This window comes from Dasypus novemcinctus, chromosome 23 (genome assembly GCF_030445035.2).
Source record: "Dasypus novemcinctus isolate mDasNov1 chromosome 23, mDasNov1.1.hap2, whole genome shotgun sequence".
Taxonomy (NCBI): Eukaryota; Metazoa; Chordata; class Mammalia; order Cingulata; family Dasypodidae; genus Dasypus; species Dasypus novemcinctus.
The window spans coordinates 50,051,029-50,195,207 of NC_080695.1; the positions used below are offsets into that span (position 1 = coordinate 50,051,029).

The window sequence follows — 144,179 nt, forward strand, 5'->3', positions numbered from 1 at the left end:
GAAGACTGACTCTCTTCTGGACCTGCACATAATAAATCTGTTCCTCCACTTCTCCTGAGTGCTGGATTTGGGTATCTTCTGTGGTTCAGTACTCTTGGCTTTGCTGCAACATTAGCACAGCAACCAAGACTTATTTTAATCCCTATTTTTAATAGGATTGTTAAATCCTATTAAATAAATTGATACCTTCAAAAAATTGACTTAAATTGCAGTTGAACAAGTTTAGATTATAGAGACTTTAAAAAAATATGTTTTAAGACCCTTAATATGGGAATTTTACAAACTGGAATGATTAAACATGGATCTATACTCTGAAGCTAAGCTGATTTGACTGAAATTGTCAGTTTTCCTTAGTTCTATTGAAACAGATCTACTTACTTGACAGACCTAGTATTTTATCAATAATGGAAGCATCAATCATAAGTGTTTACTATTTATGCAGTAAATGTAACAGCAAAACAAACAAAAGGAGTGGCTGAAATTCCCTAGTCTAATTAGAAGAAAATAAAATGCCATGTTTATGTTCATGTTTTTTCATTTATAAAACATATTTGATATTAGAACATTATTATGATTTTGTCTTTCTATTTCTAGCACTCTGTGGTTATATGTACACATCTTTTAAATGAATTGGAATACTTTCACTTGGAAATATTCAAACTAACCTAATTTTATTTTACTTTATTTTTTAGTTTATCTCCCCCACCCCCCCAGTTGTCTACTCCCTGTGTCCACTAGCTGTGTGTGCTTCTGTGACCACTTCTATCCTGATAGTGGCACCGGGAATCTGTGTTTCTTTTTGCTGCGTCGTTTTGTGTCGGCTCTCTGTGTTTGCAGTCCTAATTTGATTTTAAATTGAATCCACAAGTCTGAAATATAACTGAGTTCTTCAATTAGTTGACAATTTCTATTGAGAAGTAAGTCAAAAGCAAAATTAGCCTTCAAAATGTAGTTAAATATGTGCACGTGATCACAGTCTGACTGTGTTGCTGCAGCAGGCTGCCTAGCCACCCTCACCCTTCCCTTTGTCCTTAAGAGAGGAGTCTTACTTTTCTTTGAAAAAGAATATGCCTGGGGTGAAAAAATATATATTTTCCAGCTTTTCTTTAGCAAAGGATCTTTACAAATTGAGTTTTTGCTAACTAAATGCAAGAAAAATTCACCACTTGAAATTCCCAAAAAGGCTCTTCAAAGCTGGTTGACTTTATTTTTTCTCTCCAGCCTTTCTTTGCATGTCTGAATGTGGCTCTGATATCGGAGGTGGAATAGCCATCCTCCCACAAGGATGAAAAGACAAAGCAACTCACAGAACCTTCTCTGATGTATTTCAATCAGTAGATTGGATAGCAGAAGTCCAGTCTACATCTGGACCTTTCATTAGGATACACATTGAGAAGTCTTCAAGCATTTCCATTTTAAAAAGAACTGATATACATATATGTATACAAAATAATTTTATTTGTTTTTAAGTACTGAATTTGGAATAAACACCTTCAGAGAGTTGCTTGTATTCATATACCGTCCTTTGGGAAACAACTCATCTTGTAGAAAGCCAGATACTGGTGTAGGTGTAAGGGTAAGGTCACATTGGGAAAATAGGAATAGAACTACATTGGGAGGTGGGAATTGCAAGTGCCTTCAAATAGGTAAATGACTTAAGACAGTCTGTAAAGAGAGTGCCAATAAATAACTTAGGATGGAATGATAAGGAGAGTGCCAATAAATAAAAGGACGGCCTGTAAGGAGAGTGCCAATAAATAATATGGGACTGCTTACAAGAAAAGCCTTTCAAAAAGAAAAAAAACATAGATACGTTATCTTCAGCTAACCACAGTGTTCCGCTTCTGTGCCTGCTTGCTTGCTCGCTTATTAGTAGACACCCCCCTTCCTAAAAAGCTATAAAACCACCCCTTCCCTGAGACTTGGGGCTGCTGTCTCTCCTCTGCAGAGGAATGAGACAGTCGCTGTGCAGCTAATAAAGCTCTCAATTGGAACTATATTCAAAGTCTGAGTCTAGTCAGTATCGCTGGTCTATAACATAGGAAAGTCTAGGTGATTCTTAATGACACAAAACCTGTAACATCCTCATGTCTCTGGAAATTGGGCCCAAACAATTCTTTCTACTTTAAGTTGTAAATATTCAGGCAATTACTCACTAGGACATGACAGTCTAGTCTAGAGGCAAAGCCAATAATAATAAGTTAAGATAAAACTTCCCATGTGGAGACACTTCAGACTGGATAGCAGAAAACCAGTCCACACCAAATCCTCTTTCTTATGAAGTATTAAACCTGGACACAGGTAGTTTTCCCTTAATTAATCCTGTTCTGCAGGTTTACTGTCTACCAGGCTGAGACAATAATGTCTTCCTGGAAACTAGTACCAGATACACAAAGATGGGATTATAGCAAACATTATGAATGTGATCAACAGCATGGCATTATATATTTAAATGTGGTTAAAAGGGGATATTTTAAGTTGTATATATGTCATAAAAATTTAAAAAGAATCAATAGGACTGTACAACACCAACAGAGTACCATAATTTAAACCATGGACGATAGACAGTAGTAAAATGTGCTTTCTTCAATTGTAACAAATGTACTACATGAATGATAGGTGTTAATAATAGGATGCTATATGGGGACTCTATATGGGTATGATTTTTCTGTTAACCCACAATTTTGCTAATAAAAAATGATTTCATTAAAATGATTTTCTGTAAAAATTAAAATAATGCCTATAGTGCAATATATATTATACATCTTTTTTAGCATGTCAGGATCTTCATTTCAAATGGAAAGTTTTAAAATTAAAAAAAAAATTAGAACAGGCTTTTTTCCAAAAGTAAACTGCTGCCTGAAAGAATAATCATTTAAGTTATTAAATGATTTATTTATTTGCATATCAATACTGCATGGAAGAACTTCAGATATCTGTGTTAAAGATGTTCGAATGTTTGTTATACATGTAATTTTTTTCCCCCCAATTTGCTTAGGTTTTATAGAAAGGGGAATAGCGATCAAAGTTTCAATTGTTTCAGAATCTACAAGGACAAAATCCAGTGACCAGCATCCAATAAGAGCAATGACTCAGGAACACAGGTATCCTGAAAAAGTAAAACATGGATATAAAGGCAGAAAATTAGCATGGATTGAATCACATAGAAATGTGTAAAGTTGCCTAATTATCTACTTATTTATGTCCTCTTTTATTAAGGTGACAGGAGAGTGTGAAGTGAAGAAAGAAGCCAATTCAGGAAGCTGGTAATAAGTCATGAAAGAGCCATATGTCTTGACCCTCCTGTTTCCTATATTGTTTTAATGTGGCTAGAATGTGAACTTGAAGATAAAATTAGGCAAATATAATTGTTAATGCTTGTTGTTTCAGGAAAATGACAGAGATGTTTATATAACTTAATTTTAGAACTTTAGATTTATTTGAACTTTGTTTCTGTTGTGTGTGTGTGTGCCCCCTAATCACTTTAGTGTTGAATCTTTATACTTATAAACTGAATTTTAAATGACCACAGATAATTTTGATGGATGGAAAATAAGGTAAGAGGCAGAAGCCCAAAGAAGAATGCTGCTATCACTCATCATCATAGAGTTTTCTTTTCTACTCAAGAGAAAGATGAGACAATATTTGGTCAAACATTTATAGAAGAGATAAAATATTCAATTCATCATTTGAAGTTTTTCAAATCCTTAATATGCATGACTTTGCACTTTCTCTACTGCTGTACCTCAGAGTCCAATTTTCCTCCTTGTTGCTCACTTCGTGTTTGTTTATTTTTGCACATATCATTATCTACCAATTTTCTTTTGGATTCTAGGAAGAGGACTAAGTGGCGTACATACATACAGTGTTGTTATCAGTACACCTGTGTTAATTGGGAGCTCCAGTGACTCTGTGTTGAGAGTGATGATGGGATCCTGTACTAGTAGGGGCTCAGAGTCTGAGCTCCCAACCCTAAATTCATTCTCTACCCACATTTGGGCATGGTTGTTGCCTTGGCCTCAGGGGAAAAGAGAAGCCATTCTGAACAATAAAGGAGTAACAATATACAGCTGAGAGCATAGTGAGAAGGGCAATCAGGAAGGGACTGAGAAAAGCAGGTTAATAATATACAATGAGAGAAAAGATTTGTGAGAATGCACCCAAGCCTAGGCTTGGAGCATGCAGTGTGGTAGAAGTAGAAGACAAAGCTGGGAAGTTGAGAGGAGGAAGGATGGAATATACTGTAAGCATTAGCATGGAGAAGATCAGGTGACAGGTTTGCAGAATTTGAGGCAGCAGCAACTACTGGTTGAGAGCACAGGCTCTAGCGCCAAAGGTCCTGGACTCAAATCCCCATCATTCTATTGACTAACACTTGGCCAAGATATTTGATGTCAAACTTGACCTCAGTTTCCTCACTACTGGTGATTTGGCCAGCAGAGGCCTGTTGTAAGAATTAAGAAAATGATTCCTTGTAAAGTTCTCAGAAAGTTCTATATAAGTGCTTGATAAATACATCATGGAGTAAGTTTCTGATTTTCAGAGGCCATGAAATTATATGATGCCTACAAAATTGCACCTGGATCTGTAAGAGGAGAGCCACAGCTGACATGTGAATTATGTAGGATACTAAGAAAAAAGCATAGCAAATCTTAAGGCATGTGTTAGAAATATTTATGGAGAACATTTGACTCAGAGATTTCTAGCAAAGCTATTTTAGCAGCCTCAAAACTTGAGTTTAAAGAAGTAAGTCTGTCAGGTGTCATGTCTGCACACCAAAAAAAGTTATTTATGTTTTCCCATAGTCAGTGTTCTTCAGATAAATGGTTCACTGGTTTTGCAAACTCTGAGAGAAAATTGGACTTCTTAATTTTACCCGGTTATGATTTAAACACAATTTTTATATTAATGTGGTGACAAAAGCATTGAACTTAGAATCTAAAGATCTTATCATTTCCCTTTCTTCAATAGAATGACTACTACTTTGGAGTCAAGAAGATTACTATGGGGTTGAATTTCAAATCATAATCTGCACATAGTTATTCATATCTCCACAGTTTGTTCTATCTCCTTGAGTCTCATTTTCCTTATCTATAAAAAGTGCATACTGTTAATTTAGAATTTAAAAGACAAAGCATGGGATATGGCACACAATGAGTGCTCAATAATAGCTACCACTGTCATTATTTTTAATGTACTAAAATATGGACATTTAACTCTTTAAAAACAACTCACACTATTTCAAGATCAAATGAAGAAGTATTATGGGTTGAATTGTGTCCCCCCAAAAGATATGTTGAGGTACTCGCCGTAGTACCTAAGAATGTGATCTTATTTGAAAATAATGTCATTTCAGATGAATTTAATTATGATAAAATGAGATCTAATTGGAGGAGGGTAGATCTTTAAACCAACATGGTGGGTACGCGTATAAGAAGAGAAGAGATGGAGACACACAAGGGAGAAGGGCGTGTGAAGACCAAGGCAGGGGAGTTACAGTGCATGAGCCCACGGAGTGGCAAGGAATGCTGGCCACCTCCAGAAGTTAGGAAGAGGCATGGAAGAATTCTTACCTAGAGCCCTCGGAGAGTGCATGGCCCCCTGAAACTTTGCTGACTTGTAGACTCCAGAACTGTGAGAAATTCATTTCTGTTGTGTTCATGGTAACTTGTTATAACAGCCCTAGAAAGGAATAAAGGAAGCATGTATGAAAGCACTAATAAAATACCCCTTTATTTTACAGATTTAATTAGCATAGAAATATTTAGTTTATGCAGACTTTTGTTCAATATGTAAAAAGAAATTTGTTGTGCATTTATTTTTTTTGGTGTTTCAGAGCCCCTCTTGCTTAAGGAAACTTCTCCTCTCTCTCAAACTATTCCAATTTCAAGAAGTCTGTTAATCACATTTTCTTACCATGTGACCCGAGCTGAACTTATATAGAGTACCAATCTACCTGGTCTCATAGATTGGACTTGGGAGTGGTGTCACATAACTCATGCTGATCTATTAAGAATGTGTTCCAAAAAGCTGCACTAGGGAAGAAGAGTCCTGTTCTTACTGGCTAAGAAAGGCTAGAATGTTGCCATCCTCAGATCTCGAGTCCTAGATTCCAATCCTGCACCAAATGCCCTGGAACACTGAATTACTGCTTAGACTAGCTTGATTTGGGTTCCTGTCAGTTACAGTGGAAATAAAAAGTTTTCTTCCCTTCAATATTAATCATATCTAGCCACTAATTAATGGTACTTATTTATGGACTCTAGGTTAATCCAAGAATTTGATCAAGATTGTGTATCTTCACTCTTTTATTTCCTACCAATGTATAAGCTTATCTATAGAATTCAAAGTGAGCAGGGAATTAATTATGGTCCTTGAGGTTCTTCCCTTTAAGTTTTGGGGTGGGAATGGAAGAAATAGAATGAAAATAAGAAATGCATGGTACTGGTTTTTATTTCAATACTGGTAGCTCTACTCAAGGTACTTCCAAGGCTATTTGCACACATGGATAGAACAACCAGGGCCCGAGGTAGTCACTGATAAGCACTGCAAATCCCACCGTCTTTGCTAAAACAGAAGGTACAATTCAAAAATGAGCCCACTAAAAACCAAACCATTATGATGGTTGGACATGTGATATTTGTGCCAGGATCTGCATTGGATAAGCAAATTGGCTAGCAATATCTGGCATTGAGTAGGGATTAAAAGAGATTCAATTTAATGACACTGTCAGAGCATAGAACTTAACCTAAAGGGCTGTCTAAAATGCATCTGCAGCACAGCATAAAGCCCTTGGCATCTGCAGTAGTAGAGCATCGAGTATGGAGGGCACAATTATACACTGGGGACCTACTGTGAGTCAGGGACTGGGCTTCATGCTGAGCATAGAGCAAGGTAAAAATAGAAATAATTCCTCTCCCCGTGAGGTAAATTCTTTCTGATTAGACATTCTTTAAAATATAAATATACCATTAATTCCTTATCTTAATAAATCCTATGGAATATAAAGGCTAATTAACACCACAGTAGCAAAAATCATTCCAAATTCATTGCCTGTGATGGCAGGAGGACTCTACTTATGGAGTTACTAAGAGACCCAGCCTGACTGAGCAGCCATCATCCTGGTGGCTGCTAAACTCCACTTAAGAAAGGGATGGAAGAGTGAACCAGGTTCTTATGACTCCCATTTTATAGGGCATTCACTTCTAGGTCATCAACCAAAGCAAGCAACACCACCACCAACTCTTAAAAGGGTAAGGCAGTGCATCATGACTCTGTATCCAGAACTCAGAAGGATGGGATCCATTTGGAGAGCAGCACCAATGACTACCACACACAGAGAAGTCCGAGGTGATGTGAAGCTTCACAACAGGAGATTTAGCCTAGTCTGGGTGATCAGAAGATGCCTCTTTTAAGAGGCACAAACTGAGTGTAAAATGATTAACTAAAGGAGAGTGGGGTTAAAGAAGAGAGGACTGCATTTCTAAAAGCCCATCAGTAGAAAGAATCTTAGCCATATATGTTATTGGAAAGTCCATTTGGATGAAGTGCAGTGAGTGAGATTAAGGGTTCAGGAATAAAAAGCTGAGGGATTATGTCTGTTACAGAACTTTTTACTGGGGATTGATCCCAGAACCTTGTACATGCACTGAACAACTGAGCTACATCTACTCCCCAAAGAGAGTTGGTGTTTTTTCATTTGTACATTTGTTTGTTTGTTTATAGGAGGTAACAGGACTTTGCACATAGGAAACAGGTGCTCAATCACTTGAACTACATCCATTCCCCTGTTACAGAAATTTCATTGTAGTATAAGAATATAGGAAAATACAGTGAGGGCTTTAATCAAGAAAAGGACAAATCACATTTTTTTTGGAAAGATGAGAGAAGTAATAAGAAAAAATGTTATAAAACCTTTAAGAGGCAAAGAATTTAGTAGGAAAAGGGTGAGGATGGTTAAGACTATTAGTGGTAATGGAGATAGAGAAAATGAGATGGATTCCAGGAATATATTTGAGGTGGATGAAGGTCTTGGTGATTGGTTTAATAATGGGGTGATGAAGAAACTTGTACCCATGAAAGGCACGAATTTACAACTGGATAAAACATGTACCACTCATTTACTATGGACAACACCAGAGAATGAGCATATTTGCCAAGCAAAATAGTAGAGATCGTTTCAGTCACAGAGTCCAAAGGCATGGGTAATACCTAGTAGACATGTGGCATTGTGAGTTGGAGATCTAGTTCTGGAACACAAAGAAAGACTTGAATCAGGGATGTAAATATAAGAGTTAATTATTATTACTATCATGGTCTTTGAATCCATCAGTGTTTGTGATCCTCAGGGAAAGAATGCAATGGAAAAATATGGAACTCCAACTAATTCCTCTACTAAAATTGTCAGAAGACAAGAAAGCACAGAAAATAAGGGAATAACCAATGTGATAGCAGAAAAAACAAGAAATTATGTTCTCATTGAAAGAAATGGGAAAAGGGTATTAACTCAGAAGAAATGGTTAATGGTACTGAAAACTTCCAAGAAATATGAGAAAAGAAGAATACCAAGTGGATTTATTCATCCAATTGAAAAAAAAAAAATGAAAGAACTTGTCAGTAGAAGAGTGCTAAAGCCAGATCAAAATGATTAAAACAGAAAGTGTGGAAATTGAGTAAACTAATGCAGATAATTCTTCTGAATTTTTTCCTTAGAGCACAGACACTGGAGGAAGATAAGGGGTCAAAGATGCTTTAATATATATGATATATATATATATGCAAATATGCGTGTGAGAGAGAGTGTGTGTATACATGTGTCTGAGAAATTTTTGAGTATATTTTGAACGCTATTGGGAAAGATCTAGTAGAGAACTGACAGTTGAAAATGCATTGGAAGGAAGTTAACCCCCAGCTTAATTTTCCTGAATCAGTAGATAGGAATGGAGTCTAGAGCCTAGAGCACGGAATGGATTAGACTTTGGTAGGGGAAACATGCCCATTTAAATGAGAGAGAAAGACCAGAAAATAGGTGCACATGCAGGAAGATTCATGGATTTGTTGTGGGAAACCACTTCTATGATGCCCTTTATCTGTTTGTGTGTGAGTGTGTCCTTGTATGCCTTTCAAATAAGAAGTGATAGTGTTTGCTGAGAAAGAAGGATTATGCATGTATTTATGCAACAATTTCAGTAACAGTATCTAAGAGCTTAACATAAATTAGTACTCTCTTTCAGTATTAAAATATTAAAGCTCTGTTTCCAAGGTCAGTCTAGAAAATAAAGGAAAGCAAGTGCTTTAACCAAGTTTTAAAAAAAGGTCACTAGATTTGTCATTTTCTACTTCATTTGATTCAATATTCAAGAAAAGGGCAGCTAAATTATTTCATATGAAATGAAATTTTTCAACATTTTCATACATCAAAAATTCTTTGGTAATGTTGATTCAAACTTCCTTAATGATTTCATATTTAGATTGACTGAAAGGGATACAGTTCATTTACCGAGATTTTTTTTCCTCATATAATTTGAACATGACTTTATAGTACTTGTAGCCATTAATTTGAGCTGAGTGACCCTGCCACTGCCAGACCAATTTCACCATGAATTGACCCTTTCTACGGTAGTCAGAAAGCAACAGGAAAAAAGTACAATTGGTTAAGAGGAGACACAGTGGAAACTACTGTCTGAAAGTTTAGTGACAACGACCTTAGGAGAGAGTATAAAAAGGAGGAGTGTGGATGGAGCTGTGAGAATAACTGCAGTCAGCTATGCCTGCAGAGTCTACAGCAACAGCTCCTCTACTGATCAGACAACTTTTTTTCATTAAAAATTATTTCCGTTCTACACTTTATTAACCAATGAGTGACCTGCAATATAAACATCAAAGGCACATTTGCACTTTGGATTCCTTACCTTGATAAGCCACTCTAAAATCTTACTGGCTTGGTGAATGATCACTGTAAAAGTGGAAGAGGGTTTCATGCGTTGTACTCAGCAACACTGAGGGTAGATCTATACCACTGAACTGCCCAGTCATAGAGCTGCAGTGATAAGGGCCATTTTGAATTTCAAGGTTATCATGATTAGCTTCAGTAGAAAAATTGAGAAACTGACCACAGGTATCTATGAAAAAATATGCAAAATTAATGAAAATTAATATTGAAACTTACAAAATAAATGTTAGAAAAAAGAATTCAAATATTAGTTCCCCAAAATAACAGTTCTCGATGAAACAGAAGAGCGTAAGGACTTAGGGCACTTAGTTCGGATTACAACAGATCTTGCTTCAATTTTAACTCTGCCACTAGTGGTTGCATGATCTTTATTACAATTAACATCCAAGTCAGCTTTTTGTGAAATATGAATAATCATAGCACCTGCATCATAAAAATATATGGGTATAATTCTTAGAATAGTGACTGATATATAGGCCAATTATTTTGCTTTATAATTATTATAAACATACACACATGTCTATAATAATTGTATGTCTTTGCATTCATAAGTTAATCAACAGCTTTATCAAGGCAGAAGCTCTTATAGGTCTAAAAACTGTAAGAAACTTTAAGTGGCTTTTAAACCAATTGAATGATCAAAGCATTGTCCAAGAGATTTATTAGTTTAGCAAGTGATTATTTTCAACTGTATTTTATGCAAAAAAATTATTGATGTTTATAAGAAATCCAATCTGAAAAAAAGTACCATAATTCACATGATTCAGTCTAACAGCCTGGCATAATTCACCATACCGAAAGCCAGTCTAAATGACTGGTACCACTGGTATCATATTAATCTATGTAGTAGATATACTGTAGTTGATAATTTAGAAGAAAATTAAAATAAAAATAATTTAGAGTTATTTACTCTGGGATTGTGTCATATTTGAAAATTTATGTGATTACTGTGACTGAAATGTTTGAATACATTTCAATAGTTTGATTTGAAAAGTCATTAGGCTTTACACAAATCCATGCAATCAAGTTGGTTAGGAAACTGTGAACTAAAACTTCCAGAGCTAAAATAATATTCTCCCAACATATGAGAAAGCTCTACTTTGCACTGATCTTCTACTGCTTTTTTCTTTTTCTGTTTCTTTTTTTTTTTTTTTAATGGGTGACAGTGGCTTTATTTTTACTTTTCACCTAATATGTTTGATACTTATTTCCTAGGTTGGGAATGCTATGGATAATACTTATTTTGGTTACCCTACATAAAGGTAAATTCAGAGAAACTTTCAGGGATAAAAATTTACATGGGTATTGAAAGAAAACACAGTTAACAAAAAATAGATTTTGGTGAAAAAGGAAGTTAAAAAAAGCTCAAGTACACAGAAAAAACTAAAATTATTCAATAAAATTTAAAATCATCCAAGAAGAACAATTTCATAATTTATGAAGAAATCTTTGCAAGGACTAATATAGTAAATAACGGCCCTTTCTATTTTTTTAAAAAAATTTTATTGAATCATATCCTTCGTACATGAACATACATAAACAATAAGTGTATTGTAAATGTTGTGAGCTTACAAAACAAACATGCATCTCGTACAGGGCTCCCATACATCACCCCACCTGTAACACCTTGTATTGTTGTAAATCATTTGTTACAAACTATGAAATAGCATCATCAAAATACTACTATTGACTACAGTGTGCTTCTTATATTTGTTGTATTTTTCCCCCAATCCAACTGACTATTAACTCCCTTTATTAGTAGTACACATGTAATGGACTTTTCTAATTGGACATATAGTAAAGCTAAAGTTATGGGTGGAATTGCATCCTCCAAAAATATATGTTGAAGTCCTAATCCCCAGTACCTCAGAATGTGAATTTATTTGGAAAAAAAGGTTGTTACAGATGGAATTAGGCAAGTTAGAATGAGGTCATTCTGGATTATGGTGAACCCTTAATCCAGTATGGCTGTAGGCTTCCTAATAAGAAAGTTGACATAGACTCAGATGCTGCAGGCAGAGGTTGACTTAAACCACAAACCAAGGAATGCCAGAGATTACCTGCCACAAACGGCAGCCAGAAGAGAGGCATGCAACTTATTCTTCTCTACAGACTTCTCTACAGGGAGCATGGACATTCCAACACCTTAATTTAGCCGTTCAGCCTCCAGAACTACAAGACAATGTATCTCTTTTGTTTTCAGCCATCTAATTTGTAGTGCTTTGTTATGTAACCTTGGAAACTTAGGCTGTCAAGTATCATCACTGAGGATAGATTTATTAACTAATTTTTTCCTCACAATTGTCCAGCGAGGCAATCGATATTATTATTAGAATGTAACAGGTAAGTAAGCTGGTGTTCAAAAATATTAGGTATTGTGTCCAAAGCAATACTGGAAGAGAAAGAGTTAGAATTTAAACCCAACTCTGACTTACAAAGCAGTCAGAATTTCTTGTCTAGCATCCAAACATGATAGACAAGAGCTAGGAATCTTAGGATGTTAAAAATATTCTAATCCTCCTCAGATAAAATAAGTTTGTATTAAATTTGTTCAATCTAGTTTGGAGGAGAATAAATAAAAGGAAGTAGAAATGTGGAATGTTTCAAGGAGAGGCAAAAGAAGCAAAAAGCAGAAGAAAGTATTCTTTACCAGATCAATAAAAAATTATTTTAGAATGGGCAATGGGATGCATATCACATTGTCCAGCTCTATTTATTAGTAATACATCATCATCAGATGAGGAATATCCCCGACTATGCGTGTCCTGGTACTCTAATATCATATGCAATACACAATTTTCCTTTTAGTATTGGAATTACTCTAAAATTAATTTTAAAACATTTCTGTAAATATTTGAAAATGTCAATTATTGATATTTGCTTAACAGCCTTCAATGAGCAAATACTTTTTCTGTAAAGATTAGCAAATATATTTGCAAAAAAAGAGAAACACTGGAAGCAGGAAAAAGAAAGAAAAAGTCAAGTGAGTAATAGCAGTGAAATAGCAGCCTCCACACTGCCCTTAGGGGTTGGTGGCCCAGGGTAGCTTACACACCAGTTTCTGACTTATTGCCTCACCCATTGCTCAACACCCATTGCCAAATTAAGAAGAGTTTCCTTTATAGCATGCCCCAGAAATAAGGCAAAAAAGGTTTGACTCTAGTAAAAAGGCTGTACTAGACACTGTTTTTCTTGTGACTACTCTAGGGATGCCGGCCCATGACGTCTAGAGAGTTCCATAAATACCCAGTCTCCTCTATCCCAGTCAGGTGGAGTGTGAAAGCTGACACAAAAATAATCTGAAACAAACTTTTGAAGTACTGGCATTGCTCTGTAGACCCAAAAGTATCAAATAGGATGTAAAACTAGGACAAGACTGGGCCATTTAGAAATATGTTATTCTCCATTTGGGTGGAAAATCAAATAGGAGAGAAATGGCTTGAATAGCCTAATTTTAAAGGTGGATTTGCAGGTTTAAGATGTATTTATCATGAAGGATTTTGGAATTCATGGGTAACATAAAAAAGAAAGAAATGGAAGACAGCAAGCAGATCAAAAGGTAAAAAATATTAAAGATGCCAGTATCTTAGAAGTATAAGAAATAGTGGAAATAGTTATTTACTGATTGAGAATTAACCTTGACGTGGAAATGGAATTACAATTATGACAATTACAGTACTATAAACAGAATTAGCATTTTAAGCAGGGTAAAATATCCATCCATATATCAAACCACCTAATACATATTAGGAAATAGAACAAAGCTCAGCTCTGATCTGCTCTAAGATAGATTTATTCAGCTATTTAATTTTCAGCTATTTTTTTTCGATTTGACAGCATAATGTCAAAATGAAGGGATTAAAATAAGAATAACCTCAGTATTCTTTTATTATCTCACTGAATATTTTTTAATGTTATTCCAGCAGAGAAACCAATCTGAATGCCTGCCTTTGGGTGGAATTTACACGACACATTTTCATCCAATTCTACTTACATATTGAAAATTAAGTGCCCCTAAAGAGTTACCTGTACAAGGGTTTTTTCCATCTGTGCTTGGACCAAAATTGAATAGCTATGTGTCAATGATTCAAAGCTAAACCTTCATAATCATTGATAGAACATATGACTAATAATCGCTCTATTACACATCTTCTTCAGGTAAAAATACAAGCCAGAATATTTAATAGTTACAGAATTCACTGAAAACTGTTTCTACAGAATCTTCTGTAAAAGCCCTGCCTTTCCTGATTGTCAAAAACCATGGTGATTTTGGACAGCATTATATGCAATTCTAGTGCACTGATTATTAAATTATAAATGTAAAGCACAGAATACTTAGCTTTCTATTTATTGTACTCTTTCAAGAAAACAGACAGAAATTCTGAGTTAAATGAGCGCATGCAAAGTAACACAGAACAGCAGCCCCAGTTTGTGTAAAGGAAAGAAAACTATCTCATGTTATCAGAGAATTTGATTTAACTACTAAAAGCAATTAACAATTAAAACTTGCCTATCTTGTGTCAAGCATTTGTATTTACTTAATCCTCCAAAGAGTTCTATGAGATTGATATTTTATTATAGCTATTTATAAGATTAAAATAACAGGGTTTAAAAAATATTTTTGTAATGTGAGTAGCCAATAATTGATAGAGCTAAGATTCTAATCATCTAACACAGAGCCCCAAAACATGAGCGACCATCACATACACTGCCCATGCATCAAATATTTTCTGCCAGAACTGCCTTTCATCATTGCAAGACACAGGCTGCCATTCTTTCACTGACACAGTGTGTAGGATAGTTGTCACTGGAGTGAAGAGAGAAGAGGAAACTGGTTTTCCCTTGATACCAAAGCAACCAATCATTTTTGCCCATTCATATTAAACAACTGGCTGATTCTTAGAAATGGAAAAGAGGTATGATTAATCAAATCTGACTAAACGGATAACTTTTAACTAATGAATTGGATAATCTATTGGACAGTCTGATGTATATCCAGGCAAATGGAAAGATTTGAAGCACTGTGGTATATATGTTATTAGAATAAAAGTTTAAGAACAAAACAAAACAGAACTACACAACACAGAGAAGCATATCATAAATGTTGGACTATAGTTAATAGTACATTTACACAAATGTTCTTTTTTGCTTAAATGAATGGTAGCAAATGTACCGCACTAATGCAAGGTGCTAATAATAGGGTGGTATATGGGAACTCTGTAGGGAATGCATAATTTTTCTGTAAACCCACAACATCTCTAATTGAAAAAAATGCTCTGTTAAAATTCTCTATGAATGAAAGGCTTGAGAATAGGCAATAATGTCTCATATTCTAGATTAATGGCGTTATTCAGAGTAGTTGGAGGAGCAAGAGTCATTCATGCTTACCAATTCAAAAATCATTAATGTGATGGGCAATAAAAAATTAATACTGCCAGTGAAGGAAACAGGGCTGTACATTCAGATACTACAGAAAGTATTTTAAGAAATGAGGTAGCTAATTTTTTTATATAAAACTTATTTTTTTAAATGCTCTATACAAGAAAAATAGGAACATTTTGTTCATTCTCTCTTACTAAATAATATACTAGCTCCACTTACAAGCTGCTAAAATCTTATGATTTTCACATTTCTTTTCACCAAGCCAATTTCTCCACCATACAAAATATTTATGTGTCTCTTATGAAAATCTTTGTGCATTTCTTGTCTTTCTAACATTAAAAGCACACTTCTATAAGTGCACAGAATACTGATTCTAGCCTCCAAAACATCAAAAAGTGTTTGGTGAAAATGCAGAATACTTTATTTCATTCAGTCATAGGAACTGAATCAGAAAATCTAGGGCCCGGCAAGAGGAGTCTACATTTCAACAACTCCACCTCCTCCAAACATTCCTGTACACAGTAGTATTTATCACTGAACTGTTCTATTTCCCTTGTTACAAAATGTGCCAATAAATCTCAATAAATCTAACATTCTCTTTAGATCCTAAGTAAGTAATATTCCCAGAATTTCTGTACTGATATTTATGATGATACTGCAAGGAAACATTTTATTTTTAAATTTTTAAAATTTATTCACTAGAGTAGTTGTGAGCTTACAAAACAGTCATTTATAATATGCAGAAGTCCTGTATGTCACCAACACCTTACATTGCTGTGGAACATTTGTTACAGATTATAAAAGAACATCATTAGACTATTATCACTAACTATGGTCCATAATGGTTAACCACACAAATATAAGAATGTTCTCCTGTGAACTAGAACAAACGTATGTCACTAACACAAGGCAATAAGAATATAGTGATACATGGGAAAACTACAACTAATATAATTAATATAACTTATGGACTATAATTAACAGCAATATTGTACTATTCTTGAATCAATGTGGAAGAAGATACTATATCAAGTATCAAGGGCCAGCAATAGGGGCATGGAACTATTGTTTTGGACTGAGGAAAACATTTAAAGATTTCTTGGGTGGATGACTCTACAACTGTGTGATGACAGTGAGAGTCACTGAGTGCACACTTTGGACCGATTGTATAAGGCATGGGACTATATAACACTGTGAACCACGTACTGGAAGATGGACTGTGGTTAACAGTACAAATCTGAGAGTGTTCTCTTATTAACTATAATAAATGTACAATACTGACACATGTGTTAATAATAGCGGGCATGTGGAAAAATATACCCAGCATTTTACTTTTTAATTATATCCCGAGAGAGAGCAAAGGGAGAGGAGTGGTAGATCACTCTTCCCCTACAATTCCCAAAGCAGGAAATCTAGGGTGGACAAAAGGAGATGAATTGTAGTAAGTGTGCAAGTTTATATACCTGTCAAGAAAAGTTAGTTCACCGTACATTATTAATGTAAACTACTTATTCCATATATGTCTTTTCACAACATTAACAAGAAAATATCTTTTTACTTTTATCTTCCATATGATTGTCAAGATCATCCTGGCAGCAGAAATTTTGCAGGTAGACATTTATTGTGATCTCAGCAGGAATAATTGCCTACCCGCTCTACCCTCCTACTTGTCTCACTATGAAACCAGGGACCTTTTCTCAGCTGTATTTAGAAAAAATCTTTCAGCGCTATCCTCAGGTTGGGGAACTGAAAGGGAGCGATATGGGAGATTAAAGAAGAGGGGCAATAATAATGAAAAGAGACAGTGGACACCTTTGCTATGTTTCCCAGTTGTGTTTTAAAAAGAAGATTTTGGAGCTCTTGATTGAAAACTACAGATCCCTGAACTTCAACTCAAATGTACTTTCTTAAAATTTCTAGGAAAGAGATTTGAGGTTTGTTTATTATTTGGGAGATTCTGGGAAGCACCTCCTACTAAAACCAAGGAAATAAGAGCACCTATGTTAATGGTAGTGTTACGGGTATAATGACATAATGAAATAAGAGAATCTAGTTTGGAATAAGCTGATGAAAGGGGAAGAAGAAAGTGATTGTTTTAATTTTATACCTATTGAATCTGAGGTGACCCAGGTAAAAATATTTCATGTGCACATGAAAACATGATTTGTTTGACAAGACATGGAATGCTATTTTTTTATCTTTCTTTTTAAAGACACATAAATCACACAAAATGTTACAATAAAAAATATAAAAGGTTCCCATATACTCCACTCCCCACTGCATCCCCCACTCCTCCCACATCGACAACCTCTTTCATTAGAGTGGTACGTTCTTTGCTTTTGATGAGTACATTTTGGAGCATTGCTACACAGCATGGAGGGATGCTGTTTTAAGAATCGTATATGAAGAGAATTAAAGCTATGAGGTGATGATGTAGAGTAAAAGAAGACTAGAAATGAATCTGAAACAGAAAGTGTGTTCAATTATAAAAAGTGATGGAGGTTTGAAAACTAAGCAGTAAAATCTTTTCTGCATCTTCAAAATATAAAAAATTTAGTTAAACCCTTATAAAGTCAATCTAATGGGACTAGTGATTTTCCAAATATCCACTCTGTCAAGAGATCAACCACCATTGTACCTTACCCTTCACTAATTTTGTAACTTCATGTTTTGAAGTGTATTTATATATTATCAATTCATAGCAGAGAAATCTAGTCTATTACTTAAATTTTATCTGTAGAAAATTGTTCTAAAGCATAAATTCATCTATTATAAAAAGCTAAGGATGGTAATGCAGTTTTGTATGCATTTAAGTTTATTTTGTCTTTTCTGCTGGATGCTTTTTAAACCACAATACTATGTAATATTGAATATTTTAAGACATTCTGTTTCATGATATTTCATAATTTTTTGGTGCTGTTGTTTTTTGGCCTTACTTCAAATAAATATTTTGCTTAGTTTCAAAGATCTTGATCATGAATTCAGACAATTTGGTTCAAATGATTTTATTTCCCTTAATTATTCTCTTGCATATTAGTTTATGAATGAAGAGAATAAGGATTTATACCAATCAAATCATCGTTCTCAGAAATTTTATGATGGTAAATTTGGGGTGAGAGAAAATAAAGGAAATATTTATACCTTTCAAGAATAAAACATTGCAAATGAGTTTTGAAGGGAAAGTGAGAAATATTTGAAATAATAAAAAAGCTAACATTTTTACTGTTTAACATATGGCAAGCCCTGTGCTTAACTTCTTGCCTGAGTTATTTCAGTCAATCCTCACCAAAATCCTATGACGTTATTTGAGCTCTTTAAAAATCTTGTACTACTTTTCTTTCTTTATTAAATTTTTAATGTTCCCCTTTGCCCTCAGGGCTCCATCATCTGTTTGTTCATTGTCTGCTTATCTCCTTTAGGAGGCACTGGAAATTGAACCCAGTACATGTCATGTGGGACACGGGTGCCCAATTGCTTGAGCCACATGCCCTACAGAAGTTTGAAAGTTGAAGAAATGAAGGATCATAGAGATTCATCCATTTTTGTATGGTCACAGCTCCAAAATGATGGAGCTGCAATTTGCAGTAGATTTTTCATTCTTTGCTATTTTCTACTATGAGAATATGTAAAACAATGTAGAAAGCCTCTGTAGATCTGCTGTTGAAAAGCTCTTGGGTTCCATGTGTCTCTGATACAAACCTTAATACCTGACTCTAAAGAAAAGGACTAACCAAGTCCTTATCTTCAGACCTCAATCCTAAGAAAATTCCACACAGCTTTTGAGAATAACTGAGACAATGTTGGTTTTGTAGATTCAGGGCCCTCTGTTTTATTAAGTTCAGAGAAGAATCATCGTTTCCATGTTTAGAATGTTTATTATTTGAAAAATCAAATGAAACTAAACTAAAAAGCCTGGGAGGAAAAGAGAACTCCTGTAATCTTTTTTGCATGTGAAGAGGGTCTTCTTTCCTTATCGCAATGCCTTCTGGGTGAATCTTCAAGGACTCAATAGACATGAATTCCCACAGCTGTTTACTCCCCCTGAGGATGGTCCTCCATGTTCCTCCTCTCTCTTTGGTGTTGCACAGCATTTCAACATGCGCACACCTTTCCATACCCTCACCAGCAGCTTCATGCCTGATTATTCCTCTTTTTTTAAAAAATTTTTTTAAATTCATTTAAAATATATATATATTATATTTAAAAAATATGAGGTCCCATTCAACCCCACCGCCCCCACCCCCCACTCCCCCCACAGCAACACTCTCTCCCATCATCATGACACATCCTTGCACCTGGTAAGTACATCTCTGGGCATCGCTGCACCCCATAGTCAATGGTCCACATCATAGCACACACTTTCCCACGTTCCATCCAGTGGGCCCTGGGGGGATCTACAATGTCCCGTAGTTGTCCGTGAAGCACCACTCAGGACAACTCCAATTCCCGAAAACGCCTCCACATCTCATCTCTTCCTCCCATTCTCCGCACCCAGCAGCCACCATGGCCACCCTTCCCACACCAATGCCACATTTTCTCTGTGGACATTGGATTGGTTGGGTCAATTGCACATCTATGTCAAGTGGGGGCTTAGATTTCACATGGATACTGGATGCAATCCTCCTGCTTTCAGTTGTAGGCACTCTTGGCTCCATGGTGTGGTGGTTGACCTTCTTCAACTCCATGTTAGCTGAGCGGGGTAAGTCCAATAAATCAGAGTGTAGGAGCTGAAGTCTGTTGAGGCTCAGGGCCTGGCTATCATATTGTCAGTCCAGAGATTCAAATCCCCTAGATATATCTAAAACCCCAGCACCAACTACAATTCCAGTAAAGTAGCATGAAAGGCTTGTGAAAAGAGATCCCATCTGAGTCCAGTTCCATCACGCAGAAACACCAGCTCCAAAGAAGCGCCATCTGACATGGCAGGGAACCCCATCTGCCATGACCATAGAACCCGTGGTTCTCTTTAGCCCTCAAAAGAACCAATACCTGGGGTTGTATCTACTTTATCTGTCTCTTAGACTCTGCTCAGTTGTGCATAAGGGCAATCCTTCTGACAACCTCCAGACTCTTTTTTAGAGACTCGTAGCCATATAAACTCATTTCTCCTTTCCATTTCCCCCTTACATTAGGTCAAACAGCATTTTATAGTCACGTTATTATATGTGGACAGGGATATTCTGCTGATCCACATTGAACCTTTAATTCAAGGTCATTTTCTAGTTGCATCTTCAGCTGGTATTTGGTAGTGATCCCTCGGTGCCAGGGAGGCTCATCCCCGGGTTTCATGTCCCACGCTGGGGGGAATGCACTGCATCTAAATGCTGAGTTTGGCTTTGAGACTGGCCACATTTGAGTAACATGAAGGCTGTCAGGAGGAAACTCCCAGGCACAATGCTGCTCTAGGCCTTGTTCTTATTGCAGGCGTATAGGCTCACAAGCATAGTCATTAGTATCAGGAGCCCACTGTTGCACCCTCATTCCTTCCTGGTTCTTACTGTTGCACCTGGGGGACTGCCGCTGCTCCCCTAGGGACCACGACAGAGCCCCCCCGGCCAGGAACCCAGTACCCCCCTACCTGTTGTTTTTAATTGTTTCCACTACATAGAAAACCCTGAGAGATCTACAACAAAGCTTCTAGAACTCATAAATGAGTTTAGTAAAGTCGCAGGTTATAAGATCGATGCGCAAAAATCAGTAGCATTTCTGTACACCAATAATGAGCAAGATTAGGAGGAAATCAAGAAACAAATACCATTCACAATAGTAAATTAAAAAATCAAATACTTAGGAATAAATTTAACTAAAGAGGTAAAAAACTTATACACCGAGAACTATACAAGACTGTTCAAGGAAATCAAAGAAGACCTAAATAAATGGAAGAATATTCCTTGTTCATGGATAGGAAGACTGAATATCATTAAGATGTCTATCCTACCAAAACTGATCTACACATTCAATGCAATCCCAATAAAAATCAACACAGCCTTCTTTAAGGAACTCGAAAAACTAACTATGAAATTTATTTGGAAAGGAAAGAGGCCCTGAATAGCCAAAGACATATTGAAAAAGAAAAATGAAATTGGAGGACTCACACTACCTGACTTCAAAACATACTACAAAGCTACAGTAGTGAAAACAGCATGGTATTGGCATAAGGAGAGACACACAGACCAATGGAATCAAATTGAAAGTTCTGATATAGAACCTCATATATATAGCCATATAATATTCTATAAAGCCACCAAACCCTCTCAACTGGGAGAGAATGGCCTATTCAACAAATGGTGCCTGGAGAACTGGATAGCCATATGATTATTCCTCTTGACTCCACTCTGCTGAGCAATCTGTCCTGGCAGTCCCATGCAATAGTCATATTACTACTGCCATTCTAGGCAGACATCCTTAAAGCCAAACCTGTGAAATCTTAATAGAAAAATAAAATCATCTTCTGGAGCAGTGATTCAGTCACACTTATATTCAGTCCTCATTCAACTAACATCTATTTAATGCATCGGTTCACTATTACTATACATCAGTATATTTGTGAGCACTCATATTGGTACATCTATTAGAGTGTGTTCTCGTGAGAAAATCTCATGTGGGGAAAACCTTGATTAATAGATTTTATCAGTCATTATAGTGAATTAATGCATTATGATGCAATAGAAACCATTTTCTCATAAGGAAGGGAATGAGAGGGAATCCTAATTTCACAAAGACCATGCATCTCTGAACACTGGTCAAAATGGAGTTTAGTGTGCATGGCAATTAAAAGTATTAACTAAGGTGGATAACCTGAAAGTTCATAAAATATTTCTGAAGGAGTAATGTTTTCAAATTGTGTGTCATATTCAACATAAAATATGTTAGAATTTTAAAAGTCTGAAAAATTTCCAAAAGAAACAATACCCATTATTGAATTCTGGTGATAATTTGAAAAGGAGGTATTATAAATACAGAGATAGATAAATGAATTAGAGAAGTTGCATTTTACACCTCACCTGCCCAGTTTATCATAATTCAGCTCATTTAATTTGCCTTGAAAAGAGCTGCACAGCTAACATGATTTTTCAAATAACTTTTAGTTTTAAAAGTGATTCCCTAGAGCTTCAATTTGTAAGCCACTTTCAATTAAAGGCACAGTTGTGTTAACAGAAGTAGGCATAATTATTATTCAGCTTAATTCTGTTTAAGATAGAAGAAATGAGAAGGTGAACTTTAAGAATGTGAACTGTGTTCACTTACCCTAGCCAATAGGCAGTGAGATCTTCCTAGGGCAGTCTAGGGTGTTGGGGAAGCTGCTGGAAATCCTGGACTCAGGATCACGGCCCCAGCTGGGCAACGTTCCTCCACATGTGGCTGTTAAATGAACAACAGCGTCAGTCCCGCGAGGGCATCCTTGTCTCCCAAAAACATGTAATTCAAATAACTCTACCACGCTAAGTGAAAAGCAAGTCTTCAGAACTGAATTTTGCATCTAATTACAGCATGTAATACAAATATTTTACTTTAGTTGCTTAAGGGACTTTTGCTCCCTCTTAACCATGAATCTGCTTAAGTTTAAAGACAATTTCTCAAAATGTACCTGTTCCTCGTACATGGAGGCTCTCAGTAAAAATTAAATTAATGTTTATATTTTGGTCACATATATTTACTAGAAAGTATTTGTTAATGATATGCTACATAATATGCAGAAATAAATAGATCAATTCTCACAACAGCTCTAAAAGTTGATATTACTATTAATTAATTTTTTTAGTAGCTACCACGATGGAACCTGGGACCTCGTGCATACAAAGCAGGGGCTTAACCACTGAGCCCACTTCATCTTTATAAGGTTTAGACCTTACCACTGCTATCAAAAAGCAATAAAACAGAAAAAAATTTTATGAACCATGGTGTTTTATTTAATAGTATCAACAGATATATTTATTTGATCATTTCAAATATTAAAATTTGGACATTTAAAATATGCTGACATATAATTAGGATTAAGTATAATATCTCACAATAGATGTTTAAAATCCTGGCACTCTAATGTGGAAAAGCAAAGAAAACAAAACAAAGTCATAAAAAGACAAGTTCCCTAATTTGAACAGAAATACAGTTTAATGACTTCACCCACTATGGACCATAAAATGTAAAGGCTATGAAATAGACAAAAATAATAAGCCTCATCATGTCTCTGGAATTTATTGTAGGCATTAATCCAAAACCATTACACAAATTTCAAAATATAGTTTGTTTAAAACTTATAAATGAAAATTACTCTGAAACTTATGATAAACTTGCAATTTTTATCAAATGTTTAGAAAGGAAAAACAGGATTTTGTAGGTAAAATGAGTTGAAGTACATTTAGACAACTTTCTTCTACTTGGCATTGTCTTCATATTGATTGAGATGGTGAATTTTACCATTAGAAACTTTAAAAATATGCTATTCTAACTAAAATCTCCAAGTTGCAATGAATGAAGTAACCAAAGAGAGAGGAAAGCAATCCAAGTGGAGAGATCAACTGAGTTGGACATATAGGTAGATAATCATACACACTATAGAAAATTGGGAAGACTATCCTCTATCTTTATTAAGAAAAAATCTTGCTCACACAGTTTAGTGAAAACAATTAAACAACAAATCTTTTGGAAAAACTCATATTTTGTAAAAATTCATCTTTCTTTATGTGCATTTAAGTATAATACAACCTAAGACAGAATTATTTTCAACTGTCTCTGTAAATCCAGACACAGGTGGAGTAAGAAATCACAGCTTCACTTAGGGAGATCCATGTAAGTTTGATTATACAGAAAATAAATGACAAAATGCCATGGTCTCATAGACATAATATAAATGTGTTACTCTGGATACAGAGTTTTGTACCTCATTGTTTATTCATTGTTTATTTAATGAGTTTATAAACTTTTTCATAACTACAAACGTTATTGATTGAGAAAAGTCCATTAATAAAAATAACATCCAAGAAAATCAAAGCAAACAGTTTTTTTCCCCTCATTTAATACCTAAGAAGTCTAGAGTGTATATGGAGCTAAAAATGTTTTCTTTTATCTATAAACTGTTGAACAGTTTCAGCCCACATAATAAACACTATTATGAATAAATGTTATTTCTATTCCTTAATTTCATTAAAGACTTAGTTTTATTATTTTTATTATTATTATAGATTATTGTTATTACATTGCTTGGGCTCTTGAAATCATAGGAGATTGTGTGTCCAGTGTTAACACAGATGATAAGATAACTTGGGGGGAGTTGAATATTTTATCCCCCTTTTGGTGTTTCATAAAGTATGTTAGTGTACTAAAAACACAGAGAAATCCAGCAGGGATTCACCTTCTTCAACTTTATTTAACTCTGAAATTCAAATATTTAATTGATCACGAGCAAATTCAGTCTTTGTACCACCCATTAGTAATATAGGGAGCTGGTGTTCTACAGAACATTTGAGAAGCACTGATCTTTTCCAATATTCTCATTTATAGATAACAATGTCACGTCTCAGAGAGGTTTAACTAATTTATCCAAGTTCCTATAAGCAGAAAATGACATAATGTGGTTATAAGACCCAGATCTTATAAATGTCAGTTTCTAACTCATCCCACTAGCACACAATATAATCCTCTGTGTCATAGCAAGAGTAAAATTGTCCTGGACCATTAACTTACTTATCTGGCTTGACAGGACTACAAATCCATTGAGACAAAAACTGTTCATCTTTGCTCATTAATACACATCCTGCAGCTAGCTTGCTGTCCAGAAGAAGCCAAGATGTACTTGATTTGTTAATAAAAAATAGATGAAAGGATGACGAACTTTTTTTTTAAATTTTATTTTATTGACTTTGTAATAATATTACATTAAAAATATATATGTGAGGTACCATTCAACCCCACCCCCCCACCCCACCTCTCCCCCCCCCAGCAACACTCCCTCCCATCATCATGACACATCCATTGGATTTGGTAAGTACATCTTTGGGCACCTCTGCACCTCATAGTCAATGGTCCACATCATGGCCATACTCTCCCCCATTCCATCCAGTGGGCCCTGTGAGGATATACAATGTCCGGTGATTGCCTCTGAAGCACCATCCAGGGCAGCTCCATGTCCCAAAGACGCCTCCACCTCTCATCTCTTCCTGCCTTTCCCCATACCCATCAGCCACCATGTCCACTTTTCCCAATCCAATGCCACCTCTTCTATGTGGACATTGGATTGGTTGTGAGGATGACGAACTTTGACAAAAAATGATGTCGGTCATTACTTTAAGGATATTTTGCCTGCTAAATAATGTTTTTTTTTTCATATTTTCCTTTAATAAAGAACTAATGCTATGAAAGGAGTTGCTTTTGATGAAATGTATCTATTTATGAAATAACAATTAACAGGTTAAGAGTGCACAAGACTCGTTATTCAAATTATTCCTCTCTTGCACTGAAAAATGAAACATCTGGCTTTACATAGGGTCCTGAGTTGTGTGTATGGTTGATTTGAATTTTACGATTATTTTTGTGAATGGGAATTATTTTTTTTCTTCATTTTTTTAATGTTACATTCAAAAAATATGAGGTCCCCATATACCCCCCACCGCCCCCACCCCACTCCTCCCCCCATAACAACAACCTCCTCAATCATCATGAGACATTCATTGCATTTGGAGATACATCTCTGAGCACCACTGCACCTCATGGTCAATGGTTCACATTATAGCCCACACTCTCCCACAGTCCTTATTAAGGATACAGTTGTGCCTTTTTTTCCCATGGAGCTATTTATTATCAATGCAAACAACTTTTATGCACATGCAAAGTTATTAGACATACATGTGGCTCAAGAAATTTAGACAATTACATTTACTTAGAATTTAAATATCAAACATTGCAATTGAACTTAGTCTCAATTACACAGAAATGAATTCATTGTATTTTATAGCATTTCTGAGTAAAGACCCATTTTATTTTAAATGAGATAACAATGACAATAATATTTTAAAGGCTTCTTAGGTTGCTTAATTTGTATATCAGCTATATTAAGATGAATAATGACTTTAAATGTAGACATTTAATGTAAGTGAATATTTGTACATATATGATGCATTACAAATAGTTTATATTCACATGGTTTCTGGATTTTTAATTTATACAGCAAGTACCAGATATTCAGATTTAATTAAAATCCTTAAAACCCACAGGCCAAATCAACAGGGAAATGGACTATTTCAAGCAGTTTTATTGAAATATTTAGTAAAAAATAACCATAATTTTCATAAATGTGTCTTGTTTCAAGGTTTTATACTTGGAGTCAACATACTACATACTGTGAGAAAAATCGTTCCATCCCTAACTGTTTACATATAGTTTATAGATGTTACAATACTTATTATCCAGTTCCTTATATAAACATTTCTTGACTTGTTCTATAATGATTTATTTTATGCTCAAGATATAATCCTAAATTTTTAGATATAGCTATTTGATCATTACAATCAGATCTTTTTGATATTTATTGTTCCAGAAATTTGAGGAAACATGCTGAACTAATATATATATTCACAACATTTAAAATATAATGTCAGAAATCTATGCAAAGTAATCATATTCACATTGAAACAAAATGTGAAATAAAGTGACATAGAGGATTTTGATATTACTTAACATTTGCAAGTTATTAACTCTTAACCACATTTCATAACAAAGGTAATATATAATGCAATGATATACAATTATTCTTTGCTAATAAAATTAAGAAATTGATGGTGCAATAATGAAATAAAGGAATATTTTTAAAAATTTCTGTTGCATGAAAAATGTGGATTAATTTACTTAAGTCATTCTATTGCCTGATTCATACTTTGCCCCCACCCCAAGATGGCTGTCATCTGTTTGCTTGCTGTTTTTGCTTGTTGTTATGTGCTGTTATTGTTGCTCATTACTTTAGCTCATCTGCTAATTTTTTTGTTTAACTTTTGTTTTTTTGTGTGTTTTTGCTCATTGTCTGCCTGTGGTCTGTTTGCTTTTTCTTTAGGAGGTACCGGAAACTGAACTCAGGATCTTCATGTGGGAGGTGGGCACTCAACGACTTGAAGCACATCTGCTGCCAGTTCTTTGCTTTTGCTCATTGTCTCCTTGTTGTTTTTGCTCACTGTCTGCTGGTTATCTTTTCTTGTTGCCTTTTCTCATTGCCTGCTCTTGTTTTTGCTCATTGTCTGCTCATGTTTTTGCTAAATGTCTGCACCCCATATGTGCGATTCACGTGAACCTACCAAGATCTCTGTTCTCATGCCCTATGGAATGTCTTAACTTCTGAAATCCCTGGTATCACCCCTCATTTTTCTGTCTCTTTGCGGAGTGCTCTCTTCATTCTCTGAACTGCCATCAGAGATTCTCTCCTGTCCGTAAGTCCCAATGAAGCGTATGCCTGACTAAATGCCAGGTGTGTTCTCGAGTCTAGTGGCTGCACAACTTGTGCCCTTTTGGAGTTGGGTTCTAACAATAGCCTTAGTAAATGCTTTCTTTTTAATGACTACATGCATCATGTGCACCTATAGAAAATACAAGGCAGTTGATAAATACGTAAAATTCAAAAATTATTCACACATTAAAGAGGTTAATTATATATGTGTTTAAAATTCAATGTGAGAAGCAAGATATGACCACAGCTGCATCCCTGATCTCTTTAAGCATTTTCTCCAGATTTCATGTATCAGTTAATAATTAAATATCAAGAAAACAAATGAGCCAACAAAATTTGTTGAATTCAATGAGGAGATTAAAGAAAGAAGAAAGAGGCAAACTTGGGGGATCCTAACATTGCCTATGATCCCAAAGGGCTAACAATTTAATGGGGTTCAAAAGACATAAGGAACAAAAAGTAGAAGAGAAAGAAATGAACATGAATTGATATATTCAGGACTTAGAGAAGGGAACATCTTGAGCAGTTCTAGAAGTATAATAAGGATAATTAGGAAAATACAGGAGGCAAGTAGAATGCGGTAAGCATTTATTTGAAAGTGAAAACTTATAAGGCATTTGAGGGACTACATCAGTTTGAATTAAAAGAAAAGAGACAGAGATATATCTTTTGGGATTATGAAGAGTCCTGAGTACCAAGAAAACGACGTTGCATAATGGCACAGCACTGAAGGATTTTTAAGACGGTTATTAATCACATGATCAAAGTGACATTATGGAACAATGAAGAGTGCGACACTGTGATTTAAAAAAAGGCAGAGACAGAACCGTCAGTTAGAGAGTTATCACTTTAGTTCAAGAGAATGGAAACATTGTGGAGAACAGACTATTTTAAAATGAAAAATAAACAAGTGCCATAAAAAAAAGAAGTGCCATAAAAAGCTTTATTGCAAATTTCACTTACTTTAGGAAGTATTTCAAGATTTCATGATAAACTGTGATGAGTTCTCTAGGAAAGGAAGTTTTGACCTTATTTTCACTTACTGCGCAGAGCATAAAGACCAGGCAACACTGGTGAAGGGACGCTGGGACAATCCAAAAGTATGGGGAGTGGCCCTGTCCTCATGTCCACTTCTAATATCTCTTGACTCTCATAACTATCCCTCCAACCTGCCTCAATTCTATTTATATGACCAACATCCACTCCCCTGTGTCTAGTTCCTTGATCACAAAATCTAATAGGATTCAGTTTATCATAAATAGTTAATTGGTGGTTGGCTAAATCACATATCCATTAGTCATTCTTTATTCCATTTCTAGCATTTTTATTCCCTAATTACTTGCCATCAAAATTTTGCAAGACCTGTGATAGAATAGAGAATTCTTTCAAGTTTTAACATCCAAGAGATGATAGTGTAGCATCACGAAATTTATGGTCTGTCATTTTAAAAAATATCCTAAAACCAAAGAACTGATTTTAAAAATAGAGTAATAATAATGGTCAAGTGACTGCAACTTGTTAGTAAAATAATATATTTCGAATTATGAGCCCCTATTGAATTACGTTCTCTGGAGGACAACCCCTTTCATGATTCAATTATCTGGTCATAGAGTATTTATATGAATACAGAAAGGGTAAAAGCAGAGAATTGAGAATTGAATTTGTCTTAATAATTTAAATAAGTATAGATAATGTAAGTTTACTGTCTATTAAATAATTTCCCTGTAGTTTTCCCAAATGTGGACTCATAAACCCACTGTCTGAACAATTTTAGTTTTCTGCAGAATCAAATATTTATATTACACGTTCAATTATAGACTAGATTCAAGTAAACAATGTAGCACTTAATGAAAGGAAACTAAAAAATATATAGCTTTCAAAATCATAAAGAGAGCTGCATTACAAAAAAAATAAATATCTTGCATTTGCAGAACTATGTAGATTCATATAATAAGCTAGAAACCCCAAATATTTCAGTTTCCTTCACAATTTATGTGCAAACTCATGCTGTAAAGTCAACGGGAAAAGAAGCACGCTGTTACGAGTTGGAAGTTTCAATATTTGCAGCAGACATTCAGAGAAGAAAACTGACAATAAACCCTCCACAGTTGGGAACAAATAAGAAAACAAGGCATTAAAAAGATTTAGCTAAGAGGCATGACATGAAAAGATGGTGGTGAGAGATGTCCCAGGGTTTCCTCCCAAACACAAAATCTTGAAACAACCAGCAAAAACTGACAGAGCCATTTTATTTGAGTTTCCAAAAACAAAGCGCTGCAGTAACTGGGTAAGTTCCAAATCTAGAAAAAGGTGATTTAAAAACTGCAGGAAAACTGTTGCTGGTTCTTTCCTTCCCTGCTTCCAGCACAGTGTGAAGCCAGCCCACAATCTCAGTGTGGGTCTCTGTTCCAGGTCCTGGAAAGAGCCCCTTTCTGTATACTGCAGTCAACCGGAAGGACTGAACCAGGACACTGTCTCAAGCTCACTGTCCCAGAACCTGACCTGTATGCAGGAACAACCCACCAGCAGCTAAATCAGTGTAAGAAACGATCAAATTCTAAAAGTCTGAGACAAAGGATTATCAGCTTTCAGAGATACAGTAAACTGTGTATTCTTTCTGTATTATTTCTGCAATTTTCCTATAAGTTTGAAATTATTTCAAAATAAAACATTTTATGTTAAAAATTAAAGATATTTAGTAGAGTGATCAGGAGTAGGTAAAAAGACTATTTCATAGGGAAAAGAGGGGTCATCAGATCCCTGTAAAGAGGGAAAACACTAAGACCAAGAACAAATGCCCAGGACAAGACATACTTAGAAAAGACCAGACACGGTCCTGTTCAGACTGTTCTTCAGGTTCATTGTGAAAAGGAGTAAGCTCCAAAGGAGCTCAGTACCCAACACAGAGTCAACCTGAAGGAACTGCGAAAAGTATTTTTAGTTTGTATGTTCTTTGTTTTTGTTAGCTCCTGGTACTCAAGGAAACCCCTATCCGGTCATATAACTAGGTGGATAAAAGCTTAAGGATAGACATTTCTAGGGCTACATCACTGATTTAATATATTAAAATGTTAAAAATAATAGACAATAAAAAACATTGGAAGGAGAAAAAAAGAATAGTGGGGATGGAGAGAATAGGAGACAGTAGAGATCCAACCTACTCTTCTTCCATAAAGGTTACATTTTTCAATATGAGAATATATAATAGCATATTTTGAATCAAATTCCACTCTCAGTCTAGTTCTCCAATTTTCATGGCCAGTGGGCTTGAGAGTTCATTTTATACTCACTTAAATAAAATCTTATTTTTATTGTCATACTTTTATGAAAAACATCTTAAAAAATAAAATAAAATGTACATTGTGTAACAAAAGATTAAAAGGCATATGAAGAAACCAGAAATGACGGCCCAACCAAAAGATTAAGGTAAAACAACAAAGCGGCTCAATAAAGACCAGACTTTTTGGCCACACCATTCAAAGACATTAAAGTAAATGGTACAAAATATGCTCAAAGACCTAAAGAGAAACACTGAGAATGAAGTGAATCATATCAGGAAAATGATATATGAACAAAATGAGAATTTTGATAAAGAAAAAGAAATTCTAAAAAAGAGCCAAACAGAAATACTGGACCTGAAAATTACCACAACTGAAATTTTTAAAAATTACCTAGAGGGGATCAACAGAACATTGGAACTGGCAGAAGAGAGAATAAGTAAACTTGAAGATAGGATAAGTGAAAGGATTCAGTCTAAGATTAAGAAGAAAACAGAATAAATAAAAGTGAATAGAGCCTATGGGACTTGTGGGGCACCACAGACCATATCGAAATATGTGTTATTGGAGTCCCAGAGAAAGAAGGATAGAAGGGGACAGAAGGAATATTTGAAGAAATGATGTCAGAAAACTTCCCAAATTTAAGAAAAGACATGAATATAAATATTAGAAAGTTCAGCAAAATCCAAACAGAATAAATGCAGAGAGATCCATAAACAGAAACATAATCAAACTGTCAAAAGCCAAAGACAATGCGAATATCATGAAAGCTGCGAGAGAGAAACAATATGTCAGGTACAAGGGGCCTTCAATAAGATTCAGTGCCAATATCTCATCAGGAACTATAGGGGCAATAAAGCAGGAGGGCAACATAGATAAAGGACTGAAAGAAAAGAATTGACAAGTGTTTTATATGTGGTGAAACGCTCTTTTAAAATGAGGGAGAGATTAAGACAACCCCAGATAAACAAAGCTGAGGGAGTCTGTCACCATTAGATCTCTTCTACAAGCCAATGCTAAGGCAGGTTTTTTAAATGGAAAGACTAGATATTAGATTTTATAAAGAGAAAAAAAAAGATTACTGGTAAAGGCAACTACATGGGTAATTATAATTGCCATTATTCTTGCATTTTTGGTTTATAAGTTACTTTTTACTCCTTACAAGATCTACAATGCAAAAAAATTAAAAAAGCAATGATATATCTGTGGTTTTGAACACACAATGTCTAATGATGTACAAGAAACAACATAAAGGTAGGGGGACAGAGGAGTATAGTAACAGTTTCTGTGTTATTGACATTTGGCATCAAATCAAATGAATATATTATAAATATAGGTTGTTAAATTTAATCCCTATGGTAAACACAAATAAAATGTCTTAAAATACTCACAGAAAAAAATAAGGGAACGGAAGAATTGAGGGACAGAAAAGGAATAAGACTTACGAAAACAGATAGAAAATACAGAAGAAAATCCTTCTTTATCAGTAATTATTTAAAATTAAATGGTTAAACATTCTAGAAAAAAGGCAAACATTGGCAGAATGGACAAAAAACATGACCTAACTATATGCTTTCTGCAAGGGACTCACCTTGAATTCAGAGATACCAGTAGGTTGAAAGTGAAATGATGACAAAAAATATTCCATGCAAATAGTAAGCAAAAAAGAACTGGGATGGCTATGTTAATATTAGATAAAACAGACTGAAAAAAAAAACTGTTGTATTAGACAAAGTAGGATCCTCTATATTGATAAAAGTGTTAATTCATCAGGAAGATGTAACAATGATAAATATATACGCACATATCAGTGGAAACCCAGAATATATGAAGCAAATATAGACAGATTTGAAGGGTTAAATAGATGGTTCTACATTAATACTAGGAGACTTCAACATACCACTTTCAAAAATGGATAGACCATCTAGTCAGAAGATCAATATAGAAATAGAAGACTTGAACAATACTCTAAGCCAACTAGATGTAATTAACTGGCAAAGAAAGAGAGAGGATGCAAAGAAACAAAATCAGAAATGAAAGAGGTACATTGATTCCAACCCCACAAAAAATAAGAAGGATTATAATGTGATATGAACAGTTGTATGCCAACAAATTAGATAACTTAGATGACATGGGAAAATACCTAGAGACACAAAAACTACCTAAACTGACTCAAGAATTGCAGACCTTAACAAATCTGTAACAAGTAAAATAACTGAATCAGTAACAACAACAACAACAACAACAACAACAAAGCCTCCCAAGAAAGAAAAAGGAGGACAGGAAGACTTCACTAATGAAATTTACCATATATTACAAAGATAATTAATACCAATGTGTTCAACTACTTCCAAAACACTGAAGAGGACGGAACACTTTCTAACTCATTCTCTGAGGTAACCATCATCCTACAAACAAACAAAAAAAGATAGAGATATAAGAAAAGAAAATTGCAGACCAACTACCATTATTAATATAGATGCCAAAATTCTAGAAAACAATCAAAAAACAAGAAGTAGCAAACTGAATCCCATGGGATTATACACCTGACTAAGAGGGATTTATCCAAGTAATACAAGTATTGTTCAATATATGAAAATCAATCTATATAATGAGCCACATTAATAGAATGAAAGCCAAAAAAAGAAAAAAGAAAAAGAAAAAGAAAAAAAAACAACACATGGTAATCTCAATTGACACATCAATACCAATTTGCAAAATCCAGTATCCATTCGTTAAGAAAATTGTATTAGTTGACCAAAGGGGTGCTGATGCAACATACAAGAAATATGTTGGCTTTTATGAAGTATATTTATTTGGGGTAGAAACTTACAGCTATCAGGCCATAAAACACAAATTACTTCCTTCACCAAATTCTGTTGCCACCTGTTCGAGCAAGATGGCTGCTGACATCTGCAAGGGTTCAGCCTTCCTCTTCCTCTTTTTTTTTTTTTTTTTTAATTTTTTTATTTTTTATTGACTTTGTAATAATATTACATTAAAAATATATATGTGAGGTCCCATTCAACCCCACCCCCCCACCCCCCCTCTCCCCCCCCCCCCAACAACACTCGTTCCCATCATCATGACACATCCATTGGATTTGGTAAGTACATCTTTGGGCACCTCTGCACCTCATATACATTGGTTCACATCATGGCCCATACTCTCCTCTATTCCATCAAGTAGGCCCTGTGAGGATTTACAATGTCCGGTGATTACCTCTGAAGCACCATCCAGGGCAGCTCCATGTCCCGAAGACGCCTCCACCTCTCATCTCTTCCTGCCTTTCCCCATACCCTTTGTCCATTATGTCCACTTTTCCCAATCCAATGCCACCTCTTCTATGTGGACACTGGATTGGTTGTGTCCATTGCACCTTTATGTCAAGAGGAGGCTCAGATTCCACCTGGATGCTGGATGCAATCCTCCCATTTTCAGTTCTTCCTCTTCCTCTTAAGACTCTGTGTTCCCAGCTTCTTCCAATCTAGCTGTAGGCTGTGATAAGTCTCGTCTCTCTCCCAAGCCCATTGCTCTGTGGGCTCAGGTGCTTTGCTCTAACTACTAGGTCAGCTATATTCTATCAGGCTCTCTCTCTTCCTGGGGCCTCTGCTGTGTCTATGGAGCCATCTCTCTTCCTCTGTGTTCTTCTTCTTTGTGTATTTACTTCCTGGGGCTCCAGCATCAAAACTCCATCTCTCTCTTCTGCCAAGTCATTTTCTAAACCTCCTACTGATGTGGCCCAATCAAAGCCTTAATCATAATTTAATCAACTAAAATGAAACCTCTGAACAAAATACAATCTAATATGCCTAGAGGAAGAGACCAGTTTATAAACATAATCCACTATTTTTGGAAGTCATAAAAAATGGCAAACTGCTACACTCAGAAAACTTGAATAGATGGATCTTCCTCAACATTCCTTAATATGAAAAGGAACATATTTGAAAAACCCACAGATGTCATCATGCTGACTGGTGAATTACCAAAATCTTTCCCCCTAAGATTAGGAACAAAATAAGGATATCCATTTTTATCAGTACTCTTCAGCACTGTTCTGGATTTTCTAGCCAGAGTTAAGTAGGTGAGAGAAAAAAAATACATTTAGTTTTCCAAATTGGAATGAAAGTAAAAAAAACTTTCCCTGTTGGCAGATGACATGATTCTATGTGCAGAAAACCCTGAAAAATCTTCAAGGAAGATACTAAAGATAATAAATTCAGCAATATGTCAAGGCCCAAGACTATCTTAACAAACTCATTTGTGAGTTTACACATCAGCAATGAACAATTCAAAAGGAAATCAAGAAAACAATTCCATTTACAATTCTAGGAATGAAATTAACCAAGGATGTAAAGGACTTGTACACAGAACACTGTGAAACATTGCTTAAAGAAATTAAAAAGAAGAATTTTAAAAGTCCTAAATGAATGGAGAAAGCTTCTGTGTTCATGGAGTGGAAGACTAAATATTGTTAAGATATCAATATTACCCAAAACAATTTACAGATTCAGTGCAGTCCCAATCCAGATTCCTACCTCATTCTTCACAGGAATGGAGAGACCAATTTCCAGATTCCTGTGAAAGGGCAAGGGAGTCAGAATAGAAAAAATTACCTTGAAAAAGAACAACAAAGTTTGAAGACTTACATTTCCTGATTTTAAACACATTAGAAAGCGACAGTTATCAAAATAGTGTAGTACTGGAACAATGACAGACAAATAGAACAAGATCGATTTGAAATGAGAGTTGATCAACAAACCCTACTTCTACGGTTAGTTGACTTTTGACAAGGATGCCAAGTCTGCTCAATGGGGAAAAACTCTCTTCAACAAATGGTGCAGGGATAGTTGTAGATCCATATACAAATGAAGGAAACTAGACCCCTCCCTCATACCAGATGCAATAATTAACTGAAAATAAATCAAAGGCCTAAATATAAAACTACAACTACAAAACTCATAGAAGAAATTATAGAAGAATATATTCCAGACCTTGCGTTCCTCAACTTTACAGCAAAAGCATGAGCAACGAAAGAAAAAGATAAGTTGGACATTATCAAAATTTACAAAAATATTATGCGTCAGAGTCATCATCAAGAAAGTGAAAAGACAACTTATAGAATGGGTGAAATAACGTATTTCATAAGGGTTTAATATTAATACATACAATATGTAAGTTCACCTACAATCCAACAACAAAGACAACTCCATTTAAAAGTGAGCGAAAGACTTGAATATATATTTCTCCTAAGAAGGCACATATGACCAATATGCACATAAAAAGATCCTCAAGATTGCTAGCCCCCATCCCAAGAAAATGCAAATCAAAATCACAATGGGATGTCACTTTACACTATTACAATTAATAGAATCACTATTTTTTTAAAGCAGAAAACAGCAAGTATTGGCAAGAATATGGAGATGCTTTCATTGTTGGTGGGAAGTAAAATGGTACAGCACTGTGGAAAATGGTTTTGAGTTCCTAAGAGAGTTAAATTTTGAATTACCACATGACCTGACAATTTCATTTCGAGATATATACCCACAACAATTGAAAGCAAGGACTACAACAGAAATCTGTAACCAATGTCCATAGCAGGATTATTCACAATAGACAAAAGGTGAAACAACCTAAGCATCCATCAACAGATGTATGGATAAACAAAATGTGGTATACATATAATGGAATATTAATGCACTGTTAAAAAGGAATGAAGTTCTGATACACGTTACATGTGGACAAACCTTAAAGGTATCATCCTGAACGAAATAAGCCAGACATAAAGGGACAAAAACTGTGTGATCCACTTATATGGAATAACCAGAATATGCAGATTCATGGAGACAGAGAGTGGATTACAGGGTGTGCAGAGCAGGGATGAGGGTAGGGAATGCTTCATGGGTACAGAGCTTCTGTTGGGGGTGGTGGAAATTTTTTGGTAATGGATTTGGGTGATGGTAGCACAAACTTTGTGGATGTCATGAAAACCCCTGAACTGTGTATTTTAAACCAGTTAAAATGAGAAATTTTATGCTGTATATAAGTTGCCACAATAAAAATTTTTAAAAGATGTTTATTTCATCAGCAATCTTTATTGACCCCACCACTTTAACGTTTTAATCATAAAATCACATGATTCCTTAAAAATAAAAAAACAAAATATTTTGAATATTTATAAAAATTAAAACTGGAAGAAAATTTTTATCTTTTACACCTTCATAAGAAAATAATTGAATATATATTTTCAGAAATCAGAATGTATTTGATAAGGTGGACTCTTTGGAGAAAGTATTTTTAAGTACCCCTCTTTCCTCCCGTATCTTGGCAGACAGTAATCAAATCAATTTTTCCAATCAAATAAAAATTTCACAGCAAAACTCTCGGGCATTCGTATTTCCCACTTTTCCTTATTCTCTTCGTCTATCATCACTGGCTGTTACTTCTACCCCCCATTTGCATTTCAAATCCATCTATTTTCCCCTGTCTGGTCATAGCTATACAATCTTTGATCTGGACTACTGTTCCGGCTGCCTGACCAAGGTTTTTCTCTTGGCAATCTCCATACTGTTCTCTACTCAGTTGCCCAAGTGATCTGTTTAAAATAGAAACCAGATTATGTCTTACTTCCCTGACTAAAAACCCTTTAAAGCCTTTCACTTGCCCTGAGAATAAAATCCTGACTACAAAGTCCTTCAACATATACTTTTACCTAATTTTCAAGCTCATTTCATGGCTCTTTTCTAACTGCTCATACCACTCCACTTATTCTTGACTTCTGGTTTGTTTCATGATTGTGCCAGGTAGGCTCATTCCCACCCACAGTCTCTAAGCTGGCAGTTTCCTTTGAATAGGATGCTTTCCTCTAGGTCTTTGTGTGGCTCACCAGGGCATATTTTTTTCACCCTTCTTTCAAAGAATACTTCCATTCTAAAGGAGAGTCAGCACAGTTATTCTACATCTCAGAACTGTTAATTTACTGAAAAGTGTTTATCACAATCTGTAACCATCATGGTTACTTAGGTGTTTTCTTGTTTATTTTGCTCCATCACTCAAATGTAAATTGCAACAAATCAGAGACCAGAACTGTTTTATTCTCACTACACTATCTAGAATACTCACTGTCTAGAGGATGGATCATGGCTATATAAGAGGTGTCCAAATAATTGGTGATGAAGCAAGGATACCCAAAATTCATTTTTTTTTTTGATGATGGGTAGGAGAAGATGAAATAAAAAGCACATTGCTGTGAAAGCCACTCCACATGGTAAACAACATACATAAAGTGCTCTCCCATGAGTCACAAGTGCAAACTCAATAAATGACAACTATAAATTTGAAATCAAGTTCATGTGGGAAACTCTCAAAGTAAGAAGCAGCAGAATTTATTTAATGATTGACAATTCTCTCAAGTAATGACAGAGCAGCCAGCTAGTATGTGTAAAGTTTTCGATGCCTTTTAAATAAGTGCGGACAGAGTAGGTGACTGTCCATAAGATTTGACTTTATGATAAGACCATAGTTCTATAAAATCTACCCTTCCCTGCCTTTCTCAGATCTATTAATTATTGAAATTCTAAAGACAATCAGATTTGTTAAGATCAATGGAGAAGCTTTGTGAGAATCGCTTTATTTTAGAAGAAAGTAAAATGAAAAACTATGAAGTAATTTATATAGCACCCTTCACTTAAATTTAAAACCAGTTAAAATGTCCAAATATCCCAGTATGTTACTCTTATATTAAAGTCGACACCACATAAATCTGGATTCTCCTGTCAGAAAATAGTTAACATTGAATGCCTAAAATTATCTTGTAAGAGAAAATTCACATTCCTATAAAGATCTCTTTGGTGTGAGACAGAAGACAGGACTTACAATATTTTACATGTTCCCATTGTCCTTAGTATGTTTCAAACAAGTAGGGAATGAGGGAGACATGAACTGATCGAAGGCAGTTTGAATAGGAAGCAGGAATACATTCTTTGCTCATCAAATCAGAGTTAAAAAAGCACCTTAACAAAATTTTAAAGAAAAACCTCAATCATTGAATAATCAACGTAGAACTATGTATAAAAAGTAGTTTAACATGAGGTGATTAGGAAGATAAGTTAATTATACCATCGAGAGAACACTCATTTAGAGAGTCCATTTTGTGCAACATTCTGAGCTGTCATTTCTGGGTATCACTGAAGGAAATTTTCTGTAAGCATATTCAGAAGTCCATTGAAGCTCAGTCTTGTCCAACCTCTCATTACCTATCAATTTATTCCCACTTATCATTCAAGTTGAGAAATTTCATTAATATTGTTAATGTAATAGTAAAGTGCATTGAAATATATTAATATTCTACATGTATTTATAAGGATTATTGTAATCATAGAAGGCTAACCTAGGTGGTCAATATTCAGTTAAAATAATATACTATTAAGATATTTAGTACTTTTCATTTTAAAACAGTTAAGTCATTTTCCATATATTTAATCCTCCTTTGGATGCTTTCACACGCCTGTTTTGAGACTAGCACACATAGGAAATAGCAAGTAGTCCATTTTAGCTAAGAACTGTGGGCGGCCCGTGTGTTTGGGTCTGTGTGTGTGCTGGTGAGTATGAGCACGGGCAGGCAGCGGCCGCCACTTCATGGAGCTGGTCCACGTTGTCGCAGGGGTGGATCCTGAGCTGCCGAAACCGCTGTCCTGCTCTCTGCGCGGGCTCCTTCAATCCCATTGTTATTTTAGGTCCGCTCGGGTCTAGCCGCACGTGGAGCCCGAAATCCGGGCTGGGCGCTACCGCGGCCTGGGCCGAGCGGCTTCACCGCAGTAACAGCGGCGCCCGCGGCGGCGGCGGCAGCCTCTTCCCGGACAGGAGAGCACAGGCGGCCGAGAGCCCACACGGGCGCTTAGAGAGCACGGCAGACGATACTGATAGTGGAGAATGCTTGAAGCTCCTTACAAGACTTGCCTAACTGTATCTCTCCTCTACTCCCATGAATTCACCTTGATTCCTCTGTGAACTGTCAATCATAAGCATGAGAACAAGTTGGGCAGTGCTAACGGCCTTGAAGAACTTAGCAAAAAAATGCTTTGCATTTAAACTTTAGATCTTCTTACATGGAAGAGGTCAAATCCAGTTAGAGCAAAACACCTTTACAGCAGAGGCCATATAATCAAAAAGTCCAAAGGCCCAGCCCAGGGGACCATTTACTTCAGTGAAGTTCAGTTCAAAATTCCACTGCCAATAAAAACATTGGAAATTCCCCTTTAAGTTGTAACAGGATTTGACTATTAGGGTGGGTTTTGATAAAGCTTCTTAATAAAGTTTAAATTGTTAATCGATTTTTTAAAAAGTGCATTTTAAATCACTGAAAACAAGTATGGAGAAATGGAATTTTAAAAGGACATCTTAAAGTAACTTGATTTTAGTAATTTTCTATTGGCTGATTTAAACATCCCCCTGAAAAAATTAATGTGAAGTATATCATATTCCCAACTTTTTATCAAAACTTGATGAATGATTGTCATGTAAAGATAATTTCTGTATTTTTTAGAAAATCTTTGTTTGAAGACTACCTCCCTCACAAGTGACAAATATCATATATAAAATAGGACAAGTAAAAAGTTTACTTAACTGCTATTTCCTTTTTTAAAAAGATTTTTGGAAAGAAGATTCAAATTTAATGTTTATTAATCTAGGAGGCTAGAAATATTTACATCCTCCTCTTTAGTTTGGTTGTCTTTGTAAAACTTTTATTTCCTTAAAGTAATTGTATTTTTGTACACATAATATTTATTTTAAGTTGCATCAAATACTTTTTGGAAAGCAAACAGGTTATCAAGTTTTTAAAAAGTTTAGGTAATCATTTTCTTTTTTTTTTTTTTTAAAGATTTATTTATTTATTTAATTTCCCCCCCTCCCCTGGTTGTCTGTTCTTGGTGTCTATTTGCTGCGTCTTGTTTCTTTGTCCGCTTCTGTTGTCGTCAGCGACTTTTTTTAAAGATTTATTTATTTATTTAATTTCCCCCCCTCCCCTGGTTGTCTGTTCTTGGTGTCTATTTGCTGCGTCTTGTTTCTTTGTCCGCTTCTGTTGTCGTCAGCGACGCGGGAAGTGTGGGCGGCGCCATTCCTGGGCAGGCTGCACTTTCTTTTCACGCTGGGCAGCTTTCCTCACGGGCGCACTCCTTGCGCGTGGGGCTCCCGCACGCGGGGGACACCCTTGCGTGGCTCGGCACTCCTTGCGCGCATCAGCACTGCGCATGGCCAGCTCCACACGGGTCAAGGAGGCCCGGGGTTTGAACCGCGGACCTCCCATATGGTAGACGGATGCCCTAACCACTGGGCCAAAGTCCGTTTCCCGGTAATCATTTTCTTAATCACTTAACTATATACCTTTGAATAAGATCTTATCTATCTATCTATTCATGATATATAATGTTTGTTTACTACATATCTATCAATTACACAAATGCATATGTGAAAGGCTTAATCAGTTTTAAGGAACTTTTACTTGACATATTAATACTATATTTCAGAATGCTCTGAATAAATTAATATCTGCAAAATTTTTGAATTGTGAATGAAATCAGCAATGATATAGTAAAATATTTCATATGTTTAATAATGGTAAGAGATCATTTTAACTAATTACAGTAATTACAAATTAAAAACATGCTAAAAATGTGGAAAATGTTTTTCATTTAATCCTACCTTGTAAAGGAATATCATTCAATAAAAACAAGTAATATTTACTTTATTTCTTATTTTTTCTCACAACTACAAATCACTGATTCAAATTCCTCCTTTTCTCAGAATAAATATAATGTAAATTTGCTACTGCAATATTTTTTATTTTCTTTACCTTTTCTTCTTTTCCTTTCCTTTCCCTTTTTCCCTCCCTCCCCTCCTTCTATTCCTCCCCTTCCTTCCTTTCCTTCCTTCCTCCAACAATCCTTCCATGTTCCTTCTTCTCCTTCCTCCCTATTTCTGTCTTCTTTTGGATATGAAACTGACATTGCCACAGATTTTATATTTCATGTTCTAATGCATCTGTAGAGTCTTTTATATTTGAGGGCCAAAGCCTAGACATAGGAGCATGGTTTCTACATTGGACTGTGTCTGCCTGCTAGACTGCTTTGTAAGATACCTGGGATTTATACTGTACAGTATAATTTTCTAGTGCATTTGCCAGTAGTAAATGTTAACAGAAAAAGATATTAAAGGGAGTAAATTAAAAATGCTTCCACATTTAGAATTACATTGGTGCCATGTGAATCACTGCCAATCATTGTCACTAAAACAGGTTTGAATAATTGCTGCAAGCTTTCCCTTGAGGTAAAATAAACTGATCAGTTTTATGACATTGATTTTGAATAGATGCCAATAGGTGATGGTATTAGATGGCTCACTGCTATCTCAGAAATTAACTATCTCTAGTGATTTAGCAAAGAGTATAAACTCACAACAATTGTCCAATTTAACAAAGAAGTTCTTAAAAATAAAAATATGATTAGTAACAAGCATTGCTATTCAGAATGAATAGTTTCTATTTCAAGCAAACTCTAAATTGGAAACACATCCAAACTAGGTAAGATTTCCCTGCTAATTAATTTATTTTACTAATCTTCTGGTATTTTTCATAGTTATGATAAAAACTATATCACTACTTTAAAGTTATGTGGGTATAATTAGATAGATAGATTATAATTTCTTTTAACAATGATCGTTCAAGAATAAGTTTCTCCACGGTAATGTTACGGATTGAATCATGTCTCAACAAAGAGATGCTCAAGTCTTAGTCCCTAGTCCTTTGTATGTGATCCTATTTGTAAAGAGGATCTTTGAAGATGTGATTAGTTAAGGTTGGTGCCATATTGAATAAGGGTGGATCTCATCAACGTGACTGCAGTCCTCATAAGCAGAGGAAATTTCAAACTCATTACCAGGAGACATATGGAGAGCAATGACCACGTGACAGAGGCAGATATAGAGTTATGGACTGCCTGCACGACACCACCAGGTTACTACAGACTTCAGAGAAAGCATCTTCTTACTGAAACCTTGATTTTGGACTTCCTGTCTCCAAAATTGTGAGCCAATAAACTAGTGTTGTTTATAAAAAATAGTCTGTGATACTTTGTTACAGCATCCTTGGCAAACTGAGATAGCTAATCTAAAAAACCTTATTATCCATATACCCATTGTTGACCCATACAATTAAAAAATAACTTACGATGGAAAGTGGCTGTGGCTCCTTTGATTGGGCTCCCATCTACCATATGGAAGGCCCTGAATTCACATCCCAGGGCCTCATTGTGAAGGCCAGCTGGACTGTGCCTGTGGAAAGCTGGTAGCCTGTGCCCGCAGGAAGCTGGCCCAGCAAGATGACACAACAAAGAAGACAAGCAGACACAGAAGAATGTGCAGTGAATGGACACAGAGAGCAGTCAGCAAGCAAGCCACAAGGGGGGAAATAAATGAATGAATGAATGAATGAATGAATAGAAAGAAATCTTTTTAAAAAAAAGACCTTATGATGACTTCCACTTCCACTTATGAGGTAAAATCTTCAAAATAAAACAGCAATCCCACTTTAACAAGGAGAAATACTAGAGAATCTATAAAATCATAACTTCTTAATAATGCATCAGGGAGCTGATGCTGCAAGGTAAACATATAATATGAATTCAAAGAAGGACAAGCCTCTTCAAGGAGAGTTGGGACATACAAACTGCTCACTTTTAGCTGAGCACAGGAGGAACAGACACCAGCTTCCATGGAAACAGGTAAAAATAAATCAGTTAACATTTTAGCAAATTGTTAAGGCCAGGTGTAGGTCTCAGATAGCTCAAAGACCCAGACATAAGGGGAGTATGCATTTCCTTTCCACCAGGTGATTGAGAGAAATATTCAGGACACAGCCGGAGCCTAGAGAGAGTCCCTCCTCAGGGTTCTGTGGAGGGAACAGTCATCAAACATATGACCATGCATCTCTCTGAACCCTGTACTCTTGGAAATCAAAAGTCTTAAATTATCAAAAAGCCTGCAGGGAACATGGGTGAAAATGAAAAAAAAACAAATGAGTCAAATAGAAAACAATTGGAAAGATGGTAGTTTTAAATTGAGTTAATATTGATAATTACATTAAATGTAAATAGCTTAATTTCCCTACAAATTTTTGTTGTTTCTATTTCCCTGTGAAGCTAGTGGAAGGGTTCTCTCAGTGAAGAAGGCACTTAACTTTATACTACAAGACTCATAGCATTTTCGTTAAAGATGATGAAAGAATTAATACAAGATGCATAGATATCTTAGTGCCCTTTTAAAAGTTTTGATAAGTAAGACATTTGATACAACATAGCAAAAATATTAAATTACATTATAATTATGCCTTCATGGAAAATAAAATATAATGAGGAAATTAAAAACTAGACAGACATATGTCCATAAGTTGAGTAGCTAGTCACATGAATGATTTTCTTAGAATAAAGGAACTACAGCTTTATTTTAAAATACTTTAATATTAGGGAAATTGGGTTAGTGGAGAAAGTAGAGCACATCAGAATACAAATAAAAAGAAATTCCCTGAAAGGATATCAAACCTTTTTTTAAGTGTTATACTATCACCTCGTATAAATGATAGAGATTCCAATGCCATGGCCCATGTGTTCAGTCTTTTTAAACTTCTTCTCACCAAATTCCATGCTGAAATGAAACTCTTATTTACTTGAGTATGTATATTTAGTTTAGCTGAGAGAGAGTGTGTGTATGTGTGTGTGTATGTGTATGTGTATGTGTATAGTCTCCTTCTCTCTCTAAATATGTACATATTATACTTTATGCATTTTTTTTCCTGGTGAATTTAAGAGTATTTACTGTATTCTAGTTTCCTCCCAGCAAGTTCCATCCCTTCAGGTCAGATTTTGTAATTTCCAGGATACACTAACATCATTATTGTCTACATATATGTATTCTAAATTTTCTGGCTATTTGTTCATTTCTTTTGTTTTGTTTTATTTTGGTAGTTTTACTTCAGAAAAGAGGCCAGGTCAAGAGTGACAATATGTATATTGTATTGCTTGACTCTGGTCAAGTATCAAATCAAACCACTAATAAAAAAGGAGGATAGATGGCAGCAGGAATATAAGCAGCATTTCAAATATCCTGATCTTTCAAGGTTTTACCTAGATTTTTAAAGTTAGCAGAAAATCTACACCATACATATTAAAGTGGATTTCCTTGGAACTGCTTTGTTAATCATTAATATTTTGCATCCTATCACTTTGAATGAAGTTATTGTTTACTGTGTGAGATATTCTTACCAGCTTTCATTTAGAATAAGGGACTATTACATTTAAGAGGACCTAACTGTCCATTTCCAAATGAGAAAAATGATGCTCCCCAGGTGAAAGCAAAGGTGGGAGAGTCATAAAGGCACAGGGTCCTAAAGCCAGACCACCTTGCTTTCCAACACCAGCTCACAAGCACTTTGATGTTCCATTCAATGTTTAATACTAGTGACTCTTAACACCCGCAATTGTAAAACAGGGCAATCTGCGCACTTCCTTTCTAATATGGGAGTTGGGATAGTTATAACAGGATAGTTGGGATACTTACAAAACTTAATTGGTGAAGCGTATTTGTCATAAAGTGTATTTTTGTGCCTCTGTATTCTCTCAGTATTAGCAGTGTGACTGTCACCAGGGCAGGTTAATAACACTTCAGGTTCTCTTCTCTCACTTTTAAATACCCAGGATACTAATGCCTCACTAGCATTGTGTGAGGGGAGAGGAAAAAACAGTTGTAACATGCTACAAGCAAGATGTGGATAAGTGCTTATTGTTGTTTTAATCATTGTTGTAGGATATAAATCTTAGGGAAAATCTCAGTTTGGAAAATTGCAAATTGGAAATACATTGAGGTATATGAAAAAATATTGTAATGAATTTAAAACATTGGCAATCTGTTGGTAACTTATTTCACCAGTCTTTGTACCCTTTGTTGCAGATTTTATTAAGGTTAATTCTACAGATTCCTCATATAATCCATATCTCAAACTCTGAAACAAACCTTTAGAATAGAGAAATGACAGCCTATAAATCCATTGGAAGTAAAGAATGACACGAACCATCAGAATGGTGTGAGCATCAGAAAACAACCATTTAAAAAAGAAATAACACATGAAATGCTCATTTTAAGTTTGTCCAAATAAACATAAATGAATAAAATAATTAAACTAAATCTTAGACTCTTGAACAAGGTTCATTTCAATGATAAATATAGTAGTCTTGTTCTTTTAATGAATTATAATGTTTTATTAATAAATAGGTTGTAGATAATTATATTTTTAGAGCTGAAGCCCATCTGTGTATATAGAAAAGTTTGGAGAAAAATTATTTTATGAGCACCTCTTTGTATAAAAACTGAATGAAATGTCAGAAGCTATTTTAATAAGAATAGAAAAGAGCATTCATCAATTTTAACATTGCTAAAATATTAGTGAATTTATTAAGACTATCATAAATCAATTTTATAATTTACTACCTACAGATGTTCACAAAATGTATTAAAGTAACAGACTTTTCCAAATATATCCTACACAAATAGCTTCCACAGTATCATTTTATACTGTCATTAAAATGATCCTTTTCAAATAAATTGGAAAAAAGTTGCATACAAATTCCTGTAATCAGTAGGGAAAGTTAACTAGAATGTGAAACAGCCCTGTATTTTGAGTCTAGTGGAAATCTGGCCTTTCAAAAACATGCATGCATTTACATCCTTGCAAACTGTTTATCTCAATTCATAAGATCACTTATTAAAGCTTATCCATGTATTTGCTTATTTGCAACTGCTTATTAAAGGAGATGAATATCAACATTAAGCATTTTTAGTGCTCAAAAACATGTTCTAAAATAAACCACACCCTCACTGGAAATTCTTACTTTGCTTTTAGATGCACAATTTAACACCAAAGAAGATTTGTGATTTTTAACTTTGTCATCCCATTTATCAGACTATTAACTCAGTCACACATCTATTTTTAAGAGGTTAGAGTCTCCTTTGCAATGCCTACTTCCAATTAAAAAAAATAATACATGAATGAAAGCACTGAAGATACTGCCCTTTGTTAGTCCTGATTTTAACAGCTTTTGAGACTGGAAATAAAAAGGCATATAATAACCATAATCTACTTGGAAATTATGGTTTTCTATAGTTTTGGACACTTATAAGAATATCTGCTATGACTCAGAGAAAATCTAGTAATCTACAAACTATTTTTTGCACTTTCTCATGCGAACAATCCAAAATTTTAGTAGGTGTTTTATACAAGCACTCCATTCATTGACTTTTCAATTTTCTCATTAGTATTTCTTTTAAAATAAATATGTCATCAAGACAGGTTTTCTAAGATCCAATTACATGCAAATCTTAAACACGGTTTTAGAATAATAGTATTTCCTTGGATAATAAGAACGTCAATTTATTTTTTTTTCCTTTAAGAAAATTCCTCAATATAACAAAGTTGGCAGCAGAAATAGTGGACCTTACTTTTGTATTCCAGGTGAAAACCAGCAGTGGCCACACTAGTATCCCATTGGAAATATAAGTAGAGTCAATTGGAAGTGCTAGGACCATGGTTCCTATAAGAAATAAGGTAGATTTCACTTTAACCAATGCATTCACTCTTTCAAGTATTAAATATGTGAGGCTATTTTTAGGCTTATAAATCGCTGTAGTTTGTCTGATTTAATGTAAGTATTGGCATTTAGCACTATATATTGAGTCTTTCTACTGTTGATGGTACAACAGAAAGTTCGACTTCATCTTCTCTACCCTGCGCAAGCATAAGACGTGACTAGCTTTATATCATGTCAGTGAATATAAAATCTTATTATATTTTAACGGTGCATTTGGTTTTCTACATTGCTCTCTTTTAACATGTAATATTCTGCCTTTTTTGTTTGTTTGTTTTGATTTGACATGTACAAAGAGGGAACAAATTCTCAGCCTAATGGGGCTGAGGGAGCAGTCAGTCTGAGGAGATGTGGATCCAATGGATTATTTTTAAGCTGTTGCTTTTGATTATGTATCTCTTTTCCATTCTTTGTGAGACTCATACTGAATCATGTTCCCCCTGAGATCTGTGAATGAATTCAACAAAGAATGTGTGAAAAGGGAAATATGGGTTTATTTTTATATAATGCTCTTTTTACTTAACATGTCCTAGCCTGTGTCACAGCAACTCAGGAGAATTACTGATCCAAGGAGAAGGGGGAGAAAGCAGCTCTTACACTGGAAGATGCTGAGATAAAGAAAAATGGTCATGAGTCAGTTTAAAATATTTTGGCTCAATGTATTGTCCTGTGGGAAAATGCTATGCAAGTTTTAATCATTTTTTTTCCTGAAGCACATATGCTTGATATTCTAATATATTAAATCTATTCCCTAGGTAAGCACTGTGTACATAGTAGTTGTCAAGGAACTATCCATTCTATAAAACTAACCACAGTATAGGCAAATTATTAGAGGAAGATATGATGAAGATAACTCCAATGTATGAAAAAATAATATTTATGTAGTAGAACAAAGAAATAAGTTGATTATTCAAAACATATAAACATTAATGAAAAGATAAGATACTCTACAATTCTTCATGTCTACTTATGCAATACCGATGTCACAATATCATCCAGTAGTTTTAAATAAAGAGTTCCATGAAAGGACTCCTGCTATCTCTTGATTATCCTAAGGCTTCATAAACTGAAAGTGTCCAAACCTGATCATAACCTGCCTCTGGCTGACCTCCCTTGTTCAATGTCTCAGTCAACAACACTATCAATCTCCACCCACACCCTGGCATTGGAAAGTTCCTTCCTCTCCATCATGCCATACTGCTCTCTAATCAGGCCATCAGGCCCTTAGTAGCCTGCTGCCTAAATCCCTCCCCCTTTCACTCACCCCATCTTTCCATCTTCACAACTATCTGGTTCAAGCCACCAATTCTTTTAACCAGGATAAGGGTTATTTTTTCTAACATGTTTACTAAACCTACATTTGTCCCAATCCAATTAATATGCTGTTAGGCAGTTAGAAAGCTCTTTTATTGGACTTACCCTGGCCAGCTAACAGGGAGGTGAAGAACGTCAACCACTACACCAGGGAGCCAAGAGTGCCTACAACTGCAAACAGGAGAACTGCATCCATCATCCAAGTGGAATCTAAGCATCCTCTTGATACAGAGGTGGAGCAGACATAACCATCCCAAGGTCCACAGAATGGAGGAACAGAGTATGGATTAGAGTGGACTTACTGATACTCTCTTCTGGAACTAATGTGATTAGTAATGGAAGTAAATGTAGCACTGAGATGGAGAAAGTGGCCATGGTAGCTGCTGAGGGTAGGGAGTGGGAAGAAGAGATGTGATGTGGGGGCATTTTCAGGACTTGGAGTTGTCCTGCATGGTACTGCAGGGACAGTCACTGGACATTGTATTTCCTCCCATGGCCCACTGGGTGGACTGGGGGAGAGTGTAAACTATAATGTGGACCATTGACCATGTAGTGCAGCAGTGCTCAAAGATGTTTTCACCAAGTGCAATGAATGTCCCATGATGATGGAGGAGGTTGTTGTTATGGGAGGAGTGGGGTGAGAGGAGTGAGGGGTATATGGGGACCTCATATTTTTTTAATGTAACTTTCAAAATATAATAATAATAAGTAATGGGGAAAAAAAGAAAAATATAGTAATAGTTTTTATTATTTTCCAAGGAACTTGCCTAAGAGCTTCATATACTATATATTTTTTAAAATAAAAAAAATAAAATAAACATAAGATTATGTCATATTAAAATTCTCACAGATTCCCCATCATTGTAAGATGACTTTCAAATTCCTTAAATTGGCCTACTGAGCCTCCTCTCATTCTTTATTTTTCACAATTCATTTCTCCTGTCACATGGCATTCCCTAAATATAGGCCTATGCGACGGTTTGCTCGGTCGGTAGAGGTGGGGTCTGGCTGCGGACGAGGGGTCGGTCCGGCAGCAGACGAGGGGTCAGTCTCACAGGGGTTGCGCGGTTCGGCTGACAGGGTCGCCCGGAGAAGCCGGCGACGAGGGGGTCGCCCGCAGAAGCAGGCAACGAACTGGGGACAAGGGAGGCCAGGCCCTTGTCCGGGGCTCTCAGGACTGGAGGGCGCACGGCAGAAGAACCACCGCGGAGACAAGGTAAACACGCAAGTCCACTTTATTGAGGGAGAGGCAACAGTTTTATAGGGGCTGGGGAAGGCTGATTGTCGAAGCCACGCCCTGTTCTGATTGGTTGCCGGCGAAAGGTCAGTGGGCAGTACTGGATGGGGGAGGGGTGGTGGTTAGGGATTGGCTGTCGCTGTTGCTGGGGGAAGGGGCAGGGTTTAGGGATTGGTGGCTGCTGTTGCTGGGGTGGAGGGCAGACTTGAGTTTCCCGCCCACGCCTGGCTATTGCTGCTGTCGGGGGGAGGGAAAAGGGCAGACTGGATTTTTCTGCCCACGCCTGGCTGTTGCTGGCTGTCGGGGGAGGGGAAAAGGGCAGACTGGATTTTTCCGCCCACGCCTGGCTGTTGCTGCTGTCGGGGGAGGGGAAAAGGGCAGACTGGAATCTTCCGCCCTGCGCCTGCGCAGGGAGAAAGAAGAAGAAGGGTGCCGCCCTACAAGGCATCGTGTGGCGCTATCCGGGAGGAGGGGCGGCCGCGGAAGCATGACTGCCGAGAAGGGGAGACCCAAGGGCACTCTGCGCCCATGCCGACCTTCCTTCAGGGGTGGCGGTGAGTCCGACCAGCCACCCTATTATGGGGGCAGCGGCTTGGCCTGCCGCGGCTGCTCCCCCGCCAGGCCAGCAAACCACACTTCAGCCCGAGGGGTGACCGCAGGCCTAGAATGCTTTTTGACCTCATCCCTAGTCCATTTCCCCTTTCTTATTCCTACTTGTACAAAAGTAACCACTTCTTCCTTAACTAAGCCATTCACTATTAACTACCATGGGTTTACAACCTATGTAGATCTATTAGGCCCCTCTCCAAATACACCAATTACTTTTTGACTCAGGACAAAGCAGAATGCTTCCCAATTAGGACTGAGCTAAAAAAATACCAGCTTCTTTAAATACTTTAGAGAGATGAACAGACCAATCTTGCCACACCGAATATGAGACTGTTAAAGTTTCAGTCATCTAGTCTTTATTTCTACTGCCATCATGCTAGCCTAAGCCACCTTCATATCTTACCAGGACTACTGAAATCGCCATCAATTTAACTTCAAAATCACTATTTGCCATTCTATGTACTCCTCCTCCTGCATGCAAAACACCTTTTGACAAATGCATATTATTTGTTAATTTTGTTCATAAACATGTGATATGGGCTATTTCCTTTAAATATGTGTTTCTTCTCTCTTCATATTTTTTAATATTTATTTTTTTTAATTTTTAAAGCAGTTTCATTGAGATATATTCACATGCCATACGATCTATCAAAAGTGTACAATCAACTGTTTTAGTATAGTCATAATATTGTGCATTCATCACTACAAAGAATTTTATAACAATTTCGTTACTCTATGGACTATTTCTTTTATTTAAACTCTGAAGTAACTTCAATATGCCCTGTGGGCCATTCTATAGAGTTGGGGGGACATTTCATCTCTAGCATTACTGAGGAGTCCTTCTCTGCCCCAGATATTAAATAGTCTCAACATTTGGTCCCCTGCTTTTATTCCCGATATCCTCCTTTTCCAAGCTCATATTATCCCTTGAATTCTAGTGCTTCCAATACTCTCTTGCACATTTTTACAGAATGCGCTTTGCCAGTTAAGGCCCTGACCCTAGAATCTAGCCTAAGTACTTCACGCTGCCATTTTCATTCTGAGGTACTACCACCTCCTTGTGGTGCTGCAAGGATATCGTGATAAATTATGGGCTGATGGCCGGGCCAAGGGAAGGTCACTGACTTCCAATCTTGGCAGTCATTTTAACCTGTTGAACTTCGAGCCTTCATCACCATCCTCTCAGCTTCTTAAACAGTGAGCATAGGCTTTTAAGTGTCCAAAGATGGAAGAGATTTTACCCTAGAAAATGGACACCTGCTGCTTTTAATCCAAGCCAAATGTTAACAACGATCTGGCAGTCTTCCTGGAATGAAGAAGAGAAAAATACCAGTTGAGCGAGATGCAAACACTTTCACAATAGTATAACCTGTCACAAATGCAAATCAGCTTTTTTAAAATTCCATTCTGAAAATACCTTAAGGACTTCTTGTTCAACTAACACAAAAAAATGTTTCATTGGGTTTAAAAGTTTCACCTACATTTTGGACATATAAACTTAACTAGTCATTTTGGCATTTTTGGCCAATCAGTACACTATGAATCTCAAACCATTATCAGCATGTATAGTAGGAACAGAGAAAAGGAGAGAAAAATATGTATCATCCACTCCTACAAGATAATATGTGAGCCTGTGTGGATGACACATGTGCATGGAAAGGGGCATTTGGAAATCGGATTCCTGACTGAGATTTAGGGTTTGTGCCGCAATCCATTTACTCACAGCCAAAGCGGGTTGACTTCCAGGAGTCATTTCATTCCTGCATCGTTAGTGCATAGTTCACCCAAAGGATGCTAAAAAATGTGTTTTGAATGATAGACACTTTGAAATGTCTTCAGGTGTTACCCCTTTGCTTTATGACCCTGGTAAATATATCTTCTAATTGAACAGTTTGGGGGGAGAAGCTGTAAGTTTCTCCCTGCTGGTGAGCAGAAATATACAGAGAGACTACTGCTGAAAGCTACATAGTAACTAACAGAAGCACATGGGGCAATGCAGTAAGTGGGAGAGTCTAGGCCTTTGTTCCCAAGGAAGCAATCTTCCTGAGTCAAACCCTCTCCTCTGCCAGAAGCAAACTGCTGGCTGCCAAGCTGAATAATAGAGCCCACTCTGTGGCCACGAATCCCAAGGACTTAGAGTGAGACTTGCGCAGGCCAGGGAAAGAAGCAAGGACGTGAGGGAGAACTGGACTGTGCCTGTGGATGGACCAGCTCTAAACCATTCCATACCAAGAAAAAAGATATCTACTTAAAACACCTGTTCTTTATCTATTTATGATGTTTGCTGTCCTTTTGTCCTTTCACTAGGTTTTATTTTTATATTTTGGCTGATATTTGTAGAAAATACAAAATTACTATAGATCTAACTAATTTAACCAAGAAAGTTTACATTGTACCATTTATACTACATTTTTCTGGCTTTCCTATGATTTGTGTTAATCTGTGACTTTTCTGACCACATTACTCTAATATTTTAATTAACTGTAAATCCTTGTAAGAAATGTTGTCCTTCCTTGCTTTCCTACTATGGGTGTCCTGTTACGGAGATGAGAATCAGTTCAGTTCTCACCCCCTCATAGAAACCACTCTTGGCCACCCGTGTTTGTAGTGGGATATATTTTCTCTGTATTGAAAGATACAGCTTTCCACTTCTCATACAATGCTTTATACTTGGTTCTTTTTTTTTCAAATATAGCCTTTTTGGGAGATCAGACCCTCACTTATCTTTATTTTTGAAAGCCCACATCCCACAGCTCAGTAATTCACACATGTAGGTATTCAATACACATGCACTGGTTGTTTGACTGTTCTGTTTGTTCATTTTCCTTGGTTGCATTACTGTGAAAGGGTTCTGGATAGGGAATCAGAAAACCTATTTCCAGTCCTGGCACTGATGGGAATTAGCTCTGGCACCTTGACTAAGTCACTAAAAAAAATGGAAATATATTCCTATGTTGATAAAATGATAATAATTCTCTTGTAGGAATTTGTAATAAATGAATTGTGTATATGAAAGTATTGTGTATATTTAAAGTATCATGCTCCCTCTACTGTTATTAATTGCAACAAGAAAACTCATAAGAAGTCCTGTGTGTAATTCTGTTACAACATATAATCATTTGCTACTCTACAAAAATTCTAGGTCTTGATGCTTCAGGCGGTTGTAAAGACATGCAGGTATCCCGGGAGGGCTGAGAGGATTCTGCCTACCTGGGCACCCCAGACCAGAGCTGGAGAGAGGGCATGCCCTGCTCCACCTCCTCAAATTGGATTTTCGCTTTGGGCTCTTAACTGAGTCGACTGTAAGAAAGAGCTTATTTCTGCCGTATGAAATAAAATTGATTTTTTTAAATTGCCAGACGCAGAATCTGTTTATCACGTTGTTTTACTGTGACCTAGAAAGAAAGACAAATAACTAAGAAAATGGAGAAATTTTATTATAAACCCTACAAATTCTACCTTCAGCCCACTAATATTTACTTCCCCTTAACACTGTCAGCTACAAGTTGTCACCAATTTTGCTATATTTTTTGCATTTATAACTTATAACCTATCTACCTCCAAATTTGATTTTAAATGGCTTACAATAAAAGACCAGATACATAGGACTACTCAAATGGAAGTGAAAACTCAAAGCACAGAGCTGATTAAAGGAGTTTGTCAGCAAGTGAATCTTTTGTTCTGAATTCTTTACTTCTGCCACCGACTTACATTTTTTTGTATTTTACTCAACAACTAACTTTTAAAATATGATTAATATATCTTTTATGAATGTTTAACAATTTTGTCAGAACAAAATGTTTAAATATTGATTGCTTAATATTCTGACTGATTTGTCATTTTTTCCATATAGAGTTTTCTTAAAACTCTTTTAAAATTTTCAAATGAATAGTTGCAAGTAGACAACAACTCCCATATATCTACTAGCTATATATTCATCTTGATTCTATCTGTCCATCTATCATATAAAATGATTTTATTCTGAACAATTTGCAAACAAATTGCAGTCATGATAACCCAATATTCCTAAAAATTCCCTTGTATTTCTTAAAGTAGTTCTCTAGAAAAAAAGGGTGACATTGGGATAACACAACCATCTAATCCACAGACCACATTGATTTTTCACCAATCTGCCAACAATGTCTTCAATTCAAAATGATTCAACCTACAAAAAAATCAGTGCATTTAATACCGTGTCTCTTGTTTTCCTCATTCTTTATCTTTCTTCAGTTTGACACTTTTGAAAAATGCAAACTGTTATTTTGTTGTATGTTTTTCAATTTCAGTTTGCCTCACGCTCTTCATGAGTAAATTTAGGAGCTGTACTTTTGGCAAGCTATCACAAATGTGATGCTATATTTTTCCTTTTTTTTTCCTTTGAAGATTTATTTATTTATTTTAACCCTTTGCCCTCCTCCCACCTCGCTGTTTTTGCTGTCTGTGTTGTCTTCTCATTTTCTCTCCTCTAGGATTCACTGGAATTCGACCCTGAGACCTCTGATGGGGAGAGAGGTTCCCTGTCATTTGTGCCACCTCAGTTCCTGGTTTCTGCTGCACTTCACCTTGACCTTCCCCTTGACTCTCTTTTGATGTGTCATCATCTTCCTGCATGATTTACTTGCACGGGGCACTGGCTCACCAGGAGTGCACTCGCACGGGCACTACTTGCCATGTGGGCACACTTTCTCTTCTTTTTCACCAGGAGGCCCTAGGAATTGAACCCAGGTCATCCCATATGGTAGGCGCAAGCTCTTTCACTTGAGCCACATCCACTTCCTGATGTTGTATGTTTCTTAGGACATTGTATCATATGGCACATTGTCAATTGTGTTCGGAAGCTGGCTTGTAAATGCTTGCAGGAGCTAATTCAGCACATTTCCTCCCAACTGTGTATTCACTGATATTATATTGATGTCTTGAAATCTGGCATGGTGGGCATGCTTACACCACAAAAATGACAAATGCTACAAATCTGGATTTCTTTTTTTGAGAACAGGTTTAACAGTGAACCACTGATTATGATGTCCCATTTTTGGTGCTACCAACATAACCTCTTGGCTAAGATATTTTCTGCTAGATTTCTCTATTACGAAGTTACTATTCTCCTCTTCTGTATTACGAAGTTACTATTCTCCTCTTCTGACGATATGGGGTGATATATTGAGATTAGTAAGTGTCCTGTTCCTCATCAAAATTTTACCCACTATTTTTAGCTTCCTTAGCTGCTAAAAGTCTGTGCTGAATCAAATGATGGTGATCTAATTCCATCTTCCTTCTACACTTATTAGGTGGCATTCTATAATAAGGAAAACTTACTCTTCTCCAATTCATTCATTCATTCATTTATTTATATAAGCATGGTTTCATAGATTTCTATTATACAAAATTGTTCATCTTGTATTTTTGTCCTGCCACTGTCTTGGAGTCAGCATTTCTCCAAGGAACACTGTTTGTTTAAGGGAGAATGGTGTTTTCAGTGATATGAAAGAACAAAGACTTGGGTACTTGGTTTGTTCATTGCCACTAGGCTGTTACTCTTTCTATACCTGCTACAAGTCAGAGGTAGGATACATTATATATGTACACACACACAGATACACATACACACATTTTATTTATTTCAATATCTAAAAATATTAAAACCATGAGTTTATGCAAAATTGCCTCTAACTCAAATACAGCGCTAAGAGGTTCATTCTATCCTTCCTCTTTGCCATTTTTCTTTTTTTTTACTTTTTTATTTTTGTTTTTATTTTTATTGAAGTATATCATTCGTACATGAACACACATAAACAATACGTGTATAGTAAGAATTGTGAACTTACAAACTAAACATATATAACATCACACAGGGGTCTCATATTTCACCCCTCCACCAACTCTCTGCATTGCTGTGAAACATTTGTTACAAACTATGCAAGATCCATCATCAAAATATTACTACCAACTATATCCCTAATCTTACACTTGGTGTATTTTCCCCCAAACCATACTATATTTTTAAAATATATTTCTGTTACAGATATTGTGAACTTGCAAAATAATCATTTTTTCTAATGCTCTTCTCAGACAGGTAGAAATCTGGTTCATGTTAACCTCCATATTTTTCTTTTTGTTCACAAAATTCCCAAGCATGTGCTTCACTGGCATTTCCTCAGCCCACAACCCTACTAGCTACCAGCACACTCAACCGCATTCTTGCTCAGCTCCTAACTATGCCAAACACATCCATACATATATGGAAAGAGCACGTCAGCCAATATGAAACTTTAAGATTCATTCTATCCCTCATGAAATTAAGATTATGAAGAAATGTGGCTGAGTTCACAGGGCATTAAAACTCTCATTCTTCACCGCTTCAGGGATCTGACCATAATGAATAAAAAGAAAGTCACTAGCCAGAAGGGAAATGAAATTTCGCATTTTAAATTTGGAAAAATAACTTATAACTCTTGAAACAGGCAGGGCTGTTGGTAATCTGACTTCGGGTAAATTTAGTAAGCCCTGTTTGCCTTGCTTTTTCTCTTATCCTGTTAGAACTTGGGACTTACTTATATGCTGAGGCATGCATGCACCAAGATTCAGAGTGAAATAAACATAAAATAGATTCCAAATTCATTTACCCAGAAAGTGGCAGGGCCAAAGATGGAACTCCCAAGGTACCTGTAAGCAGCCAAAACATTAAGAAAGAAAGAGAGAGGTCTATTCATATGAGAATAATAGACAAAGAGGACTTCAAATAATGGTTTGAATGGCAGGACCACACCACAACGGCTCTGCTTATTATACACCAATGCAATGAATATAAGACTCTCACTAAACAGAAGGGCCATTCCTCTTCCCTTGGGGAGAAGTGAGGAAAAGAAGAGAGTGACCCAAAATTTTCATATAAAACTAAGAAAGGCACAAAAATCCAATTGTCAATGGACCAAGACAGACAACCAATATGAGACAATGAATGCTCTTTTTTCCACTACCATTATAATACATGAAAAATTATATTGTAAAGAGAATATAAATTAAGGGATTTTCAGGATGACTTTTTCTAATTGAAAATGCAAATAGAACCATGACATCCACAATGGCCACAACCATAAACTACCTCAAATTCATCAACATGGCTCTTGCACATAGCTATTTTTTCTCACAGAATACATAAGTGACAAAGCAAAGTAACCGCTAACATGGGCTCACTCACGAGAATATTATTGTCTCAGAGCCCGGAAATGTCCATAATTGGATTTCTTTGTCATAGAAAAATTATATATCACTGCCTATTGAAGATCGCCATGATCTAAGCCTTTGATGTTAAATTAAGAAATGCGTGTACTGTGTTAAAGTTCAAAAAATGTCTTTTTGAAATTAAATGCACATTGTTTAAGGGAATGTGTTTTAAATTTAAAGAAATTCAATTTAAGCGAATGTGAAAGTATATTGCCAGCCTGACTCTTAAGTTTGTTGTTTGATTTTTATAATTTGCTGACTCTTAAGTTGTTAGAAAACTTATTTATATAAAATAATCTTATTTTACACTCTTTCCATTCAACTAAATTATTTTAATTGAATTTCTATCTTCATTTTTTTAACAAACCAATTTTAATGAAACTCTTAAATAGAATAAATCCATTCAAAGTATACACTCAGTGGTATTTGGTGTAATCGCATAGTTGTGAATTCATTACTTCAATCATTTTTAGAGCATTTTCCTTATTACAATAATGATAAAAATTTAAAAAAACAGCCAACCAAAAAAACCTCGTCTCCTCTCCGTCTCTCTGTGCTTCCAATACCATACACAGCTGCTAATCTGTTTCCATCTCTCTAGTTTATTTGAATTTATATTTCACAAAAACAGTATTATTTTGATGCCGGGTCCCACCTGCCTGAGCCCGGGTCCCGGGCCGGTGCCTTCCCCGCCGGGTCCAGCCCAACACCAGCACCCACCACCCGGGCCCACTCTGACCGAGCACCTTGCTCTCCCAGGCGGACACCCGCTGGTCCACTGCCCGCGAGGCCTCTGGCCCGTGCCCCTCTGGCCACAGCAGCAGGCCGGAGCCTCCTTCCCCCGGGGGGGGGAACGGCAGGGCCCGTTGGCCGGGATCTGTGCTCGGTCCACGAGGGCACACGAGGGCTCGGCGAGCAGAGGCGCTGGTCCTGGCAGCCCGGCTCCGCGGCCAGTTGGGCTCGCGGCTGGGAGACCGAGGCCCAGCGGTCCAGGGTGTCACTGGCGGCGGGCAGGTGTGCGGAGGCCGGGTCTCGCTAGCGGGAGACCTGAAGGAAGCCGCATCCCGAGGGAGATACTTGCTAATTAAATCCAACAACACATTAAAAAGAATTATTCATCATGACAAAGTGGACTTTATACAAGGCATCCAAGTTTGGTTCAACACAAGAAACTCAGTGAGCATAATACACTACATTAATAAACCAGAGAAGAGAAATCACGTGATCTTATCAATTGACACAGAAAAGGCATTTGATAAAATGCACCATCTTTTCTTGATAAAAGTACTACAAAAATGGGGATAGAAGGACACTTTCTCAACATGATAAAGGCCATATATTTTCTTCAATGGTGAAAGACTGAAAGCTTTCCTGCAAAGACCAGGAACAGGACAAGGATGCCCACTGTCACCACTCTTATTCAATTTAGTGCTAGAGGTTCTAGCTAGACCAATCAGCCAACAACAAGAAATAAATGGCATCAAGATCTATGTGGAGAAGATATGCTCCTATACCTAGAAAGTCCTGAAAAATCTGTAACAAAGCTGCTAGAACTAATAAACAATTTCAGCAGAGGGGCAGGATGCAAGATAAATATGCAAAAATCCGTAGTGTTTCTATACACTAGTAACGTGCAATCAGAGAAGGAAGTCAGGAAAAAAATTCCATTTACAATAGTGACCAAGGAATCAAATATTTAGGTTAAGTTTTTAACCAAGGATATAAAGCACTTATATCTAGGAGACTACAATGCCTTGGTAAAAACAGACAAATAAACAAAACTTAAAATACTAAATAAATCGAAGAACATTCCATGCTCATGGATTGGAAGAATAAATATTATTAAGATGTCATTTCTACCCAAATTGATAACCAGATCAGTGCAATCCCAAAAAAATTGTTTAAAGAAACAGAAAATACAATTATCAAATTTATTTGGAAGAGTTAGGGGCCCCAGATAACCAGAAACATCTTAAAAATGAAAAGCAAAGTTGGAGGACTCTCACTTCTGAACTATAAATTTATTACATAGCTAAAGTGGTAAAAAAAAAAAATTAGCATGGTACTGGTATAAAGATAGACACATAGACCAATGGAACAGAACTGATAGTTTAGAAACAGACCATCATATCTATGCCAAGTGGTGTTTGAAAGGCTGTCAAACCCACCCAGCCAGGGCAGAACAATTTATTCGATAAATGGTGCTGGGAGAACTGGATATCCATATCCAAAAGTAAAAAAGAGGACCCTTATCTCACACTTTATACAAAAAAATTAACTCAAAAGCTCCTAGAAGTAAATGTAGGGAAACATCTTCAAGAACTGGTGGTAGGTGGTAGATTCTTAAACCTTGCCCCAAAAGCATGAGCAATGAAAGAAAACATGGATAAATGGACCTCCTCAAACAAAAATACTTCTGTGATTCTAAGGACTTCATCAAGAAAGTAAAAAGGAAGCCCATTCAATGGAAGTATTTGGAAACCACATATCTGATAAGGGTTTGATTTCCTTCATATAAAGAGATTATACAACTCAACAATAAAAGAGCAAGCAATCCAATTTTTAAAATGGGCAAAAGACTTAAAAAGCCATTTCTCCAAAGAGAAAATACAAATCGCCAAAAAAGCACATGAAAAAATGTTCAATATCACTAGCTATCAGGGAAACACACATCAAAACAGCAATGAAATAACACCTCACCCTCACAGAATGACCATTATTTAAAAAACAGAAAACAGTAAGTGCTGGAGAGCATGTGGAGAAATAGGAATACTCCTTCACTGTTGGTGGCATTGTAATATGGTGCAGCCTCTGTGGAACACAGTTTACTGGTTCCTCAGGAAGCTAAATATAGAACTGCCGAATGATCTAGCACTTCCTCTACTAGGAATATTTCCAGAAGAACTGAAAACTGTGACATAAACACCGATGTCCATAGCAGCTTTATTCACAGTTGCCCAAAGTGGTAACAACACAAGTGCCCATCAATGAAAGAATGGATAAACAAAAGTTTATTCCTAATTATATACATATGATAGAATACTATGCTGCTATAAGAATAAATGAAATTGGGACAGAAGTGATAACATGGATGTACCCTGAGAACATTATGCTAAGTGAAATAAGCCAGGCACAAAAGGACAAATATTGCATGGTCTCACTAACATGAACTAAATATGAAGAATAATCACACGGAGTTAAAACCTAGAGTGTAGGTTATTAGGAGATAAGAGGAAGGCTGAGAAGGTATACTGATGCTTAATATATGTAGAAGGTTTTGTTTTAATTAACTTGACTGTAAAAGTGTGGAAATGGATGAAGTTGATGGTAACACATTACTGTGAGTAGAACTAATGAAGCTGTTTTTTAAGTGGGAATGTGGCTGGAAAGCATAGTCTAGGGATGTAAATGTCAGTTGAAAGAAACCTAGAGAATAGTCTAGGGACTGAATGACATAGTGAACTCAGAGGTGGATGAGAATTGTGGTTAATAGTCCAAATGCAAGAATGCCCTCCTGTAAACTAGAACAAGTGTACATCACTATTGCAAGGAGGTGAGAATGTGGAGAAGCTTGGGAAAAGTACAATTAGTGTAACCTATGGACTATAATTAACAGCAATACTGTAAAACTCTCGCGTCATGCCAAAGATGTACTGTGTTAATAATAGGAGAGATGGAAAAAGTATGCCAAATGTGTGCTATGGATCATAGTCTTAACAGTCTGATAATATCTCAAAATCTGTAACAAATGTTCCACAACAATGTAGTGTATTGGGGGAGGGGTGTTGTATGGGAATTCCACACATGTGCATGATTGTTTTATAAGTTCAAAACTTCCTTAAAAAAACATATTTTGAAAAAATCAGTTATAGGTATGGTCCATGCTGGAGCAAACTTCCTTTCCTTTTGTGGATAGACCTGTGAAACCTGGAAAACAAGATATTTGCTTCCAACACACAATGATGGGACTAGTCTTAGGACAGATATTTGCATTGCAGAAGGAAGAAATTAGAAGGAAAACAGCAAGTCTGAAACATATCAGGGAAAGCTCCATTAGATCCCAAAGTCTGCGTGTCATCTGTGGGTTGATGCTGTGTCCTCCACGCCTGCTGGAGGCAGCCCGTCATTCCAGGCACTGGGGCAGATCCACACTCTCCGCCCAGTGGAGGCCCCGGCTCTCAGAGCACGGAGGGGGAATGGGATACAATCCTCAATGCTTTTATTTAGAGATTTTGTTACATGTGAAATTTTATTGCATTTCTAGTTTTAGCTTCTTACTAGGAAAAAAACACAACAACACATTTTTAGGACAAGAAGAAGATTAAAGAATCTATAACCTACTTCCTCATTTTTCAGTGAGGATCAATTAGCTCTCCTACACCTAACTGATAGGACTTTCAGAAAGAGGGAACAAAGAGAATGGGTGTTAGGTGATTACAAGAGAAATAATACACTTTCCCAATATGTTTCTGCTCAGATTGCAAAGGTTTACGTAATTTCACACGAAGTATCTGAAACTTATTTATGAAACTTTAGAACAAATGAATGAAAAAACTTGGAAATAGAGAGATAGAAAATAAGTTTACTACAAAATTATGAGAGCAGCCATCCAAGTGGTTGGTACTAAGGCAAAATGCCTTGTCTGCATTATTAACTCTGCATATTTTTCTGGAAACAGAATTTCCAGATCTTTGTTGCCATAGATTTAGAGTTTAAATTGACATTATAAATTTCCATAATCTGGCAAATGATGGCTAAAAAATAAAGATTTTAAATGAATGAAAACCTGGGCATCTTGATGATTCTGATAATATAAGGCAATACCATGATCTTACAAAATTCAACAGACTATTTAAAGAGACACACATTTTAAAAGTAAAATTCAAAATAAAAATAAAAAACACGTCAAGCAAAAAAGTGATTTTTCAAGTGCATTTTAGAAGACACTCATTAACTGCTAATAAATATCATTCACAACAAATTTTAAAGGGCAGAAGTTAAAAAAAAAAGCACAATTAGCCAGATGTGTTTTGAACCTAATGATTTCACTTATAAACCATACAATTAGTATCTGAATATATTAAGTAGGTACATGAATGCTTCATGCTGGTTACTAAATTGCTTTGTTTGTCAAATGGATATATTACTTTACTCAGAAATAAATTTATAAAACTCAAATTAGGAAACCGTGTAAAATATTTTCAAAGACTTATTACTCAGAGTAAAAGTATGAGACTAATTAAAACTAACTCTATTCAAATGCTTTCCAAGACCTAAATGAAAGAAATAATTTCCTTGGAAAATAGAGTTTTAAAAAATTGATTACAGCACAGAGGCAAGAGTTTTAGGAAGAGAGATGAAGAGAGAAACACATAGCCAGATTATCATAGATTAATTCAATACAATTTCCTATTCCTGATAAACACAAATCTCTAAACTGAAAGGGCTTAGTCTAGGCCCAGCACAGTGGACTTCAAAATGTATTAAGTTACAACTACAGGTCATGCCATTTCTATTGAGGAGAAATGTGCCCATATATACACCACATGTATAATATAGATACATATGTCTTTATATGTAATGATGTGTGTATATATGTGTGCATGATATAAATATATATTACATATATACACACACATACGTAATGGTAAGATCATGAGTTGAGTACTGAATTAGAGCGAAGGAATGAATATTTGTCCTGAAAAACAGATCAAGAAAAATGGAGGATCTATAGATTTTTAAGTCACTGAGAACTGTCTTAACGCAGCAGAGTGGGTAGAAGGAGAAAAACCTGTATTCCTCTTGCTAATTCTTAAATTGAGTTAAGGAAGAGTGATAAAGAAGAATACCTGCTGTCATCAGTAAACAGGAGGGCTGCAACTGGTTCACACTAGTTAAGGAGACACAAATTTTAGCACCTCTTCCTAACCTGGCATTCAGGGACATCATAGTGATGCTTGAAATTGACCTTGGAAGGAGTATTTTTCAGATAGAGCTTGGCAGAAACTATAAATGAAGTCTTGATTATTTACTTATTTTTTTTCTACCACGCAGGCATTTAAACATTCATCAGCATACCACTTACTAACAAATTTCCATGGATTCACTAATGAACAAGGATTTCTTCAAGAGCCTCAGTGAAGCGTATTGTGCTATATCAAGGTGGTTTGGCTGGTGTATTTCCTAGACTCCCTGTCCCTGGATGGTTCTAGATTTAAAGTCAGCCCAAAGACGAACCTGCACGCTATCTGGAAGGCCGAAGTGACGCATGCAGACTTCACCCCTAGAAGCCACTGTGCTCAGAGCAGCTGAAGGCCACCCCTGAGGTGCCCATTGGGTCGACTTGTCCTCATCGTCCCCCACTTCACACCTGGCTCCCCTTCTGACGCCCGGGTCAGCTGGCCAGCAGGAGCCTCAGATTCAGGGATGGTAGCGCCATGGAGGTAGGAGCTTCCTGTGGACAAGCTCCCTCTTTGCACTTCCATCTTTGGTACTGGGTGTGTATGGCCCCTCTGATTTTTCTATAAGCTTCCCTGGTCCACCTGTACCATTACTTAGAACTGGCTCATAGCTTTGTCTGATCCTCTCACTCCTCCCTCCAGAAACTTTCTTCTCCACCTCCTCCTTAACATTTGTGTGTGATCTGATTCCTGTAATCAATCTTGGCAACTGCAGAGGTTGTGCTCCCAGACTGAACTCTGACTGATTCAGAAACAGCATCAGGGAACAAAGATGCTCACATCACTTCTAGGTCCTGAAATACACGGGGTAGGAGATTGAGAACAATTTTGTAGCAGTAATTGTTGTAAATAGGCATGCAAAGATGGATGCATTTAATTATGATAGTCACATAAAGTGCAGCATTTCTCTCCAGGGATGTGGTTCCCGGCACTTTCCTCAGCAATTGCAGAACTTCCCAGCGCACCCAGGCTCTGATGGTAAAAACACAAACACGTGGTAGCCTCAGTGAATCAGATTGCGTATTAGGTTAGTTAGACTCACATGCCACTGGTGTGCAACGAAGGAGTAGCCGCGTGTGTTATGCTTCACCTGTCCCTGGCGGAGGCTGCGGTAGTGCTCAAACCTTTCTAAGGACAGGAATCACCTGGACACTCACTGAACCATCCAGGAGCCTTCTCTAAGCCTGTCCAATCAGAACCTCCAGGGAAGGAGCCCAGACATCTGTGCTACAGGTTCATTTTGACAATAGGAAGTCTTCAGAAATTTGAGTATAGATGGTTAAGTCACAAGGTTACGCGATTTTGTAAAATTTACAAAAGGAAGCTATTTTATCCACTACCAGTAAGACGCCTGCCTCTTCCCCACGTTCATCTCAGCACGCGTGGTCCTGCCCTTCTAGCTAGGTGACCTGGAGGGCCGCAGGCACTTTTACCATTGAGCTGAGGGCAGGTTCACTTGCTGAATTATTTCATTTGACTTTGTAGAATATCTTCCCTTACTTCGGAGTCACTTTCCTGTACAGTTGAGTCATTCCCAGTCCTCTTGTCATTAGAAGAGCTTTTAGGAACACAAGCGCATGGCTCGTGGCTTGCCGGGCCGCAGGACAAAGGCCGCCCGCTGGCTGCACAATGGGGCTGAAGGTTCCAGGTCACTGAGGCTGGAAGTCCAAGGCCAGGGGCTGGCCAGGCCATGCCCTGCCCAGGCGGTGCCCTCCCTGCAGTGCCAGGCCCGCGCCCTCCCCAGGCTTTTGCCCACTTCTCCTGCGTCTGCTCTGCCTGTGCTCGCTGACTTCTCGCTCCTCCCTGGAGCTTCTCTGTATCTGAATTTATCCCGCCCCTAAAACTCTCCAGGGATCTGGAGTAAGGGGTCCCATATTCCGTCGGGCAACCCCTTAACTAAAGGTAGCGCCTTCAGGAGGTCCTCCATGCACCTGGGTCCTGCCTGGCACGTGGATTGAGGCTGAGGACAAGTGCCCTGGGGGCTTCCTGACTCAGCCTCCTGCACCTGCCACCGGCGGATTCACGCGGGAGCGGAGGAGCCGCTGCTCAGATGCCCAGGACGCGGGCAGGTCAGTCAAGCACGGGAGAAAGGGCCGACGCCTGCGTGGACACAGGAAGAAAACGTTTATGTTCTTTCATTTACCAGCCAAACCCTAAGTAGTACATGTGTATCCAACAATTAACTAAACAGAAAATTCAGATAAAAGGAGCACTATGGAAAAAGTATAAAGATGAGTTTAAAAAAAAACAATGGAAACATGGCAATATTTTGGTATAAATTTTAACCAAAATAACAGATCATACGAGTTCAGTAACACATTAAGAGAAAGAGATGAGCTTTGCCTGGTCAATAAACTCTTGATGTTTGATAAGCCAATAAATTAACAGGATTAGAGCATACGAACCCACTGGAAATATTTTCAGTCTCCTGATCATATGAAACAAAACACTGACATTGAGCAAGATAACCTAAAACTAAAATAGGCCAGTGCAGTGAGGACACTGACAACAAACTAGGTATTGAATATCTCTTAAAAAATACTTCAGATAGCAAGCACACAAGATAATTGAAGTATTCTAAAATCTTACAGCTTATATTCAAAGCACACTTTAGAGCATCCCCCCAGTTTTACAATCCAGTAAATGTAATTCATATTCCCAATAAGTTATGAAGAACAAAAAACAGTGCTAAGCATTTATTGATAAAAAACACATTTCAGACAACAATGTTGGAGGCAAGAATTATCTTTTATTTTTTCTACAAAAGATATCATAATAGTTTTGGTAAAGAGCACGCAGATGAAAATCCAGGCAAATATATATGTTAGAGATGTTGTCAGGCAACTAATAAATTTTTCCCCAGATTTGTGATGTTTTTTAATATTGCTAAATTCTGTAATTTATTATAATCTCCCCTCATAAATAAGTATAGACTTAAATACTGTAAATAATTGTGCATTCATAAATATATTCATTTTATTTTAAATAGTCATCTGTATTTCTACTAACTATAAGTCCCTAAATTTGGATTTACCTTTGCTTATAGTAGATAGTCAATGAATATTTGAAAATATACCTAATTTCCTACAAGGGATATTTTCCTTCTTAGATACGAATGAACTGCTTTCAGTTTGTGCCTGAGGCTTGGGGTGAAAGAATGGGAGAGAAATTGATGGGCATAATTTCCTTCACTATGCCTTACTGGTGGGAGCAACCTTGGGTATCTTTTTATTTTTGAGATTTTAATACATTAACAACTAGCTCTTTCTATGTTGACTTTATAAAATGAGCTTTTTTTTTTAACAATAATTTCTCATTAAAAGAAGAGGACAAGGAGTGGATGTGGCTCAAGTGGTTGAGCTCCTATTCCTCACATGGGAGGTCCTAGGTGCAGTTCCTGATGCCTCCTAGAAACAAACAACAGCAACAACAACAAAACAACAAGCAAACAAATGGGAAGACCAGCTCAGGGGAGCCGATGTGGCTCAGTGGTTGAGTGCTGTCTTCCCACTTATGAGGTCCCAGGTTCAATCCTTGGCCCTGGTACCTCAAAAAAAACAAAAACAAAAACAAAAAAAAACACAACTGCCAAGGTCGGGAGACCCAGCCTCCACAAGGCCGTCCCTGGCTTCCCAGTCCGTTTTCACAGGAATTGCTCACCACCAGAGGTAGTTGCTCTTCTAACTTCTATCAGAAATGAGTTTTGAGTGTGACCCCAAATTAGCCCTTTGCTGCATTTTCTTTACCGCCGGCAGGTCTACACGTTCTCTGAGGGACATATTTGCACAACTGTTTCACTAGTTTTCCAGAACCCCAAAACTAATACTTGAGTTAAATTATTAATGACATATTTTCCATTCATATCAGTTAATTAATAGTTGGTTAAAAACACCAAAAAGTAATAATAAAAAACCCAACTTGTATAATTAAACAGGATGCTTCTCTCTGGCTCATGTCTGTGTGTGACTGGCTTATGTGTGTGTAGTGTGCCTGAATGCAAGTACTGCTACACAGATATTCTAATTTTCTCTATTTCAGAGGCCTACTGAAAGGAGAAAGAAGAAATATATTTATTGGCCTGATTTATTTCTTCTCTACAACCCTCTACTAGAATAGTTGTAACAGATTCCTTTAGATTGGTCCAGGAAGACTTTCTTGAAATGGTAAGTTATCGGCATAATGGTGTATTAGTCAGACGAAGGGATGCTGCTGCAAAATACCAGAAATCAGCTGGCTTTTATGAAGGGTATTTATTTGGGGTAGAAGCTTACAGTTACCAGGCCATAAAGCATAAGTTACTTCCCTTACCAAAGTCTGTCGCCAAGTGTTGGAGCAAGATGGCTGCTGACGTCTGTGAGGGTTCAGGCTTCCTGGGTTCCGCTCTTTCTGGAGCTTGTTTCTCTCCAGGCTCAGCTGCCCTGCTTGCTCCACAAGGCCAGCTGTTGACTATCAGATACCGGCTCTGTCTCTCTCCCCGTGGCTCGATTCTCTCTGGGCTCAGCTGTTCTGCCCCTCTGTGTGCTTACTTCCCGGGCTCCAATATCAAAACTCCAACCTCCCTTCTCTGCGGTGCAGTTTCTCTGTGAGTTCCCATCCACCGAGGGGGCGGGGACTCAACATCTACTGAAGTGGCCCAATCAAAGGCTTAGTCATTATTTCATCAAGTAAAGTAAAACCTCCAAATCCAACACACCCTAATATGTCTATACACCCAGAAGACAAGAATAGTTTACAAACACAATCCAATATTTCTTTTTGGAATTCACCAGAAATATCAAACTGCTACAAATGGGAAGAGTGAGAGAGGCAGGGGTGGGTAGAAGAGTGGTAAACACTCAAATCTAAGGAGAGAAAATATGCAGCATATGCAGCATGCATGTAATGGAATTAACAAATCATGTTAAAGATTAAGTAAACTAAGCATGTATTTGGGTACATGTGGAAGCTGGGGAATGGGAGGCAAGTGGAGAATAACAGAGACAAAGAGAATCAAGAAAGGTTATAAAGGGCAAATAGATAAACTTAGCCAGTAGGAGTCAGATTGAGGGTGAGGCACGATTTCTGTGGAAAACAAGCAGATAATGGAGGTCTTTCACTTGGTGAAAAAGACAGACCTTAGGATTTGACCCATACTTACTTTGTCAGAACTTTTAATTTGTGGTGCTTTAGTCAAATATTTAATAAGTGCCTCCTGTGGCAAAAAACTCCTCTTTTTTTGTTTTGTTTTTTTAGCTTATGTCAAGTAACACTCTCAAAATCCTTTATTTTTGTTAGGTACAGCATAGTGCCATCCTTGGATTTTTGTCTTTCCCTGAAAAATGTGCATTACTAAATGCTGCCTTAGGGGCCTAGTATCTGAGTGCAATCGGCAGTAGGCAGTCCAAGGTCTCCCCTCGTTTTCTCACTGACAACAGGTTTTGCAGTTACTTTGAGTCTGTAAATAAGTTTTAGGAGGAGGCTAGTTAAATGTAGATACTTCTAATTTAACAAATTGCAGTATTTAATCTATCTTTTTAAACCGAAAGTCTCCTATATTCCAGAAAGGGAGTCTCCCTTTTTTGGGGTCACTTTCGTAGTCGGGGCCCAACTTTAACCCAAGGGATAGCACTGTGGTTAAGCTAATTCATAACTCAGACTCTAACTGAATAAATGGCTAATTCTGTTACTTGGGCAAATTACTTTACTTCTTCAATAGCCTCATTTGTAAAACAGAGATAATAGTGCCACTTCTTTCAAGAACTGGTATGACTATTAACTGAGGTAATTCATGTGACACTGCAGACAATTTAGCTTTTAGGTCACTTCTGTCACTTGCCCTGTGTACATTTAGTATGAACATTCCTCCTGTTTTGTTTCCTGAAGTTTTCTTACCATTTCCCAGTATGAACCATAGATTTTAAGATTACTTAAAACCCATTGCAAGAATCCAGCCTCCTGTAAATGCAGATATACCCATCCTCCATCCTGCAAGTGAAGCTCGTATATTCATGCTCTGCTGTGAATTCTGCATTCATGCTGGCTTGCTACACAAACCCTTATTTTCTTTAGCTTTCTTGGCACACAGAAAACTACTATAGCATGTTTCAGCTCAGAGATCTATGACTTCCTTCATGTCAATTTGAAAAAATTTGCACCAGTGCTGCTGAGGCTACTGCTCAGATGATTCACTAAAATGGCTAGTTTGTCACAGTTAACTTCAGGCAGCCTTGGAACCACAGGAATACTGGCAAAATTTCAGCTTCACTCTTCAGATATTTAGACCTTGGGCAGACATATTAGCCACCATGTTTATGGAGTGTGCCTGGATGGAGAGAAGCAACTGGTGCCATTAGCTAGACCCCTGGGAAGGGCCCTCGAGGGCTCCAGAAATGTAACACATCAACGCACTTCTTCAATTATGCAAATACACTTTTTGTAGAGTCCATGGGCACTCAGATTTTGAAGAAGCAGATTTTTTTGAGAGCAAGGATTACTTTATTTGCTTGTTATTAAATGTATTTACACAAATTGTACTCCTACATATTTACATAGTATTCTTTGTCATGCTTACTCCTTCCCATACCCACAGCCTCCCATGACAAGCTTCCAACATCTTCTGCGTATCTGGTGGAAAAGGCAAAGGACAGAACTGTCAGCCACTTGTACCTTGAAGCCCTTCAACAACTCCCCACTCCGATGAGAGGGGCTGTGTCCTTCGAGAGTCCACCAGGGCCTGCAGGACTGCAGCCGGCTGCCTCCTTCTCGAGCTGCAGCCATGACGTTTCCTTCATTTCCTTCTTTATTTTCAGGTTTATTTTTATTTTTTTTTTTTTTTATTTTTACACTTTTTAAATTAAAGTTAATAGATCACAAAGAATGTTACATTAAAAAACATAAAACACATAAGAAGTTCCCATATACTCCTTTCCCTACCCCTACCTCATCATTTTTGTAAATTGTATTTTTTGGAAGATATATACATCACACACAAAACAATGTTACATTAAAAAATATAACAGGTTCCCGTGTATCCCTCCAGCCCCTCACCGTACTCCTCCCACACCAACCAACCTCCCCATTCATTGCGGCACACTCATCGCACTCGGTGAACACATTTTGGAGCACTGCTGCACCGCATAGATAATAGTTCACCCTGTAGTTCACACTCTCCCCCAGGACATTCAGTGGATTAAGGCAGGATATGTAAAGTCCAGCACCTGACCCTGCAAAATCATTTAGGACAACTCGAAGTCCCCAAAATGCCCCCTCATCACATCTCTTCTTCCCTCTCCCTGCCCTTAGCACCTACTGTGGCCACTTTTTCCTCCTCAATGCTACAATTTCTTCTATTACTAGTCACAATAGTTTTATAGTAGAATATCAGTAAGTCCACTCTAATCCATATATATTTTTAAAACATTTTTAAATACTTTATTTTTTTAGAATTAAAAAAATCTTCCCTCCTTCCATGAATCCTCTGCTCAGGTTTTCTGCTGGGTCAGAACCAACCCTACCTCCCTAACCAGCTGAACACCTCACCTAGTTAACTGCTGAAAACATAGAGCTATCAGCTTTTTAGTTTTTTTTTCTTAGATTCTCCCATTGGACAAGCTACTCCTTTCCTTTGGTGCACGTATTTCAATCTGCAGTTATTTACGTGCACGTTTATTTGCTTACTGCCTTCCCTCTTAGACCATCAGTTCTGTGACAACGGGCACAGCGGTTTGTCCTGGCTCAGCTCCTGCTCCTGCTCCTGGCACTGCGCCCGCCTGGGGCACAGATGTCGGGTTGGGTCAGTGCTGACACTGAGCCCAGGGCTCCAGGAGCCAGGGCAGTTTACCTCAAGGAACCAGGAAGGAGGGAATGGCAATGAATTCAAGATCTAGAAACCTCCTGCCTTCTGAAGTATGTTTTGGGAAGTAGGATGCAGGGTCACCTGTCTGCCAAAATGACCCATTAGGGATGTGGTTTTGTGAGCTAAGATTAAGAGCTGAGTTTAAATGTGCTTTCAGGGAGGAGTTCACATTGATACTAAAATTCTCAGGAGGTTTCCAGCGAATGGAAGTGGCAAGCATTTAAGATCCCCCAATATCTGATCAGGTGAAATAAATGGATGCGCACTTCTAGTTTGAATAAATGACTGGCGTTTCCAGGGTCTGCTCGCGTGTCCCCCTCCTGAAGCTTTGGGATTCACTGTGGTGGTAGGTGAAGAGGCTTGTGGTGGCCACAGGCAGTTCCTTTCAGTAGCAGCTGGTATAACCGCAGTGAACTGTTGGCTGATAACAGTGCTCAGGACACCATGGGGTCCCTCACCTGGGGTGAGAGTGGAACGTGACACGGTCTTTTCAATGGACTTCTCCAAATATAGGTCTATGTTAGGGAACAGACGTGTTGACTCTATTTGGTCCATTGGCTACTTTGTTTACGAATGCTTTACAAATGTATGATCTAAACAACTTCTTTGAATTCCAATAATAAAGATATTATTTAATTATTTGGATTCATATTCTCACATTTATTCACATAAGGCTATTAAAAATTTGAATACAGGGTACCTGAGGATCTACTGGTGGTGGTTTTATTACTTTTTCTTGCATTTTTTGGCTTATCATTTTCTAAAACTAAAAACAATGATAACTACACTACAAACTTTTATTTTGTCATGGGCAATCGTAGGTAATTTACAGGGACACTTCATTTTATTTAATCCAGTCCATGGCTTTTGATGTATTATTAGCAGAGAATAGGTCTCTTAGGAGTATTTTTGAAATAAATAAACATGAAGATTAGCATTCTAATTCTAGGTCTGTTAGGTGTGCTCACTCTCTTTCACAACTAGTATCATCTTAAAAAACTATGCAACCATGAAAAAGTTATTTTCATCTTCAAAAGGAAGGAAGTAGCTTTTATTCTTTCATTTTAAATCTACATATCTAGCAGTAGGTAATCCCGTAGTTTTAAAAGGTAGATAAATCTGTTTTTGTGTAATCTTAGTTTTTGGTAAAGTAAATCCTGATATTAGTAAATCTATTTCAGAAAACTTGTGTTTTTATCCTCTTTTTGCCCCCTTGGAATTAGGCTGCTACATTATTTATCATTTCATTCCTACTGCTTCCATTGCTAACATAGTGAAGTCACTTGGTAATCATCCTCTCAGTGAATCAGGATTTGAAGAACTAAATCCATCTCCATGTTCAGGTGCTGCAAATATCTGAAGACTGCTTTCTTACACCCTCATCTTCTCTCCGTAAATACCACCTCCCATAGTTTAAACACACCCATTTACTTAATCATCCCTATTTTAAGCGAGATTTAGTAGAATGGTCATGGGAAAAAACAGTTTAGTTTAACTTGGAAACTTACTTTATAACCTAGAGCAAGTTATTAACAGTCCTCAAAGTCTTGAGAGTGCTGCGAGCTATAAAGTTCTATGAACACGTCAACAATATTGCGTACCTGACATCAGGTAATGAGTTTACTCCTACCACAGTCTTATTAATTGGTAATTGTTATCGGGTTTATTTTGATTTTGCTAATTCTCCAAATCCATCACTCTAAATGTACCCATGTCTTTATTTATTCTGTTTAAAATGTGGTGCTGAGACCTGGACCTCATGCTCTAGGAATCTCTGTCCATGGTAGAATGCTGTGGGTTTCTGTGAGCTTTACATCTATTATGAAGGTTAAGTCAATAGACATTGTCTATGGTTGTTCCCAGACCTATCAGCCCAGAAATCAAAAAAGAAATTGAGACTATTCTGATATGAAATATAGTTCTAACTAGATAAAAGAATCCCACTGATAGTTTCCTTTTGTAATCAATCACAATTTACTCTTATTTTACTTTTTTCTCCTCAGATTACACTGCAACAATATCAAGTTTACCAGTCTCTAATTATCGGTACCATGTATACCCAATTCAAAAAAAATGGTGGGCCACTTTTATATGGCTGCAGTCTTCTTTGAACAATTCTTATACCTCTAACAATTTTTATTATTGCCTGGATATGGTTGACCTAAAAACTGAATTAATTTAAGGATGAAGTGCTCTTTCATTACTTGGGACTTCAGTTCCCTCATTCGTATTTTCCCCACGTTTTTACTACACTTAAAATATTAAGTCAGCATATGTAAAATTGATTTTGTTGGTACTTCCTCTCTATGAATTTTAGATTTATGTAACTATCATCACAATTAGCATCCAGGAAAAGTTCCATCATCACAAAAACCTCTAATACTCTATTCCCTTAAAATCACACATTTGTCCAATCCCCACCCTGGTAGTCATAGTCTATAGTTAAATTCTGTATTTGTCCTCAATCCAGAATCTGTTTGTTTCTTTTTCCAGAATCCTCAAATAGTTTCTCTAAATTACCTGGAAACAGAACTCCTCTTGAAGTCTATAGTTGAATTTTGTATTTTCCCTCAATCCAGAATCTGTTTTTTTTCCCCCAGAATCCTCAAATAGTTTCTCTAACTTACCTGGAAACAGAACTCTTCTTTAATTTGAATATTTTCTCTTAAAAAAATGATTCAGGAGAAAAACTAGAATAGGCTCTTTATATAAATGAAGGTACTCTCTTCCTGAGAGTAGACTTTGATAGGAGGAGAGAATAAAGTAATATTTAGAGAAACCGAGAGAGTATGTGGGCAAAACAGTAAATCAGGGATCTCAACAAGAGACAAATTTGGCTAGTATTATGATACAGTGTGAAAGGAAGCATGATCTAAAAGCCAAAATACATAGATTCTCATCCTACATATGAGGAGGTTTAACTAAATCATCTTTATGGCTCTGGTTAAAACTGCTGTCCTCTAGTTCTGAGTTGACTTGGTTCACTGGTTACTGTTTGTATTTTCCATATAACTAATTAGTATATAGCTGGAGTGCCTGTGTTGTCAGGGCTAGATGACCATAATTAACTACTTGATGGAGTCTACTAGGCATCAGATATTAAAACACTTGTTCAACATGAGCTCAAATTAAAATAAAAGACATCATTTCATTTAAAGGGTGTTTAACACCTGATTTTCCTCACATTCAGTTGGTATTTAAATACACACCTGAAATAGGTTTTTTCCTTTGTTTTATAGATTATTAAATGTCATAAAAATAGAATTTGTTCTTACAGTAATCTTATTTCTATATGTATTTGTACAGTAGTATTTTTCATAAACTTCTTCTATAGCACACTTATTGGGTTTGAAACATTCTTGAAAATAACGATAAAGCATAACTTGGTTCTTTGGTTCAGAAAAAATATTATTTTTCTTTTTTCTTTGTTGTTGTTTAATTAATATTTACTAAGTCCGGGGATTTCCCTAAGCATTTTTTTTTGGCGTCAAAAGAGCAGCTAGGGAAGCGGACTTGGTCCAATGGATAGGGCGTCTGCCTACCACATGGGAGGTCCGCGGTTCAAGCCCCGGGCCTCCTTGACCCATGTAGAGCTGGCCCACATGCAGTGCTGATGCGCGCAGGGAGTGCCGTGCCACGCAGGGGTGTCCCCGTGTAGGGGAGCCCCACGAGCAAGGAGTGCACCCCATAAAGAGAGCCCAGCATGAAAGAAAGTGCAGCCTGCCCAAGAATGGCCCTGCACACATGGAGAGCTGACATCAACAAAGAAGACTCAACAAAAAGAAACACAGATTCCCTTGCCACTGACAACAGAAGCTGACAAAGAAGACACAGCAAATAGACACAGAGAACAGACAACTGGGGCGGGGGAGGAAGGGGAGAGAAATAAATAAAATAAATCTTTAAAAAACTAAAAATTAAAAAAAATGAAAGCAAGCATTTCATCCAGTGTCTGGCACATAATAACTGTTTAATAAAAAAAAAAAGGAAAAAAAAAAAAGAGCAGCTAAACTTTCCAAATTGGCAACAGTTAAGGTGAATAAGTCTTATTCTAATATAAGGAAGACAAATCAGGGTAGAACCAAAATTATTTAAATGGGGTTGCCAGCATTTCAATTTCCACAAAGCTTTTAGCCTGCTGTTATCTTTGTTTTCACCACTATAACTGTATCAACTCCAAAGCTGCTTTTAAATTGAACGTTTAAATAAATGCATTGTCAATTCGTTATTATGGTAAAGGGAATATTTAGTTAGAAACATGGATGTGGAGAAATGATGATACATTTGAGTTGTTTTTTAATACAAATATACTTTCATTATCCGTCTTGCCATAACCCACGTAAACTTAATGACATCCAAAAGCAGTACTGGCAAAGCCCATTAACAATATGTTCTTTTTAAAGCTAGAGTAAATTGTTGTTCAAAAACAAATGGTATTACGGTGTCTGACTGACTTTGTATGCACTTAGCACCTCTGAACCCTTTAGCTAAAAGAATGAGGAAAGAAACATAATGATGTTAATTAGCATCAAGCCCATGCCGAAGAGATTTTCTTTTTGATATTCAACTTCAGCTTAAATGAAATATGGGGTAAATTGTTGGCAAAGTATTTAAACATGAAATGAGCTGCAAACTAATTAGTTCCTCAATGGATTTTTTATGAACAGCTTTTAAATGCTATATAAACAACATAGAGCAAGCCCGATTTCTTCATCCCTTGTACTTAGATGTCCTTAGGCAAGGGAATGACAATAATCACCTTTTTTCCTGTCCTCCAATCCTGCCCCTCACCCTCTGAAGCTGGAGTTAGAGAAACACAGGGTCTTCTGGATAACCTTGAAGGGTTGTGATCTCCCAAGCTGAGGTAGGTTTGTTCTGGAAGTGCATAAATGCGCAGATTGATATTTTTAGCAGGCCAGTGTTTCACTTGCTGCCGGAGCAGAGCCGTCAGGTAGGTAGACGTGCGACTATCGATAGTATTTTCTTCTCATTCTGGACACTGAAATGATGTTTTGTTGGATGTAAGGACAGATGTATAGGCATTTGATGACACATTAGATGCTTATGAACAAGGCTGAGATTGAAGCATCAATTCTTTTATAACATGAAGTGACAATCCAGAGGAGAAATGTACATTAAAACTCGGTACTCCTAACACAAACCCGGTGCCCAAACAATCCATTGTGCTATACTTCTTTTCCCTGTATATTACTTTACCTCTGTTTATAGAAGAAGTCTTTCTCTTCCCTGGTTATCATGTTCACTTTTTAACTGTTGTTCAAACAGAACATCTCAGGTGGATTCCTATTCACTCCCCGGGGAAGAGATCACCTACTGTTGTGAATTTTCTCCTTAAATATGGTCCACACTTTTAACACGTTTTCCACATGCCTTATCTCTCTTTTATTTTGAGAACCACAAGGGCAAGCATCATGCCCTATCATGACTATGACTTTGGTTTTTATACCATAATTCTTAATACACAGAGCCTTGCCTAGAAGTCAGTACATAGAATGTGAATGAATGTAACAGCAAAAACGTTTCTATAAGGACTATGCAGAGTAATGACAGTACACACAAATTCTGATTGTCCTGTGAGGCAGCTCACATCATTTAATCCTAGATATCAAATAGATTGAAGAGAATCCTGGGAGATAAATGTCAGGGAATGGAGAGCATTTCATGAAGAAATTCCTATGAGACTGACAAGGAATAGCTGGAGTCTATCTCTTGCCTCCTATAAAATCCAACCCTTTCTCCCTGACTATTACTAAATGGTTTTTCTCCTGCTATCCTGACATTTTTCTCACCTGCAATATATATTCCATATTTCTCCCAAAGGAATTATTTTAACCTCCATATGTGATATATTCATTCTGGCTTAAATTTCTTCAATCTCCCCATACTATTCAAAGTAATATTCAACCACATTGGCATAATATCTAATTCCCCTTCAACTACCTCCCATGCCTGTCGCCACACTTTTCCTCTGAAAAACTCCAGGCAAGGTATATACTCCTATCCTGTTAGGCCTCTGATGGGAATGAACTTTCCTTTATATCCTTAACTTATCTTCTACAAAACTCAAATTATGTCATCTCTTCTAAGAAACTTTCTTTTATACCTTATTTTGATTTGTGTTTCTATAGCAACTCATCAAGCATTTCCACCATGAGGCTGGCTGCAAGCTGCTTGAAGCTAATGAATGTGCTTCAAATATAATGGAAGAGAACATTATTTGACTCTATGTGTCATACATATACAGAAATCAATATTAAGACTTGTATTGCATCACAGAATATTCACTGAACTGAGGCAGTTTGGCAAATCAAAGAATGGGGAAAAAAAAGAAAAGATGGTTTGCATCCATCCCTGTTTTTAGTTAACTTTTCAGTCCATGTAACTAGCCAGAATTCTGAGCTCATAATCCTATAAGGGACCTACCTGTTTCAACTTAATCTTGCTTCAGTTTTTTAGCATTTGAACTGTGTCACTAGGAAGGAGGTGGGTGTTAATGAATTTTATTACAGAATTACATAAAACGTTTAAAGTGTACATACTAATGGAAATGGGGGTCTCCCCTGGCTGAGCCCGGGTCTCGGGCCCGTGCCTTCCCCACCGGGTCCAGCCCAAACACTAGCACCCGCCACGCGGGCCCGCTCGGACCAGAGCTCCCTGCCCTGCCCGGTGGACATCCGACGGTGCGCTGCCCGCGAGGCCTCTGGCCCCTGCCCCTCTGGCCCGTGCCCCCCTGGCCACAGCTGCATCCCGGGGCCTCCTTCCCCCGGGGGGGATGGCAGGGCCCGTGGATCTGTGCTCGGGGCACGAGGGCACACGAGGGCATGGCGAGCAGAGGCGCTGGTCCTGGCAGCCCGGCTCCGCGTCCAGTTGGGCTCGCGGCTGGGAGACCGAGGCCCCGCGGTCCAGGGTGTCACTGGCGGCGGGCAGGTGTGCGGAGGCCGGGTCTCGCTAGCGGGAGACCTGAAGGAAGCGGCCTCCCGAGGGGATCTCCCCCACGGGGCGCTCGGCGCGGGTTGCAAGGGTCCCTCCCGCCGGCGGGAAGCGCCCAGGCGCCTTCTGGAAGGTCTGGCCGAGCGGGCGGCCGTGTCGCCCTCGCCTCCCGCCTCCCGCCAGGCGCATCTGCAGGAGCTGGGCGAGCTCCGCCGTCAGCAGGCGCCGGCGACAGCGAGGCCTAGGCCGGCTGCGGCCGGGACGCCTGGAGGGGCTCGGGGTGGCAGGGCAGCGGGCCAGGGCCCCAGCTCTGCGGCCCAGGGCCTCTGCGAGGAGAGGCCCGTGCCCACGGCAGCCCGGCAGGGCCCAGGCGCAGGTGCGCGGGCACCGAGGCCACGCCCACCGCCGCGGCCCGGGGGCGCTTCCGCTGCGTGCGCCTCGGGGCCTCCCGCTGCGGCTGCGCAGCCCCCGGTGCCAGGTGCAAGGGCCTGTGCTCTGGCCCCAGCTGCGCAGGCCTGCGGACAGCCTGGCCCCGATCCGGCCACCTGCCGCTCTCCACCTGGCTCCGCGGTGGGCGTTTGCAGCCAGCATGGCCGCCCGCATCCGACAGCGGCTCGTGGCCGCTGCTCCAAGGGAGAGCGGCCGCTCCCGCGCATGGCGCGGCTGTGTGGCGTGAAGGCCGGGCGGCGTGCGGGGCGACCCCCCCCCCCTCCGGGTGGGCGTGGCTCCTGGGGGTGGTACCGGCGGCCGAGGGCAGAGGCCGCGCGCGAGGTCTGGACGCGAGGACCCGCTGCGACGGCCGAGGGCCCAGGGCCCGAGCTCCGGGGGTAAGGCGTGCGGGGTGGGGGCGTGTGTGCGCGTGTGTGGGGGGCCGGAGGCGTGCGGGCGCGTGGGCGGCAGGCCGGGACTGGGGCTGGCCCCGCCTCCTGGGCCGGGGCGGTACCGGCTCAGGGGCGCCGGCTGGGCGTGGTGGCAGGTGCTTGGCCCGGGCGCCGGGTGGTGAGGCAGGGCTGGCCGGCAGAGGGCGCCGGCGCTCGCGCCTGAGGCGGTCGCTGCGGGAGAGTCGGGGGCCGGTTGGCCTGGCACCAGGGGTGCGCGTGGCAGTCGGGGGTCCGCAGGGCGCCGTCCACGGACTGAGCCGTCGGTGGCGCGGTGGCCGCGCCGTGGGCCCGAGGGCGGAGCAGGGGCCGGTGATGTGTGGGCAGGCGAGCGGCGGGGGTCCCGGGAGCCAGTGGCGTGCGGGGGAGGTGGGGCTCGAGGCCAGGTAGGGCCAGAGCGGCGGGCGGCGGCGGCGGGCTGAAAGGCCGGTCCCGGAGGCGGCCGCCCTCAGCCTCCGGGGGCGGGGCGGGAGCGGAAGGCTGGCGGCTGGCAGCGCGGCGGCGCGCAGCGGGCTCTTGAGGCTGCCGGCGGCGGTAGCCGGCGTCGACGGCCATAGCACGCTGAACGCGCCCGATCTCGTCTGATCTTGGAAGCTAAGCAGGGTCGGGCCTGCTTAGTGCTTGGATGGGAGACCGCCTGGGAATACTGGGTGCTCTGGCTCTTGCCACGCGCCGTCCCCTCCCTCTCGGTCGCGCTCCTTTTGCCCGCCCCGAGCCCGGCTCCCCGCAGCCCTCAGGGCCAGGTATGCAGGCCCCCGGTCCCCGGCCCCAACCCCAAACCGCGCGCGCCCTTCCCTGGCGGCGCAGCCACGCAGGCCGCCACGCAGGCGGCGGCCACCCAGCCCTTCCTTGGAGCTCGCAGCCCTGCACCAACCCACACCTGGCTGGGGCACGCAGGGGCCCGCGCCCACTGCGCCTGGGCCCAAGACCCCAGGCCCGCTAGACCTGTCGGCGTCGGGCGGGCCCTGCCTCTGGCCCGTGCCCTGGAACCGTGCACACAGGGCCTGCCCCTTCTCGCCTTTTCCCGGCTTGCCTGGCACCACGCCGATGGGCCCCATGCCACAGACTTCCCGTGGCCCCCTGAGCGCAGGGGACAGGCCCTACCCAACTTCAATAACACAATGAGCCCTATTGTAAACAATGGACTAGAGTTAATAATACATCTCTAAAAACGTTCATCCATTAATTATAACAAATGTACCTCTCTAACACAAGGTGTTAATAATAGGGTGGTTGATATATTGGAACCTTTTGTTTTATATATTTTATGTAGTACATTTCTGTACATCTACAACTTATCTGAAAATATTAATTAAAAATGGTAAAATACACCGTCTGTCAAAATACATGTATGTTTAATATCTTAAAATATTATATTTTCCAAAAAATTAGTGGTAAGAGTGACAATGATTTTTTATATCCTTACAAAGGTCTTTAATGTCTGATTCAATAGAAAATACCTGGATTCTCATATCTGCTTCTTCTTTCAATCTATTTTACTATGCTGCCTTGATTGAAGTACATGAAGAAAATCAAGTTTCAATCAGATATGTATTTGGAAAAGAAAGGAATATTTTGACAAACTTTCCAGATCATGATGAATATTTTTCTTTGATACTACACCAACATTCAACTTTCCTTAAATAACGGTTTCTAATGGTTAGTTAAAACATGAAATCTGAAACCTCATCAATTAATTTTTTGTGCTCTTACTTTAAAACAAATGGCCTCTCTCAGGAAACTATTAAACTCATGATGGCAAAAACAAATTTTCCAAAATTATAATTTTCTCAAAAGCCTGAATCTCATCAATTAGCCACAAATATTGTCAGTTGTTTCCCTTAAAATGACAGGTTCACCTGATTTCTTTTAAGAACATAGCTTCCAGATAACTTGTTCTGAGATTCCATGGTCTCTAAGTTATTCTTTTAAATAAAAATGTTGTTCTATGAATAAAGCTACTAGATCATCCCACAACTCATAGCAATCGTGCTGCACGTGGTTTTCCTGGATATAACCTTGTACTCTGGTATGTAGCAGAAGTGCTTTACACATACTTCCATTTTGTCACAATGGATGTTTAAAAATGTGTGCTCATGGATTGATAACTAATGAAATTTATACATTTTTCCTGCTTTACCAAGAACATTCTTAGGCAAAACTGGTTTTGCTTGTATTTGTTTATTTTTATTGCAAGTACACAGAAGTGAGGGATATGAAAATAATAACTTGATTCTAGTGCCTTGATTCATGCTAAGACGCCAACAGTTTTACTGCAATTGCTTGTATACCATCCTTGCAAATGTCAGCGCAGTGAAAAAGGCCAAAAATGTCCTAGTATTATTAAGAAAATTTCACTGACATTTCAGGCTCCCTTTAAGGACTTCTGGGATGACTAGGGGTCAGAAGACCAAGCTTTGGAAATTACTGTTCTAACAGACATAGTCGAGTTACCTTCCATGATAACTACCTAGAGGAAATCTGCACTTTGACCAATCGCCTAAGAAGAAAGAGGCTTATGCAATTTTCAGAAAGGTGGCAATATAATTACCATATGTTTAGAGTCAGAAGAAACTAGGTTTTAATTCAGCCATGTAACTTAGAATCCTATAGCCTTTGGCTAATTACTTAACTCCTGTTTTATTTATTTTTTCCTTTTCCTTACTTGCTAAAATAAAATTTAGGTATATTGTAAGAATAAAATTAGAAGGCACACATACACCATCAATACTGGCATATTGAAAATATCTGATAAATAGCAGCCCCTATTTTTGTTCTTGCCAACAAAATATGTATGATTTAGTGGATATGTTTAACTTTTGATGCCTCTATCCAATGTTTACTGCATGAGCAATGTTACAGGTGAATGTGGATTACAGTAAAAGAGCCAATTTTAATACATGTGCCATGACAGGTGATTCCTTCTAAAGATAATAGCACTAGAACATTAATGCAAATAGAATTACAGTATTCAGTTATTTTGAAAAAAATATATATTTCATTAATGTCTGTCCTTCCATGCATCACCATTTTAATCAGAGAATTTTGTTTATGAGTCATTGTGGCCCTGTGAGAAGAAAATGTCACAAGACTTGGTAGAGCTAATTAGCAAGTCTGGGACACCAGAAAAGAGTCACAAAAGGAATGGGCACTTGTTTCTTATTTTAGGAAAGTACTCTTCACATATGAAAATGACTCAACTCTTGCAAGAATTCAAGGCAAATTGAATTTTTATCTTTGTCTGACATAAGAATCTAAAGTGTGAAAATGAGAATGGTGCAGTTATATCAAGATTGGACTTCCATTCTGTTTAAACCTATTTCGTTGCTATTAGCGTTAAATGAAGACTGTAGAAAACGATAAAGAATATTGGGAAGCTATCTCAAAAAGTCAGATAGGTTGGATTCATGTTCCAGTTCTGTTACTTAGTGTATGTCTAACCCTGAGTAGTTCCTTAATTGCCCTAAGCCCCCACTTCCTCAGACGTGATGGAAAAAAATATCTACCTCAAGGTGGTTCTGAAGGATTGAAGTGGGGCAAACTATTAGAAGTACATAACATCCTCACGTGGAATGTGTTGCCTAAATATTTGTTTCTTTACAGCTTTTGGTCTAATTATTACATTATGGGAGGCTCACAGATGTACTAGTGAGGAGAGAGCATTTCAAATGGACACACTGGTGTGTAATCAGGTAGACATGCACACATATGCTTATTTATATACTCTCAAGGCATGTAGGTCCTTCACTTTTGCCGTGTGTAGGAAAGCGTGGGATGTGTCTGGACAAGGAGGTAGTGATCAGAATTTGAAGAGTCTTGTGTGTCATGGTAAGGGAGAGTTGGGTTGTCAGTATCTCAACAGAAGCTTTACTTGGATAGTTCCTAAGTACAAGAAAACCTGACAAGAGTACATAATCAAAGCCACTCACTTTGTAATAAGAATTTCTAAAAATGTGTTAAAAGTTCAGTCATTTTAAGCCAAGTTTAGATTGCATGAATTTATTTTGGGGAATGAAGCTCTGCTATTTAGGTTTAGCCCTAAGGCCGATGGCAAGTTGTCAATATGGATTTTGGTGTTGAAGGCAGGGGACCCCTTTTGGCTGAGCCTGTGGGAAATCTTGCTTAACTGCTGAATTGCAGAAAAGTTTCCAAAGGCTTCCATCAGCCCTTGGTGGACAATTAGCAAAAGGAACTGCAGTGAAACAAGTACATTTTATAACATGCTAACAATTTACAACTCCAGGTGCTTTTTTATGAGTAGAAATCTCAAAAAATCTTTAAAACACAGAGAAAGGGTTTTAGCAAAATTGTCAGTTGTACTTCGCATTAAAACATAGTCTAAACATTTTGGAAATAGTGTGTAACAAAGAAGTAGATTTACTATGAAAATTACTTATTTTAATGATATACTAATGTAAGTGGGACAGTTCGCTAAAACACGGCCTCAGTGTATGCCTCACATCCTTGATAGTGGTTTATAAAATTCTAAAATGTCCACAGAACTAAATGCAGGTGTCAGGAACTACCTTCCCTCTCTAGCTTCTTAGTGTCTATTCCAACCAGGTGTTCTTAATTAGCTCCACCTGTAAACTTCAATCATTTCATTCCTGGAATTTGGCTGTTTGCCTTCCCAAAAAGCAACTATCTGTAAAACTCTTGCTTTACTTACAAGTCTCTTATTGTCATCAATGCCTTTCACAAACTCCCACATTTTTTGAAGATAGCTGGGTTCCAGAGTGTTCACCTCAATTTTGGCCACCCTTTTAGGTTTCCTCTTGGTTTGTGTCCATGAAGCTTTTGGGCAACTATTAAGAGTCTTATATTTGTTCCTGTTTTTTACCTTGAATTGTTCACATTCCCTGACTAGATCTTATTTATAATTGTCTCCTTTTTTACAACTGGAAATGTGCTTCCTGGATTCAGAAAATTTTCCAAAGACCTTAACTAGCTACTCACATTAAGTTAGGAGAAACAACCTTCTTTTGGTTTGTTTGTTACATTTAAGTGCAGTTTGAAGAGAAGTCAGTCTGATTTACATTTAAATGTTAAGTCACCTGGAACACTTTAGGAAACTTGCTCAAGAGTTTGAGGTCAGGATTTGAGGAGGACTCTGCTGTGCACTTTGTTTTTTGTTCATTTAGAGGTAGCTGGATCTGGTGGATCTTCTAGCTGGCCACCTCACTCACATGCCTGGCCCTTCTGACCACCCTCTTTCTCTGGGCATAGCCTCTTATCCTTCATGGCCTCTCCAAGTGGTTTGGCTTGTCACAGCCTAAAAGTCTCAGGGTTGTCTGGCTTCAGACATGGTAGCTAGCTCCACACAGAAGTGTTCCCACAAGCCTCGCTGGAAACTGCAAGGTTCCTTATATACTACCCTTGAAAATGCCAACATACTCTTAGCATTCAATTGGTTAATCAAGTCCTAAAGCCAGCCCAGATTCAAGAGAAAGAAAATATAGATTATACCTGCAGCTGGGGGAAATACCATGCACATTTTAAGAGGGAATAAGTTGATGTTTGATGTGTGAAGGTAAGAAAATAAGTAAACTGAAAAAAATTTATAAACTACTTTTTCAAGAAGCTTGACTGTTGAAGTGAGAAATACAATAAGAAAGACTGGTAAAAAGAAGGAGTTGTTGTATTGAGGGAGGTTTTTCTTTTGTTATATGCTCTCCCATTTACCAGTTGTAAGAAATTCCAGTATATACTGAGGGAAAACAGAGAAGCATGAACTACTGGAAAAAACAAATTGACAATGGATTAATAGATGAATCAATGTTATTGAGCATAAACTAGGGAATATTAATAAAATTAAAAGATTCAATTTAGGTGGAAAAGGCAGTAGGAAATAGACTAGAGGATCAGGAATTGGAAAATTTTACCTAAGTTTTAAACTGAATTTATAGGGAAAGTTATCTGCTGGGACAGGGAGCTAGAGATGTACAGAGAACTTGCAAAGAGAGATGAAAGTTTGTAATAGGTATTATAAGGACATAGTGGTATAACTCATAACTAATACAAGTAAAATTATTAATATTTAGTGCTGTGTTTAGAAACAGAGATTAAAAATTTAATTTCTAATGACAAGCATACACAATTGAATGACTTTCACTACTAGTACACAACAACCCTGAGCTCAAATGACTGCCTGACTCTTGCTGATGGGATAGCATAATGAGTGTATTTTACCCTTTCATTTATGCTTGAGGCTAAAATCCTATGCATTCAGTGTTCTTTTTTCTTTTTTTTTCACTTTTCCTTATCTTACATAGTCACTTCTTTCCTGCATAGATTTTTAATTTAAGGAACAATAGATGGTAATATATGAAAGAGATGAAATACACAATAAAATGGAGATGAATATCCCATTGGAAGATCCAGATAGCAGAACTCAATGTTTTTTTACATACTAAGAAGTTAACATTGTACAACAAATTCTTTTATACTTTTCTTCCTTACTGGTCTGATCCTATCTCATGGATTTAATTCTCATATATGCACTCATGATTTTCAAATCTATGTCTCCAACCCTGACTACTCCCTTGGGAAGCAGACATATTTATCCAACTATTTAGTTAACATTTTCCACTTCTGTGATATATATTAGAATTAGGAGCTAGGCTATCATATTAGCTCTACCACTTATTTCCTATGTAACTTAGAGAAAGTTACTTAATATATCCCATATCAAACCTTTTCTTCTGAAAATGGAGGTAATATTTCCTATATCATGTTTTAGGTAATTGTGGATTGAATCATGTCCCCCACAAAAGGTGAGTTCGGGTCTTAACCCTGGTCCTGTGGGTGTAAGCCCATTGTACGTGGGACCTTTTGATGAGGTCTTTTCTTGTTAAGGTGTGGCCAACTGAATCAGGCTGGGCCTCAATCCAATATGGCAGAAGTCCTTATATGCAAAGGAAATTGGACAGAGAAGAAGCAGCCATGGGGAGCAAAAAGAAGGTGAAGTCAATAAAACCTGGAAGAGAAAGAAGAAGATGCTGCCATGTGTGGAGAATCTAAGGTCCAAGAAAAAGCCAATGACCAAGGTCACCTAGAGGCAGTCCCAGAATACCACAGTTGTTAAGGCAAAAGCCTCCTCTTGCTCATGCCTCGATTTGGGGCTTCTCCTAGCTTCAAAGCCATGAGCTAATAAATTCTCATTGTTTAAGGCAACTGTGGTGGTAAGAGGCTGTATGTACTCCAGAAAAACGTTTTCTTAAATTTAATCCATTCCAGTTCTGAACCCATTGTAAATAGGACCTTTTGATGAGGATACATCAGGTAAGGTGTGGCCCACCTCAATCAGGATGGGTCTTATCTTGTTACTAGAGTTCTTTATAAGAGAATGAAGTTCAGAGAGAGAGAAAGCCAAAGGAAGCAAGAACCACATTAGAGGCACCCAGATGAGAAGGGAGAGACCAGGAGATACCGCCATGTGCCTTGCTAAGTGACACAGGAGCCAAGGAAGCGGGCAGCCAGCCCCAGAACACCATAGCCTTCAGGAAGAAAGCACCGCCTTGAGAATGCCCTGATTTGGACTTTCTTTTAACCTAAAACCAAAAGCTAATAAATGACCATCACTTAAACCAACCCATTTCATGGTACTTGCTTAAGCAGCCTGGGAAACTAAAATACCAACCCATTGCATGATATTCCTTTTAGCAGAGAGGAAACTAGGACAGTACTGATAAAGTATATTAACATATCCACAGTGTTAAAATTAACAGAAAATATTTTTAGGTAATGTCTAAAATTTGCAGCTATTAAAGGAATTCTTGTAAGAACATATATTCCACCCAATTCTTCCCATAATATTTTATATTTTATTATTGGCATAGCCATCAACCCGGTTGCCTAGACTTAAACCAGAATGTTGCTTTTATTATTCTGGGTCCAGATCAATCCATGAGCTAGTCCTGTTATCTCTCTCTTCAAAATATCTTCTAAATTCCTTGATTTTTATGACATTCACTTTTATTTCTCTGGTCAAATCAAAAGCTATTTCTTATCTGGCTACTGCAAAAGCCCTGGTTAAACAAAATTTTATATTGCCCACACAATCTATAAAATAAATTTGAGACTATATCATCTGTAAATCATATACATTTATTATCTATCAATAAGTTTTATAAATTATGAATCATATGAATTTCTGCAGATAGAGTATTTTAGAGAAAACAGAATAATCTATGGCCAAACAATGTTCCTACATAAAAGAATTATATAAACCAGATAAAATAAAAAATCACTTCTTTAAAAATATCAGAGCCACAGAAGCAGCAATGGCTGTAAGTCTAACATTTTGGAAAAAGTGAACCACAGATTTTAGTGGACATTTTTCAGCCCCCTTTGGGACATTTTACCATACTTGGTGCTTAAAAAAGGCTTGGTCTGATGAACACATGCACATGATGAAACTCTCCAAGAAAAGAACCACCTGAGGGATCAAAGATAGCAGTGGCCACCTCACACACAGCACTGAGTGCAGCGCCCACTACCACCTCCCAGGCTAGTGAAGCCTCTTGATTCAGACGTTGCACCTAAATAGTGGAGAACAATTACCAATAGACTGCAAACTGACATTCTACCTAACAAATCTTAAAAACAGGACCAAAAGGATCAAAGTGTATTCAAGTAACTTATCTGCATCCCAGAAAAGAGCTCAAGAATATTTTATAGGAATGGAAAAAAATATCCAACACCAAAGTCAATTGTAGTACTTGAAGCCTGTATAATTTACTGAGTATGTTAGCAATGTTCAAGTGTCCTCTGTAGCTGATAATATGTGTCTGTAATAAATAAGACTCCACAACTGTGGGTCATAGGAAACAGGGAGGACACACAGAAAGAGATCCAAAGAGAATAATTCAAAACCACTACCTCACCATTTCCTTGATGAGGATGACCTGGCCACTGATATCTGAATCAAACTTTCCATTCTTTGTGGTATTTTCAATATAAACACCACAATGAAATGAATATGGTTTTTATTAAAGTGGGTGGGATATAGTCATTCTCAACAAATCCTTGTGTAATTTTTGCAATTACCCAAGACAAAGACTTTCTCTTATGTATTAGTGCATTAGTCAGATAACATATTTTCCTTTAAATTCCGATAGACGTCTGGCCCCTGAGAATTATGGGGCTGCTGTGAGGAATAAGCCAATCGTGGTACCTATTCTTATAGAGCCTGCAATTTAGTGGAGAAGTCTGCCATTAGCATAGAATCACAGATATTCGATTGAATATTTTATGAAGAGAGTTAAGAGGCTGATGAGACACAATATTCAGACCGGCAGACATGGGACTCCAGTGGGTAGCAGTACAGCAGCCCTCCTGAGGACATCATCCTGACCAGAAATAGTTATCTGTGTATGTTACAGGCAACAAATTCAGTCTCCATGGCCTAAACCAGGGGTGGGTGAGCTTTTAAGGAAAACAGCTCAGCAGCTGTCTTTGCCTGGCATTATTATCCTTACAACTGTCCAACAAAAAAAGAGTTATATTGGTATATGGCCATGAGATGTGATTCTGTATTTTATACACTGAAACACCCGCTTGAGAAGAAGCAGTTCTTGAGCTGAGTTTTTTCACACCAAGGATATCAACAATAACTTGTTAATTCCCTGCTATAGAAACTAGAACCATGCCTTGGAAGAATGTTACCCTCATTTGGTCCTGTTTACATTTTAATGAAATAAACCTATGTCACAATAGTTGTCTGTTAGCTAGAGTTTATTTTTTTTAATGCATTTAAAGAAAAGTAAAATGAGATGAGACGTGAACATTCTAAAATGCCTGTTATATTTATAAAGGAGCAAAATGTAGTGAGGCTGGTGTGAGAAGAGGTTAGCATGTCCCATTCCACTTCTGAGTGCAGATGCTGCTCTCTGGTCATTTCCAAAAGATGTGCTCCCCTCTTGATTGTGTTCTCTATTTACTTGGCATGTCATTATCTGGTACAGAAGCTTGTTGCCACAGTCACTGACTTTTTCACTGGTTTTCAGCTGTCTTTGGATACCCTGGTATAGACCCCAGTATTCTGCCATATTTTGGGTCAATCTTTCTGCTGAAAGCCTCCAAATGCTGATTAGCTGCTCTGTCCATTGCAGTACGGAGGACTCCATCACAAGCCCACCACAAGCTGGCAGGACAAAGCAACCTGGAAGACATCTCCTTATAGAATACTGACTTAAGGTGAATGAGATAAACTTTCATGAAGAGATAATCTAGGTGGTAATAAAAGCTAGTTGTGTGGCAGTGTTAAATGCAAGTCACAAAAATTACTATAATTTCAAGTTCTAGTATCAGAAAAGCAAATTTATTAGTCAGAAAAGGGGTATTGATGCAAAATACCAGAAATTGGTTGGTTTTTATAAAGGATATTTATTTGGGGTAGGAGCTTGCAGTTACCAGGCCATAAAGCATAAGTTACTTCCCTCCCCAAAGTCTACTTCCATGTGTTGGAGCAAGATGGCTGCTGACTGCTGAGAGGGTTCAGGCTTCCTGGGTTCCTCTCTTACAGGGTCTTGCTGCTCTCCAGGTTCAAGGTTCCTTTCTACCCAGGGCTTGCTTCTTCCTGGACTCAGGGTTCCTCTCCTCCTAGGACTGGAATCTCTTTCCTCTGTGAGCTTACTTCCCTGGGCTCCAGCTTAAAGCTTCAGCATCAAACTCCAACATCAAAAACCCTCAACTCTGTCCTTTGCCATGTCTTTTATCTGTGAGTCCCCACCCACAAAGGGGCATGGACTCAACACCCTAATGACATGACCCAATCAAAGTCCTAATCATAACTTAATCATGCCCAGGTACAGACCAGATTAAAAACACAATCCAATATCTATTTTTGGAATTCATAAACATATCAAACTGCTACAGCAAGCAAACCATTCTCTCTAAAGAAATGTGGCTGAGAGTTACTAACAGAGGCAAGAGAATATTTTTAATTAAATTTTCTGAGGTAATGTTAGTGAAAAATGGCAAGTTGAATTTTTTTCCTTTTACTGCTGAAATTTTGCCTTAATGACAACATGTACAATTGTGTGGGAGCTTAAGTCAAAGAATAAATGTAATTAACAAAGGCCTAAATTCTGAAAAATACCCATGTCAGCAGCTTCAGCCACTCTTGGAGGAGGAATAACCCAAAAATGATAGCAAATTTATAGATATTGTAAAAATAAAATCAGTGCAAACACCCAAATTAGAATCAATGGATTCATCCTCTTGATTGAACTGAAAAATGTGTTTGGCCTATTTGTCAATTCTTTTAATAATAATTAATTTATGTGTGAAACTCAACTGCTGGTATGTTCCTTAATATCTGTGTGGGTGCATGTAGTGGATGAGTAGGCTATCAGAGGAAGTTTCTGTTAAAGGAATACAGTCTCAAATAGTTCTGTTTAAAATTAATATGTATGTATATATGGTAGATGAGTTATTCCCTAATAGGCTTCATAAATTCAGGTCTTCTTTGATTTGGGTGATGTAATCAGAACAACAAGCCCAGTGGGGTCGCATCCAAGTGCTTGTTTTTAATTCCTAGCACCTCTGAGCAGCTGCACCCAATCCACGGACAACACTCTTGGTTTCACACAGGGCACAACCAAGCCTCCGTGTTTTTGGCAGCACAACTCTTCTCGGTGTTGAGCTGAACGCTCCTTTTGGTGAGTGCATCCACAATGAAAACTCTCCACATCCTCTACCACAGGCTTCACTGCACAGGAAGAATACTTAATTCATAAAGAAATGGACCACTTTTTGATCCTCATCTCCAGTAAGAACACGGTATCGTATTTCTAGAAATTTAACAGCAGACAAAGGAAATAAGTTACTCGCATGCTAAGAAACATGATGCTGTTTGGCCCATCTTCCTTATGGCCAGTGAAAATAGCTACTCCCTTTGTGGCCCGCTCATAACTTGTCACACATAGTGCCCTAATGTCAACTTTTTATGTCTATCTAAATAGCTTTTGCCCCCATCATGTAAAAATTTGGAAAAGTTGATGTTGGAATAGCCACCTAAGAGTGACTAATAGAATTAGCTGAAATTACTGATATCATCTATTCCAGATTACTTCCCCATTCTCAGCAGAATATTTACTTTTATCTTATAAAGTTTTCAGGTTAATCTATACAAATTCATTATCAATTCTGCAATGGTATTGGAGAAAAATTCCTTGACATATGGCCAATGGTACTGCACAGTGTTATAAATAAGTAAAGAGAAAACATAAAATGTTAGAAAGGGCATTTGTCACTATTACATAGCATAGGGGAAGATACATCTTTATAGACAAATAGATTGGAAATTACAGGAATGAAGGGTCCCTAATTGTGCCTAACATTATCAGAGTAAATTATTGAGGAGAAAACTCAACAGTTTTAGAAACACACAATTTCATGTTTCATTTTCACACAAAGTTGGCAGATTTCCAGATTCTAGGGTGAATTTTTTCTGTTTGTTTTAAATTCAGAGCACAGTGCAAACTCCCTCAGGATGATGCTACACCTCAAACTGAGCAGAGCCAATTAATTTTGTAATATTAGAATTCTGAACTGAGTCATTTGTGAAAGGTTCGGTCAAATCTACATGAACCAATTAACGGGGCCTGGCAGTCACCAAGATGTCAGGGTTCTTCCTCCCTCACAGACACTTTGGAATGATGACTGTGGTTGGCAGTCCTGGGTTTAAAGGAGAGCTATTTGAGCGCTGCGCCCCCTGCCTCCCTCACTTCTGCTAAGGCAGCCCCGTGAGCAGTGCTCGGGAGCCCAGAGCGGGCACTCATCTGCCATCCTTCTTCCCACAGGATGTGAAACCTTCACAAGTTACTTAACCTTTTTTACCCCCGTTTCCTCACATGTGCAATGTAGGTCATCAGAGTACCTATCTTTGGGGTTTCTTTCCATATCAAATGAAGCAAGACTTCCAAAGTACTTAGTAAGGTAACTGGTCCATGTAAGTAGTCAATAATTATTGTATTACACATGGGTTTCTGAAAAGAAATGCCATCCATCACCCACCTGAATTCCAAAATGTGATTTACTATCCATATTTTAATTGTAAGCTAAGATCTATTCAGCAAAAACATGATGGTCATCCATTAAGAACTTCGAGTGGGTCAGATGTTTCATAAATGTTGGTCTTACACTTTCAATAAGCCTAGAAAATAGGTATTTTTATGACCATTTTGCAGATCTAAAGAATGAAATAAGTGCTTCTTCCAGGGCATGCACTACTAAATGCCATTGTCTCTGACTGAATCATTTTACAAATTATTATATCTTGTATTGGAAATACACTTTCTCACAATAATCCTATTTTTTATGGTTAAACTTGATACACACACACGTGCACACCAATTTGTTGTTTTTCTTTGGAAAATCCCATCTTTAACAAATTTATTTCTTTATTTAACTAATGTTTACATTTTGCTCAATAGGCCCCAGCCTCCAGTATAACCATTTTATATGTTAACCCACTTAGTCCTTATATTGACCCAAAACAAAGGTACTTCTATTTGTCTTTTTTATAGAGGGTGACATTGGCACAGAAAGGTTAAAAAATTTCCTCCACACATGATGAGGAGGCAGCAGATCCAGGAAGTCTCTCTCTAAATGCTCACTGTTGAAAATTTCTGCTAAAGGGCCTCTTAGAGATAAAACCTTTCCATTGGAAGTTATGGCATTTTACCAGAGTTTTAGCACAATTTTTCAGCACACCTTCTTTGTCCACATTCTATTAAAAGGCATGGCAGATGGGGAGTCCATGTCATTATCAGCTGCTGTCAGTCACTGCTCCTCAGGATTGTGTTGTCCAGTGTAGCTCATGGCCACTTAACTGAACTTAACATGAAGCTGAAGCCAAAGCTAAGAATTTTTTTCTTCACTATTTTAAATTTTGTGGGCTGAACAGCTGCTACCAGGTAAGAAGGAAAAACGTCATCACATCTATACAGTTTCGTAAGAAGTGACTTGATTAAAACCATTATGAATATGCCAAGTGAGTTCAAACTCTTTCCCAGTATTCAATATGCACGATTGATGAATGATTGGCTAACCCTATGAGGAAGAGGATCAGGGTATGCATTACGTATTGCCACCACAGCACTACTGAGCAGTAAAATGAGTAAAAATACCATGAAATTAGACATAAATGGCATTTGCATGATTCCATGGAACTCTTTCCCCTACTTTTTATTTTCTTATTCTTCCAGTTCCAAGGGAAAGAATAAAACCCTTTGGTTATTGTGGGGAATGTATAATACTTTTTGTTAAAGATTATACAGTTCTCAGATTGATTCAGCGTTGGGTGGATATTAACTGCCAAGTGCAGATTTTGATAAAAGCCTCTAGGGAGGAAATGTACTGAGAGGATTTCTCTTTTTTCTAGCTCTCAATGCAGTTTTTGCTGGGCAGACTTTCCAATTGTCAACAGGCCCCTATAAACCTGCAAAGCGCCAGCTGAGTAATGCTGTGTATTTAGGCTATTTTAAGGAAGGCATACAAGGTGCAAAATGCCATAGAGTATGGTCAGGTAAATCCAGGGCAGCTAGAGACTCAGCTTTTTAACATAAGCTCTTTAAAGGGAGGATCCCCGATACAGAACCTTCAGACACTTATTTTTCCCTCTTATTTACCCTATGAAATTTGTTATACTATCATAATTATGAAGAATTTGAAGAAGTATATGGTTTGATAAGCTTCGATATTAGAAGTCCCTTTTTACATCATTACCTCCCTCTCTTCTGATTCTTCCTAATCTATTAAATAGCACAGCATTTTCACATTTCTAGAGTTTTCTACAACCCATCTGTTCTTTCCTACCAAAATATGGAAGCATAAATTCTTTCTTTGTTACCTTTTGCATATAATTTGCTTCTTTTGTTTTATCTCTGAGGACCAATATGCTTTTCATGTCAGCTGCCAAATGTTCAAAGATCCTCTGAAAGTGGGTGACATTTAGCAAATAGTAGTTACATTTTTGAAGCCCTGTTCTGCTTCATTTAAAAATAAAAAATAAACTAGAATCAGACCAAGCCATTGTATTTTGCCAAATCCCCTTTACACTTTAACATGCACAGAAAAGAATGTATCTTTTGGAAACTTTGATATGAAAATGAAACAAAAGAAAAGGAGTTTCAGGGAACACTAAAGCAAATAAAATGAGATCTAGAGGTTTGAGGGGTAAGATGATTGGATTCCAGTGGTTGTATTAAATAGGCAAATGATTTCCCATGTAATTGGCTGGAATGTCAATATAGCAACAACTGCTATTTTTATTCCACTCATGTGCATTTGTGATTCCTTAGAAAACATATTATCATTTGCTATCCAGTGGAGATCAAAGACTGAATTTGGACATGGCCAATTCATGTAATTAATTTCAGAAACATGAATTGTATGGGTTGTACACTTGCAGTATTTATACCTATAATCCTCATTATGTGAATAAGTTAGTGCTTAGTCTATTTAGAATCATATCCTAATTTGCCTGGTATATTTGTTTGATCCCCAGGATGATGCACTTGTACAGAGTTTTACTGAAATGTTCAGAATTATGAATTTTGGGGTTACTGGGATATTTTTCTAGTCCTGTGATTTCTTCCTGCTATTAAACTGAAAATTTTAAATCTTCCTTCATCTCCTTAATCACTGAAAGATTTTGAGTTCCCCAGAGAGGTTTATCTGCTTTCAAGGGGCTCTGTATTCAATATAATTTGTAGTTACAAAATTCCTGCATTTCACCAGGTTGCCCCATCAATGGAGAAGCTAATTTCTAACTTAATGGAAGGATTTGTAATGGCTTAAGTATTTCATGAGACTAAAAATTTAGAACAAACCGATTTTAAATCTCAGTTCAGGATAAAGATGGTTATGACCCAGGAATTATTTACAAAACCATATACAATTTTAAAAGACACAATTTTAAAAAGCTCAAAAACAGACCTTTTCTTTTCAGTTTCCTTGTTGGTGCTGGGAGGAACAGTCATCCCATCATATTCATTTTCTTCCATGGTTTCTGCACTCAGAGTCTGGTGCTTCAGGGAGAACCCATATCTTATTGAATTCACATGATAAATAGGCACTCAATTTTAGTGTGATTTTATCCCATGTTAATGTGCAATTGGTCCATGGAATTTATAACTAATTCTAGCTTTTACACTCTTGTTTTCTTAGCTCAACTTTGGCTAAATTGTCAGAGGCACTTGTAAACATATTTATGCTTTTACAGCATGATAAGATGCCGTGGGGAATGCTGTGTCAAACATAACTATTTCTCACCAGAAAAATATCTTCATACTTACCAATTTACCTAGCTTGTTTGGGATTATAACTTTGAATTCCTTTAAGGTAGTAACTTAGAGACTATTGATAATTACTCCCTAGAGAAACCTGAAAGCCTCACTTGAATATATGTAACTAATTTCCAGTTGGACAGTGATTAAACATGGCATGTATAAATAAAGATTTGATAAAAACAAATTGGAATAGCAGGACATGCTTTAACTCTTTATGTTCTGTCATAGCACATATTATCAAATGATATTGACTTCAGGAAATCCAGACGAGAGGACAGGGAGTTCTCCTAGATATGTTCTAGGGAAATATGTTTAAGTATTACAGTTTACTTATATATGTATGTGGGAAAGATTGTACATTACTTGAGTAGGAAAAACTGTTTTTTTTTCCCTCTTAGCAAATGCTAGTTTTGAGATAAGGTAAACACAAATAAACAAAACCCTCCACTTTACCCATAAAAGGATGATATGATAGTTGGACACAGTAGTCCTACAATGGCGAATCTCATTCATTACTCCATGGTGACGCGTTGTGAGGCCAGTTGTGATTTACTGAAGATCTCTTTGAATATTCGCTCTTTCACTTCCCAGCTGAGTAACCTTAGCCACATCTTTTTAAGGTCATGTGTCTGTCCTCTGGAAACTGGAGATCAAAGGTTTAATAGGTTTGTGAGGATTTTAAAAAGTAAATAGTATGTGAAAGCAGTTGGAATATATACTCACTAAAGTTTGGTTGAATCAACAAATATCAGGCTAGGATTTTTTTCTTCCTCTTTTTGTCTTACTCCAGGACCTAGCAATTTAAAGTCTGGATTTATGAAATACAAACAAACAACTAGTTTCCTTTGACACAAGGAACAAAATAAGAAAGAAAAATAAACTTTATTAAAAGCATCTTTTTTTTATTTACAGCAAATTTTATGTAATTTTAAATCTAAAGTTAACTATGTGTTTCAGAAAAGAATAAAATTGTAATGAGAATTACAGTGGGTTTATGAGCAAATGCCATGCACTATAAACATACAGACATGGAAGGGGATCAAGTCTATACCAGCAGAACTGGTGAAGGCTTCATATGGGAGGCCAGGTTTGTGCTGGGATTGAAGTATGAATAGATTTGGAACCATCAACTGAGGTAAGAGAATTCCACACATTTGGAGAAGCATGAGCAATGCCATGTAAGTGCAGAGTGGGTTCATCACGGTCAGAAAGGTGGAATAAAGGAGAAAGCAAGGTTTGATGGGGTAGGATGTCAAACAGCACCAGTAACAAAGTAAATAAGATGCCAACATTTGTGTCCATCTGTATGGCATATATTCACAAAAAATTTAAGACTACCCCTTAGTTAATCCAGCGAATCACTGTTGTTGATAACACCATTATAACAGCTCTGAGTCACGACCTTATCACTTGTTCATGTAGTGTAATACATTAAAAAGTTTAATGCCTGCCATTATCAATCCCAGGGAATATATAAATACATAATAAATAATTTAGTTTTAAGACATCTGGTAGGATTCAACCTTGATCCCTCATTTACTGTATGTGAATAAATGATCTGAAAATTTAACAAGCTTATGCCAATGCAGATACTGAATGGCATCCCATTTTATAGTCAGATAATGATTGGAAAGAACTTAAAAAGAATTTATTGGGAAATAGCACATTCTCTAATTAGAATTTTAACAAAATCATTGAAACCGATGTAATATAAAAATAAATTACACTTGTTTGAGAATATGCACTTTGTATTTACCTCCACCCAAGCAAAACTCAAAATATGCTGACTTTTTCACTATTGAAAAATGGTGATCTTTTTTAAAATTCTGGAAGCAGGGAACATCAAAGTAACAGAAAACCACCTAGTTCTAGAGAAGCTATATACTTTTAGTGGCTTAAATTATAAAAATTAATGTTCATTTAGGTAGAACACTTTATGTGGAGTTTTGCTTGCAGGCAAATACCCCGAAGTTTTCTCAGGTGTCTGTGTTTCTGTAACATTGAACTGGTCAAGGTTTCTCAACCCACTAGTCATGGACCTAACTAGTCACCTCCAATCTCTGTCCCTAGGCTGATCCCAAGGTCACATAGCCTTCCGTGTTGAGACAAGAGCTCTAGGTTACCCTTCCTGATACTGTCAGAAACAGGTTGCCTACCAAGACGAACTATGGGAGCAAGTAAGATATTGAAGGAAAGGGATTTTTAAAATTTTCTTCTGTTGTTGCTGTTTGTTTCACATTTCTTTTTCTCCCTTCCTTGGAGCCCACTAATATATGAATATTCTTCTTTGGGGCTCTCAAGATTAATACAAAATATATTACTTCTTAATTAAATACATGCAAATGAGATTTTGAAATAGACAATAAAAAATTTGAATGAGTAGACTCATCAGTTAATGATTCCCAGTATTATCCTTAGCCTGCAATCGTGATTAAAATGTGCTTATTTTATTGCTATAGTTGTCTGTCATTTCATGGTTTTGATAACTTGTTTTATTTTTCTTCTGCCTGGCTGAATATTCTTAATAAGTTGTACAAATATGCACACACGTATCTGAGTTCATATACTAAAACTATATTTTGCAAATGCACATGGAAATCTATAAAAATCCACATATATGTCTTAGAGCATATATAAGATTTTTAAATTATAGGTTTATTTTATATTATTTATATTATAATTGTATGTTTATATTCTTAAAGGAAATTTTAATGTATGATACAAGTATTTTCATCCCAGTATTAATGAGAAAAGTAATAAACATTTCTATTCATGAAAATATTTAAAAGAGAAGGAATCTTACCAGAGAGATGAACGATTTGACAGTAGTTTTGGTGGATTGAATTATCTACACCAATTAGATATGTTCTTGAACTTGGTCTGCATTCCTATCAGTTTGAACTCATTATAAAAAGAATCTCTTCAAGAAGTTATTCCTAGTTAGGTTGTGGCGAAGTTGAATGAGATAAAGTCTTATTTTTATTTTTTTATTTTTTAAATAAAATTTTATTGAAGGATATCATTCATATAAGAACATACATAAATGATAAATATATATTAAAAGTTGTGAACTTACAAATAAAACACACATATCATCCTACAAGGCTCCCATAGAGCTACCCACCTCCAATACCTGGCATTGTTGTGAATCATTTGTTACAAACTATGAAAGAGAGTGTAAATGGTAATGTAAACTGTAATCCATCATTAGTAGCAATGCTTCAACTTGTATTCATCAATTTAACAGATGTACTACACTAATGAGGGATGTTGTTGATGTGGGAAATTATGGGAGGGGGAGAGAGTGGAGCATATGGGAATCCCTTATATTTTTTATACAACATTTATGTAATATAAAACTACTTTAAAATTTTTTTAATTAAAAATATTACTACTAGCTGTAGCCCATATCTTATATTTGGTGTATTATCCACCCACCCACCCAATTATTAACACCTTGTATTAATATTGTATATTTGTTATCATTCATGAGAGAACATTCTCATATTCTGTTAACCACAGTCCATCATCCACCACAGGATTCACATATAGTCCCATGCTTTGTACAATCCATTCAAAGTGTACACTCAGTGACTCACATTTTCCTCACAGAGTTGTGCTGTCATCACCTCAGTCAATTTTAGAACATTTTCATTACTCCAAAAGGAAAAATCCCATACCCTTATGCCCCCTATTGTTCCTTCGAAATGAAATATCTTCTCACTGTTAAATATCATTCATAAGCTGCATTAGTTATATTTTCCCCATGTGTCAGCATAGTCTTAGCACTTTGTGAAAGAAGAGCATTCTTACATTTATGTTGTTAAGAGGTTTGGTCTTACTCCAGATTACTGGAGTCCTTCGTAAGCAGAAGAAATGCAGGAATAGTGAGAAGGCTCTGGGAGGACAGAAGCTGGAAGTCACTGGAAGCTGAAGGAGGGAAAAGAAGCTGTTTTCTTGAGATGGGAAAGCCAAGGAACCCAAGAACCACAGCCATCCAGAGCACTGCAGACCTGAAAGGAGGCAGGCCTTCTCGCCGCTGAAACCAGGAGCCATGTTGCTAAGCTAACACACTGCACGGCATTTCTCATATCAGCCCAAAAAGCTAAGGCAGCCAGCAACATCCAGATGAATATTTACAAGTTTAGTATGCATCTCAAAAATCTTCATGATGCTAACTAAGGTCCCTGTCTTTAGACGTACTTTCTTATTTTGCTAAAGCACCCATATCCTCTTGGTAAATCCAAGGATTTTAGTAATAGACACATTTCAGTTTCTCTAGAAATAGCTCAGTTTTCCATGAAAAATCATCATCAGGTTGGTGTCTTTGAGTATTTTTAAATATTCTGTCCATAGCCTTGGAGTGAAGGGAAAGCAGTGAAAAAATGCTGCCTTTTTCTGAATGATTATATCTAGAATTTATCTTCAGTTATTGGTTACTACTTTGATTTTTTTCCATTCTGGGTGTTCTCCATAAACACAAGTCTTCTCACATTCTTTGTCTAGTTCCCACTTTTAAATTTCCATTACCTAACCATGGCTTCCCTCATTTCTGGGTTGTACCACATTGTATATTCTTTCTATACCACAAACTTTGCTTAGCAGCCCTTCAAAAATCATGTCAGGCATTTTTTTTCCTGTGAAATTTCCATGTGATATCCAAAGAGTTAAGCATAGCTTTTTTGGGTTGCTTAGTATCTTGCATGTGGTCCTAAGGTAGAAGATAAAGCAAACAGAAAATCTAAAGTGTATTTTGATTTTTAAAGACTGTTTTGCAGGGTAAAAGACATATAAAAGCTGCACATATTTAAAGTGTAAAATGTGATACATTTTTACATTTTTTCCTAAAATCATCTCTACAATCAAGATAGTGAACATAAACATCATCTTCAGAAGTTTCCCTCTGCTCCTCTGCCCCTTGATAATCTCTTTATGTTACCGACTCCACTCACCCATTTATTTACCTTCCAACAATCTCAAGCACCCCAATCTGCTATCTGTCACTGTATATTAATTTGCCATTTCTAGAATTTTATATAAATAAAATCATGGAGCACATGCTCTGTTATTGGCTTCTTTCATTGATAATAATTTAGAGATTCATTAGTGGTGTTTTCTCCATCAACAGTTCATTCCTTTTTATTGGTGACCAATTTCAATTAAATGATATACCACAATCTGTTTATCCATTTACTTGCTGATGAATTTGGGTTCTTTGTATGAACACATGATTACTATTATTTTCTTTATCTTGTGTTAACACTGATGAGCAGAATGGCTAGATCTTAGGGAGATATACATGTCACTTTTTAAGAAACTGCCAAAAGGTTCCAAAGTAGTTATACCATCTTTAATTCCCACAAGAATTCTATGATCATTCTAGCCCTCCATATCCTCAACATATTTTCTAATTTCTCTTTTAATTTCTTCTTTGTCCCATAATATGTTATACTGCTTCTTAATATTAGAAAAAATGTTAGCTATTTCTGTTAGGAACATCTCATTTAATTCCATTGTGCTCAGATAATATACTTAGAATAATGTGAATCCTTTCAAATATGTTAAGACTTGTGTTATGACCCGGGATATGTCTGTCTGGTAAATCCTGAGAGTGCACTTGAACCAGATGTGTTTTGTGTTGTTGATGTTGGTTAGTTCACGTTGATTAATTATGTGGTTCATATCTGCTAATACACATGTCTTCACTCTAAACTTCAGTGCAGGTCCACACAAATCACCTTGCAAGCTGAAGTAGTGCAAAGAGATATTAAGGGCAAAAAAAATGCAATTGTGCCACGACATTTAAAACTTTTTGTCAAAACCTTAAACACTTTCTCACGTCAGTTATCACAATCACTCTGCTCATTTATTTCAAGAAGTTTTCCATCACTAACTTCTTCTAGTTGTGTCTCTAGAATCTCTCGAATGGCAGCACAGTCAGTATTCTCATGGTCACCTCTTTCTTCTATAACACCTTAGAATCTAGAGCACAGTTCACTGCAGCATCCTTATCTGCCCTAGCAGGTTTACCAGGTATTAAACATTAATCAATTTGTGTCAACTTCTGAATTCATGAACCCAGTCTCTACTGGAAGTAAAATGTTCTTCTTTGGTCTGTTTGTAATTACTGTTTTCTTTCAATGTGGCAAATAATTTGATACTTCTCTATGAATGCTAGCCAAAATTATGATGATCAGTACAAAGAATTGGATTCCACTTCAAACATAAAAGGCTTTCCTACCCTCCAGTAATTTAAATTGAAATATGTTGAAATGACATTTCCTTTTTATTTAATATTTGTCATGCTTTTCAGTAAGTTTCATACTATATCTTCATGCAGGTCAAAGTTTAGTTCTATCTTTGCTTAATATTGCCATTTTCAAAGTCAAGTTCTACTTCCTGCATAATCAACTTTTGATTCTTTGTTGTTCTTACATCTTTGCCAACTCCCACTTTACCTATTTATTTTTGTAAACTGCCAAATGTGTTTCACTGGGCGATAAGGAAGCAATACATGTACATTCTTTGCTGTCAGTGTAGGAACTGAAAACATAGGAACCATGACCTGTCACTGACAGACTTTGAAAGAAGTGATGTGACTTGTCACTGGTCATGATGGGCCTCTGTTATCCATATAGTGATTTGTGAACTCAAGAGTTAGTATTAGTAAAATTTGAGTTTACTAAATAACTCACAGTTAAAAAGCCATAGTAACTTAACTGTGAACTGAGTTGTTGAAGAACTCATATTATTTCACTAAACCATGGAACCTGAAATACTTGTGTATTGAAAGTGTGCAATGTGAAGACTGTCTATATTTCCTGATAAATCTTCTACTTGTATTATCAATTAGTGAGATAAAGATATTGAAATCTCTCACTATAATTGAGGAATTGTGTAAATCTCCTTTATATCCTCTCAGTTTTTGCTTCATGTATTTTAAACTTCTATTATTAGATTCAGAAATATTTAGAATTGTTATTTCTTCTGGATAAATTGATACCTTTGTCCTTTTGTCATTATAAATTTACCATTTTACATCTTGTAATAGATTTTGCTCTCTAGTCTACTTAATCGGGTATGTATTAAACCTCTTCTGTGTTCTGTTGTTGAATGCTATCATGGTGTGATAATTGTATGCAATGAAACAACTTAGGTGTTGTTGTTAAGGTATTTTGTAGATGTAGTTAACATCTAAAACCAGTTGACTTTAAATAAAGGTGATTCAGTAACGTGGATAGGTTCATTTAATAAGTTGAAAGGCTTAATTAAGAGCAAAACTCAGGTTTTACAAAGATTGTCTTGAGACTGCAATATAAAATCTTAAGTTTCCATCCAGCTGGCCTGCCATACAAATGTTAAAAGTTCAATCCTCACTTGTATGAGCCAATTATTTAAAATAAACCTATATGTCTATATATAAGTCTCTATATCTATTTATCTTTTTATTTCTCTCTCCATAGCTATATATGATTAGTTCTCTTTCTCTGGAGCACCCTGACTGATTCAGGGGGTGTATATTTTTCAATTATTTTTGTTTTAGTATTTATGCTGTTTTTGTATTTAATGTGTTTTTCCTGTATGCAACATATTTTTGGGTTTTCCATTTTTTATCTATCTTAAGAATCCTTGCCTTTTAATTGGGATGTCTAGACAATTTATATTTAGTGTTATTATTGATATGTAAGATTTAAAATATAATATTCTATTTTTCCTATCTGTTATTTGTTTTGTATCTTTCTCTGTCTTTACATTAATTTTGATTCACTTTATCATCTCTTTGTGGCCCTTTGTTTTGTGGTTTCATGGCAGTTTTAGGTTTATGATATACATGTTTTACTTATCACAATCTACATTTAAGAGGTAGTACATAATTTAATGTTCACTTAAAATAGTATACTTTTATTCCATTTCCTCTCCTCCCAGCCATTTTGTCATTGTTTTCAACTATTTTATTTTCAATGTGTATTATAAATGCCACACTCCACTTATTTGATATTTATTTAAAAGGTGAATTGTCTTGAAGAGATTTTAATAATATGAAAGATATTTTACCTTTACCTATGAATTTATCATTTCTGGCATTCTTCATTCCTTTTCATAAATCTCTTTTTCATCTGGTATCATTTCCTTTCAGTGTGAGGGACATCTTTTAATTTTTTATATAGTATAAGTGTGCTGAGAAAAAATTCTACATACCTGGCATTCATTAAATACTCAGTGCATTCAATATTTATTTTTATCTATTAATATCTTAATTTGCTTTTTCTGAATATTTATTTGATTTTCAATTTCTTTAAAATTTCTAATTTTATTACCAATTTTAACATTTTTCTTATTATCAGCAACTCATTTTCCTTACTTATGACATATTGCTATATTTCCCCATCATTAATAAAGAAGGGATATCTCATTTCAACTGTTCTACAGTATTGGATGCTATGTTTCCTGTCTTTAGAATGTTAGCTGTGATAATTCAGTTTACAAATAAAAAACTAAAATTGACCCCTTTAATGCTGAAGGAAAAATGTTTTATATGTTTGACTATTGAATTAATCCATTAATCTGCTTATCACTATCTACCACATTGCAAATTAAGAAAGATTTCAGATAACTTCCTGGATATCATTCACATTTTTTAACCCTGCCACTATTGTAGGAGATTTAACAACACCAGAATATCTAAATTAAAGTAAATAATGACAAATAAATGGATGCTGATTTGGATTTCTTGGTAGATAATTGCTTTTAGTGGAGTGAATTAAGGAATTAATGCTGGTTTTCATCAGATAGCAAGTATCTTTGAGGGTCATTATGTATACTTGAGTCTGTTAAATTTTCATCTCAAAAATAAAAAGGTGTGATGTCTATATCAAGAAGCTGAAATGTGGTGAAATAAAGAATGCAGATTAATGACTCTAAATCATGTTTATTCTACTATTGTTAGTCATTTATTTATCAATTCATTCAAATAATTGCTTATTAAATATATTCTAAATGCCTGGCAATGTGCTCGGATACTGTCATTTGAAATGCAATTTTCTCTTCACTTGGGTTTATGATTTCATGAAGAGAGCCAGATAGATAAAAGTCTACAAAGTGTTAATGGTTCAGTTTTATAATTATTTATTGGATGTATTAGGAGAAAATAAAAAGGAGTGATCACCTACACACCCAGAAAATTATTTCTTATAATATTTTGTCAGTTCCAGATTTAATACCTTGTATTAAAGCACAAGTGCTAAACAGAATACCTTAAACTAGCCATTCTGTCTATGGCTTATGTACCATTGGGGATTCCCTAGGTAATGTAAGTGTAGCCTGTTGAGGCCAAATCTGTTTTTACAATAATTCTCATAATAATTTTATTTCATAAAAATACAAAAATAAGTAATAATGACACTTGCCCTTTTCATGGTGCTGACATTTTCACTGATGTTGCAAAAGCAATGGTGGGTAAAACTGGGGTGCCTTCCAAAGAATCAAGTACCAACTATTACTAGGACTTCTATTCTGCACTGCTACACAATCTTGGAAGAAACAAAAGACAGTCTCACTTAAAAAATCCTTTATAAGGAAGTAAAAATTATTAATATTATTAAATACTGACCCATGAGTATATATCTTTGTATTGTTAAAGCATGCATTCAAACTTATTTTAAAAGTAATGGTATTATTAAGAAAATGTTCAAAGACAAAAATTTGTTTTCACTTGGTTTTGAGTCTTCGCTTGAAATGTTGCACAAATTCAGAAATGAACTATTAATACTTGGGAATCAGCATATTTATTTGCATGTGTTCTTACATTTTTTCTTTTTTTATAAGAGTAGTTGTAAGTTTGCAGAAAAAGCATACAGAAAATACAGGAATCCCATAAACTACCCTGTTATTAACTAACCTTGCTTTTAGTGTGGTATATTTGCTGCAAATAATGAAACAGCATTTTTATAATTATACTATTATAATTACATATTATAAATATAATAGGGTTCAATGTGTTGTACAGTGCTATGGATATTATTTTATATTTATTGTAGTAACATATATACAACTTAAAATGTAAAACCACCTTTATATATACATATCAGTGCTGTTAATTATTTTCACAATGCTTTGCTACAATCTCCACCATTCATTACAAAAATTTTCCAGTCTTCCAAATAGAAACAATGTGCAATGTCAGCATTAAATCTCCATTTTCCACCACCACCCTGGCTCCTGGTAATCTATATTCTAGCGTCTGACTCTATGAGTTGGTTTACGCTAATTATTTCATATTAGTGAGATAACACAATATTTGTCCTTTTGTGTCTGGTTTATTATACTCAACATGTTGTTGTGTTTATCAGGACTTCATTAATATTTGTGGCTGATTAATATCCCATTGTATGTATATATCACACTTTATTCATCATTTGATGAACACTTAAGTTGTTTCCATCCTTTGCAGTTGTGAATAATTCCTCTATGAACATCAGTGTGAAAATACTGGTTTGCATCCCTGCTTTAAGTTCTTTTGGATATATATTTAGAAGTAGGATTGCTGAATCAAATAGTAATTCTGTACTTAAATTTCTGAGGAATTGCCAAACTGTTTCCACAGTAACTGCACCATTTTACATTCCACCAACAATTAATGAACATTCACTATTTCTGCACATCCTCTCTCACACTTGTAAATTTCTACTTTTCTTAATAGTAGCCATTCTAGTGGGTGTGAAATAGCACCTTCTTTTGGTTTTGATTTGAATTGCCTTAATGAATGATGTTAGTCATCTTTTGATATGCTTTTCTCTTGCAGCTTTTACTACATTCTCCTTGTCCTTTGCATTCAACATTATGATCATTATGGAATGGGACATTATGTTTCTTCCAAGCTTATGTTATTTGATGTTCTCTGGGATCCTTGAATGTGTGTATTCCCATTGTTTGCTAAGTTTTAGAAGTTCTCTGTCATGGTTTCTTTGATTATTCCTTTTGTTCTTTCTTCTTCTCCTGGGATGCATACAATGCATGTATTGGTACACTTAATGATGTCCCAGGGATCTCTCAGGCTATTTTTGCTTTCTTTTTTCTTTCTGCTCCTCAGCATGATGCATTTCAGTTGTCTTTGAGTTCACTGTTTCTTTCTTCTGCCAGTTCCAATCTGCTGTTGAAATCATCCTGGTAATTTTTCATTTACCAGGTGTTCAACCAGTAGTTCTGTTCAGTTCCTTTTTCAAGTTTCTGTCTCCCTCTTGAGTTTCTCATATTGTTCCTTTAGAGTTTTCCTGATATTCTTTAGTTAGTCTACTGTATTTTACTTCATTTTCTTGAACATACTGAGGATTTTTTTTTTACTCTTTGTCTGGTAATTCCACAGGCTGGTCTTCTTTGATATTTTCTGTTTTGATCCTCTTCCTTCGGATGGGCTGACATTTCCTATTTCTTTATATTGTACTCTTTTGTGGTACAATGTACATTTTATTATTTTAAAATGTTAATTCTGAAATTTAGTTCCTAAGCTGTTTCTTGAGTACCTCCTATCTAGTTAGTGATATGAAATATATTTTCTTGAGGGCCAAGAACTAATAAAAACCAAATAAACCAATGTAAAAGTCACCTACCACAGTGTTACAAATTGGCTCTGCAATGGCCTGTATTTTCTTTGAACATTCAAGAAGGTCTGCCCAAGGTAAATGCAAGGTACAGGGTCCTCCCTGTCTTTTTTGGGCCTGGTCTTGTTCTTGGCTTGTTTGTAGTGTCCTTAGGAGATCCCCTGTTTACAGGAATTTGAATGCCCCTTCTTTGGCCCAGAAAACAATCCTCTCCCTCCCAGAGCTTCACATCAGGGCTTAGGGCAGGTAAGCCTTTGCCCCAGGCTGCCAGACTTAATTGTTTCTTATTCTGCTTTTGTTGTCTAAGCTGCTTTGCATGGAGAGCAGATGCTGGGAGGAGGGACGAGCTGGAGAGGAGTTTCCCAGGTCAGTCTTTCTCATCTGCAAGGAGACTGGCAACCCATAAAAGGAATGCTCAAGAGCTTCACACTGCCCTATGGAGAGTGTGAGGGAGGGGCCATCACCAGGAGTTCCTCCCATGGTTTAAACGTTGTGTTTTCTTGATTTAACACTTGCCCTGGTAAATGCAGCCCTTTGACTCCTTTCTGTAGTTTTGAAGAAGGCTCTCTAAGACTCATTCAGCTCTTGCCTGGGAAGGTTGGAAGAATGGCTGCCATCAGAATTAGGCACCCCAGTGATCTGGAGTAGCTAATCAAAAGCAGTGATCAGCTATCAGATTGTACACCATTAGATCTTGGGGAACTTGGTCTTTTATCCCACCCTGGCACCAGAAAAATGCACAAAGTGCCAGGGTTGTGTACCTTACTGCTACCTGCCATGAGTCTGAGAGATGGGTGACAGTAGCCACTGCCTGGAGAGTGCAATTCACTAGTGTTTAGTGTGATTTCCTGGCATCTTCTTCAGATCTTCCCTGGAAGAACATAGTGTTGTTCTAGATTCCAGAGTTTGAAAATAGTTGATTCAGAAAGTTATGCATGTTTAATCATTGTTCTGATGGAGGAACTTCTTCCTGAAACTTCCTACTCTGCCATCTTCCCGCAATCCCACACATTTTAATATTCTGTGTGACAAAATGACAAGTGTATATAGTACAATCCAGATACATACCAGAGTATGATCTGTTGTTCGATGATTTGAGTTGCAAGCTGAGCCTGGTGCTTTTTTCCACTGAACATCATTTTTACTTGAAATTTTGGCTGACAATCTATGCTAATTTGGACCCAGATATATATAGTAGACAAATTTTTTTCAAAATTTGAAGTGTATGCCTATCACTTCAGTGAAGATGACTAAGGGTATGTGTTGAAAATTTGTTGAACTTACATGCAGAATTTACAATTGAGGAGTTTTTTATTCACCTCTGGACTCTTGATAGCTTCTCAATGCTTAACCACTTTTCTAATAAGAATGGTGGTGATACTAATAACGGCTATTTTTGGAAATTTTTATAATTGAATGTGTTAACATTTACAGGATCATCAAAACTCAGAAAACCAATATTTTTCAAAATGACCAATGCATAATACTACAAAAGCATTTTGTGTGTAGAAGATCCATTCAAGGGAAGCAGGTATAGCTCAGTGGTTGAGCATCTTCTTCCCATGTACAGGGTCCTAGATGCAATCCCTGGTACTCCTAAAAAATTTGTAGTTGAAGAGCCATTCAAGAGTGAAGTACGGCAATGGATTTTGATTGTAACATAGTACGCAAAAATTGATCAATATGTTTTCAGATTTCACAGTGCAACTAATATATGAGACTACCACTTGTCAAATTTTGATGTAATATCAAAGAAGTATACCCCCATTAATTGTAAAGATTATTAAAATAATTTTTCCTTTTCCAACTTCATTTAATTGTGAGGCCAGAGATACCTCAATATTTTAAGTCGAAACATTACTATAATAGGCTAAATGCAGAAACAGACATGGGAATCTAATTACCATATATTAAGCCACAGAGTTAAAGAATTTATATAAAATGTAAAATGATGCCACTCTTACCACTTTTCGTTTTAGAAAATGTAATTATTTTTCATCAGAGATACATTATTTATATTAACATCTTTATTCTTTTAAATGAAGTAATAAACAATTTAAATTTTCTGTGTGAATATAAAATATGGTAAATAATGTCTAAACAACAGGGCTTTGGAGTCCTCAATATATTTTTAATAGTGTGAAGGGTTTGAGATAATTGAAAAAACAACTGAGACCCACTTTTTTGAACAACTGTCCAAACTCAGAGTAATCTCCAAGTAGGATATAAGATAAAATTCAGCAACATAATAAGGGGTAAATAATTTACTAAATTTACTTCCCTTATAGCCTCCACAGAATATTCTGATACCCCTATATACAAATAATTCTTAAAAATTTCATGGAGAAATAAAAGAAACTCTTTACCATCCCCACTCTTATTTGAAATAAAGTTGATATATTCAGGAGTTGCTTATCCTTTAAAAGTATTTTCTATAAAATCCTATGGGCTTATTTTTTTTAATTACATGACCTATTTGATGTTAGTGGAAAGCGATGGAAAGAAATAGTGAGGTACTGTACATATCCTATAAATCAGAACACTTTAGATGCAAAGATAAACAATGGAAAACCTAATTCAGAGTTCACTTTATTAATACTTTCATACAAGCTTTAGATTACATAAATGTTATATCAGAAATATAGGGGATTTCCATAAGCTCCATCCCTACCCCCCACTCTTCCCCATTAACAACATCTTTGATTGATGTTGATTAGTGTGGTACATTTGTTACAATTGATGAACATTTATTGAAGAAAATCCTGAGTAATTTTTAAAATTGTAGCATTGTAGCATTCTAAGATTTCCCTTCTGTTTATGGATAATAAGTATGTTTAATAATAAGCAAGTTTGTATACATATATATTTATATATACATATGTGAGTGTATATACACAAATATGTATGTGGATGTGTGTATCCGAGAGTGATATATTTCTCCATTGGACTGAAGTATTCTAGTTATTTTATTATTCCTCAGGTTCATAAGCAATTTGCATTAAATAATTTCTGAGGAACATTAGTCTTGGGTTACCTCTTCCTCCTTGTGAGACAAAATCCCGTACAAGTCACTGAGTTATTGAAGATAATGAATACCCAAAAATTGGTAATATTTTAGAGTTTTTGCCAGGAAATATACAAAAGTCAGGAACTTCTCTTTTTATGTTCATGCAAATAAAGTATACGCTTTTCCAAATTAAAATTACAAAGAAAGGAATAGCTTGGCCAAACAAAACTAATTTGCATCCATCACCATTCTCCCTTAATTAAACAGATACCATGTAAACTTTCTTTAATTTTATAGGTATTTTTATATCATGATTTCTAGTTGGTAAACATATACTTATTGGCTAGCTACTTTGTTTGGTGGCTGATACTGAGATTAAAGTGCTGAAAAGGAGTCACAGTTTATGCTTTCATAAATGTTTCAGCATTATTGTAATGAAATAGTCCCAAACAGGAAATCATCCACAATTGGCTTATATTTTGTTTTATATACAGTTTTTATATTTTATTTGCAGATAATAGATACTTCCCTTAAGTATGTTTGGAGTTTAAAATTAAGTTTACCTTACTGTGAGAGTCATAAAGAAGGAAAGCCACATAAAATATTAGATGGTATGTGAATCTACACTGAAACTAAAAGGTTTATTAGAGTCTATTTATACATTGAAAATCAAGTGCTAATGGTGGAATTTTCTTGTGAGTTCAGTGTTTTTGCAGTGTTCTCCCTCTTCAATAAGCCTTGTTCCTTTTCTGAAAGCTTGCTTTAGATCCATGGTGAGATGACATGTTGTGATAAATATATGACGATGCATTGATATTTAGCCCTTTCCTAACTTCTAATATTAAAAACTACTGTAATCTTCAGATTTTTCTATTCATACTTAATCTCAAAGCAATGCATCTCCTGGCATGTATTCTAATGAATTTAAATTACACTGACTAAGCACTATTCTTGCTATATATTCTTGCATTCAAATTCTCTATATCTAAATTCTTTGTGCATTTCAAAGGTTGGCATGTGATAATTTTTACTAGAAATAAGGAAGTTTAAAACAGAACATTAACTAATTTGAAGGATTAAACAAAAGGAATAAATTTATCCTTACCTAAGGTAATAAAAGGTAATACTGAAATCTGGGTGTGTTTTTTTAATGAGTTCTTTTAGGTATGTATAAATTCAAAATAACAGAATCCCCAATACTTAGGTTATTCCCTTTTGAAAGACCACCTGAATATGGTGTGTGGGGCAGGGGTGGCACAGTCTAGAGCCATGTCTTTTATCTCAAAGGAGATGGCATGAGGATTCATAATATCCAATTGCACTTTATTTTATGTCAGAAGGTTTACTCATAATTAAAATTTGAGATAATCGGAAATGGCACAGGTTTATATCCAGGAATTTAAAATTTCATCTACATTGATTTATTTATGAAGTGATACCAGACAAAATTAACTGGGTTATGTTTCTTACTCAGTTTTTTTCATAAACATTCAAAAAAAAATTTTTAAGCAAAAAAATAGGAATTACGGTATAGGAGAAATTTTACAAACTAAGCCAGTGCTCAAGAGTTGGGCATTATATAAAAAGGGGATAAATGTAATTCTACAAGACTGAAATATGCATGTTATTTTATTCCCTTAATGCTTTAATGTAAAATCAAATGTTTTAATGTGCCAAACAAAGTGTAATTTAGAAGGTTTAGGTTAGTATGTTGGTGGAGGGAGAAGGAAGTCAAATATCTAACATTCACATTTTTGTGGTTATCAACTACTGATATCAGTGCCATTGTTTGGCCATTAAAAGCTTAGAAAATGATAATACCGATGGTGATGATGAGGATAATGAACACAATAACACAATAACAATAAAGGCTATGGACACTTTACGAAACTATTTACAAATCTGTCCTCATTTGACAGGTCAAGATTCATATACCTAGTACTAATTTGCAACTGCTTGGACAGATAATTATAATTACAGGACAGAAATTCTCTCTGAGGATTTGAAATGGCAAGGATCAAAAGGGTTTTTAAAAATATGCATCAGTTTGCACTTTCAGTGGGAATAACATAACTTCTGATTTTAAATCCAGGGCTGCTATCAGGGAGAACTGGTTCCCCACCACCACCTGTTGTTTGCAAATGGCGAATGCAGATGTTTCTTTTAAAGATCAACATTGATTAAGATGTGCCCTGTAGTCTGACCCAGCCCTGCATTTCAGTTTACACCAGGCTCCAGTCCTAAAAGTGCTTTAGGTATCATATATATCAAGTACCGTCTGGCTCCCCAGTAATTAGTTCACAACCAGTGAATAATAGAGAATCCATTACTCTCATTAGGCATTTGCTCTCTCAATGGACTAAGTTATTATACTGTGCCAGCCTGAAAAAAACAGACAAAGGAAATCCAAATCTTGTGTGGAATTCACTTTACTAATTCAGGCGAAGCTTTTTCTGGAAACTGTCCAGCTTCAGGAAATAAACTGTTCCACATTTTACTACTTCTCTTCTTCTTTCCCTATGCTCTCATAATTTCTCTTCATGCCCACATTCTGTGAAATTCATCCCTCTTCGTTTTTCTCTATACACACTTAATCATTTCATCAGAATACCAAGAACGTACATATCTCAGTTTTACCCTTGGATTCCAGCTTTTCTGACACCTGCAATCTGTGTTAACAAAATATAAAGCCAGTGATTTTTTCTAATTAATTTACTTTTAAGTCAAGCACTGGGATATATGCAGACATTCTAGTGGATCAGCTATGTTGCAAAGTAAACTCTGGATTTCATGTCCAGTGAGATTTAGTGTATTTAGAATTTGGAACTGCTGCCCTCTTATATATACAATTGCTTAGAAATGTGGAAGACCAAAATATGTATTATATAGTTTAAGATTTTCAGCTCCAAAAGACAATTTTCCTTAGGTCTTTAAATCTTTAGGTCAGCATTAGAAATATAATGCATGACATATGAGTAATTTAAAATTTTCTAGTAGTAATATTTTAAACACAAAAAAATCAGTGGAGCACAAGTACAAAATGACAGAGTAGGAAGTTTTACAAATCACTCTCTCCTCTAGAAAAGTGAAAGAGCTGGAAGAAGATACTGGACTTAACAAGGTGGTCACCTTGGAACCAGAATGGCCCTTTAGAACAACTTTAGGAGTGCCAGAGGAATCGAGAGGCTTCAGTGTTCAGCTTTTGTAAATGAATGCCTGAGCCTTGGGCCAGGCCTTCTGACTTAGCAACTGCAGAAAGGGCTAGACTGTGGTTGAGCAATGCAGCCTGGATTCTGGGAATGCCCATCTGGGGCCAGTGCTGGCCAAGGAAACCTCTTACTCCAAAAGTTGGGATTGAGGTTGAAAATGTTCTGGGGAATCCCTGGTGGGCCAACGTGGAAGCTGGCCTCAGTTTCCGCCTTCTGGGCAGCAGGGCATCCACTCTCTCACAGGCATCTGCCTGGATGTAAAGAGCTAGTTACCTTCTTAGCTGTTTCCCCCTTCTCTTTGTGGACACTTCCTGGTTTGGCAGATCCCTGAGGACACTGCAGAGACTCTGGTCTAGTTTCAGCCCTCTCCACAGCAAGGTTTTCTGGCCTCACCCCAGCGTTCACCAGACGTAAGGCCCCAGTGCACTTCTTGGTTGGCTGGGTTCCTTCTGACTCCTTCTCATGCCATCTAGTCTTGCAGATCCCTGAGGGCCTGGGGTAGGTACTGGTCTCCTGGCCTTTCACCAGCATCTACAGGGACATATGGAGCCAAAGCCCTTCTTTTTCTTTTACTTTGATTTTCAGTTGGTTGAATTGTTTTCTTCTCTGTTTATATTTCTGGATCTGGAGGAGCCCTGAAGGACGAGCAGAGACACTGGCCTAGGATTGGGCCTTGAAAGCAGCAGCTTCTGGCCTCCCACAAGCACATAACAAGAAATTTGAGGAGGCATTGTGCTTCATTTTTTTTTCATGTTATTTTTTGTGAATATTTTGTTGCTTGTTAGTATTTTTAACTCTTTCCTTCTTCCTTCCATTTTTAGCCCTTTCTTTCTCTCTTTTCCTTCCTTCCTTCCTTCCTTCCTTCCTTCCTTCCTTCCTTCCTTCCTTCCTTCCTTCCTTCCTTCCTTCCTTCCTTCCTTCCTTCCTTCCTTCCCTCCCTCCCTCCCTCCATCTCTCTCTCTCTCTCTCCTCTCTCTCTCTTCTCTTTTTCTTTCTTCTTTTTCTTAGTCTGGTGGACTGATGAATGGGAGAACCAGTTTTCCAAAGTGACTACAACAGAAAACTCAGAATGGCCAGTACTCAACAACAACAAAAAAATGACAAAACATGCAATGAGGCGGGAAAGTATGGCCAGTCACAGGAAAGAAAAAGGATTTTAATGGAAAATATACCAGAAGAAGAGCAGTATCCTGAATTAAATTAAAGATCTTAGAACTCTAATAAATAGGATCAATGAGCTAAATGGAAACATGAACAAAGAACTAAAGGAAATCAGGAAAACAATATATGAACAAAATGAGAATTCCAATAATGAGACAGAAATTATAAAGAACCAAATGGAAATTCTGTAATAAAAAATTATAATAACAGAAGTGAAAAATTCAATATAGGATTCATGAGCAGAATGGAGGAAGCAGAAGAAATGATTAGTGAACTCAAAGGCAAAACAATCAAATCTGTTCAGGCTGAACAGCAGAAAGAAAAAAGAATGAAGAAAAAAATGAAGAGAGCCTGTGGAATCTGTGGTACACAGTCAAGCACAATAGGCATATCATAAACAATCCCAGAAGGAGAAGCCAGAGATAAAGGGCCAGAGAAATTATTTGAAGAAATAATGGCAAAAACTTCCCAAATCTGATGAAAGATATAACTATACAAATCCCAGGTGCTCGACCAATGCCATGCAGGATTAACTCCAACAGGTCTGCACAGAGATACATTATGATCAACTGACAGATGCTAAGGACAAAAACAGAATCTTAAAAATGAGAGAAGTCATGTGTCACCTATAAGGGAACTCTAATAAGTTTAACATCTAATTTCTCAAGAGAAACCATGGAGGTCAGAAGGCAGTGAAGGGATATATTTAAGTGCTGCAAGAAAGAAAGAAAAAAACAAAAACAGTAACCCAAGAATAATATGCCAAGCAAAGTTGTGCTTCAGAAATAAGAGTGAAATTAAGATATTTCCAGACAAACAGAAATTGAGGGAATTCATCACCACCAGGCTGCCTAAATGGAGCCCTTCATATTGAACAGAAGCAACACTAGAAAGTATCTCAATTCTGGCTTAAGAAGTAAATATCTCCAGTAAAAGTAGCAACATGAGTAAATATAAAACCAATATTATATCATTTTTCATTTATAAAGCTGTGTTTTACTTCTAATAAGGTTTAGCATTCACATACATAAAGAATAATGTTTGTTACTGAGCTCATAATGCATAAAGGTGTAATTTGTGGTAAGAACAACATAAAATGGAGGGATGGAGGGATGGAGGTACTATGTGTGTGCAGGCTATTGAGGTGAAATTGGAATCAACACAAATAAATTGTAATAGATTTAGTATGCTAAACATAATCCCCAGAATAACCATAAAGAAAATGTCTAAAAATGTCTAAATGAATGAAAAGATAAGTGACTTGGAATGGCTTTATAGAAGGTCATCTTGAAAAGGAAGGCAGTAATGGGGAAAAGAGGGCACAAAATATATGACATAATAAAACAATTAGTGTGTTAACAGAAGTAAATCTTGCCTTATTAGTAATTTCCTTAAGAGTGAATGGATTAAATTCTCCAATCAAAAGGCAGAGACTGGCAGAATGGATAAATAAACATGATCCGACTCTATGCTGTTTACAAGAGACCCATCTTAGAACCATAGGTACAAATAAGTTTGAAAGTGAAAGGATGGAAGAAGTATTTCATGCAAATAGTCATCAAAAAGAGAAGGGGTGGCTATATTAATACCAAGATAAAGTTAAAAATTGTTAAAAGAGATATTATATGACTGTAAAAGGTTCACTTCAATAAGAAGTTTTAATAATTATAATAAATATACACCTAACAGTAGAGCGCCAAAATACATGAAGCCAACACTGACAGAATTGAAGAAAGAAATAGACAATGGTACAATAATATATGAAGATTTCAGTGCACTACTTTCAACACTGTGTAGCACATCTAAAGGGAAGATCAATAAGGAAGTAGAGCACCTAACAACACTATAAACCAACTATATCTACCCTACATATACAGTACACTTCACCCAATAATAATGGAATACTCATTCTTTTCAAGGGCACACAGGTCATTCTTGAGGATAGACCATGTTCTAGGGCTCAAGAGAAGTCCAAACAAATTTTAAATATTTGTGGGAAGCTGCCTCTGGCACAGGTGTTGTATTGGCCATCTTGTTGCTAAGCGCTATTTTTAGATACTAATCCCGTTAAGTTTCTGTTTCCCCACCCTTGCTGAAGCAATTAAGTTTCTATTCTTATGCCACTCCCCCGGGCTCCAATTGGGCACTCCCTAAAGAGCACGAAAGTCTTTCCTGGACGTTGCCAAATAACCATCTGCATGTGCGTGTGGCGCAAGAATCAAAGTCTAGTTAACCAATCATTTACTGACACATGTGTTGTCATCAGTATGTACCACCTCATTCATCCCTGGCTATAAAAACCCCTGATTGACCCTCAATAAATGAGACTTGATCAGAATCCTGTCTTGTCTCCATTCTTTGTGTCTCTTGTCCCTTTTTCATTCCCACTCCCTCAGGTCTCGGTTCGACTGATCCGCGGGTCAGGTCAAATATTGAAACTATAAAAAAGAAACCTCTCTGACCACAATGCAATAAAATTAGAAATCAATAATAGAAGGAAAAATGCAAAAATTTCAAATATGTGGAAATTAAACAGTACACTCTTAAAATAATCATGGGTTTAAAAAATTTCAAGATTTAGAAAATAAAAAAACCCTCAAAATACCAAAACTTTGGAATGCAATAAAAGCAATACTCAGGGTGAATGTGTGGCTATTAATGTGTGTATTAAAAAAGACAAAGATCTCAGATTAATAACCTTAATTTACATCTTGAGGAAATAGAAAAACAAGAGCAAAGTAAACAAGTACAGGATCAAAAGGCATCACCAGAAAAAAAATATTATAGACCACTTTTCCTTACGAATAGAGATGAAATATCCTTAAAAATACTAGCAAAACAAATCCAAAAGCATATTAAGTGGGAGTCATGTCAAGAATGCAATGCAAGTCTTGTTCAACATATAATAATCATTTTAACACATTACATAAATAGAATAAAGGAAAAAAAGCCACACAATTGTGTCAATAGTTGCTGAAAAACATTCAACCAAATACAGCTCCCTTTCATAACAACAACAAAAAAATCAGAAATGTAGGAAGAGAAGGAAATTTTTCAACATGATAAAGACCATTTGTGAAAAAACTACAATGAACATCGTACTCAATAGTAAAAGACTGAAAACTTTGCCTATAAGATAAGAAACAAGACAAGTATGCACACTTGTCTTAATTCACCACTGTTCTTCCGTAGTCTGTTAGAACTTCTGGCCTGAGCAATTAGGCAAGAAAAAGAAGTAAAAGGTAAAATTGGAAGGTAGAAACAAAACTATCTCTATTTGCATATGATATGATCTGTTATTCCAAAGGAATCCACAAGAAAACTACTAGAACTAATAAATGAATTCAGCAACATGGCAGAGTAAAAGAATCAACACACACATGCAAAAATTATGTCCCTAAACCCTAGCAATGAACAATCTGAAAAGGAAAATAAAAAATTAATTCCCTTTATAATAATACCTAAAGCTGGAGTTCTTAACCAGATTCCATGAGCTTGAATTGAAATTTAAAAAAAAAACATAATTCATATGGGGACATGTTGGTGTGGGTGTGATATTTTTATTAAATAATACACAGTATAGTATAGGTTTAGTAAGGGATCCATAGTTTTCACTTGACTGGCAAAGGGGTCCATGGAACAAAAAGTTTACAAACTCCTAATCTAAAAGAATATTATATCTAGGAATAAATTTAACTAAGGACACTAAAAACTTGTATACTGAAAACCATAAATACTTCCAAATTAACAAGGACCTAATTAAATGGCAAGACATCCCATGTTCATGGATTGGAGGAATTAACATTGATAATGTGTCAATTGTTACCCAATGAAATACCTACTAAAATTCCAACAGCATTTTATGCAGAAATGGAAAAAGTCATCCTCAATTTATATGGAACTGCAAGAGACCTGGAATAGTCAAAACAGTCTTGAAAAAGATGAACAGTGTTGAGATCATACTTCCCAATTTCAAATAGTATGACAAAATGACAGTAATCAAAAAAGTATGGTAATGGCACAAAGATAGACAAATCAGTGAACAGAATTTAAGTCTGAAAGTAGATACATATATCTATCATAATTTGATTTTTGACAAGGATGCTAGATACATGTAGTGGGGAAAGAATATTATCTTCAACATATGGTGTGGGGAAATTTGGATATCCACATGAAGATGCCTGTAATTAGACCCCTACCTCACACCATTTACAAAAATCAACTCAAAAAGGATCAAAGACCTAAATATAAGGACTAAAACTATAAACCTCATAGAAGATAAATTAGATGCAAATCTTTATGAAATGGAATTTGGCAATGGATTCTTAGATATGATACCATAAAGCACATGAAACAGAAGGAACAATAGATAATGTGATTTCATCAAAATTAAAAGCTTTTGCACATCCAATGAAATTATCAAGAAAGTGAAAAGACAGCCTACAGAATGGGAGAAAATAATTGCAAACCATATATTGTATAAAGGCTTAATATTACAAAAAAATATAGAATGGTTGCCATGCAATAACAAAAAGCCAAACTGCAATTTAAAATGGGCAAAAGAGGGAAACGGACTTTGGCCCAGTGGTTAGGGCATCCGTCTACCATATGGGAGGTCCTCAGTTCAAACCCCGGGCCTCCTTGACCCATGTGGAGCTGGCCATGCGCAGTGCTGTTGCGCGCAAGGAGTGCCGTGCCACGCAAGGGTGTCCCCCGCGTGGGGGAGCCCCACACGCAAGGAGTGCGCCCCTGAGGAGAGTCGCCCAGCGTGAAAAGAAAGTGCAGCCTGCCCAGGAATGGCGCCGCCCACACTTCCCGTGCCGCTGACGACAACAGAAGCGGACAAAGAAACAAGACGCAGCAAACAGACACCAAGAACAGACAACCAGGGGAGGGGGGGGGAATTAAATAAATAAATAAATCTTTAAAAAAAAAAAAATGGGCAAAAGACTTGAGTAGTTATTTATCCAAAGAGGATATATAAATGTCCAATAAACACATGAAAAGATGCTCAAAATCATTAGCCTTTAGGAAAATGCAAATTAAAATCAAAGTGAAGTACCACTTGACACCATTTATTATTTTAAAAACAGAAAATAAGTGTTGGAGAGGATGCAGAGAAATTGGAACCCTGGTTCCTTGTTGGTGGGAATGTAAAATGTGCAACCACTGTAGAAAGCAATTTGGTAGTTTCTCAAAAAGGTAAATATACACACAATCACCATATGACCTGACAATCCCACTTCTAGGTACTTTTAGTTATAAACCTAAATAGAGTGAAAACAGGGTTGCCAGTTTGTGCACCAGTGGTTTACAGCAGCATTGGTCACAATAGCCAAAAGCTGATATCAACTCGAATCCATCAAGAAATGAATGGATAAACAAAATGTGGTACGTACATGCAATTTAGCTTATAATAGCTATTACAGAATGCTCTACTTGAAACATTTAGCAGTATTACATGGACTAGTAGAAAAAAAATCTCTTAATTGAAATATTTGTTGATGGAAAGCCATAGAAAAATGAAGTTATGAAATATCCTGCACCACGGAAGAACCTTGAAAACATTATGCTCAGTGAAATAAGTAAGGCTCATGAGCACAAAAATTGTGTGGTATCACAGCCACAAGATGTCTAAAAGTAACAAATCCACAGAGATAGCAAGCAAATTACAGGTTACTGGAGAAGGGGGAAAGGGGCATATTGACAGGAGAGAGAGGAAGGAGTAAGTTTTAAATTTTTTTAATTTAGAAAAGAATTTTAAAAAGTGAGATTAATATTAATAATATATTTTGTTTAATCCCATGTTTGCAAAATAGTGTCCTCTCCATCTCTGATTAATATTGAACATGTATTGTTCAATTGATATTGATATTCAATTAATATTGAACATGTATTGAACTCCTCCCACATCAACAACCTCTTCCATCATTGTGGCACATTCACTGCACCTGGTGAATACATTTTGGAGCACTGCTGCCCCACATGGACAGTGGTCTACATTATAGTCTGCACTCTCCCCCAGTCCACCCAGTGGGCCATGGCAGGACACACAATGTCCAGCATCTGCCCCTGCAGCACCACCCAGGACAACTCCAAATCCTGAAAATGCCCCCACATCATATCTCTTCTTGTTTCTCCCTAACATCAGCAGCTACTGTGGCCACTTTCTCCACATCAGTACTACAATTTCTTCCCTTACTAATCACAATAGTTCCCCAGAAGAACACCAGTAAGTCCTCTCTAATCCATACTTGATTTCTCCATCCTATGGACCCTGGGATGGTTATGTCCAGTCCCCCTCTACATCAAGAGAGGGCTTAGATGCCACATGGATGATGGATGCAATTCTGCTTGCAGTTGTAGGCACTCTTGGTTCCCTGGTGTGGTGGCTGACCTTCTTCACCTCCCTGTTAGCTGGCCAGGGTAAGCCCAATAAACCAGAGGGTAGGAGTTGCAAGTCTGCTGAAGCTCAGGGCCTGGCTGTCACATGGACAGTCCAGAGATTCAGGTGTCCAGAGTATACACCAACCCAAACACCAACCACAGGTCTGGTAAAAGTAACAGAAGAGGCATGTGTAGAAAGGTCACATCTGAGTCCAACTCCATCACACTCAGGAACACAAACTCCAAAGTAGGACCAACTGACATGGCACTGAACTCCAGAGCCATCTGCCATGACCATAGAACCTGTAGGTCTCTGTAGCCCTCAACCAGTACCTGGGTTCCTATCTACTTTGGCTGTCTCTGGTACCCTGCTGAGGCATGCATAACCATTACTCCTCTGATGACTTCCTGACTCTTTTTTGGAGATTCACAGCCATATAAACTCATTTGCCCTTTCCATTTCCCCCTTTTATCCAAAGTCAAAAAGCAGTTTTTAACACCTGATATTACATGTAGGCTGAGAAATTCTGCTGTTCTGAGTTGACCCTTTTATTCAAGGTCTTTTTCTAGTTACATCATCAGCTGGTACTTGGTAGTAATCCCTCAGGACCAGGCGGCTCATCCCCTGGAGTCATGTCCCACCCTAGGGGAAAGGTAATGCATTTACATGCTGAGTTTGGCTTTGAGAGTAGCCACATTTTGAGCAACATGGAGGCTCTCAGGAGGTAACTCTTAGGCACCCTGCAGCTATACAGTCCTGTCAAAGCAATAAAATGGGGTTAAAAAGAACAAACATTTTATACTGCTTCAGTTTCTAAATTTAAAGTTAAAATTAAATTAAAACCTAAATTCCTAGTTACACCAGCCTCATGCCAAGTGCTCAGTAGTCACACGAAGCTGGGATCTACCCCGTGATTGGTGCAGCTATGCATGCTTTCAAATCCACTCCCAAGGTCAGGGAGTATTTTTTCTCCTGACTGGGGATGAGCATCCAATCTGTGTGCTCATGCAGGGTTCTGTCCTCTAAGGACCCTTGAGTGTAGTTTAATACTCTGCTGTCAATATCCTGAAGTTCATAACTTTTTTTTTAATCCATTGTATGGATACACCACATTTTTTTATCCATTCATCAGTTGATGGGCAACTGGGCTGATTCCATATTTTAGGAATTTTGAGTAATGCTGCTATGAACATCATTGTGCAAGTGTCAGTTCACACCCATGCTCTCAGTTCTTCTGAATATATTCCTAGTAATGTAATTGCTGGATCATATGGCAGTTCTACATTTAGCTTCTTGAGGTTTCCCCAGTCTTCCACAGAGGCTGCACCATTACACATTCCCACCAACAGTAAAGGAATGTTCCTAATACTTTACATCCTTTCCAGCACTTGTATTTCTCTGGCTTTTTTCAAATGGTCACTCTGTAAGGTGTGAAATGTTATCTCGTTGTAGTCTTGGTCAGCATTTCCCTAATAGCTAGTGAGGTTGAACATTTGTTTTCATGTACTTTTTAATGTATTTATTCCCTCTTTGGAAAAATTTCTATTCAAATCTTTTGCCTTTTATTTGTTTAGGTTATATTTCCTTTTTATTGTTGAATTTTGTGATCTCTCTATATAACATCCTATCAAACCCTTATCAGGTATATGGTTTCCAAATATTTTCTCCCATTGAATAGGCTGCCTTTTTACTTACTTGACTAAGTCTTTTGAAGAACAAAAGTATTTAATTTTGAGGAGGTCCCACTTCTCTATTTTTTCATTTGATTATGCTTTGGGTGTAATGTTTAAGAAACTACCACCTACCATGAGATCTTTTTTAGGAGTTTTATTGTTGCAACCTCAATATTTAAGTCCTTGATAAATTTTGATTAATTCTTCTTAAGGTATGAGATAGGGGTGCTCTTTTCTTTCTTTTGGATATGGACATCCAGTTGTCCCAGCACCATTTTCTGAATAGACTGTTTTGGCCCATTTGGGTGTGCTTGGCAGCCTTCTCAAATATCTCTTGACCATAGATGTAACGATCTATTTCTAAGTTCTTATTTGGGTTCCGTTGGTCAAAATGTCTATCTTTCTGCCCGTATGATGCTGTTTTTTCCATTGTAGCCAAATAATGTGAATTAAAGTGAGCAAATAATAGTCCTCCAACTTTGTTCTGTTTTAAGACATTTTTGGCTACTCAGGGCCCCTTATTCCAAATAAATTAGCTAATTGGCCTTTCTACTTATGTAAAAAAAAAAAAGTGGGGGCTGTTGGTATTTTGATTGGGATTACATTATCTCTGTAAATCAGTTTGGGTCAAATTGCCATCTTCACGATATTTAGTCTTCCAACACATGAACAAAGAATGCGCTTCCTTTAATTTAGTTCTTTAGTTTCTTTTAGCAATGCTTTTTAGTTTTCTGAATACAGGTCCTTTATGTCCTTGGTTAAGTTTATTTGAAATATTTGATTCTTTTACTTGTTATAAATGGATTTTTTCTGACTTCTTCCTCACAATGCTCAGCAGCAGCATATAGAAAGACTTCTAATTTTTGCATATTAATCTCGTATCCCACTACTTTGCTGAACTTGCTATTAAGTTGAATACATATGCTGAGGATTTATATAGGAGCCTATCAACAATAAATAGTGAAAATTTTACTTCTTCCTTCTTATATGGGTGCCTTTTATTTCTTCATCTTGCCTAATAGTTCTAGGTAGAACTTCTAGCAAAATACTGAATAACAGTCATGATCGATAGCATCCTTGTCTTGTTCCCAATCTCAGCAAGAAAGTGCTCTTTCATCATTGAGCCCAATGCTAGCTGTGAGTTTTTCATATATGCACTATACATGTTGAGAAGGCTTCCTTCTATTCCTATCTTTTGGAGAGATTTGTCAAGAAAGGATGCTGTATTTTGTCAAATGCCTTTTCTGCATCATTCAAAAGGATCATGTGATTTTTCTTCTTCAATTTATTAATGTGGTTTTTTATGCTAATTGATTTTCTTGTGTTGAACCACCCTTGCATGCCTGGAATAAAAACCACTTGAAGGTGGTATATAATGATGGTAATGTGCTTTTGGATTTGGTTTGCAAGTATTTTTTTGAGGATTTTTGCATCTATACACATTAGAGAAATTGGTCTGTAATTTTCAATTTTTTTGTATTAATTTTATCTGGTTTGGGAATTAAGGTGATGGTGGTTTCATAGAATTAGTCTGATAAATATTCCTTCCTATTCAATTTTTTGGGAGAGCTTGAATAGAATTGGTACTAGTTAATCTTTGGGTGATTGGTAAAATTCACCTGTGAAGTCATCTGGTCCTGAAAGCTTCAGTTTGGAGAGGTTTTAGATGGCTGTTTCAGTCTCTTGTGATTTGTTTTTTGAGGTCTTCTGTGTCTTCTAGGATCTGAGTAGTTTGTTCCTGTATATCTAGGAACTTATCCATTTCATCTCCATTGTCTGTTGGTATTCAGCTGTTCATAGTATCCTGCTCCGGCTGGCAGGGGCGAGTCCAGGGACCTGTGGGAAGAAGCAGGGTGGGGCAGGAGTCGAGAGGAGAATGGAGGCAAGACAGGGTTCTGATCAAGCCTCGTTTATTGGGGGTAAAACACGGGGATATATAGAGAGGGAAGGGAACGTGTACATAGGTGATAGGCTGGTCTTGTGGGTGGCAAACGTCCAAGGAGGGGATTGGCCAACAGTTCGCACCGAGTCTGTGAAGTTTCGCGCCTTGCGCATGCATATTGCTGTAGTCACCTGAGTAGTGGCGGGAGGGGGAGAACAAAAAAGCAGGGAGGAGAAGAATAAGGAAATAACAGGGCAGATTTGTAAACTCCGCCATGTTGTAGGAGGCTGTAGATAAGTCTTACAGCAAGTGGCTCCCTACAGTATCCTTTTATGATCTCTCTTATTACTGCCGTGTCAATGCATCTTCTCGCTCTTTTTCTTTGTCATTCTAGCTAATGGTTTGTCAATTTTATCTTATAGAAGAACCAATGTTTGGATTTGTTGATTCTCTTTTGTTTTGTTTGTTTTTTTTAATTTAATTTATTTCTGCTTTCGTCTTTATTGTTTATTTCCTTTGGCTTTGTTCTTTTTTTAGTTCAAAAAGGTGTAGAATTAGGACTTCATTTCAGCTCTTTCTTCTTTAATGTAAGCATTAAATCCTTTAAATTTCCCTCTCAGCACTATTTTGCTCTATCCCATAGGTTTTGATATGTTCTGTTCCCATTTTTTATTCATCTTGAGATATTTACTGAGTTTTCTTGCAATTTCTTCTTTGACTCACTGATTATTTAGAAGTTTGTTGTTTAATTTCCATATATTTATGAATTTTCCCTTTTTCTATCCACTATTGCTTTCCAGCATCATTCCACTATGATCAGACAAAGTGTTTTGTATAATTTCAATCTTTCTAACTTTATTGAGGCCTGTCTTGTGACCCATCAAATGGTCTATCAAGGAGAAGGATCCATGAGTATTTGCAAAGAACATATATCCTACGCTTTGAGACATAATGCTCTGTAAATGTCTGTTAGGTGAAGTTCATTTATCACATTATTCTAGCTTTCAGTTTCCTTATTTATCCTCCTTTCAGATTTTCTATCCAATGCCGATAATAGTGTATTGACGTCTCCAACTATTATTTTAGAAATATGTATTTCTCCCTTCAGTTTGCCGGAATGTGTTTCATGCCTCTTGGGGCACCCAGGTTAGGTGCATAAATATGTATTATAGTTATTTCTTCTTGGTGAATTGATCCTTTTATTAATATATAGTGACCTTCTTCATCTCTTATAACAGTTTTGCATTTAATATGTTGTCAAATATTCTCTTATACCAGTTTTGTAATTCATATTTTGTCAAATATTACTATCACTAATACAGATCTTTTTTTTTTTATTACTATTTCTATGGAATATCTTTTTCCAACCATTCACTTTCAACCTGATTGTGTTTTTACATGTGAGGTGAGTCTCAATGGTCTTTTTTATCATTTCTGTGAGTCTATGTCTTTTGGTTGGAGATTTCAATCCATTAATGTTCAAGGTTATTATAATAAGGACATTACTTAACTTCATCCATTTTATCCTTTGACTTTCTATTGTCATATCTGACTATTGTTTGTCTTTTTACCCTTTAATTTATCCTCCCAAATAGTCTTCATTTCTACAATCTTCTCCAAGTCTCTCTCCCTTGTCTTTTCCTTTCAGGGTGTAGCACCCTTTAGTACCTCTTGTAAATCTGGTCTTTTGGTAACATACTCTCTCAGTTTTTGTTCATCTTTGAAGATTTTAAACTCACCCTCATTTTTGAAGGACAGTTATTCTGGATAAAGATTCTTGGCTGGTGGGTTTTCACTTTCAGTACCTTAAATTACATCATAGTACCTTCTTCTCACCTCCATGGTTTCTGATGAGACATAGGCACTTAGTCTTATTGAGCTTCCTTTGTGTGTGATGCTTTGCTTCTCTCTTGCTGCTTTCAGAATTCTATCTTTATCTCTAGTATTTGTCATTCTGAATAATAGGTGTCTCAGTGCATGTCTATTTGAATTTTTTCTGTTTACAGTATGTTTTCCTTCTTGGATATTGATATGTATATCTTTCATAAGGGTTGGAAAGTCTTTTATCATTATTTCCTTAAATATTCTTCCTGCTTCTTTCCTTTTCTCTTTCCTTCTGGGCCACCAATAATATGTATGCTTTTGCATTTCATGTCATCATTCAATTTCCTGAGATCCTGTTCAATTTTTCCGTTCAATTTTCTATCTGTTCTGTCTTCTAAAGTTCAGATTTTCTCTTCTCAGTTTCACTTATTCATTCTTCTGCCACTTCAGATTGGCTGTTCTATGCCTCAGATATATTTTTAACCTCATCCATTGTGTCTTTCATTCCTATAAGCTCTGTTACTTTTTGAGCAGACTTTCAAGTTGTTCTTTATGCTTGCCCAGTTTGTTTAATATCCTTTATCTCTTATGTCATATTTTCCTTCAAATCTTCAACTTGACTTTGAAATTTGTGTGATTTTCAGTGATTAGTTGTCTTAAATCCTGTGTCTTATCAGGATTTTTGGTTTGTTCCCTTAGCTGTTCAATATCTTCCTGTTTATTAGCATGGCTTGAAATTTTTTGCTGATGTCTGAGCATATGATTCTATTGGTGGATTTACTCTGACAGTCAATTTCTTGCTCTTGTCTTGTGGTTTTGTTTCATGGTTCTTCTTTGACATTTTGGTTCAACTTATTCTAGATCTTTAAAATTGCCCAGCATATAAGTTATCAAAATAGTGCCAGGGACCCGCTAATGGGTGCAGATTTGATCCAAGGGGTCTGAAATGAAAGACTCCAAAAAGCATTTTTTTCTCTTTGCAGTTCCCAGACAGCCAGTGAGATGGCACTTGTCAGAAAATCTTTCCACAGAGGTGTGTCTTTCAATCTCCACTTACTGTGATTCTGGTGTGTCCAGAACCAAGATTCGAAGAAGGCTTTGCTGCCCAAACTCATTAAGAGAAACCACTCTCCATCCTTTGCTGCACCCTCCCTCTTCCAAGGGATGAAGAAGTCTGTTCTCCTCTCATTTGGCTACAGGGAGCCATGGGTTTTATCTAAAACATTCCTTTAAGTTTGGGGGATGGGCCCATTCCCAACTGTGGAGACCAGTAACACATGATTTTCATTTTGACTTGTCTCTCTGTCCCTCAACTTTCTGGAGGATGTGCAGCACTTTCTTGGTCTGCTGATCCCCAAAGCATCTTCCTTGGACAGCCTTCTGCCCTTCCTCCATTGTTTTTATGAGATAGTTGAGATACGACTACCTACTCTGACACCATCTTCCTGAAAGTCCCCTCTAGTGTGTTTTTATCTTTTGGAATTTTCAATAACCAAAATCTCACAAGGTGTTCAGCTGCCAAAGGAATTATCTGACCCTATACCAAATTATTCATACACACACACACACACACACACACACATATCCTTTTAAACTTCCTTTTATTATGTTTGATTACAAAATTACTAAAGTAAATAAAAATGTTATCTCTTTGCTGTCATTATCATTCTTTTGTTTCTTGATTATAATTTAAATCCCACAAATACTACATATTTGAACATTCCTAAAATATTGAATATGATATGTTAAAAATTTTTGATTGAAATTGACAGTTGAAAATAAATTAATTTAATGACATAATCATCATGTAATCCTCCCCATTTTTACCATTCCTTAGTTACTTGACCAACTACCAACTTGATTAGTTTGAAATTGTAAAATTTGGTAATGGAAGGAAGTTAGCATTTGTATTGATTTGCTTCAAGCATAAACATGTATACTGGAATGTGAAATAGTAATGATTAATTGGGAATGCATTAACAGAGCAAACTAATAAATCCTTGATAGAACAGGATTTGTTTATAAGATGTAGAATACAACAGTCAAGGAGAGAGGAGGGTAAGGGAAAGGAGAAAGAGCAGCAAGCATAAAAATCAGAATAATAAGAAAATGTGATGGAAACATTCTATATGCCATAAATTGTTTTAAATGCCATATATGGATTATTTCTTTTCTTCTCCAAACAACTTTGGGATGTAAGAACCATTGTTATTCTATTTTTACAGTTGATGAGATTTAATAATGTAAAAATTGAATAACTTGCCACAATTTGCATGGAGAGAAAATCATAGAATTTGTACTTTGAAAGAAGAAATATCAGTGCACCTTACCAATAATGAATCAGAAATCTTAGGGCCAAATTTGTTTCAGAATTCTGAATTTTCAGTTTTATAATAAAGTAGTACTATGCATAGACCACCTATTTGTAATACCAGTGGAGTATATAACACCTTATCATTGAACACATTATGATTTTTTGTATCAAAATATGAATATCCATCCTAAATTTTAAAAATTCAGAAAATATATCATTTATTTTCATATTAGTTTTTTCTCTTAAATGAGTTTTGGGGATAAACTTAAAGTAAAATTTTGTGTTTTCAAACATCATTTGCATTTTTAAATGAAAATAGGTGATTTAAAACTTGCATCAGCTGCACAAGATGTATGATTTGAAAAGATATACTTTCGTGCAAGATATGAATTTTACTGATAAAGCAGTTTATGTTATTAAATTATTTTATTAACATGCATAATGCCAAAATACATGCTCTCTACTCAGTACTGTGTTTGATAATTATAAAGAAATATTTGTCAACACGTCTATCTAATCAGTAGGCATGGAATGATACAGAATGATTATGTTAAATTTGGGATTTGGGTATAAAGGAAGATTGAGCAAACTCATTAAGATTTCATGCACAAAATGTGAACAGAAGCTGATGAGAAAATCACTAGAGTCAATGTGGTTCCAGTGATCCTGACAGCCTGAACCAAGGATGGCAACTTCAGCAATGGAAACTGGCAGCAGAAGCAGCCATGAGAGCAAGAGGGCCCTATGTGCTACATAGACATGGAAAAGGAATTCTTTCAGCTATTAATATCTGTGTTTTTGCAAACTGAGTGGGTCAAGTGCAGTTTACATGTATATTTCCATGTTTTTGTTTCTCTCTTATTTGAAAACAATTTCCTACAAAATCAAGAACTCTTCTCAAAACAAATACAAGTCTAAATGTATGAAATTATATTTGACTACACAATAATAATGTAACTTTAAATTACAGTTTTTTTTTTGGCCAGTCACTTTGGTAAAGGGCTATAAAACTTATTATCCAGAAAATTAGCAACTTTCATTTGAATAATTCTTTCAAAATACAATATCAAACTTTGGGTGATACACATAAAGCAGTGCTTAAAAACACAATGCAGCATATAAAGCAATGCTTAAAAGCACAATGCAATTATTAGAAAATTACAAGAGTAGAAAGAAGAGGAAAAAAGATTAGACTAGAAGTTAATAATATAAAAAATTAAGCATAAAGTTGGTTCTTTGCAAATATTAACATACAGCAAAGTTGGTGAAGAAAACATATATACAGCATACATGCATGCACAGATAAGAAAATCATTTTTAAAATAGCTGACATTAAACCTAATGTCTTATGAATAAATAAAACAAACATCTAATTCCAATATTAGAACTAAATACTGGAAAACAGTATAAAAGATGAATGAGATGATGAGATAATTTGAGTAAATTATTCTAATATTCTTTTGTTTTCTGTAGGAACATGAAAATATTGATTGAATCTAGAATGCTTTTAAATATTAAATGAAATCTAGAATGCTTTTAAATATTAAATTTAAAAGCAAAATAGACTTATAAATTACAATCTGATAATAATATATGAGAAATCCAATAAAAATATGTGCTGAATTTTATCAAAAACAAATGAGAAGAAAATGTATACATATGGAGGGCAGGATCAAGAAAAAACTCAAAATAAGGTCATAGTAATAATTTCAAGTATTTCAGTAATGGTAATACAGTAAAAACGCAGCAGTTAAAGGACAGGGATTGCCACATTTGATATAAAATCTGCTCTATTTCAACTGATCAGGTCAAACACAGAGAATTATAGATTAATAAAGACAATCACTGGAGACAAAACGAGCAAATTATTTTAATACCTGGTTCTATGTTCCATTTTAAATCATTGAAAAATATATATAATATAAAATTTCCTCCAACATCTCTTAATTTGAACTCATTGCTATCCAATGTGCAAATATTAATCATCATGAATTTCTTTGGTATTCATTATAATACCCTAATTATCATAAAAATTATTCTTTCTTGCAGTAGCGCTGATCACGAAAAATTCATGCTACATTTATGAGGGTATCACACGTATCACATGTAATTTCTGTGCACAAAATTGTAATTTAGCACCTGTGAAAAATTACTTAATGATAACAAAATCAAATAGTACTAACGTTAAGAAATTTGTCTATACTACGAATTCAGGAGTTAACATATTAACCAAATTACAGGACACTGTAAACCAAACTACAGTCCCCAGAACTTTTTATATTATCTTCAGAAAAAAATATAATCAGGTTTTGATAACAGCACAATCCAAGCTTTATCTTTATAAACAATTTTAACATGTTTACGTCTATATTTAGAACTCTAAAAATTTGTGTGTAATAATTCATTTTCAGAATACAGGCTAACTCTATTTGAGTTAAACACCTTTAAATATTATAGCTTTTTAAAAAAAAATTTTTTTTGGTGGGACACTGGTTAAATGAATGAAGAAATTGAGAACATTTAAAGTTGTGTTTTATATTATTAATAATCCATATACATTTTGACTATTTTCAATTACTAACATAATACTTGCATTGATGAATGCTATATAGTATCATTAACTTCAATTGTGCAAACTTCTATTTTTTTTAAAAATCCTTCCCTTGGAAATGCAAGAAAATAATCCTGAGTGCCACAGCTCCTAAAATTGTGCATTAACATCTCTTGCATAATTCAGAAAAAGATGAAACTGATTTCCAAATTGAATCCATTTTATTGTTATAAGGAGTTATTTATCTTTTTCTATTAAACTTTTAGAAAAATCACCCACTTAATAGAATTTCATATTGAAAGTGTGATGATTAGGCTAAGGTCTCAACCTGGCCTGGTAATTGTGCCCAGTTGTTTGGTCAAGCAAGCACTGGGCTAATTATAATGCAAGGACATTTATGGACTTTAATCATCAGTTTGCATAGATGGCTGATTACATCTACAATCAACCAAGGAGCTTGCCTTCAGCAATGAGTGACATTTTGTCCAATCAGTTGAAGCCTTAAAAGGGGGTGTAATTTCAGCATTCAGAGACAATTTTCCAGCTCAGCTTCGGACAGCCAGGGCATCTCCTGGGAACTCATCAAGGACCTTCATCAGAGCCCCTGCGGAATTTGGACTTCTGCATCCCCACGGTCATGTGGGAGAATTTTCTAAAATCTCATACTAATTATAGATATCTCCTGTCATTTCTGGTCCCCTAGGAAACTCCGACTAATACAGCTTGGTACTGGGCTGTATTAATACAGACTCTTAAAAATGGGATTTCTCAATTGACTCGGGATTTGCAGGTATCTTCTGTCAATTCAGTTTCCCTAGAGAAAGCTGACTAATACAAAAAGTTACTACTGAGCTTTACATCATTTATGTTTTCATAAATTGCTTGCTTTCTTTAGTGCTCTTTTTCTATGGGTGAAATTCATATTTTCCTAGATGAAAAGTTAATACTACTTGATTAAAATTTCTAAAACTTCAGTATACCAAGACCTCTGATTTGCATATTCCAAAGAAAGTCCTTGGCAAGGGTGAGGTTTGTTCTGGCTCATTTGCCTTATCTGTAAAGTGGGTATATTAATATTTACTGCTCCACGTATTTGCCATGTATCTACTTGCATTTTTAGTGGTGGAGTCACTGTGTGCCGATGGTCATTCACCTCACTTTTCCCTCTTCCTTCTCTGTATACAAGGTGGGAAGTTGAGCCACCGCCTATATTCCCTGGCAAGCTGTTTCCTTGCAGCCTCCCTTTTCCTGACCCTGCCTCCATGTGGTCGCTACCAAACTATTATTATTATTATTGTCTCAAGTTAAAGATAGGTATAATATTGCTTTACTAGGTTTCATTTTTCAAGATATTTATCTGATTTATCCAATGAAAATTTAGAAGTGCTATGCTTCCCATAAACGGTTGTTTCTATTTCCTGTCATAGGATCCTCATTCTTAATAGGTTTAACTCTTTTAGCCACTTGGATGGAAAACTATATTAAAATTGCTTTTGCCTGTGGAGCTTGAAAAACTATATATCAGACTCAGGAAGGGGCAGGCACTGGGATAAAATGTAAAGACTATAAACTGAAGTCATTCCAGTTTGCATCAATATCCAGAGTTCTAATCTTTCACCTGAGAACTGGCTTCAGGAAATTCTAGGCAGAAGCCATAACCTACACTTGTAATAATCCCTGTGTATATACAGACGTCCATCCCAGCCAGCAAATGAGTTCAGGGGTTAAGACAAAGGGCCTCAGGGAAATGAAAGGGGGCACACATCAGAGTTCTAACCAAGATGCCTCGAGTTCAAACAGGAATCCAGCTACATAAAGAAATTGGAATGCTCAGCAGACAGTATGGCAGAAACCCTGTAGTATGGAAGGAGCAAGGTGGCAGGAATGAAGCACAGACATACCTGTGGCATCATGCCAAATACACGTCCACGACACAACGGATAATTCTAGACAAAACCCACCCATGTATCTTGGTCTTTGAAGATACTCATAATCCAGACTCAGCTGACATGAAAATGGACATGATGAGTACAACCAAGCAAAGCTTGAGAAGAAAACAGCTGATGCCAGAGCTCTGGAACTGTTCAGTCCAACTCTATCACCTTGTCCACAGTATGTAACCCAACACTTTAGGTCAAAATCATGAATAAAATAAACAACCATAATTTATTATATTAATCTGTCAAAATACTCAGGGTTTGATTCTTCAGCAGGGAGACTATAAGAATAATTCCTTTCTGGAATTTTTTATTCCAGAGCCAGACCCTCCATGGGTTTCACATGTCCTTTATCTCATGCAGTCTGCAAATCTTTGGGGTTTCAGAGCTGTGACTACATATGTCCTGGTATTGATTAAACAATTACCTGAACTAAAATCTTTAAGTGTTGAGGTCATCTTATTTTTTTGCCTATAGAAAGAATGACTTTTCTACATAATGCAACAAATAGGCGAAAGTCCTACTTTGCTTGTCAGGCTGCTATGGTTTCTACTGCACAATGGGTTGGCTCAAACAACAGCAATTTTTTGGCTCACAGTTTTAGGGGCCAGAAGTCCAATCAAGGCATTGGCGAGGAGGCTTGCTTCCTCCCAGAGCCCATGGTGCCCCAGCTGACCAGGAAGAGGTGGGTTCCTGGCTGTCCCAATGCGTGGCGATGCCCTCTCCTTTCTAAAGAGAGGTTCATTTGGCTCCACCTTCCAGCTCCTCTCCTGGGCCACCTCTGACACTGGGTTCTGGTTTTGTTCTCTTTATAAGACCTCCAGGAATCCACAGGACAAACCACCTCATTCAGTGTGCCACACCCAGCTAAAAGTAACACCTTTAATTGTCACGTCATGGTTTTGTTTTTTAGATTATCACTGCAGGTAGGTCAGTCCTTACCACAAGTTGGTCATTTTTTTAAATGAGTGGATTTTACAGATACATCATGATAAATTGTATTGCTACATTTTTGAAAAATAGGGGATGATGTGGGACAGGGAGGGGGGTACACAGGAATCCCTCATAATTTCTATGTAATTTTTCTGTAATCCAAAACCTCTTTAAAAATAAAGTTTATTAAATTTTTAAAAAAGTAACAGGTCTTCAAGATGTTACTTTTCCTCCCCCACTCAGTGTGTGTGTATGTTTAACACAGTGACACACTCTCATGTTGCATCTCAGCCAGGGAATTGTGTACCCAGGCCTGATTTCAGGCCTCTCTGTAAAGGGTGAGGCCAGGAGTATGTTAAGAAATGTCCCAAAGGATTCAGATGAGCAGTCTGGTTATGCACTACTCACAGATATAATTTCAAACTACCTGTAGGTGTGAGTGCACAAGTGCACTCTTAGGGAATCCCGTGCTATGAAAGGAAAGAAGTGCTATACTACAAATGTAAAATAATCATCTATGAAAAAATGGAAAAATACAGAATGTTGGCATCCTTTGACCAGAAATTTTTGAGAAGTGCCTGAAGGATGAAAGGAATGAAGGAACAATACCAGAAAGGTCTGCAAATCAAAGCCTATTCAGGTGCAAATGGCTGCTGAAGTGGAAACTCCAGGGCCCTCAAGTCAAGATTCCAGGAAAAGAAAGAGAAGGCCTTTTCTGGCTGGGGAGGGAAAGTGCCTTCCCAGGCAAGGCAGTCGTGAAAATTTGCCACAGTCTCCTGTTGTGGGGAGCACTGTGGACTGACAGCACCAGCTCCTGCCCCCTGCACCTTCATGTTTGTGCCAAGACCACATTTTCTGTCACTGGTTCCAGTCCAAATCCGAACAGCAGGGGCTCTAATGCAGTCCAGTTCCTGCCGGAAGCAGATCTCCTCCTGCAGCTACATTATCCCAAAGATTTCCCATCCAGCTGGCAGAACCTTTCTTAGAACTCTGCTGTAGTCTGTGACTCTGTGACCACTTCCATGTCTCTTTCCTAAACTGGTGTTAGACCTGCACTGTGATGGGAAGGCTCTCCCTGCCTTCTCTGATTCCTTCACAGGGGTTACCTCTAGTAAATTTCTTGCACATCTCATCCAATCTTAGCATCTGCTCCCCTGAGAGAGCGTGCAGTTGAACTCTTAAGAGGCACTGGGAGTGCCTCTCCCCCAAAAGGGCAGCCCAATTCTTAAATCATTAGATTACCATTAAAACAAAAAGAGACCATATTTCAGGTATTAAGATGACAAGGAATTACTATGGTGGATTGAACTGTGTCCCCCAGTTTGGACATGTTCTTAGTCTTGATCCACTTTCTGATGGGTGTGTCCCATTAAAAATAAGATCTCCTCTAGATGTCAATTCAGTTAAAGTGAGACCCTGGTGAATCAGGCTGGGTTTGATCTAGATTACTGTAATCCCTTTTATACAGTGTAAAAGTCAGACCAAAAGAAAAGCCACAGGAGTAGCCAGAAGCTGGAAGTCAGTTAAAGCCAGAGAGAAAAGAGAAGACGGCTGCCATGTGCACTGCCATGTGATGGAAATGCAACAACCAAGGGTCACTGGCGGTGAGCCATAGGATGCTACAGTCATTGGGGAGGAAGCACCACCTTGCTGGTGCCTCAATTTTTAAATTTCTACTAGTCTCAAGATGTGAGCCAATAAATTTCCATTTCTTAAGCCAACTTGTATGGCATTTGCTTTAGCAGCTAGGAAACTAAAATGATTGCCATGCTAGGAAAATCAATATGGTGAAACTATCCCAATACACCAAATTTTCAAAATCTATAACCAAGAACACAGAGAAAATATAAAAGAAGAAAGTTTTAGAAAATGTAAAATTAAAAGCTCACAGAGATTTGGGAAATTATATTACTTATGGAATAATAAGTAATCTTAAAAATCAAAACATTTGATTGCCAAATGTATCAAAATTATCACTTCTAAAGATGACCTGATGAACATAGTCAAGAAAAAATAATAGAAATAGTGGATAGAAAACAACAGAGGAACAACAGAGGAAATCTCCCATTGGGGGAGAAGAGATTCTTAATATAGAGTGTAGCCCACAAGTCATAAGAAAAACAAATTAAAAATAAAACAGACTCAACAAATTTTAGAATACATGTTTTTTTTGAAAAAAGAAAAATTCCAAATTCCAAAAGAAAAACAAAGAAAATAAATATATTGACATTAGGATGGACGCTGGTAGCACTGGATAATAGAAAATAATATAGCAGCTTCTGAGGGTATATGAATTTGATCTAGAAAATTACATCCAGCCAAAATGGAATTTAAATTAAGGACTCAGAAAATTTATCATCCATAGACTCTTCTCTTCAAGAGTTACCTCAGGATGTACTCTCAGTAAAGGAATAATTAAAGAGAATAAAAGTCTACAGGAAGTACTGATGAGCAAAAGAACTGAAATCCTAGAGTTAATTCTACATAATCATTAATCCATAATACAAAAAATTTAAACCCTAATCACCATAGAAAAAAGAGAAAATGTTCTACAGCTCTTAATTATCAATAGATATCTATATAAGTATAAGTTAAGACTTGCTTTACTACAGAGTTTAAACTTTCTTACGTCTCAGCATTGATCCCTGTTCTTGGGGGCATGTATTTTTGTGCTGTCTATGTCTGTGTACTTGTGTTTTCATGAGTGTCTGGATTTTATTATTAGGGCAATTTGTCATTGGAATTGAAGAACAAAAATATATGACACCAGACTGATCTCCCTTTTTGTCCTTGTCAGACACATTATACTGCTTTTGGCATGGAATAAATCAAAACTTGGAAACATGTGTTATCTGAATACTATGTTCTGCAGTATTTTTGAGGTCACTAAGCAAGATAACAAATCTATAAATAGATTTATTTTAAGAAAATGGATTTCGAGATTCTAATCTGAGGCAAGAAATGAGGATTTAGGAAAGTATTTTTTCTCCTTCTAGCCCTCCTAATAGTTTTCTTGAATCCTGGGGACAGAAATGCCTGAAATTCTTCCATTCTTTAGGTGTAAATTGGCATTGCCACTGCTGCACATCAGGAGATAGGTCGGAAAGGAATTCTGACATCAAGGTTGGGAAAATGTGATTATGAGAGTCATGCAGAGTACCTCTTTTACATTACTTCCAGTTTTGCTTATTTTCCTTCTATTTTTATATACATATCAGTATATTCTTGGGAAAGTTATATACTACTCATTGTTGACTTGTGGGGAGAAAAAATTCCATAATATTATGCTTGAGATGGCATGGCAATTCATTCATTTTCAATGTGAAAAAAAAATGATGTACTCTTCAGACTGTTTCTCTCAACTTACAAAACATTGAGTATTCTGCTATTTGGTTCATTTTTTCATTTTTATTTTAATACATCATGTTTTCCATCATTTTTGTCAGCATCTCCCTAATTGATTGTGAAAGCCTTGATGATAGTAATAGAAAATTTTCAATTTTATATTTCTAATACCCTGTAAGAATCTTAGCATATCTACAGAAACTAAAATGGATATTCTCTGAATGGTTAAAGAGATGTGATTGGGCTAATAAGGTCCAAAATAAATATTCTCCAAATGGAGACACTGACAGTTGAGCAAAGAATATACTTTGTCGGCATGGCTTTGTGGAACAGTCATGGATATAAAAACATTAACAAGTGTGATAATCCCCTGTTTTCAGCATGTTCTGAAATAATACACAGGAATCTAGGAAAGAGAGATGGGGAAAGTCTGGGAAAGAGTCCTTAACTCTTGGATTTGTAGGATTTGTGTTGCACGATGAGAATACCAGCACTTCCACTGGCATAAAGAGGGACTGGCAAAACACTGGCCAAAAGTCCTAGTCTATCCCTGCACATTTCAACTCGTCTGAATAGCAACTCCTCTGCTGATGTGACTGAAGGTGAGTGGGCAGAATCAAGTCTTGTGTTGGCAATGGGACTATATGGTTGAGACTTGGCTTCCAGTGTTGGGAGTATCAGCCATTCCTCGATGATCAGGAGATTAATGTACAATTGTTGTGATGACAGCTATGTAGCACTATGGATTAACTCCCTCTCTGGAGGGCCAGCAGGCTGGATATAAATCTTTGATAGTTAATGTATTAGGGTTCTCTAGGGAAACAGACTCAACAAGAGATAACTGTCAATAGTATGTGATTCTGTAAGAGTCTCTCACGCAGCTGTGGGGATGCACAAGTCCAGGTTCCACAGGCAGGCTGCAACCAGGAGCTGTAATGAAAGTCCAGTGAAGGTTCTTGAAGAGGTCTGGGAAATGCTGGCTGTCCAAGACGAGCTGGGAAATTCTCTCTCAATGCTGGAATCACTTCCCCTTTTAAGGCATTCAACTGATTGGGTTAAGCATCACTCATTGCTAATGGCAATCTCCCTGATTGGTGTAATTATAACCAACTACCTAGGATTTATCACTGCAGTAAATCAATGGTGACTGAAGTCCATAAATGCCCATGTATTGCAGTTAGCCCAGTGCTTCCTTGACCAAACAACTGGGCAAAATTACCTAAGTTGACACAATAGCCTAACCATTGCTGTCCACCCCTTGTCAACTCAGCAACTATACACATCACCTTAAACCATACTTAGTCTCTAAACAGAAACAGTGACAGGCATGCATATATATATATCAATGTTCAGCTCTCCTGTGTGCAAGTGGAAATGTATTAATTCCATGCAGAATTGGGTGCAAGTTCTTGGATAATTTTCACTCTCAAACTTGATATCCTCAAATATTATGACATGAAATGGATACAACTTGTTATATGATAAGGGAAAAATTGGGGGAGGAAGACAAATTGATTTTGTGTGCCTATACAATCATCATAATAATGAAACAAGGAAGTAAGATTCATGACCATTATAGTCCTAGTCTCTGTAACTGGTCATGTGATCGAAGTTCATATTTATGACTACCTTCTTCCACTACCCATTCCATGTTTCCATTACCCTCAGCAAGCACTTCAGCTGGCCATGGTTCTTTGCCTGATGGGGTAACCCAACTTTCATTCCTGAAGATTCTGGGCCATGTTAGTCCTGCTTGGATTGGGTTGTTGCAGTTTTCCACTCACTTTAATCACAGGACATGGCAGTACTAGGAGATGCCCTAGAGGATCTCCTGTATTCCAGGCAAACTCTTCTTTACCCACATTATGTAGATGCAGTCCTATTTCCTCTTGATAGGATCAGTCACCCCAGCCAGTATAGTAATTCCCTTCTTTGACTGTTGGTTCAGAGGTACGAAGAGCCGGAAGTGGCCAGATGGCAGTTTTAACTTCCAGTTCAGCGGGATCACTGTTGCGTTCCCTGGTGACTGCACTCCTCCATTTGGGACTAAAACCTGTATATCAGCAGAGTTTGAGGTTGCAGGGACAGGAAGCAAAAATTTTCCTAGTGGGTCACTAGGTGTAATAGTGAGTGGTGCCACTCCCATTTCTACCCCTTGATTCCTGGACCATTGGATCCTGATTATGAGAGAAACATCACCATAGAGTGGATGCTGATTTAGAGCATACACAGCCTCCTGGAGAACATTGTCCCAGCCCTGCAGGTATTGCCACCTAGTTGACTCTTTAAAAAGTCATTCCACGCTTCTATCAATCCAGCTGTATCAGGATGATGGGGAACATGGTAAGACCAGTGAATTCCATGGGAATGTGCCTATTCCTGCACATCATTTGCTATGAAATGGGTTCCTTGATTGGAAGTAATGCTGTGTGGAATGCCATGGTGGTAGGTAAGACATTCAGTAAGTCCGTGGATGGTAGTTTTGGAAGAAGCATTGCATGCAGGAAATGCAAACCCATATCCAGAGTATGTGTCTATTCCAGTTAAAACAAATCGCTTCCCCTTCTGTGGTGGAAGTGGTCCTAATGTAGTCAACCAGTCACCAGGTAGCAGGCTGGTCACCTCAAAGAATGATGCCATATTGGGGGCTGAGTATGGTCTCTGTTGCTGGCAGATTGGGCACTCAGCAGTGGCTGTAGCCAAGTCAGCCTTGGTGAGGGGAAGCCCGTGTTGCTAAGCCCAAGCATAACCTCCATCCCTACCTCCATGGCCACTTTATTCATGATCCCACTGAGCAATGACAGGAGTACCTGGGGAAAGAGGCTGAGCATTAGCCACAGAGTGGGTCATCTTATCCACTTGATTATTAAAATCATCCTCTGCTGAAGTTACCCACTTCAGCATTCACATGGGACACAAAAATTTTCATGTTTTTTGTCCATTCAAAAAGATCAATCCACATACCTCTTCCCCAGACCCCTTTGTCACCAATTTTCCAATCATATTCCTTCCAAGTCCCTGACCATCCAGCCAAACCATTGGCAACAACCCATGAATCAGTGTACAAGTTCACCTCTGGCCATTTCTTCTTCCAAGCAAAATGAACAACCAGGTGCACTGCTTGAAGTTCTGCCAACTGGGAGAATTTGCCCTCACCACTGTCCTTCAGGGATATCCCAGAAAGGGGCTGCTCTGCTGCAGCTGTCCATTTTGGGGTATTGTGCAGAACTATCTGTAAGCCAGGCCTGAGTATTCTCTTCCTCAGTCAACTGATTGTAAGGGACTCTCCAAGAGACCAAAGATGTGGGCTGGGAAAGAGAAGATAACATGGTGGGGGTGGTGACCATGGGTATTTGGGCTTTTTCCTCATGTAACTTACTCATGCCTTCAGGATACACTCGAGCCCTATCTCATAAATACCACTTCCACTTTATTATTGAGTGCTGCTGTGCACATCCAACTTTGTGGTTTGGTGGGTCAGGCAATACCCAGCTCATGATAGCAACTCATGTCTCATGGTAAATTGATGGCCCATGGTTAAGCATTCAGTCTCTACTAAGGCCCAATAGCAGGCCAAAAGCTGTTTTGAAAAAGGGGAAACAGCTATCTACAGAGGATGGCAGGATTTTGCTCTGAATTCCTAAGGGTCTGCATGGTGATTCTCCTATGGGGGCCTGCCAAAGGCTCCAGACAGCATCTCTATTTGTCATGGAAACTTCCAGTACCATCAGATCTGCTGGATCATACGGCCCAAGTGGTAGTGCAGCTTGCACAGCAGCCTGGACCTGACACAGAGTTCTCTTCTTATTCTAGTCCCCGATCAAAACTAGCCGCTTTTCTGTTCACACAGTGAATTGGCCAGAGTAGCACACCCAAATGAGGAATGTGTTGTCTCCAAAATCCAAACAGACCAACTAAGTGTTGTGCCTCTTTTTTGGTCATAGGAGGAGCCAGATGCAACAGCTTATCCTTCACTTTAGAAGTGATATCTTGACATGCTTGACATGCTGGACACCTAGAAAATTCACTGAGGTGGAAGGACCTTGTAGTTTAGTTGGATTTATTCCCCATCTTCTCTCATGCAAATGCCTTACTAGTAAGCCTAGAGTCTTTGCTACTTCTTGCTCATTAGGTCCTATCAACATGATATCATCAATATAATGGGCCAGTGTTACGTCTTGTGGGAGGGAGAGACAATCAAGATCCCTGCAGACAATATTAAGACCTAGGGCTGGAGAGTTGATATACCCTTGAGGCAGGACAATGAACGTATACTTCTGGCCTTGCCAGCTAAAAGCAAACTGTTTCTGGTGGTCCTTACCAATAGCAATTGAGAAAAAAGCATTTACCAAATCAACAGGTGCATACTAGATACCACGGGATGTGTTGATTTGCTCAAGCAATTATACCACATCTGGGACAGCAGCTGCAATTGGAGTCACCACCTGGTTAAGTTTATGATAATCTACTGTCATCCTCCAAGATCCATCTGTTTTCTGTACAGGCAAAATAGGGAAGTTGAATGGGGATGTGGTGGGAATCACCACCCCTCCATCTTTCAAATCCTTGATGGTGGCACTAATTTCTGCAATCCCTCCAGGAATCCAGTATTGCTTTTGGTTTACTATTTTGCTAGGTAGGGGCAGTTCTAGTGGCTTCCACTTGGCCTTTCCAACCATAATAGCCTTCACTTCACAAGTCAGGGATCCAAACATGGGGATTCTGCCAGTTTCTGAGTAAGTCTATTCCAAGTATGCATTCTGGAACTTGGGAAATAACCACAGAATGGGTCTGTGGACCCACTAGACCAACTGTGAGATGGACCTGAGCTAAAATTCCATTAATCACCTGGCCTCCATAAGCCGCTACTCTGACTGGTGTACCACAGTGATGTTTTGGGTCTCCTGGAATTAATGTCACTTCTGAGCCAGTATGTAATAATCCCCAAAATGTCTGGTCATTTCTTTTTACCCAATGCACAGTTGCTGAGTTTCCTTTTAACTCTGCTACTCGTACAATGAAAGTCTGAGGTTGTTTCTCAGATATTTCAAGCTTGTGGGTACAGGAAACACACAGAAACATTTGCATCATCCATTCGGTGTTTACATTTCACATTTGAAGCCTTTAACTCATCTCTTTCTTTTGTAACATTATCTAGGGTATCTAGGAGAAGTCGACCAACATTATTATACTGTTTGACTCTGCAAAACTCTGTTAATGTGTTGAAAACACTCTCACCCAGATCCTTGCTTCTTATAAGCATGGAATTAGGGGAATCCAGTGATGCTATTTTGTGTATCTCAATTGCCAATACACACCATGGACTGTTAGCAGCCTCTTCATTATTGGAAAGTGAGTCATCAGTACCCTTGAGTCCAATTAAGGTAGAGAGACAATTACAAAACTCCCAGAACCACCTCAGATACCCCATATTTAAGATTCTGTTCTTGAAGAACCACTCCTGGTACCAAACTATTATTCAGGGTTCTCTAGGGAAACAAAATTAATAAGAGATATCTGTTAATAGTATGCAGTTCTCTAAGAGTCTTTCACATAGCCATGGGGGTGCACAAGTCCAGGTTCTGCAGGCAGGCTGCAACCAGGAGCTGCAATGAAAGTCCAGTGAAGGTCCTTGATGAGTTCTGGGAGATGCTGGCTGTCCAAAGACAAGCTGGGAAATTCTCTCTCAATCCTGGAATCACTTCCCCTTTTTAAGCATTCAACTGATTGGGTTAAGCATCACTCCTTGCTGATGGCAATCTCCCTGATTAATGTAACTATAACCAGCTACCTTTGATTTACCACTGCAGTAAAGTCAATGGTGACTAAAGTCCATAAATGTCCCTGTATTACAGTTAGCCCAGTACTTGCTTGACCGAACAACTGGTCACAATTACCTGACCAAGTTGACACAATAGCCTAACCATCACAGTTAACTTCTATCACTCAGATGTTTACAATCTTTTTTATGGATAATCAGGAACTAACATGATTACCTAGTAGCAAAGAAAAAAAAATTCTGGAAAATTGTTCGGAAAATCAAATTTGGCTGTTTATATTGTAGGCAGGATGATGATATAAATCCAGTTAAATTGAGAATGCCCCTTAAAAATCTGGAAAAGGAACCTGGCATAAAAGTGAAGGAATTCTGAATCCCAAAAAGGAACTAGAAAATACTTCCCAAGGTATGTCAAGGCTTTGGCAGTTTCAAAGAAATCATTTGTTTAATCCTTACTGGTCATTAACTTTCTCAGAAAACTGCCATTCAAAAAATAGGACAATATTTTTATAATACAGATACATGGGAAACTTATTAAAATGTC

The 144,179-nt window shown here is 37.2% G+C and overlaps 1 pseudogene; it reads left to right on the forward strand.

Annotated features, from left to right (window-relative positions):
• Positions 1-80,280: 80,280 nt before the first annotated feature.
• Positions 80,281-80,399, forward strand: LOC131275720 (5S ribosomal RNA; annotated as a pseudogene).
• Positions 80,400-144,179: the final 63,780 nt, after the last annotated feature.